A 144,179-nucleotide genomic window follows, 5' to 3' on the forward strand; every position below is an offset into this window, starting at 1 on the left:
GACCTAGGTATTCATAGGTCTGCACCTGCACAGCAAAAAGACAAGCAGGATTTTGCACAAAAAAAAAAAAGGCAAAAATCTAGATGGTAAATCACTGGGAAATACTAACTCTCAGAAGATCCCATAGCCATTGATAGCCACCATCTTTGAACTACAGTTATTGTTAGTGTATTTAGATTAAGTCTCCTCATAAAGAAAAATTACAAGATAAACTACTGATGTTCTATTAAAGATACAGCAAACCCTATCTAGTGATTCAAGAGGTTGGCACAAAATAATCACCTGAAAAATGTGTCTAATTAAGAGTTACAAAAATTTCACAAAGATCTACATGATAACATTGTTAAAGATTGCTTAAATCTATTTCCTTCAATGCTACCTGATGAGTACCATTGCTGTTACAAAAAGAGCTAGATGGTTAAACCACTGACACTTCAGAAATCTTCCCAATTTTTGCAGCCAGTTGACAGCTGGATGCTGCAGGGAGTAGGCAAGGCTTACTATTTGGACTTTTTTTTTTTTAAAGGCCCACAGTCCATCCTCACAATATTCTGTATTTTCATTTCCATGCCATGAGCAGAAGGCTCTCTTTCCACTTAAATATGGACTACTAGTAAAGACAGCAGGGTCTGAAGTACACTTGCATGAATGCTGATGCCCAGCTCAGAAAAATTTGCCTTTTGACTTTATGCCAAAGAATGGATGGCCTGACCAAAGATCTGTTTAGGTGTGACATATGCCTGCCCCAAGGGAAAATAAATATATTTCAGAATCCAGCTCCAAATTAACAAAAAGGGAAAATAAATCAGCCTCTGAAATGAAATCAAAGAAAATATAGCATATTGTGTATAGGAAATAATAACAACATTCTCTAGTGTCAATAAGGCTTTTAAAATGTAAAATCATATGAGGAAATATACACAAAATGCGTATTGCTTGAATATGCTTATTGCTATATATGGATTCCAAATTGATGTTAATTAATCTTAACTATCTTCTTATTTAGGCTCACCACAGTCTTAGTGCTAAATAACTGCCTCAGTGGATAAAACACTCATTTATTCATTTATCACCAACTTTTCAGTGTCAAACAGCCATGTATCTTTACTCAGAGAGCAACTGGCTGGTAAGAAAGCTTCATCTGTCCAGCAAGCAGATTTTGCAATACCAAAGTGGACCCTGAATGTTTAACTTCTTGGAAATTCTGTTGAAGGAGATAATACAGAGTACAACACAGAAAATATTTCAAGTTCTTGGAAATGCTGGATGTATAGGGTACCTTCATACTGCAGCAAGCCACTTATTCTCATGTAGAACACAGGTAACTGGCAAATCTGTAGCTAGTCAGGCATATTACAAAAGCCCGGTTGTTGCAGGAATAAATTACCTACACTCTGCTTGTGCAAAGGGCACCTGCTCTCTTTGAGCATCCGATGCGCAAGGGAAGAGCAGACAATTGGGAGAATCCAATTCCAGGCTAAGTCAGCTCCAGTCTATCTGGCTAAGGAGTGAGCCACGAGCTGGATAAATAGATCAGGAAGAGCACTCTTACCAGATCACCACTGTTACTGTGATCACAGGCAAATCCATCTCATTACGAGGGAAGGGCTAAAAAAAAGAGCTAAAAAGTAGTAACCAGCTGGTGTTTTAAAATTAGGCACTTGAATAACATCCAAGGATGTTAGGACAGGAGAAGGCTGCAGGTAAGATCGTATCCATGAACCTGATACAAGCTATGCATCATTAGTTGGGAAAAATTCCTCAGAGATTGGAGCTGTCTTCAAGGCTTTCCACTAACCATACTTAGTATTTGAATGAAGGGTATCAGCCTCCCCACCTTTATTCCTTATATGCAAGAAACAAGTAGATACACTTCTGAAGCCAAATCAGCATAAGGCAAATGGATTTTTTTAGTACTCTGAAGTGGCTCCTTTGCTTATTCACCCCACATACACTTACCCACCCGCTGCTCTCACTACAATCTCACTGCTATCTGCTTCACTTTCAATATTGAGTTCCTTTAAAATAAGCTAAATTGGGAACTATTTGATGTCTCCCAGTTTAGCTATTTCTAACAGGAACATCATCCTGAAAGAAGCCTAGCCACCTGGGAAACTCTGTCAAATGCAGCAGACATCAAAGAGAAAATGCTACCTGCCATCCTCTACTCAGCTCAGCAAGAAGCATTCACCCACCCATGCTTCTCTCCTTTATGATCTGGCCGTTCTAGCATCAGAAATCTAAAAGAAAAACAAAACAAATGCAGAACATTTTCCTGCACTCTGCAGGAATATCTTCACAAAGCCAATAGCCCCTGGGCTACTAGGGAAGCATTGCTGGAGACAACAAACTATGCCTCTGACATGCAGCAGTTATTTCAGCAATGGTCATGATTTCACTACAGAGATTCTTTATGCTGAAACTTGTTATCTGTGTTAATCTGGCATACATGCAAAGATCTACCCATCTTACTACCCAGCACATTCAGAAGTAAGCACTGCTGAGGTTATTGAAGAGTTTTTAGTTTGTCTTAACGTTGCAAATATATATTGAATTGAGCACATGCAGCCAAGGTAACTGAAATAAATGCAGATATCTCAATTCCCTCCCACATTTCCCCAAGTATACTGAACGCATTTTCATCTACGCCATTTTGCCATTTTTGTGTTCTATTTTCAGACAGTAAATAGACTGTCTCAAGATCTCCATGATTAGTATTCGTACCTCCATGAAACCATGCTTGCGGCTTCAACAGTCTAGACTGTCCTCATTATCTGAAGCAGCAATGGCCCCTACTAATCCTGCCCAGAAGTCTGTTCAGACTCATGCTAATCTTGGAGTAATAATCTTGTAGCAGTCTGTGGCTGACATGAGTAAAACCTGTGACTTTAACAAAGAAGACTGTTGAATAAACCAAAGTGTCCGTAAGAAGCTGCAGGAAGAACATGAGATAAGGATGCTAGACATCGGTGTACAGGAAAGATAAAGTGATTAAAAGAAGGGTACTCAGAAATAATAAAACTTTTCTTTTTTTCATTCAGTGGTAATTCCAGGTGGTCTCTCAGATTTCTTGGCATGACAAGTCTCACACTGCTACTAGTGCTACTTGCAATTCCCATTCGGTTATCTATCAGTTTAACTGTCAAAAGACATACAAAAATTTCTCTATCAAAATCAGATGTTCTCAGCTCCAGTGCATGAAATAAAAGATCTCTCTTACACTGTAGCTAGGTATCACATCTTGTAGAATTGCGGTGGCTGCAAAGACTATTTGAATGGTTAAAAGGTAGAATTATTCAACTATTTCTTCTTCAGTGATAACCTCAGTGTATACGTACATACAGAATGAAGGAATGTCATTTGAATAAAACAACAACAAAAAAATCCATTACTATTTAATTGCAATAGTGTCTGCATATGCAAGAAAAACATACCAAACCAAGTTTTCTTTCTGGAACAAATACTCAGTCTGTCAAGAACAGTGCTTGATGTCAAGATTCTGAAGCTGTGGACAAAATGACAGAGCAGTAGAGGGAACCTGATAACAGAAAAGTGAGATATACTATACATATTCATAAAAATACTTGAAGTTAGAAATAAGGAAATGTTAAACAAAACAGACAGGAACAACAGTGGAGAGAACGGAGAGCTTTTTGAGTCTTCTACTAAGACCCTGGGATCCTGTGAAAAATGAGTGAGTTACAGAATTTTATAAAAAGGAAATGCAGAAACTGCACCAACAGACAAGGCAGTGAATGGGAATACACTGAATCTGTGTATTTGTCCTCACATACTCATGAGCTACATCTCCTATGCAGTACTTGAGGTACTCACTATATTTTTTTTGAACTAAACTAATTCAAGGCAGCTCTATATACACTATTTTAAAACTACAAACATTTTCATTTCTACAGAAAGCATCAGTTCAAATATGCCATCAATCACACATTTTCATACACGTGCTAACCCAGCTGACCAGGCATCCCCACCTGCCAAGAAATACAGCTGTCAGTTATATTTGTTGATTTCTAAAAGCAAATTCTGTCCTGGAACAATAATAACAACTATGTGACTATGTTCCTCTCTTGCTCTTCCCCCTTGATCTCTCATTAACACAAATTTATATGGTGAGCCACAACTGTGTATTGTAGCATGCTAAACAGCATCTAAGAGCAAGGACAACATTACATAGAATCACTCAGATTGGAAAGGACCTTCAAGATCATCAAGTCCAACCGCAACCTAACCATACTACTCTAACAACCCACCACTAAATCATGTCCCCGAGCACACGCTCAGTTTACATTTTAACATGTTGTTGACCTGCTGGCATGCAGCTCTCTCAGCATAAGGATTACTCAGAAAGGGAAGAGAGTGAACACTGGACTGTCACAGACTGGGCTTTCTAGAGGAATAGACCCCTCTTTGCAACTCTTTTATTGCTGTGACCATAATGAGCAGGTGCACAGGACATCTTTGTATTATGCCTCCTTTTCCTGTGCCTGCTTCAACTACCAGTGAATGCCTTAAGAACTCTAGAGGCATGTCTCTAAAGGTCTGTATAGTAGGAAAAGTATTTTTTTTCTAAACTTATTTATATCAAGATTATATCATCCTAACTTTGAATAGCATGTATAGGATATTTGTGTATCTCCCTGAGCAGCTTGGAAACCTCCTCTATTCAACTCCTGCAATTATTATGGGAATATGTATATACTGTTGAAAACTCCAGAGACAGCCTGCATTAACTGACTCACAAACTTCTTTGACCACTGTACCAAACACAGACTTTCCCGATCACCGTGTTCACATTTTTAGGGTCTCTCCTGTTTGTCTGATGCAAACTGCAGCAGGGCAGAGGCTCAGGCTGACACAATGCACTGCACTGACAGTGGAGTGCTAGCAACTCAAGTAGCAGGAGGCAGGGTGAGCACAACAGTGTGGAACAATCAGAGGTTACTGTGCACCTGGTGGTACTCAAACAGATAAAACATAATGTAATGTATAATATGTTCCTCAAAACCTCAGAAAATAAGCCCTTCAGCTACATCTCACTAACTGATTTAATAAAAAGGCAGATGGATTGTCATCACCGGTATCACTATTTATAAAAATGCAGCCTGCAGATGAAAAGAGGTAGTCACTAGCTGTAAGATATTTCAGATGTTCTAGTAGCCAGATAACGCATATCTTCACACATACACAAACATGTCACCTTTAGCCTTACAGAACAAGAACAGCTTAACTAATGAGCAGAATGCATGCTGCCATAATTCAGTTTTATGACAGAACTCAGAATGAGAATCTTGTATCTTCAACTTTATACCTTGGATCTATGAAAGTGCTACGATGCTATGATACAATGAAATAAACTGAATGTATCCTGAATCTATGGATATAAGACAAAGAAAAATAAATAAAACACATTGAATTCAAACATTATTTTCCCACTTAACTGAAAAATTATTTTAATTTAAATTTATGCCAAACTTTTTCTGGTACTTTTTTCTTTTCTTTTTTTTTTTTTGAGATCTTAACCATAAAACTTTTGTCACTCTAAAGAATTACTTCAGTAATTATCAGCTCAGCCTAAATGTGGAAATGAAAAGGGATGATTCACAAGACAAAATATATAGCAACAAGAAATCATGCTAAGAATAGAGGCTGGTGGAAGATGCATCATAGTTGCTGGTTTGTCAGTCTAGATGACACTAGCCTACGGAAATAAAAGAATTAAGGAAATGAAAGTAAGATAGACTATATTTTAAAGTCCTTATGTCTAGAAGCTTATTTTAGATATTTTTTCAAAACAGCTTTCCAGGTCAAGAGTCTTAGTTTGAAAACAAATAATTCCAGTTCTGATCAATGAAATTACAGAAATCACCTTTATAGTGTCACATTGAAGGAAACTGAAGTATTGCTGTATATCCAGTTCAGGTGCCTATAGAACTAGACTCCTCTGTAGATTTTTATTTCTTGTCATTGTTTTTCTTCACATGAAAATGGCCTTGGCTGTAAACTTAAACCTCAATTTAAAAGAGAAGAAATAGCACATTTGCTGCTGTCTTGCATTTCATATTGTTTTATTTATGGATATATATATTTTTTTTACCTCAAAAGTTTAATGGAATTTTTACTGTGACTTTATAGCTGTGTGATTTATAATACATCAAACAAGCCAAATCAATCAGCAAAGGCTTAAAAATCAGCAGAGGTTGATATGGCCCCTTTAAAACAAATCATTACAGCTGTTAGAACTCAAACATACTTAACAAGGATTGACCACTAACATGAGTTATTTTTAAATCTCATTTTCTTGGTAAGAAATGCCGCCCTTTGTATATAAGCAGTTAAATATGTAATAAAACTGTCTGCAGAAACACAGAACAAAACATATTTCTTCCTTTTAAAGCTCTTTAAATGTTGTTCTTTTAAAGAAGACCTACCTATATTCTCATTGATATGGGAAGTTAAAACAACTTTTTAATTGGCACACCTCTGTCATTAAGCTTTAGAAGTTATCCCTATTATGCTACAAACATAACCACATATTCTTTAAACATTCTTTTAAAGTCAGAAAATGTCTTTTCTATTACTTAAACATCTAAACTGCAGACAACACAAGGCAGCGTAACAGAACTATCTGAGCTCAGACTTTCAAGCTAATGCTTAAAGAAGTCACACACATACAAAGACTTTTAGAAAGGAGATGTTAATACTCCTGCTGATGTCTGCAAGATGAACAAGCACATTGATCTTCCTACATTTTGCAACCCCTTTCTACCAGTGGTTTCCATGCCTCACGGTGCTAGGAACTAGAAATATAACAAAGCACAAGGTACTGTTCCAGATTTGAATGAGCAGCTGCACAAAGACTGGACAACTGCAGAGCTGCACTTCACCGGGTTGAGATACTGATACACTGATGCTTTTTGACCAGATGCTACAAAAGCTGGAGAGTCTGAAGTCCGGAATCAGTGAGTGTTCAGTGGTTTTTTCAGTAGACAGCTGGCTAAGTCTGTAGGACTACTCAAGAAAACAGTGAAGTTCTTATCTTACAGGTAAGCAAATCTCAGCAAAAAGGCATCTCTGAAATAAAGGAGACCATTAGCTAGTTTTAATAGAAAGAAAAAAAACAATAAATAATGTTTTATCTGAAAAGTTTGCCTACAGGAGGTACTGAGTGTAAGATGCACAAGCACAGGGGTGTATTACACTCATATAGTTTTACAATTGACAGAATTATGAATCCTAATTTTAATTATGAATGTTAATTTTATGTTATAACACTGAAATAGGCTTTTTCTTGTTAGAATTACATTTTGATTGTTATCAATTCAATACAATCACTCAATAAAAATGGTCCATTTGAATAACCAACATAATTGTCATGGATATTTTATTTACAGCTCTGCAAAAGTTCCTAACACCAGCTAAACTCACCTTGAAAAACACAGTAAGTCAGAAAAGGAACAATTCTTTTTCTATTTCCACCCCATTCAGTACAACAGATCAATTTTTAAACCCATTGCAAGTAATAAAAGCCATGTCATTTCCTTCCAAAGATTCCTCCTTCCACTCTCAGCAATACATGAACTTGTAGCACAAAACAACCATTACAATTGACACAAAATCTTAATATACTTCTGCATCTTTCTTTTCACTATCAGTCCAAGGGATTAGTAAATTGATGGTTATGGCTTTTCCCCAATTACCTGGATAGTCAGAGAATTATACCACCACCTAGACATAGTTCATAACAACATACACTAAATGTAGAGGAAGATAAACTTTTTGTTATACTTGAGTTTGATCTGTGTTCATTGCTGCTCCCTACAGATACAGCCCAACAGCTTATAGAGACTGTATTTGCAGATAGTATACACATTTTCTTTCTAGCATTCTTTTCCACAATTACACTGTTGATTTTTATGTATTTTACTCTCTCTCACTAAATGTACCAAAACTGACTATTTTTCCCCCTTCAGAAACTGCCTTCTGACATCATTCTTGTCGATTTTTTGGTTCCTGTTGGATTTTTACTCTCTGTCTACCCAAAGATGAGCAAATGCCCTACATGTGTATTTTCTCAGAGTTAGTGTTTATTTCTGAAAAAAGAAGGTGCCGATTAATAGTAATAGAATGTAAGTGGAAAGAGAATAGCACATTTCTGAAATAAGTACCAGAATTTGTGGTGATGTCACTACGCTATTAGATAGAGAGCAGCACTTGAATTTCATTTCAAAGTCAGAAATTTCCTTGCTCCTGCACAGTCAGACACACACAGTGTATTGCCGACTGAGCATTTCCCTAAAATTCATGTTAACATCATTATTTTATCTCAGGCAGAAGTCAGAAGCCATATAAATAGAAAAAGATCCTTGTATTTCTTCAGTGTCACTATAAACTATGAAGAATGTAATTAATCAGTTAAAAAATGAGTAAGATGAAACATGATGCAATTAAGAAATACCCACCACTTCACACCCAGTTCTGCTCACCTCTTTCCAACACATTCTGAGTTATCACAGTCAGCTCTGATTCACTGCATTGATTTTTTTTATTCCAGGATGTTAATAGATTTCGCTATGAACACATACTTTAAAGACTTCACTAGAGAATTAATAGATTTTGTTGTGTTGTCATTTTCAAGGAAGCTCTTTTCAGAAGTGCTTATAATCCAGGTAAGAAAATACAGAACATGCATGTTGTCTCAATTTTTAGATTTCATCCATCAAACTCTCCTCTATGCTTTTAGAATGAATTTTCTTTAAAATAATTTTTCATGGGATTCCCTAAGCTGACTGTTACAACCACAGTCTCACCAAGTTCTGGCCTGGAAAGAAAATTCAATGAGTACAACACACAGTTTAATCAATGATTCCTTAGATATATGAAACAGGAAGAGAAGTAAATTATTGATGTCTATAAAAAGAGAAAATAAAACAGCACTCAGAGGAATATTGCTAGCATATTTTACAACACAGAATTTAGTCATGATTACCTAATCCATTTTTGGTATCTGGTCACATCTGGAGGAACTTGCATAAATGAGTCCACACTTACGTGACTTTCAACACTGAGATACTAAAGACAGAGTTTTCTTATAAAGATACTCTGTTTATCATTAATGAGGTAACACTTGAACAGTGTCAAAATAATAATCAAGTTCTTGTACTGAATTTTTAAAGATCTTTAAGTTCAGTCTTGACAGAAAGGAAAGTGTACATGCCTCAGTTATACCTGGGAAATGATTTACTAAAATATTTGTTAGCTAAGAATCTGGTATATAAAACTGTTAAGTGTCAAAAATGGTCATCAGCTCTTCTGATCAGGATCTAAATGTGTCTGAATAAGAAACAAAATTGACTTGATTCCTCTAATATTTTTATGCTTTAGTTGTGAATTAATTTATAAAAGCCAAACTATAATGGAAGTAAGCAGCAAAGTGAATAGAGTTAAGGAAGGATTAGCAGTTAGTTAAGTGAACACTAATGACAGTGGAGGTCGAGTAGGAATAATATAAAGGAATGTAAGATTAATTGTCAGTTGCATGTGGCTGAAGATCCCATAGACTTGACTGGTGTTTAGAAAAACATTCCAGATTATCTTACTGAGGAGACAAGGAAATTCATTTCTATTTCATCAGTTGTTTCTTGTTTTCTGATACATTTGTAAACTCCTGGATCTGAATTGCCTTGTTCTCTCCTTGTGGACAGAGGGCTCTGGTTCCTTGGTCCACAGATTTGTTTTGTAGGTATAGTGAGATTACTGCTGCAATAGCAACGCAATCATCAGAATCCCATGCTTCCGTATTTCAGGTCTGAATGAAAAATAAAATATGCTTTATAGGTTTGACTACAAGCACGCAGAGATCTACAATCTAGTTACTGTTGGCGAACTCAACGTCTTGCATCTATCATATTATATTTGTCTGTCTATGTTTAAAGAAGTATCAACCATTCAACTGTAAATATATGCATTAGTAAATTTGGCCAGAACTAGTACTTAAAATAAAATGTACTTATTGTTGCAAGATTTAAAACTCAAGAAATTAAACTATTCATGCCCATCCGAAAATTATCAAGTCTATCAGAAACTATCAGAAGAAGCATGAAGTCTTTGTTTTTCAATGCTCAGTTTAGTTGTGATACAGGAAATAAACATCACATCTTTTGAAATATTCAGATGCCTCAGACGCCTACTAAAAATGCAGGTATATTATCTCAGTGTTGAAAGTAGATTTTCTTATCTTGAAAGGAGGATGATGTTGAGACAATAAACTGTTTAAAAATAAATCCCTTTCTGACAATCCACAAAACAATGGAAAATGCATTCATCTTCATTTGGCTTACTTAACAGAAGTAAAACTTTAATAGACAACACAATCACCAGAATTACTTTGTCACAATTCCAGAGAGGTTTAGCTAATTCTTTTCAAGTCCATTTCATTAGTCAGAAAAAAAAATTGTCAAATCCTGATTTAATAAGTGGTGGATTTGAATAAATTACTCTAGTTCTATGTTCATTGAACTTTAAATGAATTGTTCCACAACTCATTGCCAAGCAACTGGAATGTATCTTTAGGAAGTTCAGCTACATACTTCTATTAAATTGGTAGGATAAACAGTTTACTAAGAATTTCAGGCTTGAAAAATGAATATTTAAAAAGCAGAGTTTTTCTCACTAATTCTACCAATCACCTACAAATAAAGGCTTATAATAAACTGATAGTTTCATTAGGTCTAAAAGCATTTCAATTTCTGATAATGTGCTTGTCCAGGATGCTGATGATATTTCAAGAATTTTGAAATTTTAGAACCTTATTTGCACACTGAAACAACTATAATAATTAATGTCAATCTTTCTTATAAGTATATATATATTAATGGATATATATATTAATGTATCAGATAATACAGATTTGAATCTAAATGATGACATCTGAGAACAGAAAAAAAGGTCACAACTTCTTTTAGGAAATGCATTAGTGTGTCTCAGGTTTATCATCTAGGATCTATTACCCACTATAGCACGAACATGAGACATCATTGTGCCCTGAGAATGTCTGCACAAATTAAGATGACATAATCCCCAAGAACTCCATATATTAAAAAAAGGGTTCTGCTGAAATAATGTTTTTGTGCTTTTTGGCTTCTTTTCTTTAAGAGACACTATTGAACATTTTTCATTTTATTATGTTTTGGGGAACAATCTTCCTAACTCCCCAGACAGAAACAACATTTAAGCACATCCAAGCTGTACCTACATTAAATGATTACAGGCTTATTTACTGAATTTCCCCAAAATACCATTTACACAAATTGATATAATTAGGAGAAAACAGACTGACATCTAATTGCTGAATGCCAAGAAATTTAGACTAAAGTAAGGACAACTAAAATCTTCTGCAGTCAACAGTATGTTCATTCTCAAAGGTGCTTACATACAAATGAGAAAGAGGAGAATGGCCCTTTAAACTTTCAATCAGATTGTATAATACATACTCAAAATAACCATCTGAGAAAGAAACAAAGCAATTACTGGGTATTTGTTGGTGGTGTTTTATTTTTTGTTTGTTTTTTTTTTTTTTTTAAAAACAACCTTACTCAATATAAAATCAAAGGCAACCATCTTTGAAAGAGAACTTACTAGATTAACCACCCTTGTCTGAGTGAATTTTTACATGAATTTTTACCTTTGTGAAAAATCCCCTTGTGCTGCTTTTCTAAAGACTGTGATAGCATTTAATAAAAACAGTGTATTATTAATATTATGAATAAGTGATATATATAGTATCATATTCCATCCCTGCTTCACTGTTACATTCTAAGTATTCCATAGACTTTCCAAAATACAAAATTGTGCAATAAAAGTTTAGAAAAAAATTATATTCTCACTTTGCATTCATAACTTCCAAGAATGTTGATGAGATTCAGATGTACGCACAATGCTGTGAACAAATGCTATTGCTTTTTTTAATGATGGCACTTACAGAGCCATTTAAAGCAATACAGTTCAGCAAAATCAAAAACAAAGATGTCTATTAATTAGCCTTTTGCAAGACTAGCTGCTTATACCTAAGTCTCATAACAAGCTTTATCTATTGATAATGACTAATGTTGGAGGACTGAGTCCTTGACATAAAAATGTTTTGAATGGTACATTAGGAGTATGTTAGGAAATAAAAATCCTACACATAAGAATAAAAAGAAAATTGATGTTGAATCAGTTATTTTAGCTCTGTATTTCAAAAAATTAAACATTTAAAGTCATTCCACATTAATTTTGGTAACTACAAGATTACAGAGGTAAAAAGTTCAAACGCAATCCACTGGTCCCCACTCCACTCTGCAAAAACAGCTGATTTGGAGCTATTATGAGAAAATAACTTTCATTAAGCTTTCATCATTTGTAGTCTACTACATACCATCTCAGCTTTCTAAAATGTCAACACCTAAAAGTATCATCATTCTTCATTATGTTGGAGGAAAAAAATAGATCAAATGGAAATGAAGAACCATCACTTTCCTTCTGGATAAGCACACAAGGCTAAGTATAATGCCACAACAAAAATGAGGATCTAATGGTTTAGCATTTACACTTATTCTAACTATTTATAATAATAAAAGCTAGCACACACTTACATGTAAAAATTGTATATATTTGATTGCATCTCCTGTCATCGTTCACGTGGACCTTACTAAGCTGTCATTTTATTCTGCTCAAGGACTGTATGATCACTTGTCACCCAGAAGTAGCTAGGAAATACTTATGAATGAGCTTTGTATATTACTGTATGACAAAAATACCCAGTTTGCACCACTCTTTGGACTAATTTACACGCAGGCATAGCTAAAGATGTGACTTCTATAAAACCTCCATTTTGTAGGCTCCTACGTTCATTTAGTATTTACTGAATCATTGACAACTACAAGAAAATTTATCAATGAAAACCAAAAATCAATGATGGCTTAACATAGTATGAAATGAATCATAGTAGTTAAACTGCTGATTCACAAACATGGGAATGTTAAATGAAGTAGCAAAGGAGAAGAGTAGACCATTTTGAACAGAAATGACAGCTGTCAAGTTAAGCAGTTCCTTTTTGTGAGTCAGTCCTTGTCATCAACTTTTTGCATAGTCCCTGACCTTAGTGAAACAGAAGTAGGGATTCCCCAATAAAGACAACCACAGATCATTAAAACTCTTCCAGAAACGTTTAAAACAAATACTGATAAATCTGCATAAATCATAGTAATTTGTAAGGAAATCTCTTCAGCTAGCTCACTGAAAAACAGGGCTTCTTGGAAAAATTTCAACAAGAAATTCACTACTAATCTTTAATGCACGTTGATCCAGGAAGACAAACTTAAGGTATTAATGATGTTTCTGTTAGATAATTTCAGATTTCCAAGATCCCCAAACTCTATACCTATTTAGGAAAATCTTAAGATTATGTCATTTCCATCTCCATTCTGTAAAGTCAGAGGAAATGTTTAAATGCTCACTGAAGTGTCAATCCAGGCTGATCTGTCCAGAAAATTTATTTCCTAGATCCGTTGCACTTCATTTATCCTGGAGATGTAACTCTCAACCCAGGGTTCAGCTGCCTGTGATCCGAGGCTTAGCTTTGAAGTACCATAGCTGTATGACCCTGGCTGCGGTTACTGAGAAATGTGATAAGTTGCTAGAAAGAAAGTGTGAAAAAATAGGCTAGAGCCAAGAAAAGAATAGTGAAGACAGAGTGAAATGCTGGTAGCTGCTGGCTCAAGGATTTAAGAAGAAAAACACTGATTTAAAAAGCTATAAAATCTGGAAGGCCCAGAGGTGGAGGAAAGCAGATAAAAGACCTGAAAGCTGGCAGCTCTGTCCGTTAGTTTGTCCCAAGGAGAACGGATGGCCAGCATTCCCCCATCTGGGGGATAGCTATAAGATTGTCCAAGATAATTCACTCACTTAGATTCTCTTTTTCTCTTTGGTGTTAAAAAACTTGAGAAAAATTTCACAGGTGTTAATTGTAGCTGAACTAGATTTCTGCAAAGGTGAGAAGATAGAAACTAAATTTGCACATGCAGAAACTTCTTAGCCTAGATAGGAAGATATATTAAAAGAAGCAGATTTTAAACTGCTTCCCTACAGCAGAATTTATAAAGAGAAAAAGGAAAAAAAATTCTCAAGCAGAAGATCCACAAACTGTTCGTACTGTCTAAAACCTCCATTACTGTCGACCTTCAAGGACTCTACAAAAGTGCAAGCTGAAATTTCTGGAAGGCCTCAAATCTTCTAACAAGGTCATTTTCCTATCAGGTTTTCACAATAGTTTTATGAAACTCAATCTTCTTGCACATGTGAATAAAGTAAATTATATAAATTTTCTGGGAAATCTGGAAAAACAACACACCCAGAAGTTACAAGAGATAGTACTTTGTCCCTTCCACCTCTTTTATATCAAATTCAAAAAGAACCACTATCCACTTTCTTCAATGTGTAGACAAAATGAGCAGTTAAAAGACCTCTACTGTTATCATTCACTGCCTGAATATCCATACTGAGAATGTCTAAATGCATAGATTATATATGAAGAATACATATATCTAAAAATTACCTGCACTTTTCTCCACCAGGTAGGATGCTGAATCCCACCTGCTCATTTCAAACTAATTTATGAATATTTGTGTACTAGCGTAATTTCTCTCTTCTCTTTTCAGATGCAGGATTTTGTCAGTGACATGTGTTTTAATTACTAGTCACAAAAAAAGCTACTAAGCTACCAAAACCATGCTCTGATCTGGTTTCCTAAATCATGATTATTTCTTCAGTCAGCATTGCTCAGCATATTCGAATCCTCCATGAGTGCAGTTTGCATAGCATTAGGGACAATTGTTACAGTCTTTAAAAGCACTTTGAAGTCTAGTGAACTCCATAAAAATCATGGCTGGAGCTAATGAAAAGATTCGAGATGTTGCACTAATACTCAGAGCAAGAATATTTTTGAGATTCAGAAATATCTGCCTCGAAATTGTTACTTATGGGTGAAAATGTAGCAAAACAAGACAACTGTTAGCAATTCATCCTATAAAATTTAGAATATTAAACGACTTTTGAAAAGTCTTAATATTACAGCTTTAATAGGCTAAAGACAGTGGCTTCAAAAGCTTTTCCAATAGGGAATAACTAAAAGGAACTACTTGTTAAGTGAATCCAAATAATTCCTCTGCTTCTAGTAAATAGGAGAAATTATTTTCTTTAAAACAAGAACAATACACAAAATAAGAAACAGTACTGGATAAACAAAATATCTGCACTGAACTTGCTGTTCAATAATCCTTTCTTTATGATAATTTAAAAGACAGTAAACAGAATGAAAACAATGTAAAAAACTGTAGTCTTGAAGTAATCACTCACCTGTTTTATATTGATATGGATTAAATTTGTATACTGTTGGGAGCTCTGGAAGTCGCACAGCATTAAATTAGTATTCGTTACACACATGCCAGGGAAAAAAAGCATAGCAGGAAAGGAAGAAGAGTGCTGTGTGGGAAGAAATACCAGAGCTTAACTATAACTGGGAATTTTAATTTTTCTCAACTTTCCAGATGCCAACTTAACTTGAAGCCTTTCAGTTCTTGTTTTGGAAACCAATGACTAGCTGCTCTATATCCTTTTATCATTCCACTTGAGGAACATTCTGTCACATCACATCTCCCACGCAAGTGCCCTTTTTTCCTGTTTGAGGAGTTCTGCAACTTCTTGCAGTTGCCCCTCAGAAGCATCTCCAAACTCTGGTCATTCTCTCCACTTGCCTGCAACCTCTCATTCTACTGTGCTTTTCACATCTATGGAAACAGCAGTAACAAGCACCTCAGGCTGTTTAAGTCAGTGTTGTTTTAGAATGATTTGTAATGTGCAGAGCAGCACTTCCATGTAGTCTAGTTCTGCTGAGGGGAGGGGGTGTAAATTCATGAAGTTACTTCTACAGATATAATAATGTTGATGCATAGAATACCTTGACCAGTACTTTCTCCATCCCTATTCCATTCTCACCCTGTATTTTGGATGGTTCTTTACTGACTCTCCCTGGTCATGGATGTAGTTGTGCTTCACAATGAGTACAACATGCTGCCTTTGATCACAGAAACTTTTTAGGGGGGTGCAGAGCTAGACCTTCAGCAATGCTCAGCAAATAACTGGCCCTGTTTTTATTACAGTGATGAAAGAACTTATCATTTTGCTGAGTTTTGCTCTCATTTCTCTGAACTGTCTAGTACACACACAGTTGATACTTCACAGACACATTACTTAATATGTGGCATAATTAATCCTGGAGCTCTCTTTCTTCTTCTGTTTGTTTTTATATCATGAGGACACGAGACCTCTTTTTCTTCATCCCCTTGCTTAATTTCTCCAAAACACAGATGACACAAATCTTGCATAGGTAGTTATTCTTCCCCGTGTGTGCAAATAGAATATCACTGACACAGAATGTCCTGTCACAATTTGGATATACAGAGACTGTTTAATGAGTATCTTCACTATTTTAGAAATTGTGTTCTGGACTCATTTTGAGACAAACTGATAGCATTCAATACTTTCCAGGTACTTCAACTCTTCAGGCTTCAGAACACTCTAACATATCAGTTACTATGGATACTGTAAAGCCAGCAATTTTAAACAGGTTTATCCTCAGAACATGACCCTTTTGTTGGGTCCAGCAAAAAGAGCATATACCTTTATTTAGGAGTTTTTTTGTATTTTAATGAAGTATATTAATTACTAAAATTTCTTAACAGATTCATTTAATCAAATGCAATCTTATCACCCATCACTTGAACACATAATCAGCTTCACACTCCTGCTTTACTTGAGAATTATTGATTTTTTCTATCAAGCCAAATGGAGGTCCAGGTGATGTATATAATAATTACCACAGCTAATGCTATTACTGCATGTGAACTGATTACTATAATTAGGAAGTGTTTGTTTGTATTAGAAAGAAAAGTAAACTGCCTTGTAGGTTTTAAGAAACAAAACCAAAAAGAACAAAAAGTATTTATAGTTATGGTTATACAATTCTGTATTAAAATATGTCATGAAATACATTCTCTGCACAAAATTAAGATGTTCTTTTCTAAAGAAATAATATTCAGTAACATATGGCTAGGAGTGAAATATCAAAGAAATAAAATAAAATTCTCTAAATATAGCTTTCCTAAAGATGGTATTGTATAAGATATCCTTCTAAAATACTGAAATAAGTTTCCTCTTCTATTCCAGTTATTTCTGTTCCTCAAATCACTCCTCCCATTAGTCTCTTTCAATATCTAAGATAAAACCTAAGCTCCCTCACTAATTCTACACCTTGCTTTCTATAGAGAACTGTTCAGTCTTTCTTTGGTTTTAGAAGCTATTACTACAGAATCAACACCAAAACTCTAATTTTCATTGTATTTTACTAAGAATGGAACAGGACATTAAACTGATTTCCTTGGGATATACCCCCACATACGTCCAGTAGATAAACCAGTGTCTCAAGCATTTTATATATAGTGTCTTGTAATTCCATGCAGTTTACTAAACACCAAACTTAATAGAGAACAGTGAAAGATGGCCAAAGTAATAGAGTTATTATTACATTAAGTGTTGTTCATTCCACAGGCAGAACACTCCCACAATCAGGTTGTTGAAAACTGCCCTCAATCACTGACTTGACTTGCTAAAATAACAGAAAGCTCACTTCTACAGAAAATAAAAAAACCCTCTCATTATTTGTTTGCATTCCATAACATAATATAAAGTTGTTTACAGTAGCCAATCCAATTTAGGCAACCAGGAGGAAATTCTGCTGTTATGTGAAGCTGGTTATCTATGTGTTCAAGATATTGCAAATGAGAGAGATAATGAAAGGGAGAGAGAGGGAGGAAAAAAAAAGAAAACACTTAGAGTCTGATTTGTAAAACTATAACAACAAAGATTCCTTTCTTCCATTGCACAATTAGGAGTTGGAGCCTTTATTTTGCTTGCTTATCATGCCTATAGCTTCTGATATAATTTAATACAGATCTTCCCAGTGCTTCTGAAACACTGATAATATGCAATCAAAAATTTTTTCTAATGAACTGAAAATATAAAATCAAAATAAGAATTGAAAACTGATTTATGATTTTTTTTTTGCAACAGTACCATGTGTTTTCACGTACAGTAACAGGAACTAAAGATAGAATTCCATACACTTTCAAAATATTTGGCGCTGATTCAGTTCCTGAATTTTAGTGGTCACATCTGTAATTGATCAGAAAGAAATTTTATAAATAAAATACAAACATACATCTAACATTATTTGAGAATCACTAAGTATTTCCAAATTAAAAAAAAAGACTTATAGAAACAACATAAACCTCAGAGACCACAACTTTTGTTTAATTCATAGCCTAAGAAGTTCTACATTTAGGGGACTGATGTACTTTTTTTTCCTCAATTTAATACTTACCTTTTTTTCTTTTTAACTTCAATCTTTCCATGTCTGACCCCTCTACGTTATTTATATCTGTACTACTGAAACTAGTGAGATAAGGACACTTGGGTAAAGCCACATTCCCAGACAGATATTAATGTTAAACAAACTATGTTAAACAGACAGTGTTTATCAGAACCAGAACAGGGACAAAAATGTACATTCCCAAAGAGTGTAAGGACTTCCACCTAAACTTAGAATTTTAGCCATCACCCTCAGTACAGGAACTGTATGTTCATTGCTATTTCTGTAAAGAATGTAGAAGCAGTCCTTAAAGAACAACTGTTAGTTTGCTCACTGGACTTGCAGTTCTATTTTGGAGAAAGTTGTATTTTCATCTCCATTATAGACTTCCATTTCTAAATCAATAAAGTAAAATAGCTCCCACTCTTCTTCCTTTTTTAGTTATTCTTCTGTACAAAAGAGCAGCAATATATGCCCATAAAAGAAAACCTATTATTATTTAAGTGTAAAGATGATTAACAAAAGGAAGAATAAAAATATTTAAGAGCAAATGAAGTAGAAACATGTTCAGATGCTAAGGGCAACTATTCCAGTAAAAAAAAAAATACAGCTTTCTAGGAATCTGTGTTTGCAATGTTACAAGCAGAAGAGAATGAATGGACTAAAGCAGAAAGCTTTTCTTTATTTTGTAAGTGAAATGTTGGAAAATAAAGCATGCATATTAAAACTAAACATTGCCCTCCAAGGGGAATAACAAACTCATGCCATAGCCCTCCTTATGAGGAATATAAACAAACCTAATGAGCAGAACTACTTTTTCATTGTAAGTTTTGTCAGGAAGCCATTAAAACTGTTTTCACAGTAATACATTCAGATCTACAGAAAACTCAGCTTTCTCAATTCATATTATTGCAATCGGCAGGGCTGCCTGTCTGGGATACTCATCACCTTTAACAAATGCATAGATTTCAGACACTGAACTACATACCCTATACTGCAAGGTATCCCCTCACTTTCCAGTCACAACATTAAACTACATTTATCAGCTTGACAGTGTAAAAGAAACAGCTGCTGCAATTTCAAGTATACGTCCAGATAACTAAAAGAAACATGATTTCTAAACTTAGCTCCATTTTATAATATCTCCATTTGTAGAGGCCTATGAAGCATGTACTTAAGAGTACTCCCACCCCAAAGCTACCTAAAGAACTATGGAAAGGAATAAATCTCAGAAGATACAACGTATAACTTGCACAAAAATTTCAGTTGTATTTTCAGAGAAATAAGAGGCAGTTAAGACACAATGCATACAGCTTAACTTACTGACAAGATTCTGATCTAACAAGTTGCTTGTTCCCCCTCATAATTAGAGTTCATGAATGGCCTCAGAGGTTTCAATGGTATTATCATTCAGCAAGTCAGTAAAATACACTGTGGTTTGTGTTTGTTTTTCAGAACTCTCACTGAAAATCTGACAAAAAAGTTCTGGTTTGGCCACATTCTCTGAGACTTCTACTTAACCTCAGTTCCCATTTTCTGAAAACCAATTGTATTTCAACTCTTTGACTGTGCTGGAGTTCCCTTACTAGTCTTTAGACTAATATTACCATGGATTAACAGCAACAGCTTATGGTAAATTCATAACCTTCTTTTAGTAACCAGCTGCATAAAGAATATGCAATTCCGATGCTTACAAAAGAATGTTACAGCACTGTTACAATCCAAATACACACACCCGTGTAAAGGTGGAGGTGTTTGGCACGGTTTTTGCCTCTGTCTCAATCAGCAAGTTCTGCTTGCAGTTTTGCACACATTTGCATCTAGTATCAAAGTTTAAGTAGGCAAGAAAACTTGCTAACAATAAAGGAGGATGAAGTTAGGGACTGCCTGGATAAGCAGGCCACATGCACATCCAGGCACGAAATCAGATTGGTTGCATCCAAGGCCATGCAAGGAGCTGGACAAGGTCATCACTTCCTGTCATTTCAAGGATGCAAGAAAGAGGTCCAGTATTGTCAGCCCCACCTCAGTTTCAGTGATGACTATGGAGCAAGTCTACATGGAAGTCATGTCTACACAAAAAAAAAGGACAAGAAAGTTTTCCAGTGACTCAAAAATACATCTGGCAGTCAGTTATAAGTGGTGATCCTCAGTGTTTGATAGTAGGACTGAAACATCTGACATCCTTACCAACAACCTGAATGAAGGGATGGAGTGCACTTGCAGCAAGTTTGCAGATGAACTACAGGGATCAGTTAGGGTGCTGGGTGGCAGAGCTGGCCATCCACCTTTGTCAGGACTTTCATGCCTTCTAGAGTATTACAGCACAGCAATATATGTGAATAAGAATCTTATCCACACGACTCAAAATTCACCTTGAGTGTTTTGCTACTGTTGACATTATATTTTTAGGTTGCAGAGCCACTGCTGAGTTTAGATTTAGGATAGCAGCAGATTCTTACAGAGGAATTTAGATTAAGATCATTTCATGAAATGACTGGAATGTCATGAAGACAAAAGAAAAGAAATAATTACACTGGCAATCCTAGCTGTGGAAATATCCCTTAATTTTTTTTTTCTCTCCTCAGTAGTTTATAGAGGTCACTAAATTGATACATAATTAGAAACAATCAAGTAAGTGATATACTTAACATTTTAATCCTCTGTCTATGGTCCATAACATTCTCTCTTTTTGAGTATTTACATAAAATGTGAAAAGGAATCACTTATTAAGAAAGAGTAAGAATGTGCATCTTTCCAAGCTGCAACATACTTACAAAGCTGGTTTGCCAAAAGCAATCAACTATACCCTTAAGGACACCCATTCATTTACATAACACATTCACTTTTTGCAGCCTCTTTAAAGGAGGTGCCCTGAAAGTTTATTTCCTGAAAGAATATCCACTGAGCTACGATGCGATGATTTTTAACATTTTTCAGGTAAGCATACATTTCTCTCTGTATAAAATGCTAAAAAAATCTTTCAAAGGTGGGGGAAAAAACTCAGTCCCTTCTTTGTTATAAAAACAGCACCATGCCTATTCTCTTTTTAGCACTCCCCGCTGTCCACTCGTGCCTCCAGTTCTTACCTTCACCAAAGGAATAACTGCTATTTGCTAGAGTTCTTCAGCTGAAGGCAGTCTCACAGAGGCATTTTTCACTTTCATCTGCCTGCTTGAAATGTTCGATTCACACTTTTACAACAGTTTACCTTTACTGAAATTTATCATTTTTAAAATATTGATCAATTAATAGAAAAGTAAATAAATACAAGTTTTAAAGTTGAAGAAAGAAGGACAAAAGTAGAGATGAACAAAAATCTTTGATCTTCTTTGGATACTGAAATGTTTATTCCACCATGCGTAGACTCTCATGTTAGAATCTGAACTTCTTATAAAAGTTTATGGTCCTCAATGACATAGAATATTATGACCTCACAAGAAGTTCTAAAATTTGAGCTAACAGCTCTAAATAGAAGATAAATACAATATAAACAGGCCCTAACATACCAAATATAACAGACTTCAGCTGTCTTTTAAATAACCTAGATAACTTCAAATTTCCTTTCATCTGTTTCCTCCCATCATAGTTTTAAATCCTCTTTGGTTTATTTCCAGATTAAATATTACAAAAATCTCACCATCTGCAACACTCATATCCAAAAAGGAAACTAAAAATGTTTGTGAAAGCAGGATTACTTATGAAGATTTGGTGAGAAATTGAATACATAGAAAATTAGGGAGAGATGTACTTACCTGTCCCAGAAAATAAATTTATAAATTGATTTCATCTTCTTGTTTATTGAACTCAACTCTATTTTTAACTGGGGAGATTAAAAACTGATTCTGGGCATCATGGAAACTACTGGATTCAGAAAACAAACAAAAACAACCAGGAAAACCAGGAAGACTACTTATGTGGCTTTGCTTTTTAAAAGATGTGTCAAATCACTAGGGTGGCTAAGTATGAAAGACAAACTGAAACAACATGGGAAGAAGGGGAAAATATTTTTCCCTTTACAATTATTTTTATTTAAAAGTTAGGTTTGACACAAGTTGTTCCTTATTTAAATTGTTAGCCTGAAAAATAGCTAAGTTGAGAAGATGAGCCAAAGCTTTCCTTTCCTTTTCCTTTCCTCTTCTCCTGAAGTCAAAGTAGCAGTGCACAGCATTTGGAGAGTAGCAGAACCTTAAACTTTGCCCTCTGAAGAGTCTGAGGTTTAGTCACAGAAAGGTGACAAGTGTGGCAGCAGGAAGATCTCCAGCAAAATAAGAAGGGCTTGGCAAAGAAGGCAGAAGGAGTTGTCCATTTGCACAAGCATCCCAAGGATCACACCACACTCATATATCCTGGTTTGAACGTTCACATCTAAACTCAAGCATACGGGAGGTTTCTTTTCAGGGAAAAACCACTGAGAATGGTAGGAACGAAACAGTGCAGAGGGCTGCCAACGCATTTTCTGCAAAAATCCACAAATAAGAATTTAAGTAACATGCAGTATATTTGTGTAGATTTCTGATGTATATTCCCTACTATGCGTTTGAGTTTCCATTCATTGATATTTTTTCCCCTGTGACAGAGAAAAAATTACTGGCAAATTAGGAAACCTAAGAAAATTTGATTAGATAGGGGTGCCAAGAAATGAAACTTATGATTAGCATTCAGAAACGTTGTACGATGGGATGCTGACTGGAAAAATACGATAGAACTTGCTTTGGCTACAGAAGTCTTGGAACAGAAGTATAGTGCAGTTTATAGAAATAAAAGGCAAATTACTTCACTAGGAAAGGTACATCAATGAGATTTAATCCAGATGAGTATAAATCTGATTTACTGCAAAATCTACTAGCAGTACTTCTTTCACATAAAATTCTACCAGATTTGTGCATGTAAACAAGATTCTTATAGAAATATTAAAATACATATCTGCAGACATATTTAACATTGTGATTATCTTGAGAAGCTAAATTTAGGAATATGATGGGACTCACATCAACATGTTCAACTGTTCAGACATATTAAGGCCTTAAATATCCCCAAGTACATCTAATCAAAATATTCTAGAAATAATGAAGGTTTGTCTGACATATGTTCATATCCAAAACTCAAATGAAATCTCAGAACAGCATAAAAAGTCACTTAAAAAGATTATACATCCAGTCTTGAAGACAAATTACTCACTTAAGGTTAGGTAACTTACTTTAGAGAAGAAACAGCTGTATTATCATTAGGACAAAATTCTCATGATCATATGGTCACCTGTATAAAATATTCAGCTACCTAAACTTTAATGAACATTTTATCTTCCTGACTAAATTCATTACCTGCAGAGCTGACAAGACCTCTTGGTACGACTTCTTGGTCTTAAACTTTAAAGCCTTGTTTGCCAGGTAAAGAACTGAAAGCCAAGTAACATTTCTCATCCAAGTGCTGTTCTTCAATCTCTTTTCTTTTCAGTTTACTGACCACCTCCTTTAAAATCAGAAGTAACATGTCCTTCCCAGCTTCACAAGTGCCCAAGAACAACTAAGTCAGTTAGCCTAATTGAATTATTTTGTTTTTTGTTTTTTCTATGAAGTATGTTAAGCTGTAAGCCTTTGTTTTGCTATTGTAACCTCAGGCTACAGTAAATGAATTCGCTGGTACTTTTGAAGGGAGAGATGAAGTAAAATTCCCCAAGTGCAAAATCAAACAGAGAAGAAAACCTCTTCTGGTTTGCTTGAAATATACATCTTGTCCTGCTGTTCCTTTAATGTTTTCTTTTATGATGAGAATCAGTGAAGGGCAGGTAAAGGGTTTTTCTCCCCCCCAAAGTACCAGTTTATTACAAAAGTGTACTGATGATTGCAGACCATTAGAACTCAGATTAAGCCACTTGTTTACGTCAGATCAGTGCTCTTATTTACACATCAGATCAGACAAGAGGAGGTTCTATTTTTTGGCTTCCCACACTCTAACATTTTAGCACATTTTTGTGCATCACCATGAAGCCAGAGCCTCCTGTGGTTAGTTTGTTGACACAAGATACTTTTTTCCTCTTAAGCTATGCAGTCTGGTTTGCATTCAGTTGAAACTAACAAAGAATGATTTTTAAATTGCCAATGCGTCATTACTAAGATGAACACTTTAAAACAAACCAGGTCTCTGCACTTAGTAACTCATTTCACAGCTCCAGACTGTTCCACCACTTAAACTGTCTTGACATGTGGAAACATTTGCAAATGCCCACAGGCTTCCAAAGAGTTACTCCCCAGATTAAAGTAAACCTCAGGCAAAGAAACGGCTTTTCCTAGTAGCAGGCACACTTTATTCAACTCAAAACACCCCAAATTCTCAAATCCCCCACAGCCCACATGGCAAAAACACAAATGTGCATGCCTTTAGATTGCAGTGAGAGACCTTACAAGCTAACAGGTGTAGTTCACTAATTAAAAAACACATACCGGAAAACTCAGGACAAGAATTTAAAGTCATCTTCTAGGTAAGAGGATGCCTTTTGTGCTTCAGCTAGGAAAATGTGTTAGATTTTACCCTATTCACTCTTCATAGAAACAGAGGGTGTATTTCTACTCTGTAATGAGAGAACACGTTCTCAGTTGAAAGCTTCCTGAAGAAAGCACTGGGAACAAATACACCTTCTCCCTAGAAGATGTTATAAAATTTTAAAATACTGTATTGATGTCCTATATCTCCCAGTAAGCTTGTCAGAGATTGGCCTCAAAAAAAAAAAAAGACGGAGAGAAGAAGAGAGGTCAAGGTACCCAACCCCAGAGATTTGCAGTACAGATTTTGAGACTGATGGCTGCATTTTAAACTCCAAAAATCAGTAAAAACCATGATCAGTACTTTTACTCATCTCTTTACATACCAAAAAAACACTAAAAAAAGTGTATCTATCTTAAAGAATAAATTGTGATTTTACAATCTTTTCCAATATTCAACTACTATACCTAGAAGTAAATTTAAATTTAAAATATGCAAAAAAACCATTTAATTTAGGCAAAGTTCAGAAAATTCCCATATTATTTTGAGCTCAGTATCTGACAAAACACTTGAAAGATCTGCAGGAAACAATGAAGTTTGAGTATACTCAATGAGCCATAAAATATAGCAGTATTCAGCATTATTAAATTTAAGCATTTCTAAATTCTGTTTTCTTAGCTATTTGCATGGTTTGACACCAGAATCATAGAATATCCTGAGCCAGACAGAAGGATCATCAAGTCAACCAGGTGAACAAGAGAGAGAGACTGGTAATAAAGGATTTCTGTAAGCCTATTTTAGTTAGTGTTGGTACAACCATTTAAAGCTTTCTAATAAAAAAATCTCCTGGTTAATATAGTTTGATACACTCTAATTAATATAATTTGCAATACTAATTTGGCTTGACTAAAGCTTTTAGTAAGATCTTGACATTTCTATAAATAAGTGGGCTATTTACAGAAACTTTGGTAGTTTTATGTCAATCCTCAAATAACAGAGCCCATCTCTCACCTACTTGTTGAGATTAGAGTTGTTAAATACTATGTGTTTGAATCATCTAAAATGCAGGTATTCACATAAGAACAACTGCTGCTTTGTAGGGTGATAGGAAGTATCAATAATTAATAAGTATGTATAACTTTAATTGCTTTAATCACTGTATTATCAAGTCTGTCATATTTTAGAGCTTATACTAGTCTGCACTGAGAAAAATCTCATTTAAATCACTAGTAAAGATATTATTCACAGCTTTTTGTTTATTTTAAATTAACAATTCTCAGACAAAACTTCCTGCTTCTAGCTACACACAGCCACATCTCACTTCTACTAGCAGACAGGTTGATGGGAAACTCACATTACAACACATACTTCAAAATGTTAAAGAGCCAGTCTTCAGGCTTTCATTGCCTTGAGCTCAATTTCGTATTGTCTTCAACAAAATTTGAATCAATATAGAGTGCGTTTTTGATATATTTGTATATAAACAGCTTAACTAGCACACAATCCTGGATTAGCCTTCCATATGCTAAAACACACAATATTTGATAATTTCTTTTAACTCATTTGCAAAATGATGGATTTGGTAGTGATACACAGATATCTGGGGAGATCCAATAGCATAGATAAAAATACAGTTCAAAGTAGCTCTGCTGTCTCACAAAGAGAAATTCCTTTTCTTCTTCCCAAACATCACTCACTTTGTTTCCTCAATTCCTGCCCAAAAAATACCAGCTCATTTCAGAAGGAGGTAAGTTGCACTGAACACTCAGGCTAGAGCTGTGGTTAGCTGTTCCTATCCTTTGAAGAGCTAAACATGAGAATTATTTGATCTGGAAAAGAAGCAAGAAGATAGACACGCCCTTTATAGGAAACAGCACCCCAGTGTTCCTAGGAGTTGAAATATTAAGATGAAAGCAACTTGCAGTGTACTAACTAGTGGCTAAAGATTTGGCTGCATTTTCTACAGTTACTTACTCTTTTAGACAAGCATGAGTGTCAGCTTTTATATTTGCAGAAAGCTTTCTTTCCAACATCCATTCATACATTTATTTGGGAAAGAATCTAGTGTTGACATAAAGCAGCATTCCTAAATGTTTCACAAACTCCAGGATAAAAAGCAATCATCATGCCTTCCACTTTTTTCATTAGTCAGTGTTGAGTATAATCACACATGCACACAAAATCACTGTACGTATAAACAAACATTTGTGTACTGTTACCTTCCATCCCATCTCATCAGTGCATACTGCGGCTTGACTCTGTGTATGCTGATCATGAGGAAAGAATTGACTTGGATTTCATGTTCATTCCGTTTTTCAGATTAATATCAGGACAGTCGCAGGACACCTCAAGAGCACAGTTCTTCAGAAGACAAATACAACTTGCATTTTTCTTCATGCTGACATAAAATACCTCGAAGTGGATGAATACTAACGCACCTTTTGACATAATCAATAGCCTTCAAACAGAAGGAAGAAAATTGTGTCTGTGTGTTTGAACAGTTTGTGAGAAGGAAGAGCTGTTAAAAATAAGAGATTTTCTCCTTTGAATATTGTGAAATACTTCTGCAGAAAACCAACAAGATGTGCTTTAATTCACCACGTTCTATAAATTCAGACCTCAGTATAAGTCTATTTGTACTCTAAGTGAAAAATTGATCACAAATATCCAAGAGGTTCCCCTCTGGCCCAAATAACAGAATACATATTTGCCTGAAATTAATAGTGAAAAGAATGGTTTGAGATGGACTGAATAAAATGCATCAAGCAAGCTAAAAAACAACTTTCTTATATCAGATGTTGACTTGCAAAAAGTATAAAAAACTCAGCCTTAGCCACTGTCAGCTAAGCAATTGTAAGAACTCTAGAGCTAGATCATGGATAACCAAACTCAGTTCTCTCTATGCTGTAGTGTTCAATCCATCCTGTTTTAAGTACACATAATCTGTTGCTTGCTTAATCTTGCAGATGTCTGAACAAAGATAGACGTGCGTACATTCCCCATACATCTCCATGGATGAGTAGCCTACAGATCTGAATGTCCACATCTTTCTGTGAAACACAAAAGTTGCTTAAAATACTGAATTGTCAACATCTGTCCCCTTTCTGGTCCCAAAAGAATAAAGCACTGAAAAAATAGAAAATCCAGTTGATTATCCATCCATGAAAGGAGAGGTTAATTCTGATCAGCTCAAGATAGACAAGTTACATATATATGACCAGAGATTCAAAAAAAAAAAAGGGTCTCCATAAATTTCAGATTATTTCCTTAGAACAATTATTGGTTTCTACTACTCTCCACTGATCAGCTAAAGAATCATAGAATGACTTAGATTGGAAGAGACCTCAAAGATATCAACTTCATCTAGATTTAGTGGTGAAACTCGGACCACTATATGTAAACCTTCAAACTGACACAAAGAGGTGACAGAAGTTTCAGATTAGTAGCCACAATGCCACCAGAAAACTAAGATTTAAAAAAAAATAATAAGAATATGAGCAACCAGGTGTTTGGCTTTTTATGTTTTCTGAATATTCTTCTTTTCTAAGATAGCAAAACTGTCTTCATTTTAGAGATAAGTATACTCCAAAATGAAAACAAAAAAATTTCTCTACATGCTTACAGAAAATAATATCAACAGATATTGGAACTATCAGTATAATTGCTGCCTCACTGTTTTAATTTGTTTATAACAGTATTATTGCATAGTAGTCCAAGAAAAATAGCCACTGAAGTTTGCTAACTTTCAAATGATTTTTGCTCTAGATGTTTTTGCGCTATTAGCTTTCTGTTTCTCTGTTTTAAAGTTGTAAGGTCAACTTCAGCAAGCATAGAAAGAACAAAAACCATAAATGACTAGTTCTTCCTGCCTGGATTGAAAAATATGCGTTCTGAGTATAGAACTAGGCTACATAGAATCATAGAATTATCTAGTTTGGAAAGATCTTCAAGATCAACAAGTCCAACCATCAATCTGACCTAAAAATCCACCCCTAAACCATGTCCTTCAGTGCCACATCCACACATCTCTTAAATACCTCCAAGGATGAAGACTCTACCACTGCCTCAGGCAGCCTATCACAATGTTGGACCACCCTCTCTGTGACAAAATACTTCCTGATATTGAATCTAAACCTCCCCTGGCACAACTTCAGACTATTTCCTCACTTTTACTACTATTCACTGCTGTAGTGTTCAGACTTAAATTATTGGTGACAAATGTTTGTGTAGGATAGGGGAGAGGAGATATAGAACTATTTAAAGAATTATCATTTCTTGCACAAGATAACTAATTGTGGCTAGCAAAATCACCATAGTGAATGGGAAGTTCTTTATGAACGTTCTCTTCTGTGGTCTAATCCCTTATTTTGCTACTGTATAATACACACACAAACACAAATATATATTTTACATTAAAAGAACATTAAAATTCCTTTTTCCTTCTCCATTGTCTACATTTCTACAAGGCCGTTACAGTTCTTTGTTCTTTATCTATAGCATTTCCCATCTAGACGCATTCTAGAGAAAACGAAGTTTTGTTACACGCTCTAACAAAAAGAATTTCATAGGTGCTAAACTTACATTATCATATAGTCCAAAGTGCTCTGTGAGTGAAGGTAATCTTTTATTCCTTATTCAAGATTGGCTCCCTGATTTAAAGCACTGAGTAAATAGCACATTCTCTTGTTCAGACACAGGTAAAACAATCATGCCACAGGCAATCAGCTTTGGAAAACAAAAAGTTGAAGGAGGAAGTTTCTTTCATCACAGAATATTTTCAATCATCAAACATTATCACAGACAATCACAGGTTGCAGATATCTACTGATCTAGAAGCTTGGAAGGATATATGTCTTTGTACACAAGTTAAAAAAGAACAAAGTGATTCCATATGAGACCAGCAGCACTCTCTCACACAGAGCTGAAATGGAGAAAGAGTTCTGGATGGGTAAAAGTATACAGCAGCCCTGAGTGGAGTGCAGAGCTGACCTACCAAAAACTTGTGTGCATTCTTCAGTGTATTTTCATATTGATATGTTAGCCATCTTGTAGCCAAAAAGAAAAAAAAAACCTTTCCTCTTTTTCTTTACTTTTTCAATAAAAACAAACCATTAGAAGTAAATTAGTGAAGAACCAAATGGCAAAGCAGATTGGATTGTTCCTTCCAAATGGTGTTTCAAACACAATCTAATTAGGTGATAAAATGGACCAACATACACTGAGATTAAGTAAGCAATTAAGTGCTGTGTATCACAGAGTGAGCAAGGCATCAGTTGTACAAGACTGTAGTGCACGATAGCACTTAGTACATCTTAGCATTTAGCTCTCTAGCAAGTCATCTGTCCTGAGGGAAGGATAAAATGAATCAGAGTAGAGGATGACTTCTTCAAACTAAAGCATCTTCCATTTTCATTCTGATTCTATGACGTCAGGAAACTTGTTAAGTATTAATAATAACTACCAGGAAAATATATGCCTCAGTCTTTGATGTAACCAACACTTAACCACTAACCACAAAGTCTAGTTTTAAGATTTGAATATTTCCTGCACTCCTAAACTCATTTCCTAAACTCAAAAACTTACATAACAAAACAAACAAGAAAACAGAGGAAACAAAAACACACTGTTCAAATAAATTTAATTTAACTTTAGATGCCAAGACAGGAAGAGAATGATGTGTTTGATTTAGCAAGAAGCAACTCAAAGCATAAATTTATTATCCATTTACTTTTAACTTTTTCTGAATTCAAAGTCACATCCCAGACTGAATTATTCACATGCCGACATATATGCACATACATAATCACAAAAGAAAGGCAGAAAAAAAGCATCTTACACCATGAGATACTAATGCAATTAAATCTTGAGAGTACTTTCTCTTTCAAAATATTCTTAAATATTTCATTTTTCCATCATTGTGCATATTTGGATCCAAAGGGATCCAAGCAAAAGAATAGTTTAAACGTTTTGAAGAGTACATCACAATCAATGGCTAATCATCTTTAACAGTAGTAATCTAGCCTTAGATGCTTAAATAAGCTTTGTTCTAGAATTGTACTCCCAGAAAAGGCAAATATTATTGTACAGTCACATGTGTTCATAATTCAAAATGCAGTGAAAATAGCACCACGGATTAAGGGCACTAAAAACTCCTAGCATCTCTGAAAAACATTCAACTCACTTGAGCAGTAGTTTTCTTCCTGCATGCTCAGAGAGATACTCCTATTACTCCATTAGAATCCTTAGAGGTGGAAGGGACCTTTAAAGGTCATCTAGTCCAACTCCCTGTTACTATCAGTGTATCTATTAATTCAGACGTTGCAACACAATATGCAAACACACATACAAAATTCTTTTCTTAATCCATTCAGTATGTGAAATACATCTCATAATTGGGCTTCTATGTTTATATCTCAATCACTGCATACACTTAGATTAAATTTTAATAATAATAATACAGATGTACATTTGCACACATGTAAGTTTTTATGTATAACAAATGCTAGCAAATAAACTGTTTCTTAGATTTGTGCAAGACTCTACTTCTTTGCTGCCAACTTGGTGACAGCTTATATTGTTTTATTCTGTGACAACAACTTGCAAAGTACAATATTCAGACCACTATTTTTTGGCAACATGAAGAAAAAGCTTCTTGAAAAAGTCTTCATTTTTTTTCCAATCCAAATTTTAAATTAGTATGTGACAACTTACATATAAAACATGGATTTTTTTGTGTTACCTCCTTTTAATATTTTTAGTTTTTAAAAAACTATTTTCACATAAAGATACATTGCATTTAAAATAAGAAGTTTCTACACTAGCTGTTCCTGTGATGTGGCTTGAGAGAGTCTATTCCCCAAAAGCTAAGAAAACTTGAAGGTCAGAAAGCGTTTTTGAGTATTCAAGCATACCTCTTATTAAATTCTAAGAGTTTCAGGAAGCCAATTTTCCAACTAGGTTTAAACAAAATGATGCAATTCCTCTGAAGGATTTTTATCTTTTTATGTTACAAAGGAAGCATTTTTTAAGGTTTCAAGACAAAGGTAATAAATAAGGTAAATTTTGAAGTTTCAACCTAATTGTGGCTGATGTATCCTGGCAGCCAAGAAGGCCAGTGGCATTGTGGGGTGCATTAAAAACAGCATGGCCAGCAGGTCAAGGGAGGTGATCCTCCCCCTCTACTCTGCCCTGGTCAGGCTTCACCTGGAGTTCTGTGTCCAGTTCTGGGCTCCTCAGTACAAAAAAGACAGGGATCTCCTGGAGAGAGTCCAGCAGAGGGCCACAAAGATGATCAAGGGCCTGGAGCAGCTCCCTGATGAGGAAAGGCTGAGCGACCTGGGTCTGTTCAGCCTTGAGAAAAGAAGATTGAGAGGGGGCCTGATCAATGTCTATAAATATCTAAGGTGTGGGAAGCAAAGGGATGAGGCCAGACTCTTCTCAGCAGTGTGTGGTGATAGGACAAGGGGAAATGGCCACAATCTGAAGTATAGGAAGTCCTGCACAAATACATGTAAGAACTTCTTCACAGTGAGAGTGATGGAGCACTGGAACAGGCTGCCCAGGGAGGTTGTGGGGTCTCCTCCTCTGGAGATATTCAAGACCCACCTGGACACCTACCTGTGCAACTTGGAGTCTGCTTTGGCAGGGTGGTCAGACTAGATGATCTTTAGAAGTTCCCTCCAACCCCTACAATTCTGTGATGCAAACATGCCTTAACTTTCACATAAAAATGAAAAGTCTGAAATGAAAGTCTGAAAATGTCTGCTTGCTTTCAGCATTCATTCCAAAGGGATGGTACATAAACAGAGCTATCTGATAGTAGTTCAGAAATGAAATAAAATCTTCAAGGTCAAAATAAAAGCCTTCTTCACCAGTGATACTCAAAGTGAGCTATTTATGGAAGATGTGTAAATGTTCAGCACAGAAGGAAAAACAAAACTTACAGGAAAGTGCAGTGAAAGAAATCATTCGAAGTTCTTTAGTTTTGTGATCCAAGGAAATTTGATTTTCTCCAGCCTAAGTAGCAGTGATTTCACTGAAGTTAAATAACTGCTTAAGTGTTAAGAGCAAGCTAGCATAGGACAAATGACACATTGTAAGAGAAGCAAGCAAACTATGAAAAGAATTAAAAATAATAATAATTTAATATTCAGCATTCATCTCAGACATCAATATCCATTGATAAAACAGTGCCTTAAAACAGAGTAATGCAGCTCAGTTTCACAGGAAAACACACTCATTTAACAAGTGTTCAGCTCTGCTTATTCTTTTATAAGAGATACATTAGCTTTCATTACTTTCTTCATGCACACTTTGTTTGTCCAAATGGCAGATTTCACATATAACTTGTTGTACTGTCATACTCTACCAATCTCAACTTCTATGTTTTCTTCTTCATTTGTAAACAGAAAAAATATTGCAAAAAGGACGTCAAGTACTAACTACTGTTGAAGAAGCTCATCAGGTCCCTTTTATATTTAAGAATCCACTAGAGCAATGCCCTTCAGTTTTAAAGAAATAAAAAAACTACTGTACCCCAGTTCACAGAGTAAGTACAAAATTTAATTTTCAAGTATGTGTTTTTTTTAAAAAAGTTGTGCTTCCTAGGGAAATCTATGAAGAAAGAACTTCGTATATATAAAGATTAAGTGACCTGGTCTAAGCAAAGTTTCCAAACTGATGGATTTGTAGCGTACTCCAAATCTCCCATTCTGATGAATTTCTTTTCATTGTGGAAGATCAAAGAAGCAGGAGAAAGGATGTGGAATATAATAACATCTGCTGAAATTACCATTTGCAGGAGAAATTGAACTAGCCTTTCAAAGCTACCAACCAATCATAGCTTTGGTTGGTATCCTCAAGATCTACATCCAGATCGAAAGCCAGGAGAAAATAGTCTGGTTTCCACTTAACAGTAAATCTCTTTTTACATAAGTATTAGAGTATTTCCTCTGTGCCAATTACAGTCTTCCAAATTAATTCAAAATTTATGTACATGGAAGAGTGAATCAGCTGATGCTGTATTTCAGTTTAAGATTTTAAGTGTCACCATACTTCCTCAAATCAGGTTCAGGACTTTAAAAGTTGTAGTCTTCAAGGATTATAAAATGAAATTGAAATTAATCACAGTTTGTAAAACAGAACACCATATATTATTTTCCTTCACCATCTGGCTAGTTTTTTTTTTTTCCTTCAACCAACCTGCCAAAGATAAATTCTCCTTGAGGGAGCATAACTTGAAGCTGATTACACCAACAGCAAAGAAATACACTGTGGATATATACAACAAGCATACCACAGCCTTATTTCGGAACAGTGATATATAGTGTGCTTGCAGTGTGAAAAATGGAAAGAGAAAACCACTTCCCTAACAAATGGTGTTTCAATAGCTTTGATAGCAAAAGCAATACAAAAATCTCTGTAAAAGATAGGTATAGCATTCAGTACATTGAAATGCTGGTACTCAGGCTCACTGCTATTGCTACACAAGCTTTAATTTCTTAACTAAATTTCTTAATATTTCTGCATACATTTTTTTTCTCCAATTATTTTTAAAGGTCTCTGAATGCAGAAAATGAAGGACTACTTGTTTATTGTAGATGACTACTGAAAATCTTCTTCACATACTGCTAGATATAACATGGCACACTCTTTTACATACCAAAGGGATATGAAAATTTAAAGATTAGCTTGTGGTACATTGATTTTATCAGGAAAAGGAAGTCTATATGGCTGTTCCTACTGCCCTGGACTGCAGTAATGGACATTCTAGGACAGGTGGAGCTCTCCTTGAGCACTCAGTATGATTGGCCAGTGAACCCAGGTCTTGAGCAATCCTCAGTTAGGGAGAAGCAATACTGTTTTCTTCATCTTCATTTTCTTTTATTTCCTCTTTTCATTTAAACTTTGGCTGTGTTCAGAGCAAGGGCTTCAGTAAAACTTTTCACAGAATTTTGTGCAGTAAAATAAATGGGCTTTAGAAAAGAATAACAAACATATTTCCTCTTCACAACCAACCAGATGTGATAAAAAGCTCTAAAAAAACTTAGCAAAGGATCAGTTTTCAATAGATTCCACACATTATATTATGGACGTTATGTGCAAATCTACTTTACTCATTTATTGCCACATTCTAAATTGAATAATAGCTTCATCATAAATAAAATTAATCTGAACTTAACAAGTGAAGGACAAACACAGCGTTCTTTCTCCTCCCAGTTACAAAGAGTCTAGTGTCTGGCTGTAAACTGCTGTACGCACCACACAAGTTATCAACTTGTATACTACATAAATCACAGCTTAGTGAACAAGAAGAACAGGATTTCCAAGAACAAAACTATTTAATTATGATCAAGTGAGAAAGACAGTCTAGTCAGAAACACTACTGCTAACGTTTCCAGAATGCCTTCTATAATGAAAGACTTTTTGGGTGTGTTAATTACATCTCAGAGACACATACTCTGAACCTACCTCTGCAGACTCTTCCTTTCTGTTTATGTTACAGAGAAGTAAGGCAATATAATTTCTAGATGTAGCATAATGGTTTGCATGTTTACAGTGCTAATGAACATTAGATTTACAATTAAATTAGAAATCACTACCTGCTGATCTTCAAGTGAGATTACACAAATGTTTTAAGCACACACCATGGTGGTAATATAGAACCAGACAACTATAAGCATAAGGACCCACCAAACTGCATAGGTAAAAAGCATGAGCAAGCAGGATGCTTGCAGAGGGATACACAACCTCTTACAGAATTCTATGAATGATGCATCTTGTTATAAAATAAGGGGAAAAAAGGAACAGCCACACTATGAAACAAGCAAAGCTTTATGCTCCCATATATTAAATTAGATTATTAAAACATTATGATAACTGATGAATCAACAACATACTATTTGAGCTACTTCTAAGATTCTTCTATAGCATATATCAACGTGAACTGCAACTCACTAAAGTAAAAAAAACACGGTGAATCAAGCATTGAAAATAGCACATAGTAGAAAATACCCTTCCTTTCTTTAATGAGATATAGTGTAGAGAAATTGATGAGCAATCTTGTAAAGCACTGCACAGACACAGATTCAGGTATACACGATAAGTATTGGACATACAGCTCCAAATCGGCATAAAAGAACTTCAAGGACAGAAGTAGAAGTTTATCTCTAACTCAAGCACTTTTTTTTCTGTGCATGGACATCAGAGGGTCTCACCAAACCAGAATCTGAGATCACATGTATTTAATAACAGTGAACATAGGTCATAAATAGATACTCCTTTCAAATCCTTTACAATCTAATAAGGAGTGCAATATTTAAACTTTGCAGGACTGATTCTCATTGCTGTGTTTTTTTGTGTTTTAAAGAAAAGCTTTATTCTTAGTTTTCAATCTTACTGTGAGTAGACACGTTGCATTCTTTTGAGTGATTTTAACTTCTGTGATTTATCTGGCTTTGGAAAAAAATGTGATGAATAAAGCCAACAGCTTTGATCTTTATTTTAAAAGTAAGGAGCTTAAAAATTCATAAAAATATAATCCAAAATGATTGCACCAAATAAAACAAAAATCATATCTATCTTGTTCAGCGCTTCAGCACATCCAGCACTGACACATAGATAAAAATACAAATTGGCATTAAAAAAAGAAAAAACAAGGAAACACCTATGGGCATTGCAACTACAAGGACCTACTCAACAGCTCTTCCTTTAGTAATGTCACATACTAGTATACTAGTTATTTGTGATGTTTTCAGTTTTTCTTCAGTGCTAACTGATGAAGAGAATATTCTGTAAACATCTGCTTGCTCCCTTTTATTCTGTTTAACTGCTTCAATTGGAGGCTTTGTTTGAAAATGCATTTTATTGTTTTATTTAGTATACCATCAATAGTGGCCACAGTACATGAGAAACATTGCTAGGATGTTGAAGTTGGTCTTTTCTCAGTAAGGACAGGGACTGCATGACATGGGGAAAAAAGTGCAAGAGCAAGGGGGGGGGGGAAGTGCTATAGCTAACATTTATTAATAGTCAGCAGTATCTTCATTCAAGGGTGTCTGTCAGTCTCTCGAAAATTAATGGAATTATAACAAAGCATTCTACGAAGCTGGGCTAGTCCTCAGTTTCATTCAGAAACTGAAGAAGCAGCAAATTGACCGCAAGCCCTATAGTGGCAAGGAGTACATTTACAAGCTACTTTTGGACAAAAAGATGAGATGAAAAATTAAGAAAAAGATTTCTCTCAAAAAAGCCAAGCAACAAGCAGTGGAAGAGTCCACAGGTCCACTTCTTAGATAAGTTTTCATCTTTTCTGAAATGTTTTAAAGTCAGACAAGACCATAATTTAATTTAATTAACGGAAATGAGACAACATATTTGCATGAGAAAATAGATGAGATGTGCTGTCAGCAGAAATAAACTACTGTATTTGCACCAAAAATCTACAGACAAGACAGTAAATGAAGGTTAGTCTTTTCTATACATTGCCACAAATAGAAGCTAAAGATACTTTAATAATACTTACTTTTTGAAAGTGTACTTCTATTGAGTAACTATCAAATATCATCTGTCAAAATTCACATTAAAAACAAGACTGATTTCCTATCAATATCATTGTTTCTAAATAAGGCTTATTTTATTTTGCTTTTCCCTTTCAAAGTCTTTGGAATAAAGATGCAAAACAAGATTAGTAAAACTTCCACAAATAGTCTCTTTCCCATACTCTCAAACTGAAATACATTAATCAAAAGCAAACGATTTCTCATTTATCATATAAAGAATTCACTTCACTTTGCACATTTAACAAATCCCTCTATGACCATATTAACATCAGTACTCACACACAGATCCAGTGGACAAATTACACTTTACCCTAGACACATTTATGTCCCAAATTGACCCAGAAAATTAGGTTGAGAGTGATCAAGTCCCACTGATTATTTATTTAATTTACTTGATAACAAGGAGAAAGTCTTCTCATCCTAATGATAAAAAAATCTAAAATAGAAATATACCTCTCTCCATTCAAAGAAAAAAGGAAAAAAGTAAAACCCATGGAATTTGATAGATATTAGAGTTATTTCTGTGATCCTCTTATCTCTTAGCCTGCAGACGGATGGACCATTTAATGAAAAACAACAGTCTCCCTCATATTAAAGCCACAAAGAATGAACAATTTCTTAACAAGAAAATAGCTAAAATACTTCAGAAGTGCTCTGATCATGTTATGTGTTGCTTCTAACTGGAGCCTTATAAAATGCTTCCAATTGTACCAAAATAAGTTCCCCACTCCTTAAACATATTTCTTCATTAATTAAAGAAATTCAGTTTACTGGTTAACATGCATAAAATTATTATAATAGCATAAATCATAACTATGTTACTGGAACATTCAAGTCACGCTTCAATAATTCTTCATAGACAAGTCTCAAATAATTGCATGAGATCACAAATACACCTCTTGCTATTTCTCCTTTCCTGCATTACTAGGAGTTACTAAACACACATAATAAAAATTAGATAATCTTGTCTAATTAGGTTTCTTGTCATTTGAATCAGAGTGCCAAACTCTGGTCAGAGTCCCACTATTCCAATAAAAGACTTCTGCAAACTAAGATACAGAATATGATTTGTTTTTACAGAGTATAATACCCAAGTCATAGTTATCATGGAGATGCTGTGAATGAAAGAACTTCAAATGCATCCACATTAACTTCAATTTAATTTCATTATTGTTAGTTTTTCTGATTATTACTTTAAAAAACTTCATATATGAAGTTGTTGCTTTAGTAAGTTTCTTATATATTATTGTTTTTCAGATGGGCATCAACACTTCAAATGAATGGAAACAATCATTTCCTTAAATTAATTCTAAATGAGTAGTGCTCATATGATTCTTGTAAATAAGCCCACTTGTTCTGCCTGTAACTTTGATTTAACCTGGATGTTACTTGTGCACTTTAACATATCTTTCAATTAGACAAGAACTATTACTTTTCCCATTTCTGTCACCTCTGTAAACTCTACTGTTATTCAGCATGCTATATTCTACATCACGTTTCAGACTTCTGTTTTTCTCTTTGCTCTTCTTGCTTAGTTACAATTCAAACCTCTCTTACATTCAATATTTCACCCCTCAATACATCATCTATTTCCAAGCCTGAAGAGGAGAAAAGAAGAGAAAAACCAGACTGACTGGTACTGTGGTAGTTAATTTACTTGCAGCTGGTCAAGTGATGTACAAAAAAATCCAACTAATTCTAGCTACATTATGTCAATGTGTTAATAATTGTACAATAAATATGACAGGAGATGTTTTAAACCATAAAACTTAAACTTCCTGGTCTCATGTTTGCTGCATAAACACATTGGTTCTGCAATGTGTTTGGATGCGATATTTGGCTTGTCAGAAATATGGTTAGTATGTGGAAACAAAAACACACAAAACACGCAACAGGGAAAGAAGAGAGTTTGGTATGTCCTGCGCTTCATGGGCATAAGCCTCCATCCTTTCAAGAACTGCAGAAAAGGTGTTCTCAGAATGAAATGTATTTAGGTGCCTGCTGTTTCCTTCTCCTTTGTGGGTGTGCAATGCAAGCAAGCAGAAGGTATTCACATCTTGAAGCATCTAGGGGTTAATCTGAGACTCAAGTGTAACCAAGCCAAGCAGCTGAAGACATGGTTCAGGCCAAGAATTCAAAGGCCAGCACAAGTACGAACTGACAATCCTATTACTATGGGAATTCATTCCACTATATATATAATGTAGTTACATAAGTACTAAAAAAAGTCTTCCTAACATTATAAGTTGCTTCAACTATTTTTTAGCTTTTTTTTTTATATTACTTCTTTAAGATAAAATCCTTGGTTTCTTTGAGCACTGCAATGAAGTTTCCACTGTCAGGCTAATAATCATGAAGTTTATCCACTAAGCATTCCCAGCCTGTTTGTTTCTGCTTTCTGATTACTGTCTGGCCAGTTAAATTCTACAGCTTTTCAAATGGCACTAATCAGGAATTAAAAGCTACCATCAGCTTTGATAGATATAGATTCCTGCCCACTGGTTAGAAAGGATTTTCAAAATAGGCAGTTCTTGGCCTTTCCTGATTATCCACAGACAAGCTCATAATCCAGCCCCCAGTATTTAAGAAATCACGCAGTGAAATAAACAATGTTGATTATAATCTACTGCTTTTTTTTAAAAAAAGAAATAAAGTAGAAAACATCAGCATTCTAATCTTGAGACATCTGAGGGGATATTTTCATTGTTGTTGTTTGCTTGTTTTTAGTTCACCAGGAGACTGGATTTGGGGGAATATGAAACTGAAGGCTAGGAATCCAATAAAAGTTGCCTTTTTCTGGGATTCAGTTTTAATGGACAGTACATTTTACATCTAACAGCCTCTTCTGTGGCAAGGAAACAAAGAAATTTTAGTCAGGTTTACTACAACTAAGACAGGTATTAAAGAAATTTTGCAGTTTTAAAGGGGTAGATTTCAGTGAGATGGATGGGGGAACATTAACAATGAAGACCAGATTGGGAAATCTCCTTTCTAGATATTTTTTTTCAGGTGAGAAAGCTCATCTTAAGAGCACAATCTTAAGAGACTTAAGACTAGCTCATAACCACTAGAAGAAAGATCAGAGTAACAGAAATTCTACTATGTCATCAGTAATGGAATTGTTGGATACGCTATTATCATCCAATTAATCTTCCATTTATATCTTTAAGTAATGTAGTTTTTGTTTCAAGGGGAAAAGATTATTTCAAAACTACATATCTTCCGAAGTATTTCTTTCAATGACAGAGGCTATAAGATTAAAAAACTAAGTATTTAAATATAGCAAAGTAGTAACCGTGAAGAAGAAACCTAGATATTGTGATTTGGAATAAAGCATCCAGCTTGACCCTGCTGTCATTGAAATTTGGACAGCATCTGAGTAACATCATTTACTTTGTTCTTCCTTATCAAAGGCAGAAGCCCATTATTCTAGTTTCAGAAAACACTAAACAAGAAGTTATTTTAAAAAATCCTGACTGCAAAGACAGCAGGTGTCTGCGGAAATATGAAGAGATGAGCCACCCTCATAGATCAAAATTGTACTCATTAGTTATAGTAGTATAAAATGGCACATCTGCTGCACAACAAATTTAAATATCCCTGTTTAGAAAGTGAAAGATCATCTCCCCCCACCTTAGATGTGAACCAATAAAATCCAAGGTTGTGATAATTATCTTGCAACCAGGAAAGATGCGGGCACCAAAGATGCTCAGAAAATTCAAGTACAACATGAGCACCAGTGGGAAGCAGTCACTTAGAGGTGCTGTAACCTGAAGAGAATCAAACAAACACAAAGAAAACAAGTCTCAAAAATACCATGTTGAGATTCTGTACATACAAATATATATACTCTTAAGAAACCATTATCTTATAGAGTTGCCAGTGAACCTTTAATAACATTGTACAGTGAGTGAACAATCATGGGATGAAAACAGAAGCCACAGGAATATAAATGGAGATGACCATTTCTGGATAAACAGGGTATGCAACCTTGAAAGGATTTGCCTTGGGGCATAACAAAACCAATGACAAAAACAAGGTTGCATGGATAGCTTAATTGTGTTTAATGAAGGCATTAGTTATGCTATCAGAAAGCTGCAACTAAATAGCAAGGGTAAAAATGAAACTCTTGATGGAGAAAATTGCTCATTTTGAGGGATGGCAAGAAAAAACAGGAACCTGCTCCGTAATACCAACTCTAGCTGTTGTGTAGGGTCACACGCTTGTTTTCTAACAACCAGATAGCCTTGTCTTTTAACTTTATACAACAAAAAAAAACACTAGTTCTGCTACGCCCTCCTTTCACATTAGGATATGAAGAGCTGATCCTTCTAGGAGCCGGTATTACTACACACACAAGTGCTTCTTTTTCCCCCCTTTGAAGGCAAAGTAATAGCTTGTGTCTGAGTTAATACTCCACTGTTTGAGTTTGAGACTCATCTTCAAGGCTGACTAATTTGGATGCAATCCAGCAACATATAGCAGTAGTCAGGGTTACAAAAAAAATGAGAAACATAATTCTGAGCATTACATTTCAGCTAGATGTCTACAGGAGATATCAGATGTGGAGTATGAATGTAGAATTGAGAACCATCAGTACTGTGATGGCCTTTAAACTCATCATATTCAGATATATTATCTTGAGGGAAACAGAAGAGGAAGTGACAAAAATGCACTGAAAGTGTAGTGGAGGATAAAAGAGGAGGTGATATTCAGCTGGATAACAAAATAAAGAAATGATCAGAGAACCAAGAAGAGGAGGAGTAGGTGACCAAGAGAGGAAAGCCATGACAGTACCTCAAAGGCTTTGAAACTGTAATTTCAAATCTGTAAAACAGCAGTTATAACTTCAGATATTCAGTGAAGTAACTTAGTAGTGAAAACAAAAGGAAAAATTGACTGAAATTCTTTATCAACTCCTTTGTTCCTTCTTGTTGGAAAAAATCTTAAAATAACTGCCTTATTACTGGTTCATACCTGTGTACTGTGAACTTTGTGAAAATTGCACTAGACAGAATGAACATTAAAATGGATGGTCCTGAATGCTTTTTTCATGTTTCTTCGCTTTCTTAACTTCACACTTCAAAAAAGATTCTATCAATTCTATCAATGTTAGCAAATTGCGTGCAGATGGTGAGCAGATATACAACACTAAGGATGAAGAGCAATATCTCCTCTAAAATGAGAATGAGTGCAATGCAATTCAGAATATTAATTTAAAACTTCACACATAGGACCTAGTCAGGATACCTGACTGGCTGATGAAACAGGATAATACTTCTGGTAGCCTAAAAGAGAATAAGACCGGCTTACATTAAATAAAAGGATCACCTGAAAAGTTTTACTGACAATCATAAGTGCCTCAACAAAGGACTACAAGCTGTTCCCAGAACTACAAGTGGTTTTAAAACGATGATCACTGGTAACTGACAGAATGTAAGAGAAAGCAGTAAAGAAATAAAAGGATAACAAGAAATATTTGAAATCACTGCTCGTATTTCCTTTTGTTGCCGTGTGCTCTCAGACCACAAAAGGTGAATGTGATATTGAACCCAAATGTATTGCTTTCTGTTTGGCCTCTGCTATGCACTCATTACTGCAGGAAGCTTAGTTTCACAGTAGAATACCAATGATATTCTACTGTTACCCTTTGCCTCATGAGAGCACAATTCTCTTCTTCCTTAACCTAATATCACATCAGTAAAACTGTCTAGATTTCAGAAGATCTTTTGAATTTCAGTAGCAAAAACATACTAATAAAGTAATCTTTTCTAGGTTTGTGTACAAAAAAACCCCTTAAGTTCAGTTTTTAAGTTCTTCCATTGTCAATAAAGTATATGAAGTAATTTCCAGTGTAACAAGTAGTATACAAGTATGAATTATTTAGTGTATCAGACTTGGCTGGAATTCTAGAGAAAGTGCCTCAAGTACAATGCAGTGCATCCCTGTTTCATACACCATTGAACAGAACATCTACAAATTGCCCTAGAACTCAACGAACTGCATAGGGCTCACTGACATTATTCCTGAGCTGTGGTTACTTCTAATGCTCTGCTAATCGTTCTGTGCTCTAACATGCTCTGAAGGAAAATCTGTATGTTCCCACAAAGTAAAAAAAAAATCCCACTAATGAAATTAAGTGAAAGGAATATAATGTATTTTTGTCAATGTGAGTCCCCTAAGCTAAACTTCTGAGCTTGAAGCACATGCATTATTCAAAGGAGAAGCTTTAATTAGTGTTTCTTTAAAATTACTAAGAAAGGACTAAAGGAATCAAAATATTCCATCAAGATTGCTGAAAGCGTGGCTAAGTAAATCTACAATAAGCTAGCATCACTGTATTGATGTGCTTGAAATCTACCTGAAAGCTAAGTAAAGACAAGTGACAGTAAATCAAGTTCTTTTCAAGAATATTCAAGTTCTTTCCTATGATGCACATGATAGCAATTTTAATCAGGGTCTGGCATTCATTTCTTCCTAGACTATTTTTAATAGCACTACCTGATTCTAAGAATCCTGAATGTAGAATGGATAACACATTTTAAACAGCAGTAACTCAAAGACTGGAGTGGGAAAAATGATCGGTTTATTTAAAATAAACCTGTGCAGAAAGAAATGCAAATATCTCACATTTGCAGATATTGATTTCCAACGAGCCTGACGTTTGACTATAATTGCTTTAACAGACCACTGTCTATAGCTTGTAAGCTTGAATCAACTTACATCCCTCTTTTACTAGAAGATCCAAAAGGATATTGATTCACATGTCGTCTCTTAAATTGAGATAATCTTTTTGAGATTTCAAACTTAATTTGCTGATTGCCTCTAAGTGACATGAGTTCAACACTGTCATGAGATGAGTCAAACTGTCCTTGACAGTTCTGACACTTTAAACAGTTTTGCACTGACTGATTCACTGGCAATGGACTCATTATCAGTAGTGCCATGTGGAACTTGGATGACTTGATTCTGACCTAGGTAGTTTTCATCTGCTTCTGAGTAGCAGATTGCTGTGCACCCCTACTGAGTTTCAAAGTAATTTTCACTTTTTTATTTCCTAATTGTATGCTTTTTATTTCCTATCAGTCTCCTTGTGGCGCTCCTTTGTGCTGTAGCCAGCAGGTGACACCCTGTACACGATTCCCTAGAGAGAATCATTGTCACTCCTAACTACTTATCCAGTGTCTGCCTAGCGCTGTTTCACTCCCAACTGCTATTTAATGTCCTTCATATCATGCTCCACAGAGAAAACCAATTATTACACAAAGTAAAATAAAAATATTAAGTGTCTGATTTAGTTTTATAAACCAGACTCTGAGCTCCTATGTAAGATGCATAGCTACGGCTAGACTGCTGAGTTGTTTACCTGATGACATGCTCCATGCTTCCTTCTACCAGCTTAACTCCCTACAAGTCATAAGCACTGAGCTCATTTATTTGTGCTAGCAAATCAACATAATGGCTCTATTGGTCATTCATAATCTGTGCCATTACCGTGGTTCAGGATACTGTGATTCTACACTTCAACTATTTGAGCTCTGTGATGACATACACACATGAATTATTCATTGTCTGTGTTCATGATAACCCCATTTAACCTTTTGTTTGTACCATTGCTAGCTTTTTAATCTTTGGTCCACTATGTTTATTACAAATTCTCAGAAGACTACATCTCACATTACACTGACAAAAAAAAAGATTCTCCTTGTTTTCATTTAGTTTCTGACAACATATTTTACACTTTTTAGAGCACGACAGAATTAGACAAGAAAGCGCCTTCAGGAAAACTGCAAGAGAACATAATTCTTATTAACAGTTTTCCTCTTTCAGACAACCCTAAACATCATTGGTCTTTCTTAAACGTAAAATAAAGTATCAATACAGCAACTGTGCAGCTTATTATTGAAAGCTTTTTCAAAATACATATTTAAATATGATTAATCCTGTTCAGAACTTCTTACTCATCATTTCCATCCAAGTAACATTTCCCTAGGAACTTTGCCTGAAGGAGTACAGGGTAAACCAACATGATCATTGGGACCTGTTACTGCAGAACTAAGAGAAAATGTAATATTTTAATGTTCTAAAGGAAACTACTCAGAAAAGTTAGGAAACAACACTAAACCACAGCTTTAGCAAGATTTTTAACTGAAGCACAATAGCACTGAAGGAAGTCTGCAAGGGGGATTCTGTTTCTTGTTCTTTGGAACAACAGTGCCAGAGAAGCATTTTGAATCTTCATGTTGTTAACTGAGCTCCATTCATTCTCTAGGCAGTGTCAACATATTTGATAACAGGAAAGCAGTGAGTGAATTTACAACAGAATATACGAACAGTATTAGCATGTTTGAGCATATTGATCTGCTGTGCCAAAATTTTTCTCCCTTCTTTTCTTTATGGAATGCTGTATGACACAGGCATACACTTACATTTTTAATTAAGGATGCTTCCGCAAGCATTAAGGCAAAACGTATTCACAGAATGCAGGCATATCAACAAAACACAGTTCAAAATAAAACTGATATATAAACTAGCTTCAAAGTCAGAAAAGTCTGGTCAGTCCCTCTGCTCAATCAAGTCTTAGTTATATGATTCATTCTGACAGTAAAACTAGCAGTTGCCTTCTGGTTTCAGTAAGATCATTAAAATGCCATTAGGTTACTTTTAACCTTAGTACAGAACACAATCACCTCACTCAGTTTTCCAGCCATCAGCTGCTAAATTCCCAACTACATTTTCTAGACCTCAGCTGACCAAGTATATTACTCAGTTCTGAAAGTAGTTAAATCACACTGTGATATTCAGTAATTTTTTTACTGACATAACACAAAGTTGTGTGTATGTTTATATAACTCACATGTACACTAGTGTTTTGAAACTTACCAGATGATTTCTCTGCAAATAGAGATATGAAACAAAATACACTGTTGTGTATAAATTACAAATATTAGATTATGTTAGCTATTGTGCTTCATCTTTAAGATGGTGTATGAAAATTAACAAAGCTTCAAAACCTCACATGAAATTATGCAAGGACTGCTGGCCAGGTCATGGATATGCACTTTCCAACACTTATCTCTAAAAAGCAGACCTATAACTGATGCCACCAGACACCAAGTATAGCTATTGTTTTGAACACTATCAGTTTTCTTAAATCAGCCACATTCCTACATGTAACATTAAGGACCAGGCCTTAGCTACACTTTAACTATGAGACAGAGATCAGTTCCCTTAAACAATTCAAGTGTGCAACTGCCTAATCTGAATGTGAGTCACTTGCTCATTGAGTACAGCTGAACTATTCTTTTATTTGCAGCTGAAATAAAAACTGATCTAGAGATTTCTCACTTGAGTGGTTGAGACACATTTTCCCAGGTTGGCAGAATACAAGGCCAGTCTAAGAGATGTTCCTGATTTTGTAATCACCATGTAATGTCACTACACTGCTACTCACTTTGAATTAAAATAACTGTTCAGCCGTGTTAATTTATGCTGGTGGATTGTTTCAGTACATCATTCAAATTGTGCATGCATTCCACTCAGTGCAGAGAAAAAACTTGAGGTAACCATCATGCAAGTAGACCTAACAGATCACATTTTGTCACGTCTCTAGGAACTGCTGCAATCATACTGCCTGTTCTAAACGTTATGAATTACATGGTTGTGCATTTGCATTTATTTTATATACCTTAAGTATGGCTTAGGGTACTTGATTCTGTGTGACTACTTGTACAGAAAAGCACAAAGAAAAGCTTTTTTCCCTACTTTCAATTAAGGTTGTATACAGCTGCAGTTTTCCTAGATTATAAAACCTCAAAGTGGGATTGCATAGATACTATCAAAGTTATCAGAACAGCAGTGGATGAACTTCACAAAATAAAAACAAAGATGAAGATTAATCTACTCAGCTGCCATGTACTTATTACAAAGACATGGACAGTATCCATTCATCATCTTTATTTTATAAGCAGGTAGATAAAACCAGAACTTGGAGAACATCATTCAGCTGAGGTTGAACTCCTTAGATTTATCTTAATTATGAAAATTTGACAGACAATGTCTGACAATGAGTGCAAATAAGCCTAGAAACATAAGAGATAGACTTGTCTGAATGAAGACTCAGACTTTCATCCGGGATCTTTCAAACAGCCAAATTTTGCATTATTGCTTCACAGGAATTTCTATTACCAATAGGAAAATGGGAAGGAAAACAGACTCAGATCCCATCCTTTTTTCGGTTGTCTTTTCATTCTAATGAATGGCAGCCTTCAATAAATAACAAGCTTCAATACTTGCAGAAAAAAATGTAAATGCTATTTAATGTATTCAGCAGGTTTTGAGCATTGTTTATGCTATTAATATTAGCAGATATCAAAATTCTCCTTTTTTGTTGGAATGGAGTTTATCGCAGTTCTTTACTTTAAGCCATGAAACTAAAACTCATGCTTCCTTTCTTTGTCCGATGATTTTTTTTCCCCAAAGTGTTCAACAAAGGAGCCCCAGCCACCTTTGCCTACTGCAAAGGAATGTTTCATAGCACATACCTTTTACAGTTCCTTGATCATTGTTCCCAAAATAAGTATTATATTAAATTGTTTTACACTTCAATGATATTTTACATACTAAGTTACTACATTTGTATTTATACACCATAGTCTACAGTTTAACAGGTGGAAAATGGTTTTTAATGTCCATATATTGTCAAATCAGCATATCATTTTCTTTTGAATTACTTTTGTTACAGCAGAATGAATGAAGAACCAAGGCATACCAGTATCTACACATGCAAATTAGTTTCTACATTTTCAGCATTTAAGGCAATCGGTTTCATCATTTTTACTAAACTTAAACTTCTCTATTGCCTAAATAATCTATAAAATATTGGATTGGATTTATTCCTTACGGTACTCTGTTTTGACTCACATAAAAGAAGAACTAGGCCACATTAAATCCTTACTATGAGTAAGGAAGACAGTTAGGAGAATTAGAAGAGTTGAGGAGCTTCTAGTCAGATTGCAAGAGACTGTACATTTGAGCCTTTTAAAAAAAGGAGAGAAAAACATAATTAACCACTACTGAACTCCTTAATTTTACAGTCCTTTAAAGCTTAACTATTTGAGAAGACGTCTGTGTGATTGGAATCTCACATTGACCAACGATATGAAGCAAAGCACTTAGCAAAGCATCTTCCTGACACTTTCCTAATTTGGAAGAACTGTGAAAGTAAGGTATACATTTCAACTGGTTTCATTAATAAAAAATTTGCTTTTGTGCAGTTGGTGTCCATGAGAGCTTGCAGTTCTAAGAAAAAACACTAGCTTAACAAAAAAACTAACATAGCAAAACAACAACAGAAAAAAACACAAAAGTGAGACAGCAATACCCTCTCACTTAATTCTGAGTGAAATTAGACCTGGCCAGTAATGTGCTTCAGCATACGGTTGACCTCATTCACCTTCCACTGTGGTGAAAGTAATATGTCCTTTTACAGCAGTTTTACCTACAGACAGCTTCTGTATATAAGTTAATTCAAGCAAGAATCATCTAACAGTGAAGAAGAGGTCTTTGATTTGGTTTATAGATGTCTGTTTTGAAGGGCAAGTACTCAGAAATGGTTTCATATTGTCTGTGTGTAAATCCTTTATCAGTATCTACTTGTATGGAACGTAAGCATAACAGTTTTAAACAGACCCTTTCTAGTTCAATCCAGGTGAATGTAATAATACAGACCACAAGATTCTCAAGCCCTTGCTATGCAGGAATTTAGATGCAAAGAGGTATAATATGGAAAGGTGGGATTACAGATTAATCAGAAGCAGGACGTAAACAAAGCACTGAAACAGAAAACTTCAGATTTCATATATTCCGCTTAACTGGGAAAAATTTCAAGATGCATTTAACAAAAATATTTAAAGATGATATGGTTGTTAGTAGAATTCATTACCAACTAGTCCAAATCTCAAAAAGTAGACTTCAATACTGCTTTTTAATTTTTTTTTCTTAAACTATGAATTGTCAATGGATAACTAACAAAAATTCTTTCAACTTAATAAAATGTTTCAACTGGTCACCTAAGAATACTCTTTCATAAATGATATAGCTCATTCAAATAATATGTAAAATAGGCAACAAGTCCAGATTATATGGAACAAGTGGTTGCTAACTTCGAATGGTAATTACTCTGAAATCCTTTCTAAAGAGCCCACAGTGTCCTTGATACGTAACATAGCTAATGGAGACTAAGGACTATTAAGCCTCAGCATGTGTTCCAGATCATAGAATAGCCTAGGTTGAGAAGAACCATAATGATGATCTAGTTCCAACCTCCTTGCTGTGTGTAGGGTTATCAACCACTAGATGTAGTTAAAATAATACCAATGGTTTCCAACTTGTGAAGTGTTATGATATCTGAACTAGAAAAAATATACCACTGTATTTTATCTGACTTCAGGGATTCACACTGATCAAAAAAAAAAAGCTGCAGGTAGGTTCTTCTGTGAATGGGTTGGTAATTGTAACACAATAAAAAGTGCAGCAATAACAGCAGAGTAGCAAAGTTCCAGGCTGAAGCAACTAAGGACTTACTCAAATACAACAGCTTTAGGCACAGAAATAAAGGAAAGAACCTGCTTACCTTCAGAAAGTCTGAAGCAGGCAGAGATCTCCAGCAAGATTTGCTTGCCCCCACTGCCAACCCTTAAATGAGGTCTCGGAAGGGGTGGATCCTGGCTCCACCCCCTCCAGTCACTCAGATGCATTGCATACACCTGAGCTCCCCTGGGTTGGCCTTGCTCTCCCACCAGATGCTCAATCACTGGTTCAAGCTATGACTTAGCATTTCCATTACAGTGATCATTCATGATAAAGTATTGAGTGTTAAGGTTGAACAGATAGTTCAGTGCTGCTCTATGTTTATTTACCACATTGCAGATAAACTGACTAGTCATTTCTAGTTTCTTCTTAACACATCCTCTGAATCTAGCATGTCCTTAAATGTAGAACTGCAAAATGAAAAGAGATGCAGGACAGGGTACATTCTTCAGCAATGTAGCATAGAAGTTCTCTTCAAAAACAGATCAAGAAATCTCATCTTACATTTAAAAATATCTCATCATCAAAGATATCTAAATCTTGCTCCCACATTTTTCAATCTATAAAATAATAGGAAATACCTTGACTGAATCCCTTTTCTTTTTGTTTGTTTGAGTAACATTTTCTTTTATGTAAGCTTAAAATTTTCTACAAAATGCTCATTAGATTCTGCATGCCCTTTTTTAAAGACAGTTGGTGATGGTGACCAGCAGAATTCAACATCACACTAATCATCTATCTGTATTGTTCAAATTTATATACACCATAACTTGCACAACCAAAATGGAAGTCAATTTTTTTCTTCTTTCCACTGCTTCTTAGTAATCTCCCCAGTGTGAAAAAAGCAGATAGTCATTCCTATGCTGACAATTCTCTCCCTCTCCAAATGGCAAGGTAACTGATCCATCAAGTCTCACTCTCCTATCAAGCTAGAGAGGTCTTGTTTAACCTTAGTTTAATCCAGTTTAATCTGTTAGTAAAAAAGATATCCAGTAAATAAATGTAATTTGCAGTAAATAAATAAACAGAAGGCTTTCATCTTCTTTATTCTTGAATGCTTAAATCCTAATTATTTTAACTTCTTTTACCAGAGGTGTTTCTAAACGAGTGGAATAACTATACATATACACACACATCTCTCTGATTACTCAAAACTGAAGTAATTTCTGCTTCCAATTTCAGAATTAGAGTTTAATTTTATGTCTAAGTTAATGTAATGCTGCTTTATACAGACACATATAGAATCATCTGATTTGATGTCATAAATAATATATGTAATTCTCAGTGTACTCCACACCAGACTGGCACATGGCTAAAAGGATGCATCTCCAAACTGTAGAGAACACTGAAGAAAATTATTTAAAATTAAATCAATGCGATATTAGATGAAAGAGTGACAGTAATGGAGTCATATGTAATTCTCGCCATTTCAATGACACTTGCATTCACAGTTAACCTCCCTGCGTCATATTGCCCTATCTTGTTAATGATAACCTCAAAGGAAAATGGATAGATAGAATTTTGTAAAGCTTTGTGCATTGACCTTACACTGCTACCCCAGATGGTTACGCTTCTTTAGTGAAAGCAGAATTATTAGCCTGCACAGCTTTCAAAAGCCTGTCTTAAGCACGCACAGAAGAGCAATTTTCTGAAGAATAGGAATGATCTCATACTCTACCTGTGACACTCAGCAGTTTCATCTACTGAGCAAGTGTAGTTTCCTCTAATTCACTGTAAAGTATTAATACTCATTCCCTATGATAATCAAGTGCCAGTGCTTTGAGTCTCTGAAAGTAGATAAGAGTGAGCTAAAAGCAGATTATGACCCTAGATCCTGAACTTCAATAATTCAGTTATTAAAATAGATTCATTACTAGTTTAATACACTTGTCATTTGTTATTCAGTAGTTGAGATCACACAAAGATGCTTTGTTTCATATAAAACTCCAAATAAATCCTTTCCTATCAAATAATAGCAATCTTTCATCCCTGAGCAAAGAAATAAAATATAACACATGAAAGTGTAGTGAAGGACAGATGATTTTAAACTTTTAACCTATAAAAATCTAGCTCATATTAATACTGCAAGGTAGGATGGAAGAAAAGGGTAGCAGAGATTTCCAAACGGATTTCAAAGCATGTGAAAAAAATTTAGAAAAAAGAAAAAATATCTACAGAAGGGTGCAAGGGGTAGAGATATCCATGTAGCTATCCCTATATATATGAAAGGATCCACAACCATAGATAATGAAAGAAAAATGGGAATATTGAAAATGAACCTCCATTAATATGATTTTCAAAAAGATTTTTTATTACATTTCAACTCACATAAAGTGAGAACCCAACTGCCTCATTTACTGCTAAAGAGCCAAAGACTGCTTGAATGAAGAATGAAGAAAATTGCATGGGACTGCGTTTCATTTTTAAAGGTTAGCAAGACATCTTATGCTCTGATAACATTTGCTCTTATTTCATAGGTCTCCTTCTTTTGAAGTTTCATACCCTTGTAGTTTTTTTTTTACAGTGCCAAGTTATGAGCACATAATGCAATACAATGTATTTTAAGGAGCATCATTCTATATTTTCATTATTACATATTTTTACTAGACTTCTATTCATACAATAAAACTAAGTTATTTCTCCCAACCAACAGAAAGCAAAAGAGATAGAGCATCAAATAATAATTGTACTTTCTTATTTTCCATTAAAATCAATGAAAGATATGGCCTTGATGAAATCAAAATTAACATATAACAGGACAAGGGGAAATGCCCTCAAGTTGCGTCAGGGGAGGTTTAGGTTGGATATCAGGAAAAACTTCTTTACAGAAAGGGTTGTGAAGCACTGGAACAGGCTCCCCAGGGAGGTGGTTGAGTCACCATCCCTGAACGTATTTAAAAACCATTTGGATGTGGTGCTCAAGGACATGATTTAGCGGTGGGTTGTTTGTTAGGGTAGTATGGTTAGGTTGTGGTTGGACTTGATGGTCTTGAAGGTCTTTTCCAACCTGAGCGATTATATGATTCTATGATATAATAAACAATAATGGAAGTTCATTTTTAATGTTATTTTATATGAACATTTTTTATTTAAAATATATTTTCTATATTTTTTAGTCAAATTATCTTAATGGAAACTAGATTAGAATACAGTTTTACTTTTTTTTTCTATTTCTTATATAATGCATGTGAAGCCCCAGGTTTGAAAACTCTCCAGTCTGAAAATATACCACAGTGTATCAGCAGCTTTATCATGCCACTGCAGTACATGTAAATGCCAACATGATGGGAGCCATACTTATGCTGAAAAGATCATTCATCTGTCAGATGCTAATTAGACTTTGAAATCCTTGTGGGCATCACAATAAAAGTGTTAATTAATGTGACATGGGATGGCAGCTTCTGAGCTTTGGGATGTATATCTCTGGCAACAGTAAAAGAATAATAGACTTTTTTGATAAAAGGCAGAATTGTACTACAGTGGAGATTTCCCACATCATTTCTTTCACCCTGAATAGTACTTCTTCCAAAGGAGTGACAAAATAAAAACTGCTTAACATACATCAGAATTCCTGGACATTACCAAAAGCTGCACAAAGCAATAAGCTCATCTCGCTTCAAAGATTCTTGTGATGTTTTAGGAGTTTCTGGAATCTAAATAATGTAATTTAGATAAAATCCTCCTCCTCACAGTGCTTACTTCCTGTCTTCCCATTAATCTATTTCCATCTTCTATTCCTACACTTTCACATAAAGATTTAAATACGCTGCAGTCTTCCAAAGGTTGGTGGGAGAAGGAAACAGGATACAGAGTCTGATCCATGTCCTATCTCACAATTATTAAACCAATGAATTATTATTCTCAGTCCAGTTTTTCCAAAAGCGGTCTTGGTGGCATTGTCTAAAAGCAACGCGAACTCTTTAAAGCCATTAACACCTTTTAGACTCTGATAGTAGTATTTATACAGTGAAACACCTAGCATTTCCTGAAAATAGGCTAATTACTGAACTTTCCGCAAAATGTTTTGCTGCAAGTTACTAAATAGCAGTATAGGAAAAAAAACTCAAAAAGATACTGACTGACTTCTCTCTCACAACATGACATGAACTTTATCTTGTAATGATGCATTGCCAAAGAAACTCACAAAACTGTCCAATGCTTCATTGACTGAATTTGATAGTGATGACTGTCAGAAATCAGAGTGAATGACATTTTCTGCAAAGGTTAAATGCCATCAAAAGAAATAAAAACATGCATGCTGACACCTGTGAACTTTGCAAACAAGAAAGTGATTACACTATCAATGCTAGCTGAGGACAACAGTTCTTACTTTCTACTAAGACACATTTTTTGGATTATTGGAATGGACCAGAATCCATTGCAGATTATCTGCTGGCAGTATGGAGGTGTGTGCTGATATACTAAACACATGTTCTCCAAAATCCTTCTTCTTTTTTTTTTAATTTGTAAATATCCTGATAAATTAAATGCTTAAATAATGAACATAATGAAAACACTGGGACTTTTAGCAGCTTATGGTAAAAAAATAAAGGAAGTGAACAAGACTGATGGAAATAAACATACAAAAGTAGAGTAATGAAGAGAAATTATTTTAAAATTAAATAACAAATAAATTAAATTAAATATCATTGTTATAGTCTAGCATATAAAATATTTATTCTTTAAGTATGAGCAAAAATATCATATAATTTGATTTCTGTTCACATATATGTAGTAAATTTTGGTAATAGTATAAACAACTTCTAAAAAACATATAATAATAGTGGAATAATCAGCCTAAAATTATGTTAAATGGCAATGAAAATTTCCAAGTAAAATAATTCCATTCATTTTAGAAACGTCTTTTTGCATTGATTATCTATCATTTGATTGTCTCTGCTGTTTCTATCAGAGTCAGTATGTATGCCTCTAGCACCAAAGGTCATAGCTGATAAAAATACTCAGCTTTTTGAGCCCTGCATTTTAAAATCATTTTTGTGTTAGATTTCAGAAATCATCCTACTCATCTTTAGTTATCTGAAAATGCAGTGCTCATATAATTTCCTCCTACAGTAAAAGGAGAAAAGATAGATACAGAGAGTGACTCATTTCAGCTTTTTCTAGGTATGTGAGACAGCTACAGTGGATGATTTTCTAGGTGTGTCTCTCTTCCTTCACCTCAAACCTAAATCCTTCATAAATATATTTCTGTTACCTTAGAGTCATTCAGAAGGAAAAGCACTAACACTTGGAAGAAATCACAATGAGATTCTGATGTATTTCTTCACAACCAAGCATTATGTAATACTAAGTGAATGATACAGCTCCAAGCTCTGCTTATTCTATTCTTATTCTCCCTTTCTTAAGCTTGTGCCTCAGCTCACTGAAGACGAGTACCCAGGCATGATACAACATATCTTCTGATCCAGTACATCAGTCAATCTGTTCTTATTTGCAAAACGGAATTAAGTAACTCAAAGACAGTAAAAAGAAATACAGAACATTACCTCATTGCTTTTCAGTATTTTTCCCACAAAAAAATTCAGAACATTCACTTGCATTAGGCTAAGGGATTCACTACATTCATTGCTTCGGTGAAGTCTTATTGAGATCTGAATACGATCTATTCCGTTTGCAAAAATACTATTGTGTGAAGGTTTTCCCATCTTTATAATGTTGCAGACTAGAACTCATACAAGAAAACTCCACTCATCTTCAGAAACACCATCAGCACTGAAATTCAGTTTTATTTTACTATCTCGGTTGGGCATTTGCTTTCATGGTTGTCCATCTGTTTTAAGATACCTTCCCAAAATACTGTCACAGTATGTCCTATTAATTCACCTTTCCTTCTAACTATATTCTTCTCACTTACAGCCTGCATACTGCTTCCCTGTATGGTTCTGCAGTTTGCATTTGCCACTTTAATTCAGAGGTTATTGGTTGATCCAGCTGAAAACATTTAAGCTGGATCAACTGGTCTCTTCCTTTCAAAAACCAAATTACTATCAAGCTTCTCTGACCTTTTTTTTTGTTTTCTTTCAATCTCCAGCCACAATATGGCTAAGGCAAAAACAATTACAAAAAGAAAATACATACAAAGCCTAAAACCACATACAAATCATGGAATGGAAACAGCACAAGACAATCTTCCACAATCCCCATGGAAGATTACAATACGTTTACTTGCAAATTCCCACCACATAGTACTCTTTTTGACCAGTAGTGGAACATACAGTTCCAGCTTCCCACACCCGGTCTTGAGTAACACCCTTAACAAAGTATCAGATGTGTTGTACTGCTAGATAAAAGCAGAAATAAACAGAAACCAATTAAACACTTATCAACAAGCTAATAACCCTCATTTTCTACCTTCAAATAAAATAAGGATCGTCTTGAACTATTATAAGAAATACGACAACTTTCAATTCATTACATCCAATCTGATTTCTTCTCCCATGGAACTTAATACTACTGAGATGTATAAATTAAAAATGACTTCTTAGATCCTTTTTCCTCTGCAAACAATAAACAGAATAAATATTTACATCAACACTAGTCCAAATATTACAGCATTGCTTTGGAATTAAGGCTTGTAAAGATTTACCCATAAGATTCTGGCATCTGTTGGTAAATTCAGATTTACTAATAGAATATTCTGTATTTGAATTTTGAAGAACATCTTCTAATTTTGATTTATTGGATGAGATGAGTACTAGCTGAATTGAAGGCTCACATTTCAACACACATAATACTAAACTAAATACTTTCATTAAATAAAGATTTACATTCTTGATTTGCAGGCTTTAAACCTGTCTGATGGAAAATAAAGAATAAATGACATTTTTCATCAGGAATTTATCTGGACAAAAAGTCTTTTTTGCAGATATATTTGATATTCATTATGTTCTTGTAACAGCCTCTGCATCTCAAATGTTATCAAACCGACAGAATCTTTTCATCTTAATAAGGCAAAAGCAGACTTTGTGTTCTCAACACTATTTTGTTCTGATTATCAAGAGGAAGGGTTTGACTGACACAGGAAGAGAAAAAACAGTTCTGATTAAATCTGAGAGTTTTTATTTGGGCCAGCTTCACAAGGAGAAAAGGTTATCTATCTGTTATGACATATGGCAGATTTTTTTCTGGCCATTACTTTTTATATAGATGATAAGACTATTATTTTCAGCAATAAGTAAAGGTAGCCTTCAAGTAAGCTTTGCATTTGGAGCTTTGATGAATACTTTCAATTTGTCAAGGATCCAGACTGTGTCTTTTACTTCATTTTCAAAGGGCTTACCACAAGAAAAACAGTTGACAGATTCAAACTCGTTTGGTTTTTTGCACTTTTGTATTTTGAAATTTTTACTTAAGTTACTAAGCTTTGGCTGTGATACTAATCTCTTTGCATATATGCTTTCAGATATCCATAGTACACTGTTTTCTATTGGCTTCTTTCCTATGTCATTAAAGGGGGAAAACAATAAATGTTTACAGAGAGTAAATATCTTATAAATATACAGCTAGAAACTAAGACAATATTGAGCCAGGCTCAATAGCATTATTTGATTAATATAAAGCCCACTAAATAAACTTAGCTGCCCAGTGAAGAAAAATTCCTCTGAGGATCTCAGATGCTTTGAAGTGCTGTGTAGATTTTTGCATTTGTTCATTTCCATCCATGTTATGATCATCCTTTCATCTAGTATAGACCATATTGCACTGTAACCATGCTGGACTAACTAGCCAAGGAAATGTAAGGAGAATTTAAAACCAGATTCTGATTTATTCTTTCCCTTGCTTTTCCCTTGATAGCTCCTCAACAGATTTGGATGCTCAGAATAAATTTGCCCTTCACTCTACTATTGTCTTTCCTTCTTTTAGATGCAGGAACACAATTTACAAAGTAAAATTTGAGTTATCTTTAAATGGAGAATTTAACAAAATATGTCCTGCAAGTATTGTCAAGAAAAGTATTTTAAGATTTTTTGAGGAAAATATTTTACATGTCAGAGCTTCAACGTAAAGAAATAAGAGAAAAATAACATAAGAAGAAGAAACAATCATTTTTGCTCTAACTTAATATTTACAAGTGACAAAACAGATATCTGAAAAACATGGAGTTAGTGACAATAATTCAATAACAGAGGCATAAAAAAGAACCTACAGTCACAAAAAAGGCATCAACAATGTGAATTATATCCTGGAAAAAAATTATACAAAATGTTTGCTTCAGCCAGCTTCGTATTTTTTCCTTTTCTAATACATCTAATATAATTTTAAAATCTATTATTTTTTCCCGTTTTAATATAAATATGCTTATCCCTGTGTCTTTTTATGACACAGAGTACAGCACATTAACTTTCTTTGCAGTATTCTCTAATTTGTTTCTGAGAATGAACAAATTCTTAGAATTTTTGGTATGTAAAAATAGACTGTGCATGTTGCTTTTGCTTGTGGTGCATTTCCAACAAGTAACGAATGCCCTCTGAAAATAAAGCTTCAAATGAGCTTTTTTTAATGGTAAAATTTTACATTCTCTCATCTATCTCAAGAAGAATGATGTTCTTCATGAGTAAGATTACTACAGTTCATTCTGTGAAATTCGACAGTTATCATATCCTCATGTGAATTTAATAAAGCTTAGCCTTAGCTGCTCTTGAAGAGCAGCCAAGCATTTGAATTGTTCTATTTCATTTTATTCTTCTATATGCATCTTGCTACCATCTGGAATCATAAAAACAAACAGTTCAAGCAGCTAATGTGTTAAAAGGGGGCAATGACATAATGAAATATTTCCTTCCAGTTCCCTTCAACCCCCATTTTTTCTTTCATATCCATTTCAGAACTCACGCTGTCGTTTACTAATTCCAGAAGGACTTTCTGTAAGAGGATTTTCAGGACAGATGTTAGAACCCTTACACAACTGAGCATGTACTGTCTTATCCATGTTTAGTGTTTCAGAGCCAAAATACTGTAACTAATAAATCATTCTTGGTAGCTGATTGAGAGCATGTAATTGCACCATTGTGAGTCTTGTGTACAGAACATATTAATAGAATATTTTCCCCTCCAATCACATTTTCTTTTTCCAGTTGCTTTTCAAATTGAATGTGCTGCTCTGTCTGTCTGCTTTAAACATCCACCTTTCATGGTAAGTTTCTGAAAATGTTTAATTCACTATTTTATGGGTAAAGAAATTATGATATGTCAACTTATCAATGTTTACACTAGTAGAACTAGATGGAATTCAAATGAAAGCTTTCAATATTTTTATAAATTAAAGATAAACATAAAAGTTGGTGGGTGACACAAGCAAGCAAAAAACAATGTTTTATTGGACTGTACTCTGAAAATGCATATGAATAGATATATTTCAAATATACGTAAATTGAATTCATTTGGCATTTTTCCATGAAAACAGATGAGATTCTGAGTTCTACTAAAATGTCTACATGTACTTGAGAGTCTAGAAACACTAAAAATTTGAATTGACATAGAAATATATTAATTTCAGGGAATTCTGGAAGAGACTTACAGTCACAGTGGTTGTTCTTAGTTTCGCATTTTTGTCCTTTTACCTGAAGCATATATGTAGCTGAAAAATATATGAAATTTGAAGCCCAGAAGAGCAAATATCCCTTTTTTTATGTCAGAAAATGGAATCTCAGTAGATGGGAATACAAATGAAATAATCCTGTTAGTGAAAGAACTTAGAGCATTTCAAATATATATTTTTGTAAACTGGGATGCTATGCTCTTTTGGGATAATTTTATTGTATCCTAAGTTCCAAGATGAGGTAAAACTCCAAAAGAGTCATAGAGTGTTTGAGCCTTTGAAACTACATACTACTTCCTGGGGGAAGTAGAATCCCAGAAATAGGATGAACAAGGAAAAGTACTTTCTTGATAATAATGGCAAGGAGCCAAATTCTCACAAATACACTTTACAGCATTAATATAAAAATTTGTGTATGTAAATATTAATAGATTCTATATCGGCACTAGTAAGGATTGGCAAAATGTGTCATCATAATACAAAGAGTGGCAACATAATACAACATGCACTAAACCAGAAAGAAATGAAGATGAAAAAGATGGCAGACAAGTTTGGTGAAGCACGCTGAGACAGTTGAAGATGGCTCAATATCTAAAAACGAAGAGAAAGGCAGAGCTACAGACAGAAGTTAGATTGTGAGTAAGGAACCAACTTATTTTGCATCTTCCTGACGTGAAGGTGTTCGGTTTTCCCATTCAGAATGAAGCAATTTTTGAGACTGGAAGGAATGAAGAAAGAAAGACCACCTAATGTGTGAGGACCTCATTAGAGCTGAAGTGAAATTTTAACCATATCCCAATAAGACATTTTCAACCATAAAATCAGGGAGAACAAGCTTCTTGTTTCACAAAAGCAGTCAAAGCATGTTTGAGCATGTACATTTTCTGGTATACAATGCACATCTTTGTCAAAGAAAAAAAAAGAGATACAATTCAACGAAAATGAATGATTGTGATCCCCTTTAATGACATCTCCTGTTCAAAACAGACTTTGATGGATTGTCTCTAAAGGCCCAGAAAAAGTTTCACTGGTACTCAAGCACTTCCTATCTATCTCTAAAACATCTGCATGCTCTTTCAATAGAACTTAAACACAGCAAGAGAAATTCCAATTACGATCAGGAAACACTTTTCGTCATGAGAAGTAGTCAAATAGGAACTAATGTTTCAGAAAGGTTTGGTAATCTCCACTCTTACAATTAGTCAGGGGCAGATGGAATGAGGTCCAGAGAAAATCAGTCAATATTTGCCCACCTTTGAGCAAGAAATATCTTAGAATACTTCCTGACAGAGAAATTAGACATGCAAAATTATCAGAAAAATGCCTTACTTTTGTGTGTCTGCATATAAGCTTCTACAGCCCTATAATGTGTAAAATAAAAGTTAACAGGGTAAATATTTAGTGTGAGGAATAAAGCATACAGAAACTATGTATCTTACTTCAGTGTGTCTTATGGGACATACCCCTGAAAAGCATTAGATATTTGTATATGGAAGATAAGCTTACTGTATTTTGAGGGAGGAAGGTAGAATTTTCCAGTAGGATTTCTCATAAAACCATTGTTCCCACTCAATTCTAAAAATATTATAGATCTAGCTGACTCTGCATGAACTGTAAGACAGTAAATACAGCAATGCCGATTACTGCTGATAATAACAGTATCAGACATACCTTTACAAGCAGCAGCAACTCTCAGCTGCGGCTCTTACTGAGTTTTGAGTTTAACATGAGTTGGGAGAGAGATTTCTCCTATAAATTGCAGTGGTTCTGGATTCTAACTTTGAAATCAATAGCAATCAAAATCTCAGCAGGCTGTAGAAGTCATTGCCTCCTTTCTGCTAAGCTTGAGAACATAACCCAATATTTTTCTCTTCTCTTGAAGTTTTGTTTACAAATGTACTTATTCTAAATTGAAAAACACTTTCACAGCTTCAGTTTGATCCACTGATATATTGTATCATGTTGAACTCCGAAAACAGATGCTTTTGAAACAGAAGATAGAAAATGCTTACACTTTTATAGTATATGTTACAATTTTAAATATCTATACTTATACATTTATATAAGTGGTTAAGACTATGTTTTTACTTCAAAAAATACATTTCAAGAAATGAAATGCAACAAAGACAGAAGACAGTTGCAAGAATCAATACCATTATTACAGTATATTAGTTTCTTTCATATATTTCTTTTATATATTAACTATAATTTTAATACACTTACCTCAGGTTAAGTTTAAAAACGGAAAAAAGGTAAGTCATACAACAAATTTTTTGTAATATCGTTTACAATTAGATAGTTTCATCCAGTTAAAATAGCAACGAAATCTGTACCATACACTATTCAAGTCTAAGTTGCATCTCTTTTTCACTTTCAGTTTGAAATACACTAGTTTTCCAAGAGTGGGAAAGAACATTTCTAAAAATCAATAAAAATTGGACATGTAATACAATTAAGATATCTTACTTTCAAATCACATGGTAAGCCTGACACAAATCAAACTTAAAAATCATGAGTGAAAACAAATCTATGCGTTTGCATACATTACAAGTTAGAAGGCAACATTCCACTACTTTTATCTATAATTCCACATTAATCCAATTAAGAAGGTATGTCCATATGTGTCAGAATGTGGCACAAAGATCTCAGATGTGGAACATCAGATACTGATAGAGCAATCTTATCACAATTAAAAAAAAATGCACTAATACTTTTTTTTCTCATCCGTTTCTATCCTCATAATGCCTACGTCCTGAATGTGATCATGACCTTTTCTATATGGACCTAATTTTGGCAGACAGGTGATCTCAAAAGATATATAGCATTAAATAGCTGAGGCAAAAGTATTTTTCAGTTAACTGAGGTGCAAGAATCAATACTATTATTATAGTCAATTAGTTTCTTTCAAATGCTTTATAGAATGCTTTACTGTTTCTTAACAATTAAGATTGCACAAATCACCTTATCAACAGTGATTTGAAAATATTTTTAAAAAATTGTGTTCACTTTTCACAAAAATAAGACCACTATACCACATATGTGTAAGCCAAAATGTCTTCTTAACTTCAATTCAAATATTCTAGTACAATTTGATCAAAGAAACAGAAGTTTCGGTATACATACAATGATATAACATAACTCTTGAGAATTAACAAAGTATTCAGATTTATTCTTACTTTCCAAAAAGCTATTTCTTAAGTTTCACTTTTGCCGGAAAATAGTCAACTGTTATTTTGTATTTAATTTTAATTAAAGTGTTATTTAATACTACTTGACAGTTAGAATTTGTGATACTCGCTACTTGGTGAGAAAAAAACATTTTCTTTCCCTGAATTGCTTTTCCCCATCAAGTATGTCCACAAAGTAGAAATATTCAGGAAAATGCATCTTCTAACCATTCAAGTACTTTAAAAGTTCAAAGTGTGAAGTACATCAGTTTGTTGCTCATTTGCTTATCTGAAATATATGTGCACTCTAGCATCATCTGTCATTTTCTTGCAAGGAGGAAGCTGGAGAGAAAGAAGGAAGGAAGCAAGGAGGGATCAACCCATCAGTGATTTAGATAAGGATCTAGGAAAAGTATGTTTGTTGAGCGTTTCAGATCCATATCAGAGTGAAGCTGTCTACATGCCCGAAAGTTATTTGTGATTTACACACACAGATAAAAGGGGTGTTTTTCAACTGCCAGACACTAAAAAGGAAGAAATACTTTTGAGGAAAGATCTTAGTTTCATGTCAAACTCTGCTGATCAGATCACTAACAAAGACAGACAACATCACAGCCCAGTACATAGGCAGAGGTAAGTTCATTCCATTTGACAACCATGAACATCTCACAGGAGAACAAAGATGAAAAACATAAAAAGGACAGGAATCCGGTTGATAACTCTCAGGTGCTCTTCAGTAATGGGAAATCAAACCTCAAATCTTTTATAATTGCCATTTAGCTTTTATTGGAAATAAGTTGTTTGAGCTTTAATGAACAACTTCGATTTAAAAATAAATAAATAATAAATACAAATGAATAAAGGCTGTTTAAAAGATTGCTGAAGTCAGAAATAGTCCTGAAAAATTTATGGTAACACAATTATTTAATATCCATCTATATTAATTTAAATAACTGAATTTGATTTACATGTCTCTTTATGAAATCTGCAGAGGCAGATTTTTACATTTGAGAAAACATAGAAGTATCATTTCCATGATATTTTCAGTGGCAAGATTTAAGAGTGTCTACACAACAAAAAATATATATATTAATTCAGAATAGCAAGAGAGATTTTTCACAGTACATTCCAGTACCCTCAGTACTGGAATGAGTAAAAGTGAAATTCTCAAAGAAAGAGAACAGAAACCCAAAACTGTATTTATCATATTGTATCATGACCTCCAAGTTATCAAGAGTCACTTTCTAATAACAGTTATAACACAGTACACTCTCAGAGGGAAGACCAACTTCAAAATAACGTGTAAAGTGAAATCCTAGTGCCTTACTATCTTTCATAGCAAGATATATCGTGTACTGGGACAGGCATATAGCTACAGTTTTTTCTATGTAATATATTGCCTGTAAACTGTGCTAACTGAATATGAGATATATGTGTATTCATTCACCCTCATGCTCACTTTACATACACATGCACAGAAAATACATACATACAAAGACATATATATATGTAAATACATACTATATATATCTCTATAAACACTATATAAACACTCACACATATATGTAAACATTCTTAGAGGATGTGCAGCTCTTGGAAAGTCCTGCTTAGACCACATTTATTTGAAGAAAATGTAGACAAAATGTATGTACTGGCAAGGAATAAGCTTGTTAGTAATCTTCGTGTGGTAAATTTAGTTTCATAATTATAGACTCTAACTACTGTAAAAAACATTGGTATATATATAGACTTGACAGTGTGCATGCACTGTCAAAAGAGAGATTGAAGGTATGTTTAAAAACAGTGCTTCTCCAAAAGATATATAAATATAAACTTTAAACAAAATTTATTTTAGAAAGAGATGATTAAGACATAAAAGAAACAGTGCTTAATAATTCAATATGAAATCAAAAATATATACTCAAAGTCTTGTTAAAAAGATTTTACAAATAATACTTAACATCAGGCTATGCCATAAATATTTGCACTATGGTAAAACACGAAATCACTGAAAATGTGTAACAACTACAATAACAACAACAACAAAAAAAAACAAACTCCTTTACAGTTTACATTAAAAAAATAATTCTGTTTACATCACAAACTGTTTCATTTTGACAGTACCCTACTGCCTTTTAGCAGTATTCAATGAATTTCAGATGGATATGGAGATATCCTCCAAAGTACAACGTATTTTCCGATATGATAGGCAGCTTTCATACAAACTGCAGATTGTGTGCCATAGTTTTCCCCCAAAGAGACTCTCTTGACATTAGGGTGTGTTTGAGATCAAGTGGCACTGAGCTTTGGTAGACACGTATTCTTACAAAATCCAGGCATTGACAATATGACGCAGGATGCAGAATGGTAAATCTGAGAGTCATCTTTGGCTGCCGGCATTGTAGAACTAAGAGCTGTGACGGAACTAATGCACACTGTAAAACTATCAGCAAATAAAGAACTATACTCTATGCTAAGCCACGCATAGCACTGTAACTGACCAAAAACAAACTCTAGGACTTCAATAGGCACAGATCTTTCTGCACTGGTGACAAGGGTAGTGATGTGCACCAAACAAAAGGATAAATCTCTAAATAAGCTTACTGAGATAATAGTGAGTAGTAATATTACAATCTAAATCACAAGAAAATAACATAGAAAGTGTGACTGATATTTCCAAGAAAAATATAACGAATTTTCAATTTCAAAAGCAGCATTTTGACAACTCAGTATCTCTTACTCTTCATTTACCCTGACTTCCATGCAGTCAGAAAGATCATTTATTTAGGTGAAAGCACAAGAAAGAAATTATATTCAAGTCTGAAATAGGCCTGGCTTTGACTCAGGATTCTAATATTCATTAAAAAATCTAAATATGGAATTTTTTGACTGACTTATCCTTTGCCTTTTTTAAAAGTGTAGAAATTAATATTCAGCACACATACACATTTGGTAAGTACACATCAGGCTTTCATGAGACTTTCATGAATGCACTTCATCATCAGAAGGAGATATGCTCTCTGACAAGTCTTATACTAGCCTACAAAAGAACCACTTTTTAAAAAGAGATATTTAGATATAAGAAAACAAAAATGGAGACAGTGAAACACGTGAAACCAAGCTACTTAAGAGGTTGCTGGTTTTTCCAGTAGTGCATTTGAAGGGTTATTATATTTGGCTGAGCTAGCTCATGACAGAACTAGAAGAGATTTAGACCAATAATCTCATGATGAGGCTATATTTCATATATGTGCCTTTTCTAAGGTTTCAAATCAGACTAGATGCTTCAAGAATAGAATGATATGACCAGTGAAATACCAGGAAAAGGACACATCTTCAGCTTGGCTAAAAGAAAAAGAAACAGGAGTCTCCTGAGAAATATTCTTCTCACAATCAACATTCATATCAAGAAACCGCGAGCACAGATAATCAAAGATTCTTTTCATACTCACTGTAAAAAGTAGGCACTTGTAGAGGGCATGCAGCCCTCTAGCATGTAGATGAACCCAGGCCAGTACCTCAGTACAGTATACCTCAATTTATAAAAAAAGATCTCAATATAAGCATTCCAATTATTTGGTGCTTTTTTTGCCTAACCAAACATGAATTTTACATATACTAGCTTTCTCACCAAGGAATTCAAACCTAATTGCTGCAAGAACAGAAATCCAAAGATTCAATAAAAAAAGAAAACACAGTAAACAAGTCTGTGAAATCCTACTATCTTCCTAATGAACAACTCTACTAGGCCAAAGGTTAATTACTCTTAACAAATATCCTTGCATGCTTCCCATCACCCAACTATGAGGCACCTAAGCAAACAATCGTAATAGCAACAGGCAGTACCCATCTTTAGTTACACTAAACAATACTTCTTGAATAAACTTTTTACTATATCTGGAATGGAGTATCAAACCAAAACAACTGGCTAAGTTGTGGCATTGAGTCAATAAATATCATTACTGTACGTCTAACCACTGAATGTGCTGTTTAATTTGAAACATAAATGCTTCAAGGGAATGGTAAATAGGAACAGCAAAACTGTCTTACAGATACATAAACATCTTTCCAAGAAAATTATCTCATTATAGGAAGGAAACTTTTCCTGTAACAGTCATAGCTATAATTATGCAATACAATATGCTAAATTACAATACGTACTTAATTATTAATAGAATTTATTTTACAGATCAAATAGCCAAATACACATTTTTGAAAGAGCCAGATAGCAATGTGGAGAATACTATAGGCAACAGTCATGGTAGACATTCTGCAGTCTAAGAACTGAGGCAACGTGAATATTAAGTACAAGCCTATAAATATCTTTACATCAAACATACAGGAAGGTGTAAGAATGTCATGTTGTAGTCTAATTGATCAATCATGAATAACCTTTTCTTTAAAAGAAAGTTATATATACTGTATACATCCCAGTTAGAAGTGTTATTCATTTTATTCTAACAAACTAATATTACATGTCTTCATCTAAGTGCAGAAAAACAGGGTTCTTTATACTCCTTTGCTTCCTAAGAGATTTTCTATTGCACGTGAAATGCTAATATTATAGATGATACATATTAAGTATTATTCCCTAAAATATATAGGAACTTGCAACCAGGCTGCAAACCAAGCAATGATACTCAAACTATATTTTTTAAATGAGTCATACTAAATAAAAAAATATATATATGTAAACAAGTTTAAATTAAAATAAGAAGGGTAATTAATAATTTGGGGAGAAAAAAAAAACAACAGAAGGCCATTTTTCCCCCGTGTGCTCGGTAACAGTGCAAAAAATTCTAAGTTCCAACAAATATTTACTGCTTCCAACTTTTTCACACTGAAAAGCACGCCACTAGATCTATGATTTTTTTTTTTAAGTATTTCAGAAGATTAGGTGCATAGCATCTTTTATGTGTTGTCTAGATTTCAGCAAGCAAAATGCAAATTAGATTCTATTTTAGGAAGTGAATTTTTTTTGGTTATTTAAAAGGTGGATCATTTATTACAAAATTTTGTGGGTAAGAAAGTATTCATTGTTCACAACTATTATTGTTCCTTTAAAATGAGAAAGCAGTGATGTCACCAATTCCATTTATGATCTGTAGCAGCAATATTATCATTAAAAATATTATGGAATAGATATAAAATAACACTTGATTCTTAATATGTGTAACAATACTATATGTGACAACAATTTGTTTTTCTTTTTAATGCAGGGAGTATAAAGAACTTTACATTCTCCTTTCAATGTATGAATAAAATTTATTGCTCCCTTTTATTATACTTATATAATCAAAACTTCTACTTGTTTCAACTAAAATAAATAAGGAAAAAATCTGGGACAAGAAGTTGGTTACAAGCAAAATTAGAAAACAATAGATTTACCATAATCGCCAACTGCGATGAATGATGGGTCACATTACTTTTTTCTTAGCAAAACTACATTATAGAACACTATAGCACAACGTACTAAAATTTTTTTGTCTTTTCCTTTTAAAAAATTCTTGCCCTTGATACCTTTCAGTAGGGCAGCTTGAACAGTTCATCGTCACTTCCAAACCCCTCTGGAGATCAGACGATAAATTTCTTCGGCAATCAGAGAGGACAAAGGGCTTTCTCGTGCTATTTCCTTGTTTTCATGTTTGCTGGCTTAACATCATTGTGTACACGTACGACTTCAGTATATAACATCAGATGCGATGACGTTCAGAGCTGGCAAACAGAGAAACAGCATGAGAAAAGCCCTTTCCTGCATAATTTTCCCCATATATTGTAAAGCTTGCTTCCAACTTTTAACCACGTCAACCACTATATAGTTTGAGAAGTACTGAACTATTGCACTTCTACGTAACCAACCACCTTTGGTGCGTGAGTGTTTACGGAGTTCTATATATACAAAAAGACCTGCACACATTTACAAACACACAACAGAAGTGTTAAAATGTGAGACTTCCATGTATGCTATTCTAGGTTTTTAAATATTTTTTACTTTATCAGCTCAAAACTCCAAGTGCTGTATCAAGCATACAGCTATCAGAAAACTACCATATTAGCTAAAATACATTCTACGGTTTTAGTAGACTACATTCAAGAGCATAGTTCCTAAGAGCATAAAATATTTTGAAGAGTTATTTTGCTACTTTAAATTGTATTTATTATCAACAGAGTTAGAGTCTTGAAAATTCACTGAAACAATGCCATTCAGATCAATTATTTCAAGGAAAAAAAACCCACTATCAATAGCAGTCACCAAGACACTAGCCTCTCACTGGTCAGGAAATTACTATCAACTGAAAATCATTGACTGCAATACCTTCTGGGAGAAAATAGGAAAAGAAATCAGCGTGAAAATTAAACTAAAGATAAATCAGATTTCATTGTTGACAACGGTTGGTAGCCATAGGTTTTTATAAAAAAAAGGAACTTGAGGAGAAAAGAGTAAACATTTCAGCTCCATCACAAAAGCATGAAGGTGAAATATGCTTAATGTTTACAAAAAATCATGTGTTTATTCTGCTACTGTCCCAAAGCAAGCTGCTATTGGATAGAGAGCTGAGTATCATTCTAGTCTAAAACAATCACCCAAATGTTAATGCTGGAACTTTGCCTACCATCTTCAGTACAAACTCAGTCAAATAGTTTTTACCGGGATAAAAAATCTTTGTTTTCTCCAAAACAGTTTTTACTGCTCAAGAAACATTTAGATGTTGTACTGAGGGATGTGGTTTAGTGGGGAAATATTGGTGGTAGGTGGACGGTTAGACTGGATTATCTTGGAAGTCTTTTCCAAACTTGGTGATTCAATGATTCTATGATTCTATTTAAGAGTCATGTACAAAATCGTTCATTTTTTCCTAAAAGACAAGTTAATTTATTTTTTGTTTTCTTTCCACTTGTGCTTGGTATTTTTTTTCTACTATGAAGTACAGAGTTTCAATTCCAGATTTCCTTTCCCATATTTTTTCAGTAAAAAACATATCTATAAAATAAAAATTGAAGATTTATATTTTTTCCCAAAGAATTCCACAGTGGAAAAATACTTCCTCAACCGGTTTTGCTTTAGTAGTACTGCATATCTAATTAACTGCTCACTAACGTAAGAGTTTGCAAATTCCACTTCAGTAACATCGTTTTCTCCAGATATGAATTTCAGTTCATACAGAAATGTACATACACAGAATTATACCACAATTAGCAGCCAGAAAGTTAAGAGAAAATAACAAGAACAGTCAGAGATATAGTAACCATTTTTGAAACAGCTTTTGGGAAGGGTTATACCAACAGATATTTATCTGACATTTAGAAGAAAATGTTCCTTGAGTGTAATTTACTCTGTATTTGTCAATGCAAAACACAGCCCTACCTATACACCCTTTCACATATCAGAAGCATCAGCATTGCCTATTGATGATTACAGGATACTGGATTAAACTCACTAGTCTCACTTATTACCCAAAACAATAAATCGTGCATCTAAAGATTTGCATAGCACATGAGTTTTCAGAGCTATTTGTTTCAGGAAAGTGCAATGTTCTTTTAATTCGCATTCTAAGCACATTGCTCTCTTACTGACTGGAAAACAATAATAGCATTTCACCACATTTCAAATCAGAACCAGAAAGCCATATATATCATAACTGTAAGCCTGTGTAAGCAGTTGATAGTGAGACAGTAGGCCCCAAAAAGGCAATCTATCTTAAGTGAGGTCTACTTCTCAATATAAATGTAATGTCTATCTCCAATTAATTTCCAACAAACAAGTTCAGCAGAGATCACTGTGTTATTTGAAATCTCCATTCATACAAACGGGTACATTCAAACATGATAGAATTCTTGCAAATAAATCAATTAATGAAGCTTTACAGTTGTAAATTTGAGAAAATCAATCTTCATACCTGATCATTCCCTCAAAATTTTTCTGAAGATGGCATAGTGTACTTGCAGTGGATGGGAGTCCACTGCAAAGCAGGCATAACCACCACCAAGTACAGAAACAGAGCACTATTATATAGCTTTCATTCAAATAATATGTTCATATGAATATTCAAGCAGTTCAGAGAATGACTATATATTCCAACTGTATCAGCTGAAGAAATGAACTGAAACTGAATCAAGTCCTGCCACTGCTGCTTTCATGTACTCATTCACTAACAAAAGGCCAGATAAAACTTAAAATGATAAAAAAAAAGGTGATGGACCTTTCCTCAGTGAACAGCTGTTTATTTTAAGACATTTATACTGTTCCTATAGTGTGCACTGCAGTATTTTCAAATGAATGAATGTTACACATAGCATTAACTGAAAGAAAGAGACAAGAAGGAGGAAGATACAAGAAGTTTTAATCAACCTTTGCAGCAGCAGTCTCTTAGAACCCAGCTGCCAGAGGTAACATTGTATACTATAATTATGAATATTTTGATTAGATAGGTTGATGCCTAGACTGGAATTTGAATTGTCTGAATGTTGCTTGAAACACTTGAGCAAAGATTTCAGATTTTAAAATTTGTGATACATATTATACAAAAACCAGATTACAAAAACACATCCTTTTCCAATATTCCAATATAAATGAAAAAAAAAAAAAGATTTTTGAAAGTATAGACTTCATACAGCCTGCTCTCGCTAAGGTAAAAGTCAAAAGCAATTGAGTTTTTAACAAAGCTTGTTGACAGACAAGCTGTAAACGTGGTATATGTTTTTCTCCAAAGAAATACATTCTTCTAAGAGGCCCACAACCACCAAAGCAAAGAAGATCTGAAGACACTGAAAGTTAGCTTTATTTTATAGATCTTACTTAAAAACAACTGAACATATTATGAACAAGAAGCCCTTTCACAATTTATCACATGATAAAACTTCCTTGATGCATCTACAGCATCCCAAAGGAAAGCATGCTATTCTGAAGGTACCAATTCACTTTCACTAGTATTAATTCCTAACGTGTGACTTCAAAATAATATTAATATCTCTTTCCATTACCCTTTCCCACAAAAAAGAATCAGAGAAGCTTATTTCTCCCTTCTTCCTTGCATCATATTAGCACAACATATTTCCCTCTTCAGCTTCCTGCAGTCGATAATCCAGTGTGTCCTCAGTTGCTTCTGATTCCTCTCCCATATAACTTTGAGGTGTTGCTATTCCAGTATTTATTTGCCCACACAGCCACTGAAGAGATATTTTGGACTTTTTAGTAGAAAATCCTTTCATCCTCTTTTGCAATTTTTTTGAGTACAGTTGTTATAATGACTTTGTCATTTCATACATCAACAAATTTAACAGAAGCAAAGAAATCTTTATTAAAAGACCTTTGATATCATTCTGATTTAAAGGTTCAAAAAAACCCATAACTTTTTATCTTTAAATCAATATTTCGAATATCTGAGTAGAAACTTAGTCTTGCATGGACAAAGCTAAGAGCTATTGAGATGTGAGGCCTGTTAATATCAATAACCAATAGAAAATGAAGATAAATAAATTCGCAGCAAGTATAATCTTTAGTCTCTTCCTTCAGAGAGATTTTGGCTTGTAATAGGGAAGCATTACAGTAATTACTACAGTAAAATAATGTTTCCCACATTAGTTATCCTTCTTATTTTCATTTCTCAAGCTAGCACATCTGCCATTTTAACTGAACTTATCACGTTTCTCCTTGCTGTCCTACATTTTTCTGAAAATTCAGAGAGTGTACAACATGAAGGCATCATTAACCACAAAGATCCCGGTCGTCTGTAAGGTTGGAGAAACGGAGGGCAGCATGACATCTGAAAGACTGGGGTAGAAGTTTCCTTTTGTTTCACCTCTTTACTAGCTAACAGTGACAAATGTCACTGTTTGTCAGTTTGTCCTGAGTCACCTGTAGCCTCACAGAATATAGAACTACAGAGACTATAATGTACAAAAAACAGGTTAGGAGTAAGTCTCATTTTTTAAAAAATTCCTGAAATTAAAGAAATATAGTTGGTTTTGCTTATCATAAAATACAATGCTGTAATTATGATCAAAGTCCAACAAAAAGGATTAAACTCAAATGGCCTTTCTTGCCCAGTTTATGTAAATAAATGCATTAATATTTTATTGCTTATTTAAATAAAACACAATTAAGTCATGTTAAAAGGCAAATGTTGTTTTCCAACTAGTGGAAAGGGATGGCGTCAGAGAGTAGTTGTAATTTCTCCAACAATGTGGTCACTTTTGTATTAAAAAAATTAACCTAAAAGGATAACTGCACATTTAATAAAATCAATACAAACAGTAACGTTAATCTCTTCTGCATATATTCTGAGCACCATACTAATATAATTTCACGTACAGGTGTATTTAAAAAAAAAATAAAAAAAAAATCAGTTCTACTCTTCTCTCAATGACAGGAAACCCCTGTCAATGATCTTAAAGGTATAGATAGAAGAAAACATTTTTTCCCAAGGGACTTCTGAAGAAGATAACTGCTTTCCATTCTGCTTTAAATGCCCCTTCTGATGGAAGAACTAAGTTCATAGAAATCTAGAATGTCATGAGCTTACCTTCTTTTTAAGTAGAATTAGTGCACTACAAAGTAATGCTTTTGAGCAGACAATGGAAGAACATTTTTGGCTCAGAGGAGGTATACTGGAGTCCCTGTACTCAACTGAAAAATCACTTAGATCAGGCCTACCGAGATGCTGAAAACAGCACCACCCAACTCATCATTAGGAAAGGTATAACAGATGAACAAACTAGCAAGAAATTTTTCTAATGTGCAATTTAAATTAACACATTTAAATACCTTTGATACAAAATATGCAAATCTGAAAAAAGTACACATTTTCTACTGCTGTCTAAAGATAACAAATTCTATTATTTTTTCCTCAATTTAACAGTTAGTGGAACTCAAAACTCCATTTAGTAATACATAGCTATATGGGTTACCACAGAAATTTGTGTTGTTAAAGGGAAAAAAAATTAAGTAGAACAAACAAGCCATCATGCAATTTTCAGGTACATTTTGTTATCACTGTAGCTGTCACAAAACAAAGCTCACAGATAATTCAAAACCTTAACTGAACCAAAAGTCTTGCTGAGTCTCTCTTGTTCCCAAGAAATAATATTAAAATATATTATCAATGATATAATAAACTTTTCTGAAATATTTAATTATTGATTCTTTGACCAATTAAAATTTGACTAGAAAATTGTTTTCACTGAAAACATTGTGATATTCTTGAATAAAATTAAACAGACAAATAGAAAAGTTTTATTATTAATGAAACTTTCCAAAACATACATAGAAATTAGATTTGATTTTCAGGTACTTACAGCCTTTCTGTAGTGCCGTGTAGGTTCTCATTTTATTTTTAATTTTAAGCTAAGGAGTCTTTAGAAATTATGCTGTACTGAATTTTTGAGAAGGTAGTATCTGGTTTATCAGGCATAGGAGCAAAAATATGAGAGCAATTATACCGATGCTTCTTACTTTCCCCCAGCTTTGCCTACTGACAGTGCCATTCTACTCGACTTAAGTAGTCTGGTACTTTTGAAAATGGCACTGAATCTCTCAGATGAAAATCCTTGCCTGCTTTTAGTAACTTTGAAGTAAAGATATGCCCAAATGAAGGCTGCAATTCCAGACACCATTAATATTAAGAACCACTTATCAGGTCCTGTAAAGCTTTACTGTTTTCCACCTGGCCTAGATTACTTCAACTCTTGAGCATACAATACTACAGAGGACAGCACCATAAACCCTCTTTGTTTCACATAGCTGCACTGCGTACTGTGGTAATGCAGGAAGTGCCATACTGCCATCTGCAGTCAGGAATACCCATCAATGTAATAATTCACAGCTCAATTTCCTTGCAGCTGACAGTCACTTTAATTTTTCCCTTAACACTGACGAATCTCAAATTGTTTACACTTCAATGCTTCTATCAAACATGACTTTTCATAACTTTTAATCCTTGCAGAAAATTTTATTTTGCAGTGCTTAGGACGAGAGCTAAATTAATGGAAAGGAAGGGAAGGAGAAAGAGAGAACCTTAAAATTTCCATTACCTGTCTGGTGTGAATGGGGCCTGGGGTCTTGAAGCCTCCTTGACAGCTGCATTCAGAAACACTGTAAGGGTCCGAGCTGCTTGATGAACACTTGGAGAGTGAGTCACAGCCCACCACAAAGGTGTTATCCAGAGGCAGTTCCTGAATTACATGGTGCTTCTTGGGGGGTACAGGAGTCTCAGGTTTAATTTGAAAGGTTGGCTGTGGAGAAGCAGACTTGTAGTGCTTTGCTAAATCTGGGCTATCAGGCTTAAATGTGGTTGGTGTAGTGGCCCAGTTATATTTTCCCATAGTCTGTTCTTCTAGTTCTACAGGTATGTCTAAAGTGCCATTTATGTGCTCATGGCCAGGATCATCAGGCTTAGATTCTTCAATAGTCACAAAGTTGAGGAGAAGACTTTTTGGAGAACGTTTCTTCTTCTTCTTCTTCTTCTTGATCTGCCTATTCTCTTGGTTTGGGGAAACCCACTCACCACTCTGCTTGTTTTTCTGGACAACTTTGTGCCTGGGTGTCTGGCGGCACCGTACTAAAGCAGTAACAAAAATTACCAGAATAACCGTCATTGTGCCTGCAATAATTGCAATTATGATCTTGACATAATCATTGGTTTGTGGGGTTATCTCACCATCCCCAATGTTCTGGCCAACTGGAGTTTCCATATTCCTGCGCACTAGCTCTTGTATATATGAACTATTGGTGACTGTCTCATTCACAAACAAATGCACAAGAGCTATAGTGTAAAGAGACTCTGGCTGTCCTAGGTCATTGACTTTTATCACCAGTCTGTGCAAACCATGATCTGATGTAATTACCTTCTCCTTCAATGTAATATTGCCTGTTAATTGGTCAATTGTAAACAAGCCCCTTGAATTCCCACCTATAATGCTGTAACGGAGCTCTGCATTCATTCCTGTGTCATTATCAACTGCAAAGACTTTAGTAACTACAGACCCTGGACTGGATGATGTTGGAACCAACTCATATGAATAATTTGATGAAGGAATAACAAAAACAGGCCTGTTGTCATTTACATCAACAACATTGATCGTCACTTTGGCCGTTGAGGAACGCTGCAGTCTTCCTCCATCCACTGCTTTCACCTGAAAAGTGTATGACCCCTGCTGTTCTCTATCAAAAGTAATATTAGGTCTTATTACACCAGTAAGAGGATCTATAATGAAATTATCTCGACCATTTAATATAGAGAGAGTGACTGCAGCATTCTCTCCAGAATCAGCATCTGTTACAGTGATAAGCCCTACTGTGCCATACATGGGTAAGTTTTCTGGAACATAGAAATTATATTCATTGTGTGTGAAAGCAGGGCTGTTATCATTCTGGTCCAGGACTGACACTGTCACAGTAGCATTGGTCTGCAGGGGTGGCATCCCATTATCCTTAGCCAGTACAGTGAAGGAGTACCTGTCTTGTTTTTCTCTGTCCAGCTTTCTCACTGCTGTCAGAATGCCTGTACGGCGGTCAAGGTTGAAAATAGGGGGTGCATCAGAACCCAGAATATAGCTGATCTCAGCATTGCGCCCACTGTCGGCGTCTGTAGCACTTATCTTGGTTAGCTGAGTACCAGGTGCATTGTTTTCAGGGATGGAAAGACCTATGATAGGCTGTGTGAAAACTGGGGCATTGTCATTTTCATCTTTAATTTTGATCAAGAGCATTGCAGATTGGTTTAAGGGAGGTTTACCTGAATCTGAAGCTACTATTTTAATAGCATATTCCCGTGTGGATTCATAATCTAGAAATGTAGCTGTCTCCAGAAGAAACTGATTATCAAACACTGGCTTTAGTCTAAAAGGGACATCATGATCTGTAAAACAAGTAACTTTTCCATTCAGATCAGCATCCTTGTCCATTACTGTTATCAATGCAATTTTTGTATTAAGCGGAGCTTTCTCAGACAAAAGCACTGTCCCATTCACTGGATTGATGATGTATCTTGTGTCTATTGATGGGACGTTGTCATTAATATCTGTGACATTAACAGTCACTGTTGCTCTTGATGGAGTTGAACTGCCATCACTTGCCAAAACAGTTAATTTGTGCACAGGAGATTCTTCCCTGTCTAGTGGTTCTCTTATGGTGATGAGACCAGTGGCGTTATCAATGGCAAACAGCTTTTTGGCCAAACTGGAGATTTGATTGCTGAAATAGAAATGGATTTGTGCATTTGAGCCCAGGTCTGCATCAGTGGCATGGAGTTGAGAAACAGAGGTGCCCACTGGAGCATTTTCTGGAATACTAACTTCAATGTCATTCTCTTTAAAGACTGGGCGATTATCATTCACATCAGTCACTGTGACTTGCAGGATTGCGGTGCTAGATCTTGGAGGACTTCCACCATCTTCAACTTTAATTTTCATTACATAGGTATCCTTCTGCTCTCTATCCAGAATCTGCTGGACAATCAATTGAGGCCACTTATCTCCCTCAGGTGTCTCAATTATATCAAGACCAAATACATTTTGACCCTACAAGACACAGAAAGAACATATTTCAGCATAGTAGTATAATTAAGTAGAGAACCATCTCATTACTGTTCTGAAGTTATCATGAAATATATAAGCACTACATAGGAATAGACACTTTTATATTTACTGCTAATTTGCAATATTTAATTTGCTTTAAGCCCAGGGACGTTAAAGAAGCTTCCGAACAAACATGGAAATGAGCTGATACTTTAGAATAACAGGGTTATGAGCTTTTTGTTTGTTAGTTTTTGGGGCAGGGGGACACAACACTTTGTTGTGGGTTTTTTTTTCTTTGTTTGTTGGTGTTGTGCTTGCTTTTTAAACCAACTGCTCTCTTTCTACAGAAAAAAAGAAAATTCTTGGACACGTGGTTTGCTTTCTATACTGTACCAGTGAGTGTGGAGAAGAGAAATACAGCCAAAGTTCAACAGTGTCCAAATGCAAGGTAATATGCATACACTAGAGGATTTAAACAAATCCTCAATTTCAAGGAAAACAAGAAAGTTTCAAGGGACTGCTTCACAGTTCATGGAACAACTCTGGACATGACCTGAAGCCATCATAATTTAAAAAAAAAGAAAAAAATGATGTTTACTATACAATTCAGGTATTAGATGATTCAGACAAAACTTAACCATAACAGTTTATTAGAAATACATAACAAACTTATAAAAATTATTCCTTTATTCCTCATTATTTACTTTATATTACCTTCTTTTCTCACTTGGATTTGGTTTTTTTCATTAAAAAAAAAAATCACAGAACTATGACATTCACTTTGAAAATAATTACTTCTTTTCACAGGGATTGTTGAATACCTAACACTACTGTAATAGAAAAGAAATACTATATATAGATATTTGACAAATACACCTTCCTTCAGAAGCCTTGCGTTGAAAAGGGTGTGCTAAAATAAATAAAATAAAATAAAATAAAATAAAATAAAATAAAATAAAATAAAATAAAATAAAATAAAATAAATTCTGTGTAAGACTGTACTGTTTTGTTTAAGTGTTTTGCCAGTCAGAATTTGACCTTACATAAGTAAACATTTCTTTCATGGAAAAGAACTATTCATCCCCATTTCAAACATAACTGTGCAACTTGCAGTGTTTGTAACAACATTATGTTACAACTAGGCGCACTGTAAAGTGAACTGGAACACATTCTGAAACAATAAATAAAAATGCAGTTTTTACTTCTTCAGTAGAAGACATGAAAATATTAGTTTTAAAAGAAATGTCTAAATTAAGATTTAGACTTTTAACCAATTAATTTAATTTTTCAAATGGTAATTCTACATTTATCTTTTCATAGAGGCAAAGTGTGGGTTTCCTATTCATCTTCAATTTGGCTAACAGTTAATTGTAATATATTGCATAACTACTAAGAAATAATGAATTATATATGTTTTAATATAGAATTTCAGAAAAAATGTAACAAGCTGATGGAGGGGGATGGACATGTCAGCTATCTTTTACTTCTTTATTTGCATACAAGTTGACAAGATGGGCATGATTATTCAGTCATTAGATCTCACAGCTACAACAAAAAATTCACATAGACTTTCAATACATTCAGTTATATGAATAAATGAATGTTAAATGGATACACATTTCTGTTTTTCTTTAACTATCAAGCTAAAGCTATTTTTCATTACAGCACAAGAACTCTACATAAAATTAATAGATTTGATTCTCCATAACTATCAGTAAACTAATGGAGAAACAGAAAAGAATGCAAAGAACAATTCCAGGTCAATTATTACCACTTGAGTAATTTTTCTTTATGAAAAAGGGTTATTTAAGAGAATTTCTTGCTATTCATTAGAGGATTATACTTTTTTTTAAACTAAGATAAAGGGAAAATTACAAAAAAAAGTTTGGTTTTTTTTTTCCTGATTTAAGCATACGTACTTCACATTGGGATAGAATTAAGTACGGTGATATGCTGCATTTTATCAGATGAATTTTCTGAGAGTTCTCCTATTCTAAATACTCCCAAAATGATGAAGCATTCAAGAAGCATATTTTGAAGATTACAAATATCTAATTCCCTCCCTCATGAGAAAAGAAACTGAGAGTTAAGAAGAGAAACAGAAGGAAAACTTTCAGGATTAAATTTTTACTGTTGAAGTAAATGGTTGTATCGTCACCAAAACCTCAGTGAAGTCAAAATTTCCTACAAACAGATCATTTTTTGGACTGAACCTCTGTCATAACATAATCCCAGTGATCTGAAGGTTTCACCCACACTAGAGTAATGCTCTAAGTCCATGGAAGTATAATAGGTAATTAACACTTAAGTAGAAAAAGTATAATAGTTAATTAACACTTATGCAGTATCTTTCACCACTAAATTAATTTATAAAAATAATCTGTAAGTTTTTCTCCACTGCTATATCAGAATGAGAGTGAAAAATAAAATGCTGTCTTTTTAAATCTAAAAAGACAGTTTAAATGATGTAATCTAACTACTTGAATCAGAACAAGGTTATGCCCATTTCAGAGCCAGCATCAGCTTTAAGAAGCTCTGATTTCTCATCACAATATTCTTTATCAGTAGTTTAAGCAACCTGTAACCTTATTCAATTTTCATAACATCCTTTTCAGTTGACTCATGCATAAGGTAGTCTTTGAAATGATTAAACTGGTATACTTGCTGAACACTCATTGCCATATATTTACCTGATCATTCGTAATTGATCCAAATGTCCTTTTCGGAGCTGTTTTGGGCTGTCATGTGAATAAAAAATTAGAGAGTTTTAAAACAATTGTAACATTTAGGTAGGTTAATAAATACATAATCAATTAAACATGGATATCTAATCCACAGAAAAAAAAAAGGTCTTGGAAGCTTCAAATTATACAGCAATCTAAACTAAAATCTGTGCACTCATAATCCTAACATGCTTCATCCATACACAGAAGTTAAGGACATTACGTATTACCAACACCTACACAATAATTCATTGTTTTTCAGCTTCCAATAGCAAAAGTGCCTCCACAAAAGCTGGTCTGAAAGTGACAAATACTTCTAACAAATTACCAATCATTTCATTTAAACTAAACAAAAACAAAATTCAACCCCTGTTTCTTTTAGAGACGTTCTTTCCAAAAGAAGAAAAGTGAACAGCTGTCAGTAAGGCAATTAGGTAAGCAACCTCTCCTCCTAACTTTCTCCATAACAACTGTTGAGACATTCACATGCATCCTATTAGACAGAAAACTGATACAACACCTGAAGGACAGATTAATGTATCTTATATCATATTTTTATCTGAGATATGCTGTAAATTCCCATACTGCCACATACTCCTGTCCTGTCCCCCAATATGCCCTCTGGATTTCAAGTAAAACTCTAGATACAAAATGAAGGGAAAAAATAGGATTTAAGTTAGGCATTAATCTATTTAGTAAGATAATTTTTATATTCACATTTTATACGTGTAATAATTACAGATTTGTTCCAAGAATCTAAGAACTAAGAGAGAGAGAAACGACTGTCTTTTAGTCATGTAATTCTCCAACACATCACTGTGTTTTTGGATGTAACAAGTAACAGTTCTGAACCAGCACCTAAATCACAACCTCATCTTATTTGACAGCCAAACAAGACATCTTGGGCTCATAATCCCACATTTTAGAGCTCTCAGATGAATGCTGACTGGGTGTTGGAGCAGTGTGAATCCGTAATGCCCTCCGATTCACTACCTCCACTATAAGCATATCAGTACTCTCAGGCAGAAGGTGATTCAAACTGACAGCCACTCGTATACAAGAAAATAGAAACAACTGAGATGTTTCTGCAAATTACTTTACCCTAAAGCAGAGGTTGTCCAGGATCCTCAGCTTCTTGTACTTTTAGTTGGAATTGATGATGATGGACACTTACAGATTTGGCTCATGACAAGTGGAAAAAATAAAGCTAAACAGACAGAAAACCTTCAGTAGGACTTGTTAAACATGTACAAATGTTTGTGAGTTAAGATTCATTAAAATATTTTGTTGTCTCTTATTTTCAAGATAATTTCAGTTGAAAAAGTGCATGATTTCTTTAAACACATGGCACCTATTTTGAGCCAAATCCATATCTGCACTTTCAACAGAAAGTTACTTAGCATGAGTAACTTATTTGATCTGAGGCCCATCTAAACTGAAAGTTCAGCTATGAGCAAAACCATTGTATCCTCCTTTTATGTTCAGACTTTGAGGATAAAATGTTGATAAAAATTTTCATTTGAATGGCTTGAAGATCTCACACATACACCTCTCATCAGAGATCCAAAAATAAAAAATAAAAATGAATAAAATCACATGTCCTCCGGATTTACATCAGAAGGCCATTCTTTCACATGGACCATACTTTATGTGTAACGCTGCTTTAGGAATTTTGATATTAAAAACCACACTAACTCAGTGTAGAAAATTTACAATTCATGTGGGCAAAAATGTAATACAGTGACACACAATACAATAGAATTAAATTCTTTCCTCTTGATTAGATTTTCCCCAACACTAACACATAGCTTTTTGGGTTTATAGGTCTGGCACAAATACTGGTAAAATGAACATGAATGTAAGGCTTTCTCAAGGCTTTCACACTTTGGAGAGTTTTGCAAAATTCAAAAGAGGAAGTTTATGTGGGAGGTGTAAGTACCACATGATCCTTTTTGCTTTTTAAAGACATGAGGCTGTGCTTTTCAAGCAATGAAACTTATCCTTCTTACATTATTCTGAGAAAATAACAGTGGAGCTACGAAATTAAACTCTAAAAATATGTGACGTAACACAAGTGCAAGATGCCACTTCTCTACATATTGGGAGATAATAAATGATACTGCAAATGCAGATTAATAAATCAGAGACAGTTGCTCAGAAGAAATACAGAGTACCAGTAAGTACTAAAAGTAGTTCCAGAGAGACTGAATTCTAATACTCATTAAATAGAAGTCTTTTGACTATGTTAATCGAGGAACACTGAGGATAAACCAAAAATGTACTTTCTGATGCTGGGTTTTGTCAGAAAGCCAACTTGTCTTCTTCCTCCTCCAGTATTACTGATTCCCATTTGCGTGACTCAGTAGAACAGCAGGAAAAGAAAAAATGAAAATACTTTGTTACAGTATGGGAACAATTCCATTTTGAGACCCAACTCTGAAATCTTGTAATACCTGTGTGTACTGAAAATTTCACAGTATAAGCCATCATGACTTTTGATTTAAGAGTTACATTCCTAAAAATGACTTCTTCACGAGTTGTTTGGAATCAAAAATCTTAAAAGTGTATCTGATACACACATTTACAAGTATTCATACTCAAGATGATACTACAGACAGAAATCATTATTCTATTTCCTACTTCCAATGCAATTCATTACAACTGCACAGAATGAGAAATAATTTATTATTTTATTACAGCAACACATAGAGTTCTATCAGCTGCATGTATGAACATGCAAACATCAAATTCAAAGATACTGAAATAAGACAAAACTCTATAAAGCAGAATAACATCTAGGATTGAGTCAATTATTTCATAGAAATGTGAAGGACCACTCACTACAACAAAATAATTTTCAGTTGTTATATGGAATAGAGTACTATCTCAAAAGCATAAGGTCACACTATAAAACTAGTTGCTGAATAAGTTATGCATTCTACCTATGGATTTTTGATTCTACTTCCACCCTCAATTAACTTTGCAATAAACCTCTGTTATAGTAAGAAGAGGCACACTACAGGTATATGCAGAAAAAAACATTGTAAAATGGAAAATTGAATGAAATCAGTTTTGAAATTCAGTATCATGGCTTCTAAGAAATCAGCAAAACCAAGGCCAATTTATTGAAAGCAAGAATGATAGCTGGAATGCAGAGCTTCCACAAGAGTTAAGCGGTATTAAAGTTATTCCTTATTATGCTCTTAGGCGCAATCTCATTAGTTTTAACAGCTGCCCAGCAGGAAAAGCCAACCAATCATTCCACAGTAATATGTATATTAACATACCTCTTTGCATTTAGTTTTCACTCATTTCAGAGGCAGGTAGCACACTACACTACAGCAAGAGCTAGTATCTTTTGATTTTAAAGTGATATTAAATATTCAAAATGAAAACAATAACAGTAAATCCTGATCATCACAATGTAAGTTAATACCGTAAAACCTTTTCTGATAGATAAACTTATTCCGCTAATAGATAACTGGCAGCAAATTGGTTTTGATGTTCCATGGGAAACAGGATGGAGAGGAAAACAGAAAATACTTATTTGTTTATACTTTCAAATGTGCTACAACAAATAGTATTTAAAAATATATAATGGAAATGAGGATAATATTATATGGCTAGGGTTAAAATGAAGTGAAAAACTAATCTTAAAGTAATGAATTCATATAATATTCCATTCTTAAAAACTTGACTCAAAAAAAAAACAAAAAAGACAATATGCTTGATAAGGCAGAGAGTAAAAAATTACAATAATTTGACTTTGGAACATCAGCAATAACCACAGCAATAATGCACATCACATTAATAGAGACAGCAATTATAGCACAATGTGATAAAAATGTATTTCAATACTGACAGCTGATGATTCAGAATTCTTTCCTTTTACCAATGTTTCTTTTTTGTTTCTTTAAAATTGTCTGAAATGCTCTTTGCTACACGTCCCAGCTTCAAAAACCTCTACAGGACTTCAGTCTTCAGACACATTATATTTCTGGGCTAGGGAATATAAACTCGTTTGCAATAAACCTTTCTTTCAGGAATAAAAATAACCATACTAATGCAGTGAAGTGCCACAATCTACAGTTGACAGTGGATTTAAAAGTATTCTTCGATATATACAAGAATATAATTTTGGACTTAGCATTTTTCTTCCCTGTACTTCCTCCTGAAAGGAAGGAAAACACTTATATTGTGTATCTAGGGTAAAGAATTATTTAATTCTCCATCACTATCTAGCTAAGATCTGGAAGTTAAAACTAAAATTAAAATCAAGAACACTATAATTGCATAAGATTCTTTAATATTTAAATTGTCTAATTAATGACATCTAAAACTAGGGGAAACTGAGATTTCCTCTACTATACACAAAACATATCTTAAAAACTGGAAATCTTTATCACCCCAAAAACAGAGCTCATGGAAAAATGATTTGGGACAAAAGAAAAAACTGAATGTTTTGTATGCCCATTTTCCTTTATTTTTTTTCTCCTTTACTTAAGATTTTGAAAATAGTAGTAACTTCTTAATCACTTCACACATATGTGTGGAGAAGGCAACTAACCATGAAGTAACTTGGAATTTTTAATAATAGAATTGGAATATTACTAGGATTTATATGAACCCTGTTGGAAACATAATTCAAAGTTTCTCAAGACAGACGTCCAAGATGTAAGTAAAATTTTTATTGCTGCATCCACAATAAATAAAAGGAGCAGAAAATAATCCACACAAAGTTATTCTGAAACTAAAATTAGAATGGATTGAGAACTTTTGCATTCCTTGCAGCAATACAAGCATGATTAGTTACTTTTCATCAAAAATTTGTGATAACTATTTTTAACTTGGTCAAAAAATAATGGTATTCAAGTGAAATTTTTCCTTCCTGGATAGAGAGAGCTTTTGCTTGCTTTCATAATAAGGTTCTTATTTAGCAACAAACAATGAGTTTAGTAACAAACATCTTATGTATGAAAAATACAAATAAAAACCCTGTTGCATACACTGGTGAAGAGTAATATACCAAACAGAAAACCAAAATTAATCTCACTATCACAGTCTAAAATACTTTAGATTTTTAGACAATACTAGAGACTATGGGCATAACATACGTTGTCCTAAGTACGCTGTTAGCAACCTTCCAGAATAAAAGATGTTCAAAATATAAATTTCTAAAAATAAATATATTGTCTAAGCTGCAGTCATTTCCTCTTCTACATACAAGAAGGTCCCAGAATCATAGAATCCTCAGAGCTGGAAGAGACCCCTGAAAGGCCATCTAGTCCAACTCCCCCACAATGAACAGGAACACCACAGCTAGATCAAGTTGCCCAGGGCCTGATTCAGCCTCGCCTTGAAAGTCTCCAGGGTAGGGCACCAACACCATCTCCAGTGCCTCACCACTCTCACTGTAAACAATTTTTTCCTTATATCCAACCTAAATCTACTCTCTTTGAGCTTGACACCATTTCCCCTTGCTTTATCACCACAGACTCTGCTAAAGAGCCTGCCCCCTATGTTCCTGTAGCTCCCCTTTAGATACTGAAAGGCTGCTATCTTGGAGCCTTCTCTTCCTCAGGCTGAACAGCCCCAGCTCTCTCAGCCTGTCCTCGTAGGAGAGGTGTTCCATTCCATGGATCACTTTTATGGCCCTTCTCCGGACATGCTCCAACAGGTCTATGTCTCTCCTGTACTAAGGACTCCACACCTGAACGCAGCACTACAGCCGAGGCCTCATCAGTGCAGAGTAAAGGGGCAGGATCACCTCCCTCGTTCTGCTGGCCGTGCTACTTTTGATACAGCCCAAGATATGGTTAGCTTTCTGGGCTGCAAGGGCACGTTGCTGGCTCACGTCCAGCCTGCCATCCACCAGTACGCCCAGGTCTTTTTCAGCAGGGCTGCGATCAATCCTTTCAACCTCCAGCTTGTACTGGTAATGGGGATTGCCTCGACCCAGGTGCAAGATCTTGCATTTGGATTTGTTGAACATCAAGAGGTTTACCTGGGCTCACTGCTCAAGCCTGCCTCGGTCCCTCTGGATGGCATCCTGTCCCTCTGGTGTGTTGACTGCACTCCACAGCTTGGTGTCATCCGCAAACTTGCTGAGGGTGTGCTCAACCCCACTGTCGATGTCATTGATTAAGGTATTAAAGAGCACTGGCCCCAGAACCAACCCCTGGGGGATACCACTCATCACAGATCTCCATCCAGGCATTGAGCCAATGACCGCCACTCTCTGGACTCGATCCTGTAGTCAGTTCTTCATCCACTGAACAGTCCACCCATCAAATCCATATGTTTCCAATTTGGAGAGAAGGATGTTGTGGGGTAATGTGTCAAAGGCCTTACTGACGTCCAGATAGACAACAACAGTGGCTCTTCCCTTGTCCACTGATGCAGTAACACCATCATAGAAGGCCACTACATTGGTCAAGCAGGATTTTCCCTTAGGGAAGCCATGCTGGTTCTCCCGTATCACCTCCCTGTCTTCCATATGCCTTAGCATAGCTTCTAGGAGGATCTGTTCCATGATCTTCCCCGACACAGAGGTGAAACTGATAGGTCAGTAGTTTCCGCTGTCATCCTTTTTACCCTTTTTAAAAACAGGTTTCATGTTTTGATATTTCCTTTTTTTCCAGTCACCAGGGACTTCACCTGATTGCCATGACTTTTCAGATATCTTAGAGAGTGTCTTGGCAGCTACATCAACCAATTCCCTTAGGACTCTGGGATGCATCTCATCAGGACCCATAGACTTGTGGATGTTCAGCATCCTCAGGTGCTCAAGAACTTGATCTTTGCTTACAGTGGGAGGGACATTGCTTCCCCGCTCCCCTCCTACCAAACCAAATATTTGAGGGCTGTGTGGTGAGCAGTTATCAGGGAAGACTGAGGCAAAAAAAGTTGTTAAAAACCTCAGCCTTCTCATCTGTTGTTACCAGCCTGCCTGTGTCACTCATTACGGGGTTAAAGCCCTCCTGGACTTTCCTTTTCTGGTTCAGGTACCTGTAAAAGCCTCTCAAGTTCTTTTTGGCATCCTTAGCCAAGTTCAGGTCAAGCTGGGCCTTGGTTTTCCTGACCTCATCCCTACACAGCCTAGCAGCTTCCTCACACTCTTCCCACAGTACCTGTCCCTGTTTCCATTGCCTGTGCATTTTCTTCGTGCTCTTCAGTTTGACCAGCAGGTCCCAGTTCAGCCAAGTCAGTCTCTTGCCTTCCTTTCCTGACTCGCTACACCTGGGGATGGAGAGCTCTTGCACCCTGAAGAAAGCCTCCTTAAAGATCTGTCAGCTCTGCTTCGCACCCTTGCCCATGAGGACAGTTTCCCACAGTGCTTTGTTAACTAATTCTCCGAGGAGCTGGAAGTTAGCTTTCCTAAAGTTTGGCTTCCTAATTTTACTCTCCACCCATCTCATATCCCTCTGGAGAGAGGTAACTTGTAACAGAACACGTAACTTGTTATGCATAGTTCTCACCTGGCAGTTTTGGAATAGACAACAGCTGGAAATCTGCAGGCCACACCTGATCCCTTGAATGGCTGCAAGATCAAGGCTGTCCTTCTGGCTATAGGTCTCTTTCACTACTAACGTAGATTTGGTTGTTCCAAAATAAGATAAAAAGCTATCATCTAAACAGTTATAACTACTTAACACATTGTTCCTGGAGTAGTGTTTATCTGTTTAAGGAATTACTAGTACATGTTTCTTTTGTTACTACTTCCATGTTGTTTACCATTGAGAGAATTATAAATCCTTTAATTGTCAATTTGTCCATACAAGTGAAAGTGAAGTTTTTACTCAATGTCTTTTGGCAGAGTTTAACAAGAAGGAAGTGTTTATTCCTAAGTGTTTCCTATACAGTTGGATTCAAAGGACTATGTAAGGAAATCCCTAGTCTATTATGCTCAGAAAGCATCACCATAGCTGTGTTAAGTTAACTTACTGATCTGTCTGGACATCAGCAAACGATAATATTCACATAAGATAGATGAACTGAAGATCTCCATTTGACAGATCTGTGCCTTCCAGCTTGAGTCTATCATCTTGCCCACACAGAGACATGCTAAGCTATATATTATTGGTTCATGACAGCTAGTGTGAAAATCAGAGCCTTGAATGCAAAAAGATACACCAACTTGTCCCTCACCCTAACTCACTGAACTCACTGTGCCTGGAAGCAAGACTTTCTCCTCCAGTCTTCAGTCAGCCCCCGAAAGGGATGTCAGAAAAATGGAACCTGACAGTTTTACAGTAATGATGCCATAAACCACCCTAAAGGAGCCTTGTATCAACCAACAAGAAACAATTACCTTGACTCCTGACTCACTGGATTCAAACTACCACCAGTTGTTAACAGAGTTTTATCTACTTAGAGACAATAATTCACAACTATAAGAATGTAAATCAGATTGTTTTCCCCTTTAAGAATAAGACAGTGACTATTTCAAAATAATGTTCACAGATGACCACTTACCTGTCGAGATCTCTCCAAACAAATTACTATTGAGGAATATTTGTATGCTACCACAAAACCTTCTCATAATGAGATACACCTTAATACTTCATATAATAAGAAAAATGGGCAAATCTCTGAGGGTTTTGTAGGAAGGTTAAATTACATAATAAAATAATGAAAACACTGTTTTGATGGAAAGTTGAAGTTAGAATATTTTGAAGAAAGGGAGCAATATAGAGGGAAGACAAATTTATTATCTTTATTTTATGAAAATTGCTTACGTATTTGAAGTTAAGAAATGTGAAAACAGAATAAAAATACACTTTACTAGATTTCCAAGGATAAGGACAAATATAAAGGACAAGAATTCTACCTACAGATTCTTATAATTCAAATTTCTCCAATCTTCCTATGATTACTAATAGAAAATAAGATCAAAATGAAAGTTATTTGTCCCTTTCATATATTTGAAGGGGAGCTTTTCAAGACTTCAGGATGTCACTTAGCACTCATAAACATCCCTCAAGTTTCTGCATCTCATTTTATAGCTAACTTCAGCTCATGTCATGTTATCCACCCACTCAAAACTTCTCACCTAAGCTGAGAGCTGGATAAACTCTCTCTCTGTTTGAACTATTTCTCATTATTTCAGAATATTTTATACCTCATAAGGAAACTTAACAGGAAAATTCTGCACATTTTGTGTGAAAACGTATGAGAATTGCTCCAAAAGTAATACCTCCCATTTTATTATGTCGGGCCATGATGCCAGAGGAGGGTGTTGGATGGCAATAGAGGTTGAGCCTCCCAGGCAATATTCCATCACATTTTGTTGCTATGCAAAAGATGCCGGCAGAGGGGCAGTCTGACAGAATGGCATCAGACACGGAAGCGTGTATGAAGTAGAGGTATGGAATTAAATTAATCTGTACAGAAGTAGTTGCACCCATCGACATTCACTGACACCTGCTGAATGTTTATGAAGACCAAACAGTGGATGTGAGCACAGTGAGGCAGTGGGTCATGAGTTTCAGCAGCAGCAAAAGCTACATGAAAGACAAGGCACATTCCAGAGTGCCAAGTACAGCTGTCACACCACAAAATAAAGAGTGTCTTTATCAGCTCATCCACACAAATCAGCTAATGGCAGTGTAAGAGTTTTATAGCAAAGAATTTTCTCTATTAAATAGCATTCTTGTGCTCTTTGTGTCTGTTGTAGTTTCTCTGGAAAGAAATAGGAGGCATTACTTATGGAAGGATTTATATGGCTTTACAATGTGAACTAAATATCTAAATACTATCTATGTGGACTAAATAAAGCTACATTATAACATCAAACAAATACATAGACCCTTGAGATGCAACAGAGAAAGGGCAAGATGTTTCAATTTTGACCTATTCCTTACAGGTACTGCAGACTTAAAAGAATTACTCAGCATCATTCCAAATACAGACTGCGTGTCCTAGCAAACTTTTCTCTATTGAAGGGCAGCTAAAAGTTACCTTAGAAAGACAACACATCCAGCTCTCCATATTTATTAAATTACAGGCACTAGAGGGTGACTTTAGAGCTTGGCAGGAGTGTACCTCTAGAGCAAAAAAACTTCCTAAATCTACTTTACAGCCCCCTAAATCTATCACCTTTCCCATCTTTGCTGGCACATGAAATCAGAAGGAAGACATGGCAGTGTTCTCCAAATACTTGAAGTATAATGCATAAGAGCTATTACAACAAAGATGGAAGTTAACTTGTCCTGCAATGTTATACTTAATGAAGTCCCTATGCTAATTCAATTAAGTGATTGTGAAGTAAGAAAAACAAATCAGGAGGACATAAACAGGAGTTTTAAGCAGCTGATGATTGGGTCAATGCAGACGTTCTGGTGAACACCTATGCTGAGATGTTTCAAAGTGGGTAAGCATCCACAGGTTCTGTTTGTATCACTGTGTGCCTTGTTTGCAGAGCGCTTCCTTCCTTTCTCTCTAATATATTCAACCACTAAGATCATACTGGCATCACACTAAAAAGCAAGCAGGACATAGGGAATTTCTGTTTTCCCTCCTTCAGTGTCCGTCTTTTTGCCTTTCTAATTTGTATTACTGTCTATGATACGATTTTCAATACTGATTTCATAAATCTAACTTTTCCATTCTAGTTTAACTACAAATCTAGTCAGACTCTGTAATTTTGATTTAACTACCTTCCTGGCTTTCATTTAAATAATATACATCTCTATACATTCTCAATTTTCACAGACAAGCAGTAACATTAGTTACTTGATCCCAAACTCCTGAAAAGCTCAGAAAAAAACTAGTTTCAAGAGAAGTCTAGAAATCTGATGAAGATTTGTAATCTCCACCTTCCATAAGTCATGGAATTGATAAATTGTATCAGAAAGCAGGGAAAAGCTTAAACTGAAAGACACTGCAAGCGATGATTTACAGTACCAAGAGGTAACTCTCCTCATCAGAGGAAAGACTGATGTGTTGTGAGACTGAGTAAGAATCTATTTTGTCAGATTACAGATGTATGAACTGACAGCTACAAAGAGATTATTATATAATTCTAGAAGGAATCCACCAGCTGCTTCTGATGATAGGTAAATACGAGAGTAATACTCTGACAGGTAAGAGTAATAGAACTACAGCAGTAACACCAACCTAATTTCCCCCAAACTGACACAGATTTAAAAAGCAACAAACTATTAGAACAAAGGATTAGCTCACAGAAGAGAATGCTCTGCTCCTGTAAGAGCAGAGTTCTGTTTTCACTCTAGTCCACTGCTAACTGGATGCTGTAACTATGTAGTAGTTTATGTGGTTGTGCTGGTTGACAAGAAATGCTCAGGAATCAATAATAATAATAATTTATTTTAAGCAGGCACAGATATAAATCCATTTGGAAGAACAAAGTTGACTCTCCACGTTAATGTGCTGAGCTCAGATAATGTTCAAAAATTTCTCTGGAACAGCTCTCTTTTTTAACAGTCAAGAGAATAACAAAATGCTTCACATGGCAATCTTCACAGTTAAAGCAGAGGCCTGTGTAAATTCCAAGTCTACTAATCAAGTTACACTAAATATTAGCTTGCCTTGAACTCAAACATATGCTGAAAAACTCTAATCAACAACAGCATGCAGGTATTTTTAATATTGTGATGGTACTACTAGACACAATGTGGAAACATTTCATATACATTTGTGAGCAGTCTGACTACCCGGAATAAGCAAAGAAAGACCTGTAGACCATGTAGCTGCACAGGGAGGCAACCACGTGTTGCAAGAAGAACAAAATACACACAAAGACTTCAAACAGGCCAGGCAGCCTGCCCAACACAGAGAAAGGAGGACACTCAAAGCCAAAGCAAGATAATGAGCTTCAGAGTGAACAGGTCCCTGCTTGGAGAATGAGAAACATGAAGTACTATGGATAGCCAAGAAACGACAGGGAGGAAAAAAGACAAACCTACTTCTCTTCTCACTTGTCACTGAAGACCTCTCAGGACTGATCACCTAGATGTTGGCAATAAAGGCCTCAGAAAAAAAAGAATCTGGAATAAATTATATACTGTATATTTACATATGTATTTTACTATTTATTATTTACTATTTATTATTTATTATATCATACATTTATAGAAAGATGTACAGCTTGCAGATTCATCCTTCAACAGAAATCACTGCTGAATAACATTTAAGATTAAAATTTGCTCTTGTATCCTCCCATTTTAACATCTCTTTATGAACACTTTTCTTTTTCCCTATCCTTCCCCCTTTATACTCAACTGAGACAAAAACTCACTGCTTTCTCATCTGGTCATTTCTTTCCCTGAACTACTTCACCATCTGTTGTAGCTGTCTTCTCCATCACCTCCTACTATCAATGTCATGCCATCCTTCCTCCCTATCTAGTCTTAGAGCAGTTGTTCAGTGAAAATTATTTTCTTTTATTTTTAAAATTATTTTTAATTAAGTTCACCCTCACTTGCCTTGCTCATAGTAAACACTGCATAGCGTCTGCTATTTGAACACTTAATGTTATCCTATCTATAGTCAGCTTTGGGCATTGCAGTAGAGGATCATGACCTTTTATAGTTCTATGCACAATCTCTTTGGCTAACAGCAAGGTGTACTGCATGACTGTTTCCTGGAAATCGTCTTTACTATGAGGAAAAAGAAAGACAATTTCATGTATTTTTAGAATATCACTATTTTTAGATAATTCAATATTTGTGAAGTTCAACTCAGACAACTCTTGGTCAATTGCTAGAGCTATCACACTGCTATCACATCTTCAAAAATGTTGCAACTGATTTTCTAAATAAGAAAACAATTGAAAAGAAATCCTAAAGCCCATATTTGGGTCTTTCATACAAAAACTGAAAAAAAAAAAAACCAACCTAAAAACACTGTTTTCCTTAGAATTTTCCTAGAAGCCTGCCCTCCACATGACTTCTCAGGAAGACAAGAACAAACGTGGAGATTATCAACAATTGCTGTCTTCTTGGAGTTCACACTTTTCAGACAGTGTATTGTTGAATCACAGACACCTGGAAAGGTTTGAATTTGTCGTACCATGAATTACTTACCAAAAAGTCTCTATTAAGATACATTTTGAGAAGATGCAGGAAAGAAAAAATATGTGAAGGCTAATTTGAGTGGTAATTTAAATTGTACAAAACTGTGAGTTTTTCCATTGCGTTAGATAAATCAAACCCTGCATTACAAAACTTGCTAGTAAGTCTGAACCCAAAATAACAACATTTTAAGATGTTTTGTTTTTCCTATTTAAAAGGATTTTTTAGAAAAAGGAGTTTCAAATAAAGTCAGTCACCTAATTAAATGACTTTATAATTCTTTAATGATCTGTTTTGCAAAAGAAACTGTATACAACAATTAAGTGCAACCTTTACCCCATACAGGAAATACTGTAACATTAGAATATTTTCTCACAAACAAAATACAGAGTTGCTGAAAATGTGCTAAAGACCTCTAAGCTAAGTTAGTAGCTTAGTGTCTTTAAAAAATTGGTATGTCAAAAATCTCTTTATCTTCCTGAGAAATAGGCCTGGCTCTGTACAGGCAGTATAGCATTTTAGCTAAAATTTTTAAAACGTGAAATGTAACTGAAGAGATTTCTCTTCATTGCACAGCTTGATAGTTTGCTATTACTTTCTCTAAAGTATGTAGCAACACATTCACTCTGTTGCTGCATGCATATTAAAGCATCAGCTTTTGTGCTTCTGTGAAGTGACATGACTTGCATATCTAATCACCTCCCACCTCTCTGTGATCCTCCATGCACACTGCCCTGCCCATCACCTTCATATCCGGCGTTTTCCCCAGATCTCCACAACACTGCTACATTAGCCTGCTAAATTCATCCTGGGCATTTTTATATGCTGTCCTTCCTCCACTTTTCTGTATGCTGATTAAATAGTGAAGGAAAATGTTAACACATCAGAATACATGAGTAACTTCACAGCGTACCTCAAAAAAAAGGCACAGAGTAATGCATGAGAAGCATTTTGGGAGAAAATGCAAGCAACATCATTCTGTGTTCATTCTCCCTCCTAACACTGTTACCCATTAAAAAATATTCTCATGCACTACTCCTCCCTTCCTCATTCATCTCCCTGGTCTTCCTCAGTGAAGGATGGATCTCTGCTCATATGCTCTGTCTCACCTGCTCAACAGCATCCTTCATATCTACCACTTCTATCACTTCCTATGATCACTTTTGATACTAACTGTAAAAACTACCAGGAATTGAGTGGAATAATACATTGATGCTACTATTCCACATGGTGTCTGCCTGACTTAAACTGTTCCTGGGATATACAGATACTTTCTAAGCAATGTGAAATTGCTGCCTTATTTAAAGACAGTAAAACCATAACTCAAAAATTACCTGATAAGAAAGCATGCAAGAGAAAACCGCAATTAAATCATAGACAGAACAGCTATTGCAGAATGGAATAGTCTGTTCTGCTATTTTACGGCTTCTCTGTAACAGGGCACATTACTTAAACTCCTGGGCTAAGCACTACTGCTCAAATGTAACAGCCAAGCAAGAGGGAGGCGCAAACACACTGCAACATATTGCTACATTGATTATTAGCCAAAGAAGTACAAAACAATTTGAATGTCAGTGGAAAGTTAAGGAAGACGTACATGTTTCACACTGTTACACAGCTATACACACACACATAAGCAGCTTTCTCCAAAGCAAAGATGAACTATAATGCTCTCAGATGTATACGTTAAGATTTCAAGAGTTGCCCATAATGTACCACTACCACAATTCACAGTTTCATATTTCTAATGGCTTGATGACGACTGGCAATAGCTGTGGGTCAGCAGTAACACAAAGACAGGCAGTAACACATTAGAAGGGAAGAAACTCACCTTAAGGAGTTCATAATGTTGAATACCATTCACACCAATGTCTGGATCAATGGCAGATGGAACAGAATAGCGAGAATTAATCGCTGTGTTTTCAGGGATAGAGATGTTAATAACTGTAGAGGGGAAGAGGGGGGCATTGTCATTTATATCCTCTATTAGGAATCTGATCTTGACCAGTCTGAAAACTTCATCAGGCAAAACGGCAACCTCCACCTCATAAAAGCAGCGATTCTCACTAAAGATGCCAGAGCACAGCTTCTCTCTGTCTATGCGGTTTGCAGTTGTGAATATCTCACCAGTGTTCTCCTCCACTCGTACCAGTGGTACATCCCCAGTCTTATATACAAGCTTGAACTGTAGTGGTGAGGAAAGGGGGACATCTGGATCCAGTGTTAAATTAAGATCCTTGAGCAAATTGCCAATGAGGACATTTTCAGGCAGTTCTTCCCGCACTGTGTAGTTCTTCTCCTGTGCTCCAGATTGAAACACAATACAGGCTAATAAGACTGCCAAGAGGTAGGTTCCAGACAGCAAGTCCATTTCCAAATTGACTAATGAATATTCGTGTAGAACACCAGGAGTAGCTGGAAAAAAAGGAAGAGAAAAAAATCTTAAGAATACAGAATATTGTGGTTTGTAAATGGTGAAGACACGAAAGGACTACCTTTCCCATAGCAAATAAGCTGCAGTGACTGAAAACCCATCTAATAAAATGGTATTGGACTCAATAGTCCTTCAGAAAACTTGTAAAATGTCTTGCACGTATTTTTACATACAACTACTTACTATACTCGAAGTAAGAATCCCGGTACTGGATGAGAGTTAACAAACACAAATAAAAACAAAGACAAATAATCATTTCTATATCCAGCTTTAGATTTTTCTTTCTTTTTGAAGAAAATCTTTTCCTTTGAACCCCCTGCCATTTGTCTCTAAGGAGAGAAGGTCTGAGCTGGTCTTTGAAAATAAACTACTACTCAGTTCACTCAAATTTACGTTAGTTAGCTAAACCCATGACAACAGTGAACAAATTCCAACACAGAAGAAGGAAAACAGCAAAGCATTGAAACTTTTCAATCAACTAATATTAAAACATTTTTCCTAGCAGCAAGTGTAAACTTTCAGCGGTCTCACTTCTCCAATAGCCCACCATACCAGCAGACAATCTCTACCTTGGATACTTGCCATTAATCTCCAAGACAGTGGGATGTCTTGTCCTTTCTTTGATTAAAAAAAAAAAAAAAGACTATACTGGAAGGATTTCCCCTCTGGTATTTAATGTATCTTCTGGAGAATGAATTGAAAGGAATTTAATGTAACTCTAAATCTGGTGAAGTCTGCTCATACATGAGCAAAGTACTCTGATACACCAATACCTTTAAAGTGAAACACAGGTTTGGGTGGATAAAAGAATATTATGTACTTTACATTCCAGTTTCTGAATAATTATATATTCTCCTCTCAAGATCATTAACAACATTAAATTTACTGAAGGACTGAAGCAGAATGGGATGACGTATAGGTATATACAGATGAACACCTTCAGCTGACAACTTTAAGAGAAAAAACACTGTATAGTTCCATGCATAGAATATGCTGCTTTACCTAGTCTTTACACCATTCTGCCTTCACAGAATGCAGGATAATCTAGAATACTACTTAAGTAAGATAACATTCAAGAGTTCTGTCTAAATTTATTTTCATAGTTAATGAAATTTCAGATCCTACCAACTCAGTGTCTTTTTCAAATATAGCTGTATCAGCCCATTCATATTATTTACACTGTTTAGGTTAAAAACATTAACTTTTTCCCTGTCTTTTCTGATTTTATTCTCCATTCTCCCTGTCATATTATAGAGTGATTTACACCTGAGGGTCAAGCTGCATAGGTTTAAGGAATTCCTAAAGCCAGTATTTATCTTCACCCTTTACTTACTGCCTTTCAGCAATATCACTTCCAAGGCAATTCAAATTAAAACATTTGACTTTGCAGTGAAACAGATTAGGAACACAAATTTAATTATTCCATTTCAACTCTGCAACCTGCTTTTCAGTGGGAGTAAGTAGCAGATAAAGAAAGCAACTTCTTACATTCCAAGGTGTTATCTTTCCACATCAACATGATTTAACTGCAAAGCATTTTCTGGCTTTGTGATTATACATAAGGAGCAACATGTAAGAAAAATCCAATTCTGCAAGTCTTCACTTATGAAAAAAGTCATTACTTAGTAGAGTTATTCAATTAACCTGAATAAGATTACAGACAAGGGTGAAAACTGGATATGCAATTTATGTGGCATAGGTACTGCATTACCTGCAGTATCTTAGTAATTCACTGACTTATTAGCAGTACTTTAGTAGTTCAACGTAAGGCATAACACAACATTAAAAAGGTATTCAAGAGTGAAGAAACAATGTGCTATAAACAGCCATTTTATAAATCCATTACAATATTAAACTCCATTTACATATGTGAATGAGCGAGTCATCAGCAGATACTGATTATCATTAACAGTAACACGATGGTAGCAGCATGAGTTTAATGAAAGAATTGCAGTGACACTGCACAAATATACTAAGTTAGCTAACAATATTTTTAGGCTACGACTGCTGTATTTGTCTGCAACTTTCTGACAAACAACCAAGCACCTGCTAAAGGAATTGTGCACGTATACGCAAGCTGCAAAAGAACCTTATTTCAGAAAAGTACTTTTTTGTATACGTGATTGTTTAAAAATACATATATATTTACATTTTTTCCATGAAAAACAACAAAAAAGCCCTGTATGGGATATTGAGATATGGATATGGAGCTTCTAGAGACTGTAATATATAAATAGGTTAGTCAGGAAACTGTGAAGTGGAACTTCCCAGCATTACATTACAATGGATATTTTTTCCCCCTCTCCATTTAAGGACACAGATGTTGAATCGTTCCATTAAAGCTATTTTTGTTTTGCAAGAAATACAGTAAAACAGTAGAACACCATTACCATAAACCATGACATAAATAGCAATGTGACTATGTTTGTTATTCCCATAGATTTTCCTGAAAAACAAAATGGTAAAGACATGCAGCACACAATGTTAAGAGTTAAAACGCTTAAAAAAAGAAAACTGCCTGGCCTTAAGACTGAAAAAAAAAAAAAACCAACAACAAAACGACGACTCATAATTCTTGAAGTTTTGTAGAATGCACTATATTTAAATGTTTTTTACCTGCCTTTCTAATCAATTCTAGGAATAGTTTGGGACCTTTAAGGGCTGTTCTACAACTGTGGCCTTTTAAGGTGGCAAAAAAAAAAAATTAATCAAGTTTTCTGTTTAGATATACGATGGAACACCTTATGCCATGGGAAAAGTGTTGTTCTTTAAGCAACCTATTTATATAGTCATAGCTGTATGTTGCCTGTCATTTATGTCATAGCACTGATGGGAATACTATGGCAACAGCAATGCAAAGAGAGGAGCAGGAGGTACTCGCTATCAACCAACACATTTCTGAAAGACCTTTAAAAAATCAAAGTACTTCTAAAATTCTCAAACCTTAGAAGAAAAGGAAGGCAAAAGGAACTGCAAATGGAGATGACAGAGCCACATAAAATGGGACATTAGGAAAAATTGTCAAAAGAGAGCATGTGAATGGTAACAGATGGTAGAAAAAGAGATGAACTCAGAAAGACAGGCACTATAAAAATACAAAAAAGGAAAAAAAAAGAAAGGAACTGAGCAGAAAGTCAGTGACAGTACATGTGTGGAAACAGGCTCTCTTGATGACTGAAATATAGAGGCTAAACAGAGTAGTCCAACTCTGAAGCACTTTTTATAAGCTCCAACACTTACTAACACTTCTTAGGTGAAAAAATTTAAAAAAAAAATCAAAAGAGATAATAATTAAAAACAAAATTGTTTAACAGGAGGCAACCTTGAATTTTCCAAGCTATTTTCCTAGCTTTCAAAAGAATTCACTGATGTTTCTGTACTGCTGACTTCTGAGCTAGAAAGGCAAATGGCCCAGATGGACAGGGTGGACGGCAGGAGGGGAAAAAAACAATTATGAATCTACTCTTTCATCTGAGCATCTATGTTCATAAATACACCTGGTCAGGTTTTTTTTTGGTTGGTTGGTTGGTTTTGTTTTTTTTGTTTTTTGTTTTTTTTTGTCCAATACACTAAATATTAGTGTCATAATCTAAATATTTTAGCAGCCATCAACTCATACCTTGAGAAGTAAAGAGAATATAAATATTACAGCTATCTAATGGAGTAAGACTTGAAGGTAGAATCTAAACCTGCTCTTTACACACCTGCTCCCACCCAGTCAGGATTCCTGTAGCCTAATACAGGACTGGACTGATGGTTCTTGCTGAGGAAAATCACAGATTGGCATCGAATGCAGTAAAGAGGTTGTAAAATCAGTGCTATTTCTTGACATCTAGGGTCAGATTTGACGAATAAATATGATCTGAAAATACCTTGTAGCAACTACAACAAGTTTCAAGATAAATGCACCACAGACTGCTTTAGGAATATTACACTGAATTCCGAAACTACTACAGTATATAAATATTGAAAATTATTACCTTCATGTTAATTACATGAACAAATTGAATTAGTATACCACTTCTTTTCAATATAACAACCCTTTCATTTGCTTCTAATCAACTTGGGACCCCTTAAATAGGCATATTTAAATGGATTTGTTAAAGCAGTGTTTCTCAAAGCAAAAGATCCCTATAACACCGACTCTCTTTTTCAGACAGTACGATGATTATAATGTTATTTAACTAAAGACTGAGCAATTTGTAACTATTCCAGTTCACAAAGGCTCCCTCTGAAGTGTCCGCAGATAATAAAACAAGATCCATGTTGTATTTCAGAGTTTTTGAATCCCATTTCCCATTTGATGTTGATATGGATTTCAACTTTATTCTGTAAATCTCAGCTGCTGGATTGCTAGGAATGGTGTTTTCTGGTACTGCAGATTTTTGTGCTTTTTTCTGCCGTAAGTCACTTACATAACTGGTTACAGAAACGTCTACCTTCCTCATCACATATATCATGCTTTGCTTAAGGAACTCACTGATTTTATGGCAGTTAACACCCTTTACTGGTATTTGTTACCATTTTTGATGACAAGAAAAAATACTGTAAAGCTTTAGCCTCACAGGAATTCCCCTCTTCTGTATAATGCCAAGGGAACAAATGATAACAAACATCCTTAACTTACTTTCACACTCCAAACTGTTTCAAAGAGAAATTATTTTCCAGCCTTCACTATTTATCCACATAATACACTCCCTACATAATATATTTTGTGATCACATTCGAAGAATAAGACCTACCTCACAGAGCAACAGACAATTTGTTATATTCTCAGGGCTTTCAAATTAATTCCCTTATATGATTTTACTCTAAACCCACTAAGAGACTGATTTATTCTTTGATCTATCTTCTATTAGTGTGATGGTACTGACTTCAGTGAGGTTTCTTCAATTTGATTCCTTTCCAATGATGAACTGGAAATTTGTATTACCAGGCAAAACACCACCCCACACCCACTGAAGGCAACAAAAGAATTAAATGAGCGTAAACCACAACTTGCTTACTGTTCCATGAACATGGTTTTCACTGCTTTAAAAACAGAGTATTTGTAGGTTTTTTCTCCCATTGATTTTACTTTTTACCTCCCCCACCACCACCATCACAGGCAGTCAGAAATACTCCTTATTTGAAGAAATAAAGTTAATGAGAAAAAGGCAGATTCCTGTAGCTCCATGAAGAAGCTGCCAATGTGTGTAAAACAAGAAATTCTTGGATTCTTACCGAAACAGAATTCTACATTCCTGATACTAATCTGCAACTAAAAGCAAGAGTGCTTATTAAAACTTGTCTCAAGATGCTGGAAACAGCAGGCAGAACTACAAATACACAAGAGGCAATAATCATGCTGTACGGACAAACTGTACTCAATCACACTGGTATCTGGCATAAACAGTAATTTCTTCTAATTGTTCCAAATGAATCCCTGTAAAGCTGTTTTACTAAAATGGTAAGCACAGGCCACGTTTGGGAGAATGCATCTACAACTACTCAGCAAAAACTTCTAAAACATACTTTAACTAATTTCAGAAACCTGTGAGAATAAGAAGTATGGTTTATTTATATACTGTCAACAGTAGGAAACATTTGATCCTGCTGTTAGCATCGGAAACAGTTTTGCACCAGAGCTGAACAGAAAGCTAAGAGTGGAGGAGAGAAATACTGGAAAAGACCTCCCTGATGGTAAGTATGGATATGTTTATTTTAAACATATCACAGTGTTTCTAGCTAAGAAAACAAATAAATAAATGTATAAAGGTCTGAGTGCCTCAACTCCCAAGCTAACACATCACTCTACAAGTCTAAATATATATATATTAACTAAAATTCAATGACTCACCAAAAAAAATCAAGTTATTAATAGTGTGATTCACATTGTCATTGTCTTTTTTTTATTTGTGTTTTGACCACCTCTTTGCATTAGGTGAAATTTGCTTTAGAGTTCTTCCTTGCAAATCTGTTCGTGACTCAAATCTGAAAATTAGATGTCTACTAAAGCAAGCAAAAGTATCATCCATGAACCAATGACAAGAGCACGTGCTATCACAATAAGAAATTACATGAAACTGTGATTGCTGGATGTATTTCAACTTCAAGCATGTTCTATTTATTCAAAAGGGAAAGTAAATCTGATTTTAGTCATTTGTGTCAAATCCTTCGAAACAGTGATTGTCAAGATCACCTGTTTCATACATAATGCATTCTGCCTTATTGACTTACTGCCAGTTCATAACTTACATTATTGAATAGCGGGAAAATACACTTCACAGTGTCTACCAAACAATTCAAGCATTTCTGAATAAAGACAGGAATACTGCTTACAGCTGAATGCTATATTGTCTATTACCTACTCAAATAAATACAATTCTGATGAGAGCCCAGGCACACGCATGATGACATTTCTTCATTGTAGACTAGCAGAAATTAGCTGCTTTCTTACCTCAACACCTTTCAGTTCAAGACATTGAGCTGACCTGACTGCATGAACATAAACCACTCAAAAGGCCCACTGGTGAAAACACTGTTCCAAAGACTTTTAGAAATAAATACACATATAAGTATGCCCCTCTTTCTTTCAATAAAGAGCTGTAGTTTAAAAAGAAAAACTATTTATGTTTTGAAATTCTTGCTAAATTCAAGATATATGGAATTTTGCACCATCTGCATCATTTCTGAAAAGAAAAAAATATATATAAATGGTCAGCTGGGCAGCAGTATTCATGTGTTAAATTTCAATTTAAACAAGAAACTTACCTTTTTTCTACAAATTACTTTTTCAATCAGTTAAACTTTCATATTTCCATCAGTTACTCTCTCATGATACATTCCCAAAAGCATAAGCTTCCTGTGAAGTCACTCTCAGATTTTCTAACACGTTCTTAGAGCATTCCCACTAGCCTAAAAGGAAAAGATTGCTGAACTTTCTCCATGTTACCTGCTCAGCAAGTAATCGGTATGCTATCATGACGGAGGACCAGGACATTGCAGTAAGAAAGCATTCATAAAATATACCTTAATGTTTGTTTATTCTAGCCTCCCATCAAACTCTCTAAAAATGGACACTTCTGTTCCATTTCTGCTGCTGAAAGGCTCATGAATGACGATGTTCAATCTTCATATAGTTACAGAGTCCTTACTTAAAACAATTCATTACTTGAAATTATAATTAATAACTAGCTAAGAAGCAAATACCTTCTGCTTATTTTCTTATTTCTCAGTAAAATGGAAGAAAATAGTTCAGGTAGTTTTAAATTCAGTTGAAAAAACTTCAAAAGAAGCAAAATTGCTCCTACGGAATCCACTTCCTTTAAGCAAAAGTTTACAGAATACAGAAAGAAAGAAAGAAAACTTTAACGGCGCCCTCGTTCCCAAGGAATCACTTTGGTAAGAACAATACAGTCTTCATCCACTGGCAGCACAGTTACCTGTTTTCATATGGAATTTTTTTGTCCTCCTTACAGATAGCTTAAATGGAAATGAGATTCAGACTAGAAGGTACCGGTCAGGAGTTGAAAGCATAAAGCATAACACAAAAGAGGTTTTCCACAGTTCAGTGTATAATTCTCACCAATTAACAGCCTCATCAGCATGTTTGTCCGAAACTGTCATGTGTAACAGAGGGATACAGCACAGAAGAATAAATATTTATAAATAATAAATGTAAACACAAGCCTAGAAGCTGTAAGAATACCATGCACGTAGGCACAAATTGCACAGTGGAAGAAACAGACTGTGAAGTTATGGATAGGCCCAGGTGCTGGGGAAGCAAGCAACAGGTTGTTCACTACTTCCCCTATCTGCACGAGCACGCAGTACCAATGAAACACGGCAGGACATAATGCAAAAGATTCTGAGAGAACATAGAGCATGTGTTTTTCCAAGGATGGAACCAAAGCCCTGATGATAAGCTTCGTTAGAATGTAAATCAGAAGCACGGACCTTTCATAGAAGACAAAGCAAAACAAAAACCGTTAGGCAGGTGTCTCTCGCTCGCCGCGCAGCCAGGCCAGCTCCTTCCCGCCCGGCCCGGCCTGAGCTCAGCGAGCTCCGGGCTCACCGCTCCCCCGCCAGGCTGAGGTCGGACAGTGCCGTCACGGAAACAGCCGCCGCGGCGCCGCTCCCTCAGAGTCCGCACGAGCCGCCCCGTTCGAGAACGTTCCGCGGCTTCCCGCCGCGCGGCACTTCGTGAGCACCTCCCGGCCGAGGCTTCCCGCCCTGCCCCGTCACAGCTCGAGGCGAGGCGTGGGACCAGGTACGAGAGGGACCAGGTAGTGTTAACGTAAAACACTGAGGCACCGCTTGCCTGCAAAAGAGTAAACCTGTTGGGTTGAACTGGTGCAGGTTTGCACATCATTTTTTGCATTCAGTCAGCTGACAAAGCTAGGCTATAGGGCTTTGAAAACTGTCACATGAATAAGCGCTTAGATTGTGGCCCGCTACGCATTCTGCCCCAAGTTACCCGAGGTCCATAGGGTCCGTGGGATAAATTGTTCTGTGCTCCCTTTCCCAAAGCTCCTTCAGTGTGATGGTTTTGGTGCAGACTTTCAGTGGTATGAGAAATAATCTCCGTATTTAGAGTCTATGAAGCACTTCGGGGATCTTTCAAAATGAAAGGTGCTGTATGCACAGAAGGGGTTAGCAATAGCGGCTGCAGCGTTCTGCGGTTTGAGAAAAACCTATGTGAAGTAAATGAACCACCCTTCTCCGTCTACTGAGTACTGAAAATAAAAGTATATGAAAGGAAATGAAAAGCTGCTCGTAATAAGATTTCTTGTAACTTATTAAGTGTGAGACAAATAGTGCCTGAGTTTGATTTGAGTTTGTTAGAATTAATAGGATTAAAGTCAAGCCTCACGTATTCCTATCTTACAATATCAACAACACACGTTTTTCTCTCATGCTCTTCCATCAGTCACATTAGGCAATACCATTTGATTATTTCCTTCTGACATGACTCTGTTTTTAGTTATCTGTTCTTCCCGTTCTAAAGAGGAATTCTCTCCTTGCTTTCTCTCCTTTGTACCACACAATGACCTTTACTTCAACGCATTGATAGCACGCCTGTAATCAAAGACAGCAGTAACAGTTCTGTTTTCTGTTTCTTCTAAAACACTTCTGTTTTCTTAATGTTTGATGTAACTTTTAATCAGAAGATGCATTGGAAAATACGCAGGAAATGCAACAAAGTTTTGTTTAATACTTTATATATTAATGGCGTGGGACAAAACTGTTAATGACTCAGTATTACCATATGCATGACTAATAAAGATATGCCAACTTTTGACAGGTGAATTAGTTTAAATTTTTGAGAATTTTTTCTCTTATTGGTAAAGTGTATAATGCATTTTAGTTACATAAGAAAAAAATCTTAAAATTATGCAGTTTCTATAGATACAATTAAAAATATTTTTCTGTTATTAAAGTAAAAATAAAAAAAACACACAACATTGCAATCCTCTCACTCTCCTGGGAAAATGCTTTTTAGTGCATAGCTCCTCTCAACCTGACAGATCCCCAAACTGCTGTAGAGATTGCAGACACATGGATTGCTTCTCAAAGCACTGAAATTCTGTGCCAGGAGCTCTAGAGTAAAGTGAAAGGGAATTGAAAACTAGATTATCCAGTGGAAGTGTTGGAGTGTAGCTCTTCAGACCTGGAAGAAGGCAGATGCCAAAAACAGTTGGACTACTTGTCCTAAAAATACTCAGTAAAAAGTCACAGGACTGGATGGAACATTATAATGAAGATACTAAAAAATGTATTGCAGTAATTTGATGTGCAGGGCCTAATTCTCTATTTCAAATTTTCTTTTACCTGTATAGTAAATATGCTATAAAAAGTGGCAGAGAATTTCCTCTTGATTCAAATTTCCTAAATTGGTTCCAAGTCCACTGAAATCGGTGGCATCTTTGGCAGGATTTACAAAATGTGCCAGAACTATGGCTTTGGAAATGGAATGTATTATCTTAAGAATAATGTGAGAGAGCCTACACATCCTAGCAACAGAACTTTCTTAAATATTTACATATAATGTTATGCATCTGCATTGAATACTTCATTTTACATTCTATTACAAATGTGAGGCCAGATCCAAAGAAGTTATATTCATGACTATAGGGTACCGTGGTAAACCAGATGCTTAACAAAATTTCAGAAAATTTGTTTTTTAAAGTTTTGCGAAGTTGCATAAGTTTTTGAAGACAATGTAGCTCCTTCCTATGAAGTTCAAGTTGTACTGAAGTAATGGAATTGTGCTAGTTGCATTTCGTCACTACCTTCTCACTGAAAATTGTCAATAATTATGATGAAATAAAAGGGTTTTTAGAACGTGTACAAAGTTTTTCTGTCCAGAAGTACACATGCTCATTGACTTGGTGTGGCCAGCTTACTGTGAATGATCACAGAATCACAGAACATTTAGACACAAGTGATGTGACACAGACTGCGGCTTGTAATCTGTAACAGAAAAGGGTGTTATTTATCATGCCTTCTACATTCTTCTGTCTTAGTGCAATAAGATGGATGTTTTTAATGGGACAAAAAGAACACCACGATATTAATGAGAGCAGTGTACATTGGTATTTCAGAGTCTTGTAGGTCACTGATGTTCATGAAAAAGCAGTTAAAAGTCATATTGAAGCACATTTTCTGACAGAGTGTTATGGACCCATGACGCATTGCTAGTGCACTGCACAGAACACTTTTTTTTTTAAATGGAATATTGGTTCTTGAAAGTAGGAATTAAATGAGGAAAAACCTTGAAGGACTGATGTGAACAATGATTAAAATTTAAAATAGATGTGTATTCTTCTGCTGTTTAGTCTCAAAGTCATGCCCATGCTCCACAAACCCATGTGAAAAAGCTAATTCTGCATATAAATGAAGTGACTTCACCCCTGATAACACTTACTGTTTCACAAAAAATGACCAAAGACTTTTCAGTTATTTCTGGAGATTAAATGTTTTTATTAGCGTTGTAATATAAATGTCATGAAAACACAGCAGATGGATTACCCCTTTTCATCAGCTAATTATGCCTCCAAATCTAAGACCTACCAAGAAAATTGATGTTTTTCTTTATACTGAGAAGTTATTGTGAATGACTTAAGTAAGATCAACGCAAATGACGTAAGGACATAATTATATGTTGCTTCACAAGGGGTAAGAACAACAGTGGTAAGATTAACTGCTCCATCAATTTCTGGTGAAAGATTAGAAATATTGATTTGTGATAAAGTGAATAGAGAAAATAATATTTTAAATCTTTAACCCCTGACAGTGTTTATATGACTGTCAGTCAGATCTCCTAATTACTTCCAGTAAAATTACAGGTGCTTGGAATTTTCAAAATTCAAACCCAGAGTGTTTAGTAAAGAAACTTTGGTGTTACGTTACAAAAATCTGTCAAGGTTACAATGTTGTATCATTTGTGGTATGTATTAAATGCGCTAGAGCAAATTTCCCTGAGAAGAATTCAGCTACAAGGATTGTAAGTATGATGGTATTATTGTATTTAAAAGTAGCCACAATTTCTGTAACAGCATAATTATTAGGACTAAAATATCAGATGGCTTAACATGACTACTGGAATATTTTACTGGAATTTAATGACTTTAGTCGCATATATACTGCAAAGTGTTACAGTGTATTTTGAATATTCTCAAATCTGAGACTATTACAAATAGTGATGCAGTGTCTTACTCCTCCATGGGATCTGCAGGCCTATTTGTCCAACACACCTCCACTGTATTTTATGTGACTCTGCAGATGACACCTATTTTCTCATAACTAGAGATGATTTCCTAGAGGCAGTGTAATGTCTCACGGTGATGTGTTTCTATGCATCAGTAGAAGTATGCATATCATCTATTTGTTGACTACTGCCAACACCAGCATTAGTGATGAGATTTATTTATTTGTTTGGTAGTATGCCACATATCACAATTTTTTTTTCTTTTTCTGACAGTTTGAGGAGATATATTATCCCTCAGTGCACAGTGTGGATGAATGCTGAATTGTTTCAAATGGAAAATCATTCGAGTAATCCGAGGAATACTGCCAAGTCTGATTTTTTCAAATCAGTTCAAGAGGTTTATGTTCAGACTTGGCTGGAATATGGAGGCATACAATTTTTGATCAAATCACAAGAAAACAAATACTTGTAGTTCCTCTTCTGTCAGTATGCAGTGCTTTCTTGTCACAGAAAAAATGAGAACTCTTCATGAAACATAACATGTCAAGTGTGCTTTACCAAAGATTTGCTGGTGTGTTCTACTTTTACTCAGATTAAAACAAAAATCACCTTGAAATTTATTTATTTATTTATTTTGTCCTAGAAAATATATTTAGTCATCAGAATTGTTTAAATTCAAATGATTTCAAGAAGATTTCAAGAGAAAAATGAAACAAGTAATTATGCTGGTCACACAGTTTCCTTTCTTATATCATTAGACTTCAGTGCATGGACTCTCTGTTAGTTTTATCACAGGGACATTAGGGGAATGCAGTTAAAAAAATATCTGTATGATGAATTTCCAAGCTGATGACCAAAAGAGTGCTGTCTGGAATGCAGATTATTTTCAGATGTATGCTTTTAACATGCTCTCTGGAAAGTAGTAAGAGCTTTGCGATCTCCTTGACTACTGATAATTTAGAATTCTATCAATCAGAGATAGATAAAATAATCATTAGAAATTCTGCCATTTCATTAATCTTCTATTTGACTTGTGAAGAAAGATGTGAATAATCATATTGAAATAAAATTCTAGTTAAGTATTTAACCATTCAATGGAACAATGTAACTATTTTTTTATTGATAACTTGTTACCAAAATGTTAATTTCATAAAATTTTAAATAAAGAAAAATATATAATTTGTTGTTTAATTTAAAAACATCCAAAAGCTGGCCATTTCAAGTCAGAACAATATCTTTACTGATACTAATGAGAGTCACCCATGAACAAATGAAAATGTTAAAATTGCTTAAGTGCTTATCATGTTTTATTCCAGCACAAGACTCAGGTTGCAAGAGTTAAAGAATACTGTCACTTCCAGTTACTGTAACTTCAGTTACTTAAAAATATATTTTTTAAAAGGTCATGTGGGATATTCAATTGTTTACTCTTCTTTGTTGTTGTTGACGTTGTTGTTGTTGCTCACTATCTTGGGATCAGATAGAGTATATGTGAACAACTGTTAGTTTATACATTTGCTCTTTAGAAACATTAAGTAATACTGACCCTTTTCAAGTTTCTGAGCATAATTCAGAAACCCAAGCAGGTTCCTAAAACAAGCTTTACTACATTGTGTTTTCCACAAGAGAACCAAGAGCTTTTGCTTTGAGAATAAAGAGATTAGTATCCTTTCTGTTCATGGGCAACTCCAACCTCTTGTGGTAGTGGGGAGGAGAAAAGTCACGTGTAGGTGGATATCTCAGTGATGTCAGCACTGGTAAAACGCTGCAGGGTAAGAGAGTATTTTCACTGCAAATATGAATGACATGCAGAGAGGAACTAAATATTAATTATCTGCAAGAAAAGAGCAAAATAACTGAGCACTAAGATGTGTTTAGGCAGGTTGTACTATCTTTGGATTCCCATGCATACATTACTTTGCATATGATAATTTAAATGCAACCTCTTCTCTTAGAAATGAAAGATGCATTTTTATTTATTTATTTTCCACCCAGTGCTTTTGCAAATTGTCTTTGTATAAGTCTATATTATTATGTTTTAGCAAGCAGGCCACCTAGTGCCTAACAATAACAAGTACTCTATAATGATCTTAAAAGTTCTGCAAGAATTAACAGTTCACTTGTTTGACTGGATCTCAAAACAATTTTATCCTGTTAAAAATCTGCAAAAATACGATAATTAAGATTTTTTTTCTGTAGAGTGGGATTTTGACAATTTCCTGTAAAGTTTTTGAATATGAGCTACGCAGCTTTTTCTTGTTAAGAAAGATCAGTTTCTTTTCTTTAAAAGCCCGTTTTGTAAGTAATCAAACCACTTGTACGATTTCAACATTCTTCTGAAAACATAAGTGCCAGTCTTCTTCTGCAACTCGGATTTTCTAATAGTCCTGGACAGGTAAATTCTCATTTAATCTTATAGATTGAAGAACAATGTAGGTTTTTAATAGTGTGAATGGTACATCTGATATTACCATTGCAAGGGTTATTTCCTCTTAATTTCATTTGTGTCAGTATTTTAGAGTCCAGTTCAGCTTCTTTTAAGATAGCTGGCAAGGTTTCCGTAAACATCAAGAGATACAGTGCTTATTAAGCTTTCCATTTCATCTTGGTGATATACTGCCTTCTTGTACATTGGAGTGAAAATTTAATAATCTCAAGAAGAAGCCAATAGTCCCTCAAAGTAAAAAGGACTGCTCCATTTCTCTACTCAATTATAAATTACCCTTCGTGCTTTCCTTGGTACAGTGAGATTTGTGGTAAGGCTATGTTCAGAGTTATTAGAAAATACTGAACATACCTTATTATTTCAAATTCTATAAACTAATTTTCAAATGTTCTAATTGGATATGTCACTGTAAAAGTAAGTGAAATCAGAAATTATTTAGTCAGAATCAATGCTTTAGTCCCCCTAAACTTCAGCAGGAGTCAGGTTCCCACAGCACTGGGATATATATACCAAAATAGGTACCCAGTGCTGGATAGCTCATCCAGTGCTCTTAAAGTTCAAGTCAAATACTATTTCAAAATCATATTTACTCTGGAAGCATAATACTTTGAATCTTCTCTTTCTGGTTCAATTTGTAAACTTACTTCAGGCAGATATATTTTTGTATATATGTATGTGTGTGGGCTCAAGAAGCTGGCAAATTTTACTTTTTCCAGTCTTGAGCAATCAACTGTGGAGCTGAATCCAAGAAGTGAAAACATCAGTAATGGTTGCAGGAGTGGCTACACTATCAATGCAGCCTGTCCTTTGCAGCCTACCAGTTTCCCTTCCTTAAGAGTGACAAGTGTTAAAGAACTCCCTTGATCTAACTATATGTGTCTGAAGTAGAGGACCTGTGGCTGTTGTCGTCACTGTGAAATCCCTTGGGTAATGAGTTCTCTCATTTACTTGAGTGCTCGTGCATATTGACAAGTACGATGCCTGCCAAAAATGACAATACTAGACAGTATAACTGCATCCAGCCTCCTAGATTGCAGCATGCCACAAGATAGTCTGCTAACTCAGAGTCTTTTTCACCTGAATTCTTCCAAAAGAACCATGGCCTTTCCCTGGAAATCTTAAAGTTTTGTTTTGTTTTGTTTTTTTCTAATAGGGAGGGAAGGGTCTTCAAGAGAGTCAAGTCATGCATAACAAGGCTTGTCCTATTACCAGGCTAATCTATAAGACTCAGTCTTTATTCTTTCTATCCTCAGCATAAGACCAGATTAGAAATAGCAACAAAAGGTTTTGGTTTTCTGATGAGTTAAGTAAGCTGGAGGGAGAATGGAATGGGCAGTTGCAGTTTCAACACTGTCATCTGGTCTAAGCTTGAGTACTGTACACTGCTGAAAGCAGTGCAGAAGTGACAGCATATCTATGTATCAAATCTAGTCCTGGAGGAGAAACACTGCTGTTATTTGCAAAGTGGTTAATTATTTATAATTCTTCTATTTGAGGAAATGGCCAATAGTATTAGCCATGCAAGCCTCTGTACACTAATGTAATTAGTCTTATGCATTTAAGACCAGATAGAATGGTATTAGAGAGAATGGAGGACTATTTTAATTGGATGATGGCAAAATCCCTCTAAGTACTATGGCTGTCTCCTGTGTTCAAAATCCTCTAACAAGTTAACAGATTCCAATTGTTTTCTGAAGTAACAGTATTCCTATCTAAATTATATTAAATGTGTCAGCTCATTTCTTGAGTAAAAAATGATAAAAGCATATTCAACTTCTGCAAAGCTGATCACTTTAAAGAAAAAAATAAGATAATTAAAAGCTGTTACAACTGACAATACAACACTGCAGCTTCAAACTTCTCCACTAATTACAGCTGGTAACTTTTAATAGTAACAGTGAGTCAGATTTGACATTACAATAGAATCCCAACCTCTTCCTTGGGAGAAAGACTCTTGGGAAAATACAACTGCACGGTGAATATACCTAGCCAGGACCACTGCAAGTTTTGAAAAGACAGTGACCGCTTTCATTTCTACTCTTTCTGAGAAATTCAGATTACTTCTCCTTTGAATGCAGTCTTTAGGTCAAATGTTACAAGGTGGAGCTGATCCTCTGGCAATATTGAGGAGTCCTTAAAAAGACCTTCTATGGGTAATTTCTGAGGCAAGCATTGGGCTGATAAATAGTTTCATACCATTCCTGTTCTTTTTAAGTATTTGCATGGCAAGACAGAGGAGAAGCATTCTGAAGCAAACTGTGTTCTTGATCTGGTATTAATTAACCTTTTCTTAGTTTAGTATTAAAGTTCTATGGAAGCCAGAAAAATTCTGAAACTGCTATTGCTTAAAGACAGTGGACATTTTTGTCCTCCAAGAATAGAGTCTACAGTGTCTTTAATAGGGATTAAAGGAGGAGCAACAATGAATATTAGAGCAAGGTAAGCTTTTACTGAGCTGTACAACAGGAGCTGTTGTTCTCTGGTCTCCCAGTCAGGCAGACTAAAGACTGGGCCAGTACATTTCTTCATAAAGCTTGTGCACTTGATATTTCTTTCTACAGAAGCAGAATACAGAAGTGAAAAGGTCTGAATTCCTCACCACCACAAACTGGTGAAGATTCTCATGATGGTCATTTTGTCCAGGACCTGAGAAGATTGATAGGTTCTTCACTTTAAATTACTTGTAGGTTTAAAATGTTAAGGCTACGCATCTCCATACTCCAAGGACACTTAATGACCTTCACGTAAAATTAGAGGAGGGTGTTTTAGGAGCATATCTGATAATCATTAACCCAAAGTTCTTTTTAAACCAAATCACTTCTGGTGATTTTTATCTGTCACTGAGAATTTGTTTGCATAAAGAAGTAGTGCCATCAGATTGTATTAGTAGTTCAATGCACAGAAATTGGAAGATACCTTAAGAAAAGAAAAACAAAATTTATTCCGTGGTTCTACTATGCTCAAATGAATGCCAAGATCATTTTATGATCAATACAGTGGGAAAACAAAAAAAAAAAGAAGTCAAATTGTTTCCTAGGAAAGTCAATGTTTTAGGCTTGCCAAAGTAAGGGGTAGTTCTTTTTAGACTTTGTGCCTTATTCTGTCTGTTTCTCAGATTAAGCCAAATTCTCTTACTGAGGAAATTTTTCGGCCTAAAGCTAAAGCCAACACAGAGGTATGGAAGAATTATTTCTTTAGAGTTTGATGTACTACACATCCAAGAATAAAAAACAGTATAGAAACTTAATGGCGGGGTTTTCAATGTCAAAAGTGTGCTCTGATTTGTGGTATTGCATAATTCCCAAAGAGTCTATTTTGAGAGGGTGAAAGAGAACAGTGAAAAAAAATGAAGTGTTGACTTACCATTCCTTAACAAAAATCTTCCTTAAGATCCACCTACTTGTAAAGTTCACACTTCTGTCACTATATAGCTAGTAAGATTGATGAACCATCATCCTTCCTAGAGTAAGACATCAAGACACCAGTTAGATAACCCGCAGCACAGGGGTATGATTCAGGGGTCCACAGCAAAGCAGGTTTTGTGCAGCTGTCTTGCAACATTACTGCTTACTTTACAATTATTTCAAAAGATGTGGCCATTATAGAGTGAACAATGTAGAACAATTAAAATGGACCCATATGTTGATGCTATCTATGAAATTTTCAGAGAACTTCAATGCAAACAATGTAAAACCATTTTAAGGCTATGCTTGTCTGAATATAACCTGTATAGCCTTGCTTATCTCACTGTCTTATCAGGCAATATTTATCTATCTTGAATTTATGACATTCACTCTAAAGTGATCATGGGAAGGAAAAACACTCTTAGTATCATATCAGGTCTCATCTGGTTTTAAAAGTAATTAAAGAGGAGCATTTCCTTCCATTTAAAGTATCCCAAGAGTGGAATTCAGTGGAAAAAACTTCGAAGAGCAAATGAGGAAAGTTCTAAAATAAAAATACTCAAGGGATCGTATCTCAGATACAAATATTTTTTTTAAACTTACAGGTGCTCATAATTACTTGTAAGGCAGAAAACTAATTACGGTAGTCTTCAGGGAGTTTAAACCTGGTAAATACTGAGTTAAATAAGCCTTAGGTTTTGGAAGTTATTTGTATACATTTCTTATTCAGTTGTCACTGGTATGTAAATGTTTTTTTTTCATTTTATTTTTAAACACATTTATTTTTATGTTAAATAAGGACAATAATAATGAGAAATAGACCTCAGTTCTTCTAAATTGCCTGCTTTTCAGTGTTTAAAAAACTTTTCTTCTTATGAACAGGGAATATGTTTGTGCTTCCTAAATGAATCTGAAATCCTGTTTTTATCAGCTACAAAAGCTGGTGTATCCTATACTATCAGCATATATTTAAGCCATGGCAGAAATTTTTTTCTTAATGTGAATTAGTGTGTTCTTCTACTGAGATAAATAATCATTAATGAAGTATTTTTCATATATTAGTATGTAAAATTGTTCTTATACTAGAACACAACATATGATAACAAAAAGATTGGCTTAAAAAATTGAAGTTAAACATTGAGAACAGCTACATATTTTTTGAACAAGGCTTTTGCACATATTCAAGCTACTGTTGTCTTCTATATGCTATATATTTAATTGTTGTTCAGACAGAAATTACCACAACCCCAAAGAAAATGTGTACAAGCTGCAAGCCATATGTCTCTCTCTATAACTATGTTGGCAACATACACAGCAGAGAAGCAAAACATCAGTTTTATTGTATATTCCTTTTCTAGTGGATTACTACAGCATGTCTGAATTTATCAGTAAGTTGTAGAATTAGTCAGAATAAATTAGAATTAAGTATGCTTTTTGCTCAGTAAACTATGACTTCTCAGTACTGTAGTTTATCATACATGGTTTCTAGTTGCATGTCATTCGGACAGGATACTATGAGCTTTTAATATCTCCTTTTCACTGACATTAATAAAATAGAAAGGATGGGAAAAATTAATTAAAATAAATATTTTCCGTTTGAGAAAAGTATGACCCACTTCTTCCAGTTTCCTTCTCGACTTTTAAATAAAAGTAATTTAAATAAAACAAACCAAAGCCTACCTTAGTGTAATCCAAAAAAAAGCCAATGTTATTGAGATGTAATTAATTTCAGAGAACAGTATGACCCTGTACTATAGTCTTCTGATTTGTATTGATGTTCCATTGACTTGGGCAAGCCTCCCATTGCTGTAGTTCAGTTGGAGTTAAGGCTGATTTTAGTGCAGTGAGAGAGATTCACTGTTACAGTATTCCTGGTCTTTGGCATAAACCATTTTCAATATTATGGCATTATAAATATTATTCTCTAAATGCTACATTTGATGACACTGAATAACTCTACTTACCTGGGTGCAGTCTGTGTGTTACATGGCTTTAAAAAACAGCACCTTGAAAGTGAAATCATGTGAGTGAACAGTTAAAGATCTTTTCAGTTATCAACCTTTTTTTTGGTACAGCTAAGTGATTGATTAGCTCTGTGTCTCATGTTTTTGGGTTATGTACTTACCACTTAGATCTAGATTCATTTAAACTTGTAACAAGTTGTCTCTTTTTTAATTCCAGGTAGATCCCATTGACAAATCCTTATATGGTCAATCAGGAGTTAATTAGCAGACAATGGCTACACCTCTTTGAATTTGGTAAAAATGTGTCGTTATACAAGAATGTTAATTAAAAGACAGATTACTGCATAAAATTTGATAAGTTATAGCAGCCCAGCAGTTCTAGTATATAAAAAACTAATGATAAACAGTTACTAAAAATACTTTCAGGATATTAATTTGATACTCTCAGTTTCTATGGAAAATTAATCTTTTTTCTATTTTTCTTTTTTAAGTAGGGTCACTCTGACTTTTAAAACACACTACTTCAGTAACAGTGGTTAAGCAGTCATTGCAGAAGGACCATATCCAGTTCTTCTACAGTGTGGACAACTGACCTTCTTAGAACTCGGTTCATTTAATGTGTGGGTCGCTCTTTCAAAAGATGGATTTATCATCAAGCCTGTGGTTAGCCCATGAGGAAATAATGTAAGAATATTGTGTCAAAGAATCATAGAATTATAGAACCATTTGAATTGGAAGGGAACCTTGTGGTCATCTAGTTCAATTCTGCAATGAACAGAGATATCTACAGCTCGATCAGAGTTGCTCAGAGCCTGGTCCAGCCTGACCATGAATGTCTCCAGGTATGGGGCATCCACCATCTCTCCAGACAGACTTGTTTCAGTGCCTCACCACTCTTACTGTAGAAAACTTTTTCCTTATACCCAATCTAAATCTCCCTCTTTTAGTTTGAAACCATTTCCCCTTGTCCTATCACAACAGATCCTGCTAAAGAATCTGTCCCCTTCTTTCTTATAGCCCCTCTTTAGATACTGATACTTCAGTGTCTTTGTGGCCATACCAGAGACCATGGCACAGAATTATCAGATGCAGTATTGGATCTACTAGTCACAAACAAACAAAGCCAGAGATGCAACATTTGGTGGGAACTTTTTCCATAGTGCCATTGAAATAGTGATATCTTGTCAACATTCAGGGCGGGGCAGGGGATGACAAAGAAAGACAACTAGTGGAGTACAGACACTGGACTTAAAAATGGCAGATTTCAACTTAGGCGGGAATCTCTTTCAGGTGGGTGAGACCCTGTGTAAGGCAGCTCTGAAAGGAAGAGGGTCTCAAGAGAACTGGCAGACTTCAAAGGGCAACCTGCAAGCAGAAGAACACTTCATTCTAATAAGCCAGGAAAATGAGCACGCATACCAGGAGACGTGCTTGGTTTCTGAGGGAATACATGTCTGAACTCCAGTACAAAAACAACATACACGAGACATGAAAGTGAAGACAGACATCAAAGAAGAAATAAAAACACCTTGCCTTTCTACCTCTCTCTTTATGGAAAAAGTCTTTGTGCCTAAAGACAGGCTTCAAGGACAAAAGGAACTACTGAAACAGGAGGACAGAGCAGGACCCTATATTGAGGTACACAGTAGGAGAACAGGAGACAGCCATAAACTGAAACAGGAAAGGTTCTGACTGGATATTAAAGCAAATATATATATGTATAACTCAGGATAATGAAGCTCTGGAGCAGAATGCACAGGGAGGATGTGGAATCTATCTGTGGATGTTTTCAAGGCTTGCATGGACAAAGCCTGAAGCAACCAGTTCTGAATTCATTACTGACATGTCTCTGAGCAAGTGAATATTGGTCTAGAGACTCCCAAGGTTCCTTCCAATGTGAATTATTCTATGATTCTATAAAAATTTAATCGCAAGGATTAGATGCAGGTGTAAATATGAGCTTGATGTGTAGGAAGCAGTACTTTCATTTCTTTAATCTTGTGCCAGGATAAAGGTATAAAAAAAAAACCACCTTCCCAGCTATCACATTTGTGTCTGGTCAAAGGATCTGTGTCAGTTTTTTTAATATCAGCCAGAGGTTATCAAAGACAAAAACTTGTTGAGCATTCTGCACAACTGAGAAAGCAAAAACTGCTTCTCAGAACTATTTTAAATAATTCATAGCAGTACAAGGCTTATTGGGCATATTTTTCCTTTCTGCTAATGAAAATTATTTGAACCATGAAAATAGGTTCAACTTTAATTTGAAATACTGATTCAAGGGGAAAAAAAAAGTATTATGGATTTGTTAAACTAGTCAGCATACCTTGAAAACTGGAAAATTTCCTAGAAAATGGAAAAAAAATATTTCTCACATGCTGTAAATAGCTCTAATTACCATAGTTATCACACCATTTTATGTTCAGAAACAATGCTTCACTGTTATAGCAGTATACATTTTCAGCAAGAAAAAGTATTCATCCTCATCATCCAGTAAGTTAAAGTAACACAGTCTCTGTAAAAAAAAGTCTACTTGCCACATAATCAGAAAAAAAATTACCTTGTAGTATTCCAGATTTTGAAATGTCTGATTCAAAGCTAGAATCTACATAGCTGTTTTATATGAATTTCTGCTAGCTGTGATGCCAATATATATTTGCTCTCTAGCCTTGTTACTAGTGTTTGAGGAATATTTATATGAACCCTCAAACACATTGAAAATGTCCAGCTGTTACAGCTGTGCAGCTTACAAACTGCTGTGCTTATAGTTAGAGAGCTAGAGGAGGCTATGTCCACCTGATTCCTTTCACTGTTGTTTCATAATAATCATTTGAGGAAATTATATTTGTGTACTGTGCATCTGCAGACTTATTTTTCAAGTTGTATTTGTGCAGTCATTAACATTATATACAATTCTCTTGTATAAATGAGTTATAATCCTGCATTTTCACATAAACAAGTATGTTATTTAATTTAGTTTGTTATAAGGTTAAATATGGCAGGTAATGAAACTAATAAGTGTTTTATCTATGTGCAATTCCAAAGAAGGCAAGAAGAAAATTCATTATTTCAGCTTTATGACTACAAACTTTTTAAATGGGCATGATAAATAAAGGATGCCATATCACTAGTCAGAAGTTAGAAGTACTCCAGAAATTTTCCTTGTGCTACAGAATGAGAGAGAAAAGACTCTGAACTTATCTGAAATTATAGCCAATAGGCGGTTGTGCTTTAACTTTAAAAAACATGCCTGAACTTTATGACTTTTTGCCTTTATCTTCCAGCAAGGTTTATTTTTAGTTCCTTTCCAAGTGAAAAAAATGGACTATGAGATTCTCTTCAGGTTTAAAATAATTAGTAAACCCTTAGAATACTCATTATAAATAGATCAAAGCTTCAGCCCAACCTCAATACAAAGGCAAGCCTTTTAGATCAAACTTGAACTACCACCCATCCCACATACGTCCTGCTGATATCTTACTTTGGGTTCTGCTTAATTATTAATACCAAAATACTGAATAATTCACTATTTAAAGAAGAATACTAAGAAACTTCATTTATACAACTTTTAAACCAACTATATTTTCTCTTTTTTTTCTTTCCTTTTTAATCTGGAGTGTTTTTTGCTGTAAATTTAATGGCCCAATCTTTCATTTATAGTCTAAAGGAAGTCAAGAAAATACAAGCAGGAGACATTAAGCATTAATCAAAAAGATTAAAATAAAGATGTTCTAATGAAAAAACTCTCTACCAACAAGTACATAGAACTCTTGACAGCACCACTAGATGCTCAGTTGCCAGAGAAATTTTGGATTAAGGTATTCTAATATGTCACAAAAGAAAGACAAAAGTATCCCTGGACGTTACTGTCATTTACACTATCCAGGTGGATCTGCGCAGTAATCTAAAAAGGAGTTGCGCTAGGAAGCTGAATTTGGGAAAGAACCCAAGAGATTTCCATATATCAGAAAGTTCTCTTCTTGCAGAATCTGTTGCTTGAATGGAAGCAGTCAATAAAAACTGCGTAAACAGGTTTGTTAAATGATTTCAGAACACACTGAAGCTGAACACAGTACAAAAAATCCTAAAGTAGCAAAATATTTTAATGTCTGTACCTTTAAAATATGAACAACACATGAAGTCAGAAACATGACATTTAATGAAAGGTAACTTCAATTTATAAAAAATAATATCAAAAAGGTGGTTTATTAGTCAGTTGACAACTGATATTGATGGCACATTCCTTCATGGTTTCTTTAAAACTGGCATTTCAGTATTCACACAGGTACACTCACCCTTGCTGATATTTGCCTTGTATGCTTAGCACTAATAAATCAGAGCAGTATCTTTGATATTAAAGTAGCAAATGCATTTATGTGAAGGAAAATATAAATTTACAGATTTATGAGTTAGCATTTTCAATTTGGAAAAGCATATGTATTTTAAGAAAAGGGTCAAAACTTTAAGATCTTTATTTTTTAATCTTCTACCACAACTTGAATATCATTAAATAAATGATTTTTTAGAACTATTGAAATTAAGAGATAAAATAACGATAGCTTGCTGCAGCAGCCAGTGCACTAATTCAGAACATACTGAGTAGGTAAGGATACAAAAGGTCTGCAATGTCACTGAAAAGTATTTATTAGTGAAACTGAATAAGTCCCTAAAAAAAAATGTCTTTCACAAGACATTAGTTCACGTTATCAGTATATGTAAAAAGTAGGTTCGTTCTGCATAAAAAGGAAGATGCACTGTAAACATCTAGGAGTACATTGACAAAAATCTATACTATATTGCAAAATTGGTACTGAAAGTTGGAAATTAAACTGCATGATTTCTGAGAAGTTTCATGATTTTATTGGGTAGATGTCAGGTAGGTTGACTTGTGAATCACCAAAGTCAAAGTAACTATTTAAAAATAAAATCAAAGTCAAAACCAAACTTCTTTGTTTCCAATATTATCTTTAGACTTGGAGACACCTATAGGTAGAAAGGGCAAATTCTGCACTAAAAATCTAATATCATCTGGTTAAAACCTTCATTTTTTCCTTTCCAATTTACTAAGGATATAATAAGACAGAATTATGAAATTCATAGCAACTCTTCACATGCCAGAACCAGAAAAAAGTCCATAAAGTATATATCAATTTTCATTTCATTCCAGTTATTCAGGAATAAATATATTTATTACACTCACTTTATATTCCTAGATTCTTCTCATGAGGGTTGTGTATTTACCTTCAGCAATCAATCCTGATTAGAACTTTTCAGTTCTCCAGAATCTTAATTTTAAAGCTCAAATTACTTTCATTTCCAAAGGATTTATTTTACCCCCCTGGTATTTATGTCAGAGAAGATATTCACAATGCTGAGAATCATTACTATGAAAAGTAAATAAATAAATTGAATAAAAATATTTTTAAAATAAATCCCATGTCATAGGATTCACCTAAACAACAAGTACAAAAAAAGTAAATACTTCAAATGTAACCTTCTTCTTCATTTACATTTTTTTGTCATTCCTAGAGAAATAGTCTTGAGAGTTATTCTACAGGACTGACAATTCAAGCAGTATGAAGAGGAAAACATGCAGCAAACAACAGTTTCCTCTAATTCTCCCGGATAAAATACAGCCATTCAAACTTCAGAACTGCAATTTCAATAACTGTTGCTCAGTATTCTTCCAGTTTTGTTCCTTCTACGCTTGCTTGAGTTCACCATATAGATTTAAACAGCTGTGCAGTGTATAGTGCACAGTGTATTACTGTACAGCAGCTCAGACTAAATAAGCAGATCTTTCTTTGGGTTTCTCATCCCCAGCAGAATAAGATGTCTCTATTAATTCAAATCATCTGGTATAATATATCTGGCAAAATGAGGCACCAAATGTTTACCACAGGTTAGAGAGCAATGTCAGAAACTTGAAATGAAATATTCTGTGCATCTACCTTAGAAACAGAAAATGAAATGAGGTTCTGGTACATTTTGAAACTGGGTGGGTTGAAGCTGCAGCATATTTTAATTTAGATGAGAGTGAAGATTTTTGTATATCAGTGAAACCATATTCAGATTAACTCATAGTTCTAACAGGTGTAACTCCTTAAATTTAAGAGTAGCCTTTTAAAAAAACAAACTCATTAGCTAAATGGTTACATTTTATTTAGGAAGTATGATACTAATTTTAGTTACTCATAGAATTAATTGTTATGCAGTTAATCTAATTTACACACATTCAGATGCATTCACATTCTTATTAAAGGCAGTTTTCCCACAAAAAAAGTAAAACATTAAAAATTATTCAGCAGTTGAAGCAGAAGTCAAACAAAAAGTACTTCCTCTGAGACATGAATAACTCATGGAATCTTATCCAACTCTAGCTTTCAGTCCAGCTTCATACAAGTATTCAGTCAATTCGAGCACACAAGGGTGTAGTTGGACATGCCTATCTCATTAGCATTAACTGGCAATGGAAAAGCAAGATACAGTTTTCTTATTTCTCATAAAACCTTGGGAATTCAATCACTTTCCCAGGATGTAATTCTGCCAGTAATCTTGATGAAATTCCACGAAAAATTAAAAAAAAAAAGATATCAAATTCTAAAAATATAGATTTGGGGTTAAAAATTATCATTTCCTATTCTGTGTGCATTCAAATCAGCATTGTTAACTATAAATTGAAAAGGAATTTAAAGATTATTTGCTAGTGGCAAATAAAAGGATATTCACATGACATATGGGCAGCACTATAAAGTAAGGGTTTTCAAAGGTCTGTTAAACTAACAAATGTGATTTTTCTTCTCTTTGATTTGCTTTGTAAAGAATACAAGATCATAACTTAACTTATTGGATTCCTCGCTTACTGAAACTGAATTACACACTAGTTGCCACTTCTGCTACTTATAAATGGTCTGTCACATAATCCACTTCTAGGTTCTCACTACTCGGTGCTGAGTATTCAGTATTCTGTGCTTTCCCTTACGTAATTTTAGTGACAAAGCTTTACGATTCACTGCAGTCATACATTCAAGGAGCAGGAGCAGTTCATTCTAAACTTCAGGTAATGGGCTTTTGGAAGTTAATCTTATTCAAATTAACACTACAGATGATATAATTTGATATTTCCTCAGGATGTAATTTCATTTAAGTCAGTGTAAGTGCAGTGGTGTCAACAGAAGACATATAGACTATGTCTGATCACATCAAACTGTATTTTCAGAGTACCAAAATGTATGTAAAGAGAAGAGCTGTCTTTGGGGTGCCAGGCAAGATGATATGGAAATATTTTTATGAACAGAAACACATCATTTTAGAAATGAGTGTTTATGTTGTAAAAAAAATAAAAAAGAACCACTAACTGTAATGCAATTATCTTTCAAAGTTCCTTGAAGAAAAGGATAGTCCATGTTCACTAGCTATTTCCTTATGTATCTGCTTTTACAAAGTGAAATGTTTTCTAGAAAGCTCTAATAATTTAACTGATTTTGTAGCAAGGGCCAAATCTTTCGCTGATGTAAGAGAGGCATTAAGCCTTTAGAATTATAATGGTACATGGTATCTGAGACACTAGACCCTTCTTATTTCTGTCTATATGGATAGCTACCACAAAAGAAATGCATCTACGGAGTCCATTTTCCCATACTGAACCCTACTGATTACACTGCTATGTTGGAAACATATTCAGGTGATAAGAGCAAACTCTGAAAAAAAAAAATGATAAACAGAAAAAGAATAATTTTCTCTATTGATTTCAATTTCTAATAGCAATGAAGACTTCAGTGCAGGTCTTCCTAGCAATTAATAGCTTGATGAGCTCTCTTGATTACTGCAAACTATCAGCTTCTTTCAATGTGTCATTAATTCCCCAAAACTTTACGTTAATTGCTATTGCTTAAGCCGTACTCATTTTGACTGAATGCCATATTGTGCCATGTTATTCAGTGCCCACAGGCAGTCATGTGTGACTTAAGATTCTGGCTTTTCACAGTTTTCTGTCTTTATCTCCCACTGCATTTTAACAATTGTTGTCATCCTTCCATTAAACAAACTGCAAACCATTTGAAGAGGGAAATTTCATTCTCACTCTTAAAAATGACCCAAAGTTATAAATCAAAACAGGAAGCTATGAATATAGGCACTTAGAACAAAATGTAAACTCAGTTTCAACTAGAATTGGAACCACACAGAGATTTAAAAGATTGAAGTTAGTGCAGGTGCACTTGCATATAGCATCACAAAACAACAGAAACTCTTTGTTAATATTTCACATTTACATTACCTTCTAGAGACTGTTCACCTCACAAGAATGCATAGCGTAGTTAATGTTAAATATGTCAACTCTACATTTTTGCACCTAAGAGTTTAAATTTGATATGACAAAACGATGTGTCTCTGTGGGATTTTGATGGAATTTTGAAATTTGTCAGTTCTTTGCTAGCAAGAGAAATGTTTATATTTGTCTGCGTGGGAAGGAAAAACAAACAATGGAAGTCCTGAAGCAGGTGATAAAGGGATTGTGTTCATCAAAATCTTAACCCTTTCCCTTTTTTTTTTTAATAAGATGTAAATAGTCTGTATGTACATATACAAAAAGGATTACATGATATGGTATTTGCAGTAGCAAAGTCCAAGACTGTTAAGACCAACAAACTCTATTCTGTCTTCACATACTAATTTTAGGAGTGAGAATGCATGTGATAAATAATCCTCTTAAAACTCTCAAAGAATTGTAAGAGTCATACTCAATCTACACATAATTTAATGAGCATCCTGGTCTATGAAAGAGAAGGATAGGCATGGGACCAGGCTTGGAAGATAATTATTTTAACATGATCAGCTGAATTTTATCAAGATGGCTATATGTTTGATTTTGCACACTTTTACATTTATCATCAGTATTTGCATTTTATATTATGTTCTAAAACTATTTGGAGGTTAAGCTAAGATTATTGCAATTTGTGTAAGATACACACTACTATTTCCCAAATAGTAAATATTTATGGGACAGATTAGAATTGCTCTACAATTTGGTAACACAAATCCTTTTATATTTTTAACTTCAGTAACAGATTACTGATTAAAGTTCACAAAGTTTTAATCTTCAGATAAGTAGGTTTATTCAGATACATATGCAAGTTATGTGACAGAGTATACTGCTGATAAGAATTGGATTCTACAGTAGCCTAGTAGTGAGGCCTAGAAAAGAAAATCATTGTCACGAAAGGGAAGCTGAAACCCAAATGTCATTCATGTGAAGAACTAAAACATTGAAAAAAACTGTTAAAAATACCAATGATTAAGCTAAATCAATGTAGAATTACAGAGTATTTTCTTCCTCTGGATTTGCTTCTTTCTAAATTATCATTTAATATCGTATCCTACAATAAAATCAAGGTCGATAACCTAGCAAGCAAACAGCATTCTGCTTGGTGTCCCATGGTGACTTCATGGAAGTCACAGAGCAGTTCATGTCGGAAGGCTCCTTTGAAGGGACTCTAGTCTAATCTCCTGCACAAGTATGTGCCAGTGCTGGGCTCCAACCAGATGTTTCTCAGGCTGTGACCAGCTGGACCTTGAATACCTCCAAGGACAGAGATTCTGCAGGGTTGCTGGGCAACCTGCTTCACTGCCTCTATTATGAAAGTGGTACATATTCCAGAAGTAAATAACAAACTTATGTTAAAATTTGAGAATTTTTAGAAAATTATCTTTTTTTTCTTAGGAGGTCAGACTCATTCACTCTATTACACATGCTTGAAAACCATATGACATATAGTCATTCTGGTAACTCTAGTAGCTGAAAACAGTGATCACCAAAGAAAAATGTATTAGTGATTACGCATAGGTGACACTTATGCAATCATTATACTGGCTGTCATGTTGAACGATAATCTGTATGTGTTTAATATGCAGATACCTTATAAATAGCTAATAAATGATTAAACAAAATTGATGTTTTCATAATGAATTAGTACAAGATCTGCTGTACATAATATTTGGAATATTTAAATAGTTTAACGTACTCCATTTATACTCCATTCTGCAGCTGGCTGTTGCAACACAGATTCATCGCTAAAGTATTTTTTAAATTGTTTATATGTCATTACAATATGCCAAATCTTCTATAAATGATTTAAAAAAATAATTGTAATTGTCAGGGTCAACCTACATGCCAGTTCAGGAAAAAAAAAAAAAAATTTTTCCATCTTTGGGCAAAATGGAACAGAGACGAAATAGGGGCTTGACTGCAGCACAACTGAATATAAACTGCAAGAGCTGAGAATTTGGTCGAGGCAAAATTTCTCATGCAAGCTCTCATTTTGAGAAGCTAAATATCATTCTTTCTAAATCTGTTGTTTACATCATTTATACTCTTCCCAAGTTTCCGGCATGCTATATTTGCCCAAGAGACACTTTCATCATGTAGAAATTCTGTTCTGTATTTCCAGTAATTCCCCCACACATTTCCAATGCCTATAAAATTATAATGTGTTCAGTGCTACAGACCAATGTTGCAAACACTTGAAGGGTAAAGAGGAAATTTCAGCTGCTTATCATTGTTTTCCAATCTGAAAGATCTTTCTTAAAGCATCTTTGTGATTTAGCCTCTGAAGATTTTAAAACCTTGCACTCGACATCTCTTCTTCCATGAAAAGGATGTTCTGGAAGATGGTAATCAAAATCCTTTTTCCATATTTCATGTTGAATCTGTGAGTAAAACACATATATCTATACTCTGGTACAATTAATGTGTCAGAATCCACACAGAACACAAGATGTTGTATACTGTGGAAGCGTAGGTCATTTGCTGTCTGAAGAAGCAGATAAAGATAAGTGAAACAACACTGGTCTTATCAGGTTAGGTAGTATTTATGTCATACTGATAATTGACACAATAATCAGAAGTGTAAAAACGCTTAAACTATAGAAAAAGGGAAGTATAAACTGTCTCTTCTGACATAAAGCTAAATTCTTTATGAACAGCTCTGCAGCTATCTAAGAAGTATATCTGGCAGTCCAAGTCAGTCCCTGCATCAAGTTTATAATCTATTCAATTGGCAACACAGCAATTTCTAATGAAAACAAATGCATAGACAAATGGCAGTTTACCAGCTCTATGGACAACAGCACGTATATAGTACATGTTCTCTTTCAAGGTGCACTGAACCATAGCAACTATACATTACTTTACATAGATAGAGTTTCCAACGTAAATTGTCATCACTCTGGTTCTCCAAGCATTATTAGAGTGAGACAAGTCTACTTCAGGTTGAGTTGAGTTTAGGGGAATGTATACCCATATCCCTCCTTCTACAGTTTTATAACATTTTGCCTGAAAATAAGGGCAGTGAATTCTATTCGTGCACCTCATTTTGCTTCAACGGATTTTCACATCAGCTACAGGACACCATTTGTTTTTTAGTCTCCTTGCTACTTCTTAAATAAATACAAACAAAAAATGCATGAGTATTCAATGAGCTAAATATTAATTAATTTCTACATTCCTGCTACATTAAATACAAGTCCCTTTTATTGAATTACCATGCACTTCCGTTACATAAATGAAATTGAATGGGTGTAAGTTCGGGTAACCTTTCCTGAAGATCTTTAAACAGCAGTATTCATATCGTGTAAAATTGCCAACAGGTCATTTAGCTATTAAACAAGACTTTGATACTAAGGCATGTTGGTGTCATTGAGTAGTACTCTGTGGACTATAAGCCTCTCAAGGAGAACTTTTGCCAAAAATATTTCTCCCTTAGAATCTCATACACAACAAATAGATCTTCTGTGCCTTTCATGTACCTCTTCTCACTAGTAAAAACTCAGTACTCTTGTGTCTTAGAATAACTGCTGCTTTCGCCAAAGTATAGGACAGTATCTAACACCAGACCAAACTATAACATCAGCTTCACCCAAAATGTAGTTTCACAGAAGAGAACTAACCTGGCAGTCACTTTTACAGTTCTGCCATACAGTTTGAAGCTATTCTACACCTCCCTTTTGCCAGTTAAGTACTCCGTATTAGAACCAGCAATTTTTTTCCTCAGCATTTTTAGCATTTTCCTTCAACACTGGCTTGCTTTTCTATGAGAATTCAATGTTTTGCCTAGTTTCTTGTTTTCTGATAGCTTAGCAAAGTGTATCGAGGTTTTGTATATTTTTTCTCAGTATTTGAATGTCTTGCCTCAAAGCTTCTATTTATTATGAAGATTCAATGTCACAGTTTCCTTGAAAACTTTTGCTTCATCTTGGCACTTTGCCTTGGTATTGCAGCATATTCATTTCAGTTCTTTGGTGTTCAGACCATGTATATCTACTGTCATGTCTTTATTAAATTTTCAGGTAGGACCTTGCTCTAACTTTTTCTTTCTATAGTTGGTTCTTTTCAGCTCTAAATTTTCCATACTTAAGGCAGGGTCCAGCACATCCCAGACAGTGGCATATTGTGGTGCTCCTGAGTAATGCAATGTGCTCTCCTACTTTTTTTTCCTGAACTAATCCTTTTCCCACCTAAAATGGGTGAAACCTAATTACTGACTGAACATCAGCTCCTGACACAGAGCATTAAGCACTAAGTTTTGCTCCGTTTGTTTTCTTTTTCTCCTTCTGACAAATCAGAAGCTCTGCAAAGAGAATTCTCCTGGGAACTTTGTTGCTGCTGGTTAGGTAGTCTGCTAGATTGGTCACTCTTGTAGTACTATTATTACTACTATTATTATTTTATGTCTACTTGGAATATTTTCATTCTTTTTTAAATCAACTTATATGATGGTTTTCTACATCTTCAGATATAAAACACTAACAGTTTGAAAAACATCAAGCTTCAATTCTTTTCCCAGAACACCTGATTTTAATATTTTTTAATGATCAGTGTTTGTGCTTTCTTTTGAAAAGAAATGATCAGGGAGAACTCCTGATTTCAGCATATTAACTATTCCTGGATCAATGTCAAGTTCATATTGATTTTTAATGACAAGAATATACTAATAAGGAGACATTTACCAATCTTTTTCCAAAGTTGGCCACTTCACTGAGCAAAACATCCAAAAGCTAACACATTAAACCATCTCAAAAGAAAACAAACAGCTCTTAAGCACTGAAACTATCTTGTTTCATTAAATACACTACATAGAATTTGTCTGTTTGAAAAACAGATTCTGTAACTTTGAATGGTATGTAGTAGATAAGACCTGCTTTTTATGTCAGCATAGCTCAACAGACAGCAACCAAGATGTGCACATTTATGCTGCTGTAAAAAGTCTTACGCATATGAGTGTTTGCGCAAATAAATATATTCCGCTCTCTTAACATTGAATTTAATTTTGTAGAAAAATAAATTACTCTACAATTAGATTCCTTAGTATACATAGTTCTTTAAGGGATTTAAGGGACAGTGACAGTTTTGGGTTGTAGTTTTCCCCCATCTCAGTTCAATCAGTATCACACTGGTCAGTAAGATGAAAGTATTTCATCAAGACTATAAGACCCCATCACTGCCCACCTCAATTTTAAAACTTACGCTTCTGCAAGTGCTGTACAAAAGAAGCGAGGGAAAAAGAGGAAAAAAAAATTTTTTAAGCAATACATTCTTATTAGACTCCTCATTGTGTCCTAAAAACAGCGGGGTTTTGAGATAATGGCAACATGCAGCTATTTACAACTTGTTAACCTTAACACTAGGTTCTGAGGGCCAAACTGCCTGTGCACTAGCTGGCATTTTTCCTAAAATACTTGCAAGCCTTTGTAAAGGAAACAGTCACAGGGCTTCAAATAACTTTTTGGTGCCTACTGCCTTGATAACAAGAAATGTTACTCTTAGGGCCTATACTAACAGAAAGAAAGAATCAGTGAGAGACAAACAGGCAGAGAAAGGTAGGGGGTAGTGGGTACATGAAAACTGGCAAAATGCTTTCTAGTCATGTAATAAAAGGAAACATAAAGAATATTAAAGTTTTTATGATGTTTTTATTTTGGACTCCTGAATATTTCCAGTATCACGAAAAACCTAGATTCACAGTCATGCATGGAACATTGTGAATGGCTGTGTCAGCTGCAATACACACTATTCATAATGATGAGGCACTGTGAATACAGCCATTTTTCATGCATATTATTTGCAAAGGGTGTGACCTCTTCAAAAGCTGAATGAATGCAAAACTACCGTTGTTATGTTCAACAGATGCGGTTAGAACACAGTTCATGTTTTGTTGTTATCCAAGTTTTCAGTACATTTGTACTCCATTCAAGAGTTACTCTAACAAAACAAAACTAATGCCAAAATTCACCCAAACGACAGACAAATTGGCTTCTTCATGGAAATAAAATGTTCACATGCATCTTGGATGACCAATTTGAAAGTCTGAAGCAAGAAATTTTGAGGAATTAACTTAGAAATGTTTTTTTGCATTTTTTTTTTTGTTAGCAATATATTCCAAATTCTGCATCTCTAATACTTCAGAGGAAAAAGCAACAATTAAACAAATTATTTCATCACAAATTATGGGTTTTACTAGTAGGCTTCTGGCTTGGTCAAGCCTGAGTGAATAAACAAAAGTACAAAGTGCCTTGTGGAAAGGAAAGCCTTTTAGCACTCCTCTGCTGTCACTTTTTGATGTACTAAAAAAGTAACTCACTGGAAGATTAAGCTGTTTTCATGGAATTCATTTATTTCATCTACAGATCTTGTTTTAATTCATATTTATTTTACTTAGAAAATCAGATTTTCAACATAAGGTCCTCCAAGTTGATTAACTGTGCAATAAGTTTTGTTTTTCTTTCAACTCTAATGCTTTTTCTAACTTAGAAACCAAGGCAATAATCTTTTCAGTCTTCTTCCATAAAAATTCAGATCAGTGCTCTCTTTCACTATTTTGTTTGGAGATTCTTTGGGTAACCGCATCTCGCCTCACAAACAAGACTTACTTGTAACCTTACTTTGTATTTCCTTACATTACTGCAGCATTAGAAACCATTAAAAGATAAAGAGATTTTTGGCTTGTAAATCATCTTCAAGATTTCTCTTTCATAAGTACAGATAGCTCCCATTCATCTTGTCTTTAATGACTACTCCCAGTAGAATGTTTACAGCTTTTTTAACCTGTAAATCTGATCATTCTCCCAAGAGATTCATTAAAAACATGAACAGGATTTTCTTCTCCTACAAGAAACAATATTCTGGTATTGTTCCTAATGCCTTCTAATAATGAACATATTCCAAGAGAAATTGAAAATCTGTCATTTCCCCCTGGTTATACAGCTCATAAATATATTATCCATGATGTCAACTATACATTTAAGTCACATTGTCTTGCCTTGCTGTGCTTGCAATGAAGTATCGTTTGAAAGAAAATTTGCTGATTCAAACAAAAGATCAGAACAACTGCCAGGGTTCTGTGTGGATACTAACTTACATTTGCATAACACTATTTTCTTTTAGTTGTACTAATGTAACAATAAACAGAATCTGTTCATATGCATGTGCCTTATTCAGAATGTTTAATGTTAAGTTTCTAGAATAGAATACTTGTAATATCTTTATAGAGGCAGTCTGGATTAGCATTAGAATAGTGTAAGTAGCTCACTTTATATCCAAAGCTGACTGTGGTTCTGATCATCAGTCAAGGAGCAGCTCTTGCTGAATTACCACTATTTCATACCAGCACATCAGGGCATCTCTTTCATTAAGATTTATCTTACAAAATAGCCCATCCCTGAATACAAGATGGAAAGAAAGTAATTGGGAAATGTTCCCAGTTGATGGCAAAAATAGAAAACCTAAATGATAAAGAGTAATAGAAAACCAGTTCATCCCTTCCTCCACATAGTGAAAAAACAGCAGAAATGATTTTCTGCTGAAGCTGAATAATTATATTGACATTTTTATATTCAGCACTATCAGGGTTGATCATCTTGAAGCAAGCCTAAGTCCCATGTCTAAAATACGTGCTAACAAGCATGTAGTGAATGTCACAGGTCTATCTTTATGAAATGTGTTTTTCCTGCGGAATATTCTGCATTTTTAGGAAGTTCTACAACATAATCTACATTAGCACTTCATGATTAAATTCCTATTGATGGAAAACCATACCTACGCAGGAACTTCTTGGAACTCAAGAAAACTTTGATTTAGCCTTTTGGCATTGCAGACACTTCCCTGTATACCATCTGCTGTTAATGCCTATTTAAAATCCAAGAAGCCTCAAAATACCAGCCTGAGATGGTCTATGGTTCAAATGCAATACATTCCTTTGCACTCATTCATTAAGATAAAGATATAATGAGGTTAAGAGGCTTTCTTCAATGTAACAGTAAACAGTCCATAGTTGTGTAACAACTGTGTTAAATGACCAGGCAGCTACAAATAAACTGCAGACAGTGGAGATTTATTGAAATATTAAAGTAAGATCTAAGTATTTTTAAAAAGAAAGAAAAGGTTCTTGTTCAGATAGAAGAAACAAAATGGATAATTAAATGGTACAGGAAGAATTGTGGGTAGAAAATACTAAATATAAAGCATTCAGTATTCTGCTGAGCTTTCAAATAAAACTGGCCCAAATAAACTAGCATAAATCCATGGAAGCCATTTTTAATCTAAATTTCAATTATATTTAGTATATGCAGTATTAAATTCCTTTTAGACATTTTAAAACATGTACCAGTGACATCATATGATACAGATAGCACAGAAAATAAGTGGACGTACCTAAACAAAAATGAGTCTTATCTAGATTTAACAAGAAAAGAAAGGAAGAAATGTAGTTCAGACTCAGAATATCTTCATCACTACTTTTCAGTTTTTTACTACTTTTTAATTTTGGTTTGATTGCCTGCTTTGTCAAATAATTCCATGATGAAACAAAGAATAAATTAAAGGCTTTATAACAGTAAAGATTCTTCAAAAGGTCCCTGGCTTTATACAGTCACATATGAAAATTCAAGTACTGTTGCACTAGAACTACAGCCTGGAGTAAAAGAAGACAAAAAAAGGTCAGCAAATTTAACAAAGCAAGCTGACAAAATCCATTCTCTCAGTGATATGTATTCTGTTATTGAGGTTTTAGGAAAATGGTTGCAAAAGTTCAAGAGTCTTCAAATACCTTAATACTAAACATTTTAGTCTATTTTTCTACAGATCTGTTTTAAAAAACATGTAAATATCAGCCTACAGTATTTGCATGCTCTTAGGGAAGAAACTGGAAGGCTCTTTACACATTCTAGGATATCCCTATATATATTATGAGCTAATAAGACATGGAATTGTAGCATAATCCAAGTTGGAAGGGACCTATGCAAAAAAGCTACGCAACCTCCTGCTCAAAGCAAGGTCTACCATTTAGTCTGAGCAGGTTGCTGAACTTTTTATTTGATCTCGTCCTGAAAAGCTCCAAGAACAAGGACAACACATTCTCCCTACATAACTTGTTCCAATCACTTTTCTAAACTTGCTGAACCTAGATCATTAATTTCATTACTGTCACTGAATACTATTTAGAAGTGACAACACAGTGAATTAATGATAATTGAGCAGAATGAGGAAACTGAACAAAACTGTTCATTTTTGAGGTGTCTAGAAGATGGCAGTCCTTTGACCAGTTTAAAAATTATTGGTTTTGTAAGAATTTTTAAGAACTTTAAATAGGTTTTTTTCTTCCAACATACTTACATTTCTGTCCATAAACACATTGTCTATTCTAAACCTTACCTTATTTTCTCATATCCATTCAGCTCATACAGTATGTTAAGTCTCTTTTCAGAAACTTCATTTCTTGCATTTCCACAGTGGACATGTAATGTCAATCAACCTCCAGACACTCTTGTAGTAAAGAGCACTTAACCATCAATATGAAGCATCAGCAGAATGCTCTTCACAAATACAAACAAAATTACACTCCATCTAATGTGTCCACTCCAGAAAACCCTCAGGAAAACATGGATTAACAGATTTGTCTTACAGCTCTGAATGTCAACTAACTTAGGTCTTTCAGGACCATAGGAAAAGAATTAATCTCAGGTTTTCTTCCCCAGGCTCTAATGTTTATAAAACTGAGGCTTCTGCTTTACCTTTATTTTTTACAGATGAACTAAATCATGCAGCAAGTCTTCCTCAGAAATTGAAATAAAACTAAAAAGTGTTTCACAGATCAAAAGCAGTACTTTAAACTGTATTTAGAACAGCATTGTACAAAAGCAGTGAACAGATGACTTGTTGAAGTGTAGGCCTGTCTTTATAACCTCAGTTCAAGGAGGCCTCCAAAAATTACATCAGATAGCACACACTGAGACAGGAATAGCAAACAAAGTAGAGATCCAAGTCCAAGAATAAAAATAGCAGCTCTCTCCTGTTCACCAGTAAGTTCTTCCTGTTCTGCTCATCACTTCTTCACTACCCTTTGAACAACCAGAGCCACAAGGATATAGCAAGCTCCTGAACTGGAACAAAAAATCCCACCCAAAACAGTGAAAATGTATCACCTATATGGAGGAGTCCCTGGCTTTTTCATAGAATCACAGAAAAGTTCACATTGGAAGACATGTTTGGAGAAGCAGTCTGCCAAACTTGCTCAAAGTTTCTAAGTTATGTTAGGTTGCTAAGAGCCTTAAGTCAAGTCTTGATATTTTCGAAGGATTCCTCTGAATATTAAATGAGCACTTTTGTATTATGCAAAACCAAAGGAGAAACCATTTCAAGTACTTTAGTTTACTACCAACATTATCTCACCTTTGGGCTTCAAATAATTCACACCTATCCAGGGCTGAATTTTATTGCTAAGAAACTCAGTTTAATACACTGGTTTATGTACAGGAAAATGGAAAAGGAATCTGAATTAAAGCTAATTGGTATTCAACACTTAGCCTAAAATCATACAGCTGTCAACTCTCCATATTGACAAAAATATTCACTACAACTAGGATTGCCTTTTACATGATCTTTCGTAGAACTGGGTAACATCTCCAAAATCTGACAAAGAAATTTTCCAACCCAGAAAGGACTTAAAATATTTCTCCCTCCAAAACAGTTACAGCCGAGGTTGTAAGAACTACATCAGTTGAAGCTAAATTTATTAAAAGAGGAGAAAATGACACAACTGTGTTCCACAAGACGATGGTATCCGTAATCTCTTAAAAATGGTAATTCCCTTGGTGATGTGACTAAGAAATATCTGAGCATGTCTAACTACTGTTTGATTTATCAGCAGGCATTTTATTCCCACAATAGCTTACTGAAGCTGTTTCCAAGCGTATTTTGAAATTTTAACTTCACTCTTCATTATTTGTCTGTCTTCCCAGTCAGACATATTTGTAAGGTCATTTTGATGCATATTCCTTATATATACATATAACCACATGGATAACAATTAAAGAGATTTTCGGATCCGATTGTCACTTTAGTCAACAAAGCATCCTAAGCTATTCAGAAAGTAGCTTCTGTTGATTGATGCATCCATCAATCACTACCTTGCTGTTTGGTTAGCATTGACTAAGTCAAGGCAAAGATCCTTCTCAGAAGTGACTGAATTTTTAGAATTTAGTTAATCTTGCAATAGCTATAGTACACCACCTGCCAGCTTCATCTAAATCACTTACTCTGAACTTCTTCCAATGATTTTTTTTTAGTGTTTATAACACAATAAAACATGAAAGTACTGTACCTGTCAAAATGAATTACACAGAAATAACTGAGACTGTAAATGTTTTTTGCAGACTGATGTTTCACTATTTTTTGATTCAGCCACAATTTTTTAAATACTCATTTTTTTTAAGTATAGCGCAATGGAAATACAGATGTTATGTGTAAAGGAGACTCATAACAAAAAAGGCACTTATGTGAGGCCAGATTAAGCTTTTATAAAACTTAAGAGGAAAATATTCCATTTGTTTATGCTTTCCCACTGATGTTAAATAACAGTAACGAAGACCTTAAACCTGCTTTAAGTTTCCAAGATGAAAAGTACATGTAGCAAGAAGTTACTGAACAAATTGTATAATATCTTGTATTAAGATAAACAGTCCGAAATAGCAGTAACATGTTGTTAAGAAAGATTTTGGGGGTAATCTTGAAACACCCTACACTGTAATTCAGAAAAACACTACTCAAACACAAAGCTGGAAACAAATTCAATTTGTATTTTTAGAAAATTCTTACTCAATTTGAGCTCTGCAATGAGATGCAGTAACTGAAGTACTGTTCTATTGCAACTAATTTACCAGCACATTTACCTTTTTTCTCCAATTTAAGGGATATTAAAAAGGGTCTCAGGTTCAGTCTGCCATACTCTAATGAATAAAAAGAAACAAGTTCAGCTATCATAAATTCATAGAAATTTCATTCAGATCTTTCTTTTTTTAATAAATGAAATCTTTCTCTTGTATTTTAATTTCTGTTTATTGTTTCAGTTTGTCTAACTGGGTTTTAAAGTTTAAAGTAAAATAGAAAGTAAAAATGAACTCTTTTTCTGTCTGGAATACACGCTTACTGTGATTGTCTCAAAATATAACCAGGACTTTTTCCAGTGCTGGCTATTCAGCTTAGCAGCAGTTAGTTAGGGTGAGCCTTCTGCTATCACACATCTTTCCATCACTCACACTGACATTAAGAGAAGCAATACACACAGAGAAACTATTCTGAATTCAACAGCGCTTCTAAGCATGGTCAAAATCCATACAAATACATTTCTGTGCTCCAAACTTTGAAATAAAGCACCCAATGAATGGAAACAGAAGACGGAAGGTAAAAAGGGTTTATTAAAACTGTTTCTGTTTAATCAAAATCATCTTCATTCAACTTTCACTAACTTTACAGTGGTTGGTGCCTAAACTTACCTGCTCAGTGAGACACAAAATACAGAAAGCAAAATAAGAGGTAATAGGTCCCAAACTGAACACAAATTGTGACACCATACAGTCTTACTAGAATAGATTCATTTCTATCGCTGCTTTTCTAATTCTCTGCTCCTCCTCCTTCTCTGTTTAAGTATTTAAAATCTACTTGAATAGAAAAGATTCAGTAGAATGAACATGATCATCCATTTAAAAGTTTTATTTTGTGAAACTTTGGTAAAGACTGAGAGCTTTTAACTTAAGTGCATAGTTTGCTTTTAGGTTTTTGGTAGAATAATCGCTCTTGAGTTGCAATATGTTTTGAATATCAGATGGTGACTAGTTTTAATGTTCCCAGTATTAAAGAAAAATAAGAAAACATGAATACAATACTAAGTGTTACTATAAATAGTCTTTAACAAAACTTGTGCTGCATATATATGTATATTTCTTAAGAACACACAAGCTTTAGGTTCTTTCAACATTCAACTCAATTTGAAAACCCAGGTCCTATTACTTATACATCCAAACTGTGGAAATCCTTTTAAACAGACTTCCATGGTTGCATGATAAAAATTATTTATTTACTGATTTTTAACTTCAATTTACAAAGTTATTTCAAGGACATATTGTTCTCAAATACCCTAAATAAACTAAGTTTCTTTTTCATTAAAGAAGAATATGAATTCTTTATTATTTTATACTTATTTCTCATTGTTTTAAAAAAGTCTGATGCTATTTAGAAGCTTTTGCCTACACATTAAAATGATACTTTCTATTTCTATAAGAAAATAAAGAAAATCCTTCCACTCTACAATATTATGCTTTAGGAAACAATTCAGTCCATTCTTTTTCACTTTAATGTGACACCATGTAAGTACAATTTTCTTTATTTTCAGAGAAGAAAGTGATCATTTTAAAGCAAAACACTTCCATTAAAACATTCAAAAACAAGCAAGCAACTCCCAAACTCCTGAAAATCATTGGTATGTAGTCACCAAGAACATCTCTTCCTTTAGCACACAAGATTCAGATTGTGCAGTGACACTCACATGGCTCAGAACTACAGACAGAAGGTGTTGCTAGTTCATTTCTCATCATAAGGCTACGAATGTTTGACACATCCCTAATCTCTAGTTAAGGAAATAACATTTTCTGACTATACAATAGTAATACCTTTCTTTGACACAGAACATTAATGTCTTTTCTTTCTGTGTCACATTCACTTTTTTGGAAGTGGTCATTTTTTTTTCCCCTGAATTGCCAAATACTTTTTATAAGTTGATTTTTTTAAATTTTTTTCCCCTCCTTTCTAGCTTGAAACACATTGAGTTAATGTTCTATGAACTCATATCTTTGTATACTTTGTATAATTCTTTAGAGTATACTCTTATACAAAGAGTATACTTTGTATAATTCCTATTCTTATTCTTTGTATAATTCTTTAAAACTCTTAAAAGTTCTATGAATATGTAGGTAAAACTAAACACTTGAAGATATACACTAACTGATACCCAAAATGAACACTCTGTCTATCTAACTGATAGCTCACAATTCTGTAGATGTCTCAGAGGTATTTTAAAGATAAGTTTTGCTAAGAAAGCATAGTTAACACTGTTCTCCTAGATGTATTCTCATTTCAAGGGGCTTATACATGAAGAATGAAAGAATTAGGTAAGAACATGTGAATACAAAGAATGTTATGATAGTTCCATTTTGTAGTCATCATTATTTTGGACTATATACAATTTAAGTGCACTTATTTAAGGGTATTTAGGAGTATCCTTCAGAGCGTTATCATCAGGAATACGTAAGGTAATTTTCATTCCTCAGGTATAACTACCATAAACAGTTGCACATTACTTTTCCTCCTTAAGTTTACAGTAGAATCACAGAAGATAAAGTGGTAATACCTGCTCATTCAGCTTCAGAATAAGGCCATTCTCAATGAGCTTATAAAACTAAAAAACTAACTAGTACACCAAAACCCTTGATTTACTTTTTATCCAGTTTTCTTTAAAAAGTCACGAAGTTACAGATCTCCTGAACATTAATTTCAAGAAGAATTCCTTGATAATTAGACATGCATGTACGCTAATCTAGCACTTAACCTCATGGTTCTGAATATACTTTTCAGAGAACAGGAAACTATTATGAAAGCCTTAGTAGGAATCCATTTCCTCTGATAAAGTCTCACATGTGAACAAGGTAGAAAGATGAACAGAAAATGAATTTTATGCATTTAATTCCCAATTTTCATCTCCAAAATTATTACTTTGTTACCTTGTGTTCTTGATCTTAATTTACAACATGTTGCAATTTACATTTTCCAAGGGTCAGTTAAATGACTGACAAAGTACAATGGTTAGTCCATTTAATTGTAACTTTAGTTTCATTACCTACATCTTGAATATATTTAGAAATCACTTGCATCACCTGTAATTCGAAAAAGCTGCTGCAGCGCTATAGTTCAGATTTTGCATCATTTGAGTCCAGTGTTCCATATACACATTACGGATGCTCTTACATCACTATTTAATGGGGAAGTTTCAAACCACTGGAGTTCTTCTGCACTTTTCCCTACCAAGATTTAGGGTATGTTGTGGCACATTCTTCCTCTATTTAATATCAACATTTAACCATAAACATAATAATTGTCTGATTAAAATCTCCTTCTAGTATGTGAATCCAACCTGCCCCTCAATGTAATGCTTCCCATTGAAGCTACCCTCCCTTTCAGGAAAAAATAACCTCAGCAGTATATCTAAGTAAAACCAGGGATCGAAATGACCTGTGTGCCTGCTAGAACACAGTTTCATACTTGTTTGTCAAGAAACAGGATGAAATGTATTTGTGAAATTATAGAAGCAATCACAAATCCCGCACAATTTAATAAACGAGAGCTTAAACTATGACTTTCAGTAGCAAAAATTAAACTCTTTTTCTGCTCAAAGTCAGGAAACTTCCTTTCTCAGGAGGACTATCAAAAGATGTGACCTTCTAGTGAAATTCCAGATACAGGCTAGAGGCAGGGAGATCACTTTTTTTTTTTTTTAATGGCTTTTTCCTACTCCACGTTTTAATGGAATCTCTAATTCTGTCATTCTTCAGATAACATTCACATTTATTTTGGTAGGCATCTATATATATTTGCTAGAAACTAAAGCCGTAAAGAAGACTGTGTGGCTTTCCAGGGTTGTGATCACAGATCTGGTAGATTGAAGATTTCCATGTGTACACATTCATTAATTTAACAAGCTCACATGGAACTGTAATACTAATGGAGTGAGCAGTTGGTTAAATGAAATACGCTGTGCCTAAAGCATTGCAAACTTTTACTTTTTTTTTTTATTTAGTATGTATATCCTGCAACTTCAGGAGACAGCAGAAAGCTCACATAATTACTACTTAAAATCTTACAAAAATAATAAAACTGTGTCCTTAAGGATGTAACGCATAAACACTGCAGACTACATCACCAGTGACATATTATTTCTGTACCAACTTGGAAGCAGAAAAGCATTCCCTTAAACAGCCCTATCCGTTCAAATCCTTGTACAACGCAAGATGTTCCCCTGGCAGGTAAACAAGGCAGGCAAAGTTTTCTAGCACAGAGAACTGCCCTATCTAACCCCACAGTGAGGGCTTTTAAATACAGTGGACCACCTCTGTTTATAATTTCGCTATTAAATTTGGCAGTGGCCATTAATTTCAAGGTTCATTTGTCTCTCTGAGGACATCCTCAGCTCTGCTGAGCTGGTTACATAGATTCGCTTGCCATGATGTAGTCCTTGCTGAGTTTATCACAACTTATGTAAAGGAAAACAACATTAATTTTAAAAGAACTACCCTTGAAAAGTTAGTAAAGCACTTGCTGTTTAATAGCCTAAGATCTGCCATTCTTGCAAGCAAAACTCCTATACAACAATAACTTTGGTACCATGTTAGTACGTTTAACTCCTAAACAAGGTCAGAGCTTAAAGTAGTGATGTTTCATAATGAAAGAACCAATTATTCAAGGCTCTGTTCCTATCAAAATGCTTTTGCAGACAACAAGAATCTTTGGCTCTCACCGTATTGGATGAAGAAAGCTAAGTCTTACATTTCCTATGGAAGAACGTTTATTTTCTAAGAGTATCTGAAATACAGTAATATTCAACTGGACATTTATTAAAAGCAATGACACAACCCTTTATGGTTTCTTGTTTACTGTCAGAACCATGATTTGATTTTATGTGCAGCTTAAATTCTATGCAGATTAAATTCTTATATTGCGAATTTTATAGCAATATTACATTGACTTTCCCTGGACCTTAAAGAAACCTCCCCTGAAACTGGGGTGGGCTTTTTCTTTCGGTTCAAATACAAAATTTTGCTGTGTAATTGTGGGAAATATTATTTGTTGTACTTATTTGGACATGGGTTTTGTTCTAAAAAGTTTTATGAAAATTAAAAATTCTTTCACTTGTGCCGGGGTAATAAGCAGTAATACTCAGAATATATTTTCCACGTATTCAACTGTTAGTCACAATATAACACCTTCAAGATAATTTTAAGGACAGTTTAAACTCCTCTTACAGTGGAGCTTTCAAAAGTGCAAAAGCTACAGAAGCTTTTATGCTTCCTGGCAAGTCACTCCACTAATTCAGAGACCGTAATTGAAAAACACTGCCTTTTAAATCAATTTTCCTTATTTTACCATTGGATAATGAGAATGGGAGTCTCCCTACAGATCTTAAGAGATACTCAAATTCCCATTTCCACAGTAAATTTCCCACTTCATATTACTTGCCTTTATATATGCAGGGAGCATGAATTTTCAGAAGAGACAAGAAACGCTCCTTGCTACTTTGCCATGCTGAAGACTAACAACTGCTATAAATTCCCTCAGTGATCTCACTGCAGAAGGAGCCAATTGAGACAGCAGACTGTTAATCTTCCTTATCAATTTTTATTTAAGGGACAAAACTTTTGTTCAGTTGGACACCCATTTATTCTTTCCCATTGCACTTGGAAAAATAGCAAGTTGTATCTGGAACCTGTGCCCAAACATAGGCACTATGTAGCACATACAACTGAAACACTGACTGCACGTGTGTTTTCAGTTTGTAACTTCTAACCTGAAATAGGCATGGAGAGGTTTCAAGCCTTGGAGCAATGACCTCACTCTTTGAAGACGGCTGACTAACTGACAGGCAATTGTAAAAGATTTGGGGATGTTTTAGAAGAAAGGTCTCTACTCAGCGTACACTGACCATTACTAGCACCCCTGCACCTGCGACAGAACAACCTGATTTCTACAATGCTGTTCTCAAGTGAACTAACTGGTTAAGTGTGCTTTAGCCACTGCATCCCCAAAATCCCTTTAGCACTTGTGTCAGACACTCAGTGTTAATCCAAAGGTATGATCCTTTTTAGCTTTTTGAAAGGATAACTTAATGGGTTCGGACACAGGATTTGGGGTTGTGCTTGGTTTCTGTAACTCTGCCCTTAAAAGAAATATCTAGAATAATGCGAAGAGCATCTGAAACAACCTCAGACTGAACCAGTAAATTGAGATGTGACTAATTCCTGTGTTAAGACAGCGCTCTTTAAGAAGAGTCCTACTGCCTCCTTAATGATCCCAGGCCCCTTTAAAGCCTGGTAAAAACGCCCACCTGGCTCCATAGGGCTGTCCAGATTAGAAAGAAATTACTTTATTGTTGCTGTTGTTTTTCATCTCTGAATTGTTCAGGCGGGCATTATTTTCTACCAGGCTTTCTATAAATTCAACTTTACAGTGCTATATTATCAAATGTCAATTGTTATTACACTTCATTGCTTAGGATAACTTCTTTTTTACCATATGAATGCATTAAGCTTAGATCCCATCTGCAAAACTAAATGTTAAATTGCTAAACAAATGGGTGTTTTAATGGAATGATTGACATATCTTAACTATGAAAGTGTGAATGACTACAGTATAAGACTACAAATGCAATACAGGACCGCAGGTTCAGATCTTTGATCTCCTTTTTCGCAGAGGCTGTGATGTATAAAGCCAATTCCACTGAGCAGACAGTACTACACTGAATATAAATTATCCTTTAACTACTGCAAGGCTTACATTCGAAGGAATGCTGCAAGGATGAACAATGCAGCCATGAAGCAGTAAAGAGTTCTTCTGTAGAAAAATCACAGACCTACATCTGCATGGATAACCATGTTTTCAGAAGATAAATTTTGTCTCAGCTGTTACTTGATAAAAATTAGTGTCAAATTTGGAACGTTTGTACATACAGAAGTATGAGCACCACTTACTTTTTCCATTAAAAAGTGAGGCAGGAATACTCGCTTTATTTTCCAGACTAAGCATCATTCCCCTCAGCAGCATAACAGTTGTTTTGGAAGGTGGATATCAACAGTCTCAACTGAACATGGCTTGAAATTTAAACACATCTTTTCCAGATATCTCTTTAGAAGAACCATCTGCCTACTGAGCCTACACGAAGCTCCCTGGAGCTTAGCCATGAATATTCTAAACTCATCTCTTACAAATCACAAGAAGTCTCCTTTTGCCAAAATAAAACACTTAAGAGGAATTCAATACACTTAAGCTGCTTTTCTTCATTTTCTTTAATTATTTTAAATGAATAATTTCTGTCTAAACTTTATGCTAAATATACAGCAAGAGAGACACTCAGCAGTGGAGCTATTACCTCTGATTTTGTACACAACTCAAATGGGAAAACAAATTACTTGTGACAACCTGAGATATTTTGTTTTGTTTTAATCTACATAATTTTATAATTAACCAACTCTTTTGCAGTTATACAAAGATACTAATGAGTATCTTTAAAGGAAATTTATCTGTTGTTTTTTTAAATAATAATTTAGGTGGTTCTAAGAAATGGGTTACTCCCAGTCCGTCTGTTTATTTGTATAACAACTTCCATTGTGTGTGAAGAAGTTTGTAAATAAATGAGCAACTTTTCTCCTGTCTTGCCTCTTCTGACCTGTGCAGTCTGACAGATCAACTCTACTTCCACTGCTGACAAGCAAAAAGTGAACATTCATCTTTGGCTTAATCTTTCTGTTCTCTTTGGGTTTCCTTTCAATACGGCTTGAAGAAGGTGCTCTTTGTGGCTCGTGCCACAAAGTTCTCTATGCCAGAATAAGATTTAGCAAAAAAGAAGACAAGGGTAAGTTGATATCCACTACTGTCCTCAGCTCTGCTTTGGTTCAATGAACTTGAACATCTTCCCCCTCCTTTGCCAACTGAGATAAGCAGCAACAATTACTCAAAATGCATTATCAACTCAAGCTCAAAAAGACAGAATCAGATGAGTTGAGTCCACCCCTCTCAAGCTTACAGTTGTTTTTCATGTCTGAGGGGGGCAAATAAGTCCCCGTTTGCCTCTTGTCACTTAATTCAGAGCTACTTCTTAAAGGCAACTACACCAAGGTTGCAAAAGGAAAATAAGACAAATCCCCTGCTTTCTAGATTGCGTACAAGGCTTCTGTGTGTGACCATCAGGCTGTAGGCTTTGTGCCATTATGGCAAAAGTCAGAAATGAGCCCTCCTTCCCTTCCCTGAATGGTAAGAAATATTGTATCCTTGCCTTTCTGTGTTCTCTTTCCTTGCTTTTCTGTGGTCTCCATAGCTGAAACCAAGTATTCATTGGACATCACTGCAATGCTTCTGTAACCAATTCTAACTGCATCCGGAGCTTGAGTAATTTAAAATATATTTCAGCTTGATCTCTGTTTTATCCCACTCCAGTACTCCACATATACTGCAACTTTAAGCTTACAGATATCCCTCCATGGTTCAAGAAAATCCTTCAATCTAAGAACTTCATTTACAATCCAGCATAGTTTCTGCTTTCTCGTCTCCCCACAGCAGCTAGGCATTTTGATGCAATCCTCATTTAATGCAATCTCCATTACAGGATTATGATCACATCAATAAAATGCTCCATATGGTTTTTTTTTCTGTTTTTTTTTTCATCTCTCTCCCTCTCTCATTAATAGTAGGCACTCTATCTAGAAAAAAAAAAAAAAAAACCATTAAAAAAAAAGAAAAAGAATAACACAAAAAGCCACCCCACCAAATCAAACAGGATGATAGGATGCTCTAGGGAGGTTGTGGGGGGTACACATTCAACACAATGTAACAGCCAATGCAAACTGCCCATCAGAGGCTGAGCCCACAGATCTCCTCATTCCTAAGCTATGCAAGTTAGCTCTGTCCTCGCTGTGAGCACAGATCGTAAAACATTATGTTACCAGACTAAAAATAAATATATATTTGCAATCACTTGCCAGCTC

The 144,179-nt window shown here is 34.9% G+C and overlaps 1 protein-coding gene across 1 annotated transcript; it reads right to left on the reverse strand.

The window, feature by feature from the left end:
• Positions 67,583-104,824, reverse strand: PCDH11X (protocadherin 11 X-linked). The gene is made up of 5 exons (XM_021406217.1): positions 103,482-104,824; positions 94,941-95,524; positions 80,043-80,090; positions 74,869-77,355; positions 67,583-68,553 (listed from the first exon to the last, which is right to left on the reverse strand). The coding sequence occupies exons 1-5, from the start codon at positions 103,903-103,905 to the stop codon at positions 68,548-68,550; spliced, it is 3,549 nt and encodes a 1,182-aa protein (XP_021261892.1). The 5' UTR covers positions 103,906-104,824; the 3' UTR covers positions 67,583-68,547.

This window comes from Numida meleagris, chromosome 8 (genome assembly GCF_002078875.1).
Source record: "Numida meleagris isolate 19003 breed g44 Domestic line chromosome 8, NumMel1.0, whole genome shotgun sequence".
Classification (NCBI taxonomy): Eukaryota; Metazoa; Chordata; class Aves; order Galliformes; family Numididae; genus Numida; species Numida meleagris.

Coding starts and splice junctions, on each gene's coding strand:
- PCDH11X (XM_021406217.1), bottom strand. CDS start 103,905: ATGCAAAAAATGATGTGCAAACCTGCACCAGTTCAACCCAACAGGTTT. Junction 80,091..94,940: donor AACATTATGAACTCCTTAAG/GTGAGTTTCTTC, acceptor TTCACATGACAG/CCCAAAACAGCTCCGAAAAG. Junction 77,356..80,042: donor GATCAATTACGAATGATCAG/GTAAATATATGG, acceptor TGTGTCTTGTAG/GGTCAAAATGTATTTGGTCT.